Raw genomic sequence first — 144,179 nt, forward strand, 5'->3', positions numbered from 1 at the left:
TTCCTGCCTGGCTCTAAGGATATTTTCGTTCCCAAACATTGAAGTTATACTATTTTTCCCATACAAGTCTTACTAATTGTTTATGGCAATACTGCTTATGGCTCAAAAAAAAATAACCCACTTTAAATAAATCTAAGAAAAAGAAAAGATCATCCAAAACACAACAGAGTTGTCACTCTGTCCCACTCATAGCTTGAAGCTGCATTAATTAAACTTGCTTTTTTGTGGTTACAAATCTTCATGTGCTATGCCGGATGTAGAAAAATAAATGGCCTTTTCTTTGTATTACTCCTACAGATTCCTTAAGGCTTCTACTTGTTCCTTAGAGATGCCTCATGGAGAAATACTTCAAAATGCCATTTATTAAAGATTGAAGCTAGTATTGGGAAAAATACATCCGTGGTCTTGCAAAACAAAGTAAAACAAAACAAAAATCAACCTTTTTAAAGAAATGCTGCATACCTAACTAGACATAGAGGGAGAAATGAAGATAGCATGTTTGTGTATGTGTTTGTGTGTGTGTGTGTGTGTGTGTGTGTGAGAGAGAGAGAGAGAGAGAGAGAGAGAGAGAGAGAGAGAGAGAGGAAGGAATGGAGGGAGAGAGAGAGGATTACATTACAGCATCAGATAAATATTTCACGTTAAACATTAAAACAACATCTGTTAATCTTTGCAGTGTGAATATTTTACTTTATTAAGTTAGCGGTGGTTAATATCTTTTAAAGTAATTGAATTAAACAATTTAAACATTCCTCTATCCAGTGGCTACTTCCTGGCAGAGACTTCAGCATTAATTCTTAATTTTATTAATAGAACATTATTCTGTTTCTAGTAACAGAGTCAAGATGGTACTCTTCTCTTGAGACCCAGTAAGAGATAAACAGCTAGTCTAGAAATAATTAATTTTGGTTTATGATCTTTCATAGAGCTCTATCTTCTTCTATTTCCTCCATGTTCATCATGACACTCATATTTGAAAACCAAAGAATGATAATCTGCTAAAAGCAACAACCTCCCCTGTTGTATAATTCTTCTCCAGATATCCAAAGAAGGTGGTTTTATTGGTTAGTTTTTGTTTCTTCGATGAAATATGCTTGACCTATTTGCTTGTGCTTTTGGTTCCAGATTGATTTTCCTCAGTGGCACAAGGCCTGAGAAAAGTTGAGAGATAATATTTCCCTTTACATCCAGGAAACAGAAAGAGTGCTGGGTGTTGAGAAAACTATAAATTCTCAAAGTCTGGCCACAGTGTCATACTTCCTCCTGAGAAGCTCCACATCCTGAAAGCTCTATAACTTACCCAGACAGAACCATCAAGTGGTGACCAAGTGTTCGAATCCATAAGCCTGTGGGATATGTTTCTTTTTCAAACTCCCCACAGTGGAGTGAGTACATCAAGGGTGGCATAGTTGGGGTTAAAATTCTCATAACAACATTATTTATACAAATTTTTTACTCTCCTCTCTGGTTCTCAGCCAAATGTTATTAGAAGTACATTAGGCATGTGAAATTGTCCCACAGCTCACTGACCATCTGTTAATTTTTTAAAATCCATGTTCTTTAAGCTTTACATTTTCAATTATGACTACTGGCAGGCTTTGTCATGGTTAATCTTCATTTTTGAGTTGAATGGTTTGGGAGTCACCACCTTTGAGTTGTGTCTATGAGGGTATTCCCAGAAGGGGTTAATTGATTTGGGAAAGTCGGACCTTAGTGACAACAATATTGCATGGACTACGGTACTGGACTGAATACAAAGAGGGAAGTGAATGGAAATCCACTCTTCCTCTTTGTGTTTCCTGCAGTTAGTGTGAGCAGTTTCCTTCTTCCTACTCATGGGTTTGTCCATCAAGGATGCTTTATATTCCTTTCAACTGTAAGTTCAAATAACTCCTCCCTATCTTAGGTATCCCTTTGTCATGTGTTGTGTCTTAAGAATAATAAAGCAATAGTTTCCTTCTAGATTAATTGGATTCAATTAATTTATCAATCGTGTTGTGATATATATGACATCTCCCTTTTTAGTCATAAGCTTACTAGTTTTGTTCATATAAGAACTATCCTGCACTTTATTTTACAATTTGCTTTATTTGCTCTCTGTTATTGGATATGTCATTATGTAATTTTACTTCCTCTCTCACACAGTTAAATTTCCTATAAAATGCTTGGCATTTTAAATTCTACTTTTAGATTTTATTTACCAGATAGAACTCAGAGGGTTTATAGAAATGGCCTTGATATGAAAGTATATGCCTAGTCATATTGCATATTTTCATGAAGAGATTGGTTGACATCACTGCTTCTTTACTGAAAGGAAATATAGGAACAGTGGATCTGGGGGAGGTGGGATGGGAGAGGGGAACTGTAGGGAGGGGAGAGGAAAGCTGCACTTGGGATGTATTATATGAGAGAACAATAAATTAAATAAATAAACAAACATAAAAAGAATCTAGAATGGAAGGATTAAATTTAAAACATTTATTAAACACAGATATGTAGATGTAGAATAGGTGGTTAAATATATGTCTTACGTCATTCAAAAATCTAGTAACAAGGCTACAAATTAATTCTTTTTATAAAACCAAGCAATTGAACCTATGTACTAATGTATGCCACTAAACTGAAGGATTAATGACAATAGAGCAGAAACATGATATTACATTTATGTTTTTTATTTTATACTGGTTCAGTAATTCTCAAAACATGGTATTTGAATTAACAGCATGAATATTACCTAAGAAGACATAATTATATGAATGCTGGCTTCCTGATGCTACAAACCTCAGGGGTGAAGTGGGCCACCAGAATTAGGAACCAAATAGCATCAACTTTGTGATGTATATCAGAAGGGCATCAAAGGTTGCTTTGGCTGGGGAGGTCAAAAGAATGAGCAGAATGTTCTATATGATGGATAGAGAAGACATCCCATGTGAAGAGAACCAAATGTAGAAAGGGCCTGGGCCTGTTCTTGCTTAGTCTCAGTTACTGTGATCAAATACCCTGACAGAAAGCATCTTACAGAAGGACAGGTGCGTTTTGCAGGATCTTAGAACTTCACATATAGTCAAGAGCAGAGAATAAATGGATGGATCCTTGCTTGCTTGCTCATTTGCTTTTTATTCAGGTAGCTTGTACCACTTTGATATAGTCCAGAGTCCAATCCACTAAGTGGTGCCACTACTATGGGTTAGTTTGCCTTGCATCATTTCCCTATCACATAGTTATCCACAGACATGCCCATAGGTCAACTCGATGATTAAGACTAACCACAGCAGCATCTAAGTGATCGTCAAATAAGTTTAATTATGTAACATGTTTAGGGTTATTTATATTCTTAAATTTATATTTCTTAAAAAAGCTATCTAAAAATCCATGGAGTTCTAATTCCAAGTCAGAAAAGTCAATGAAATTCAATTTGTTCCTAGAGACGTCATCAGAGACAAAAACAGAAAACAAAAACAAAAAGTAAAAAACCAAAACCAAAACAAAAAATCCCCCCAAAACAGCAAAAGCAGCATTTCAAAGATGTAAATTTTATTAACATTTTATAGTATTTAAATACGTCATTTGAATGACAGTGAGTTACTAATACTAACTGTATCACAAGGGATTAGAGTGCAATCAGAAGTTCAAATTTCAAAAGGTTGGGGATTTAGCTCAGTGGTAGAGCGCTTGCCCAGGAAGCGCAAGGCCCTGGGTTCAGTCCCCAGCTCCGGAAAAAAAAAAAAAAAAAGAAGTTCAAATTTTACATCTTTTTTTCTACTGCAGCTTTCTTTCTAAGAACCCAAGGCAGTGCTGTGACACAGTGGCCTAAGTACATGCTAACAAACTGAATTGGTACCATTTTCAAAGCACGTTCCCTCCCTTCAGCATTTTGAGGCCTGTCACAGGTGTGCTGTGATTCATAGCTTGTGTTCTAAGTAATCTTCCTTTTAGTGTGTGTGCATTTGCATACTACAAAGTGTAGAGCATGATTAATTGCAGTGTTTATAGCCCTAATAAAGTGCTGTCTTGAAATAAATATGGTCTGCCTATAAAGGCATTCTTAGACACTCTACTTTCTTCCTCTTAAAATGTGTAAGACAGATACTACCTGTCCAAGTTCCCCATAGACAGCCTGGATCAGATACTCCAAAGGGGAGCATAATGCTGAGACAAGGTCTTAGAGGCCAGGCATGTTAAATTAGCTGTCAGGTACAGGGATATAAGTGCAGTAGTGGGAATGGAATATGAAGCCAGAGGTCTGAAGGCAAATTAAGTTAGGAAACGAGTGGGAGGTGACGAATAAAAAACAGGTCCGCACTGAGCTAGCCCAGGATGAGGTGCCCTGAACCAGACCTCTGCTCATCCCTTTAGAATTTCATTCTGATGGCTGCTATCAATTACGTGTTTTACTTTGGGTCTAGGGAACACTGTTCCATTCTTAAAAATACTCTGGTTTAATTCAACTATCAAAGAAACTCCAAACAAGAATTTTAAACTACAGTGTTAGTAGGCAATCTATTCTTTTCTTTTTTTTTATTTCTGTCAAAAGCATCATGATTTAATTTATACCTGGGCTCCTGATTTCAGAAATGCTTTCATCAATTCTGTTTCTCTTGGTCTCATTTTCTCCAACATTACTTTTAAAATGTGCTAAAAAAGCTTACATTTAAGAATGTAGTACAATCTTGGATGATTCTATCAGATGTCTACATGTTATGTTACTTTGTACAGGTGCCATGCATGGATTAGAACGATGTGTTAGTTAGGGTTTTATTGTTGTGAAGAGACATTGTGTCCAAGACAACTCTTGTTAAGGAAAACATTTATTTAGGTTTGGCTTATCTTATCAGAGGTTTAGTTCTTTATCGTCATGGCATGAAGCATGGCAGTGTGGAGGGAGACATGGGACTGGAGGGCACAAGATTTCTAGAGGCATTAGCAGGGGGCAGGATTCTACACTGAGTGGAGAGCTTGAGCACAAGAAAACTCTGAAGCCTCCCTCCCCACCATGACAGATATCCTCCCACAAGGGCACATCTCCTAAAATTGTCACTCCCCATTGAAACACAGAAGTCTGTGTTAGTCATACCAATTCAAATGACAACAACATGCTAAAAGTAGTTAGTGTTGAACACCTGAAGATTTTCATATAAAATAATGTAGGCTATAAAAATCTGAAATTTCAAGTTGTCCTTTTCCCAAAAATCTTTCGTAGATTCTGCTATGGAGAAACTCTTGGCAGTCTGGCACATAACCTTGAGGACTGCCTCTGAGGACAGGATGAGGCCATCTGTCTGGGCAGAAATAAAAGTCATCCTCCTCAGCTTAGATAACAGAATGTTCAATGACTTACTTATCTAGCCTTATTCTACAATGTATGGCTCCTTTCTTAATCAATAGCACAGTGTTGAACTCTAAAGCTCAGTATAAAATCATGAACTTTATCTGACTCAGCATTTCCCAAAGGTTGTTTGGAACATCTATTATGTTTTTTAAAAAAAGAAAGAAAGAAAGAAAGAAAGAAAGAAAGAAAGAAAGAAAGAAAAGAAACACTTTAAAGTCCCATAAGCTTTTATTTGTACAGATTAAACTCTGTCTTATGTCTTAACATTTAGGTAGTAAGAAATAATTTGCCAGCCAAACATTGAGTCAGCTGCCACTAGAAATCCTTTTGTTCATGAGGATGTTAATGATCTACCAAAAGACACAGAGACAGGAGATGCCATACTGGATGCTTTGAGATGTCAGAGGAAAATACAAGAGCCATTTAAATTAGAATGTTTAGATTATAATCCCTTGGGTTAATACCAAAAGTGTTTATCTATAGAGTATTAAAAAATCAACCACTTAGAATCAATGAAAAGGAAAACAAAAACATCCCTTAATTTTCAATAAGTATTCATAGATTGACTTCAACATACAAAAATATGACAGAAAAGTAGGTATATATACATCATGTTTCAATATATTACATGAAAGGAACCTGGAATTATTTATGTATTATATTTTATATTATATTTATATTGCATATGATCCAGCTTAAAGAATGAATTCTATGAGAAAGAATGTGAAATCACTCTTGAAAACTTCACTTATAGGAAACAATTCTCTTCAAGGTCTTAACACACACAAATCCCAAAATATTCACATTCATCTATTTCCTGTTTTTAGTGTTTGGAAATTATTTCTCAAAATCATTTTCTTATATCACAAGATGAGGGCTCTTTTCTTAGCATTAGTTAGAGATAAGTGGGCATTTAATTTGGAACATATGTACAAAACCATAGGTCACATCCTCTTCTCCATTCCTTTTCTATTTTGTGTAATGATCCTATTGATTATTATATATTATTAATAACCAATTAACAAAATATAAGACATTTGGAAAATTGTTCACATATACAAATTAGAAAGTCTTACTGTATTTTTAATATAATTTCTTACAACAACAATATTCCAACAGTCATTAAGGATGCCTTTGAAGAGCAGAAGCCATCTCTTACCCAATATTTAAGCAATATGTTAAAAACTTTGAAAAATTGTTCTCTTAAGAGTGATAATAGCTCTTCATTTCATTTTGTTAACAATACCTTGATGTTGCTATATGGATCTGGGAAGTTTGCTATATATCTTGCCCAAGGACAGGCTCATCTTGTGTATCCTCTTTTCATTCTCTAGTTTAAAGGTGGCTTCATGGCTCCCATTTCAACTATGGCTAGACTTGTTATAGCCCCTCACTCGTTGAAGAAATCAGATGCAAAGGTTTCTGTACAGGCTCTTTCTTTCCTATCAATGGCTCACACAATAGTCTGATGCTATGACTTCCTCTAACTTGCATGTTCAAGCAGCTATAGTGAAAACGTGGCAGATGCTCATGAAAATAACCGAAGAGTGTGGAAAAAACAGCATTAATATGTTAAAATGTGGAAGTCTTGGGTGCTTATGGGTGCAGGTGTGGAAAAGTTAGGCAAAGTGTTCAAAGCTTCAGATACTAAGATAAATAAATTCTGAGGAACTAATATTCAGCATGATAAAAAACATTGGTAAGAAAGTAGACTTGAAGTATTTTCATCACTCACAGAGAAAAGACGCATGCATACTTTAAAAATATATAATTTTACAAATCATACACAGTAAAGGCTGAAAGAAAGATCCTTGGAGAAATGGCATTAGAGTGGTGAGGAGCTGATATCAGCAATAAGAAGGTGTAATTTTACTATGTAAAAAAAGATAAACTGCTATACATTTGTGCAGATTGCTTTGTATGGTGACCACACATATTCTTAATTCAAATACTGTCATAAAAATTTATTAGTACAAACCAATAAATAATCTTTCATATCATTCTTTAATAAAAGTGTCATGTCTGCCACTTATCACCCTCCCACTACAGTGACCCAATGCATGTGCTAATTTTTGCTAGAGCCAGTCAGTAGACCTTTAATAACTGTTTGTTAAATGGAAGTGAATTAGATTTTCATAACACCCATTTATGTTTTCTTGCTACATCAATTCTCTTCTCCTTCCAATAATCTTGAGGTCAATGGATTTATTTTTCTGGAGCATAATTTTGATCATAACTTTTTCCTGCTCATAAATGGTAAATGGCTCCCTTGTGTCTACAGAAATACAAATTCTTTTCTCCATTATGTGAATTCATTAAAAATCTAGCCTTATTGCACTCAGCCTTACATAGCTATGAATGTCATATCTGTGGATTCAAACTGCAGGCCAAAACAGTTTTAATCAGAAAAAAACTGTATATATGAACATAAACATACCTTTTTCATACCACAGTTATTTAAATAGTATATAAAATATTTTCATATATTTACAGTATTTGGTTGGTATATATGACTGAGAGATTATTTAAAATACACAGGAAGAAGTGCCTAAGGAGTTCAGAAATATCATGCCATCTTATATCAGGATTTGAATAACATTAGATGTTCTTGCAACCAATCTGCCATTGAACTCACAGGAAGCCCATATTTTTGTTCAACCTAATTTACTACTATTGATTTTGGTCTAAACCAATAGGACTTTGGTCTATTTTCCTTACATATCTAAACAATTTTAGAGTCAATGTTATTCTCTGAACTGGAAAGTTCTGATTCATAGTTTATGTTTTCTGAAAAAGCTATATTATTCCTCAATTCCACCTACCTCTGTTGAAGTCAAATCCATGTTCTGTTCATAACTGTAGTGCAATCATTTATTTATAATTTTATACTAGCATTATATACTATGGATAGTGTAAGTTTCTCTATAAGTCTTTTTTATTATACTTTAAAATAATTCCTTTAAGAGTAATATTTGTGTGGTCTTATGAAATCTAGCAGAGTATAATAAACGTAAGGATTTTAATGGGCATATAGAAAAGTATAAACATTTCACAAGTATAGAACTTAATGAATATTTAGGACTGTGAACTTTATTGGATCGTTCCTACTTAACAAAGCTATGGAATAACCAGCCACTGAGGTCTTTTCTCATGTCCCTTCTGAGAAACAAGCTCGTGCCAAAAATAACGGCTCTGATTTCTGTCGCCATATATCAGGATCATCTGTTTCTCAACTGCACACAAATGTTGCCATTCATTATGCATTCTTTTGTGTCTGGCTTCTTTTGTTCAGCATATGTTTATGAGTTGTCTTATTGCTCTCCATATATCAGTTCATTCCCCTTCATGAATATAATATTACTTCCGTGTGATGATTCCATAATATTTACCCATGAATACATGTTATCTACACATAACCCTTCTATTTATTGAAAAATATTTGCATTTCTTCTTTTTTAATACTATGAGCAGCATTTTCACAATTCTAAGTCTTATATATTTAAAGATAGGATAATCATCTGGTTATTTAATTTTCAAATGTTTGAGCTAGAAATTTTCATTTCCTTCAAAGTATTCCTGAATTGGTTGCTTTAGTGATCTTTCCTTGGCTTGCTGAATTGTTGAGGAAGAACGGGCAAATGCTGTGAAATCCAAGCTCTAGATCAGACTTCGTGGCAGTTCTTTTTCTTCTAGATGTCATTATTCAGGGTTTGCTGGGGACATGATTCTTAACCTAGGAGTCTTGGAGCTTTGTTTTGTCTAATTTTTCCTTAAAATTACTATTTCTAGTTTGATTAAATAGAAGAGTTCATCTTCTAATCATAACTAGTATAGATTTTGTAATCTCATAGTAATCAACTTAAACGCCAGATAAGTATATGTAATAATTGCTTTTAAACATCGAGACAAGTAAATGCTGTTGAGCTGATACCAATGGGAGGGAAACAAGTTGGATGACCATAAGGAATTTCTAGCTTTCTTCCTGATGAAAATTCCTCCCAAAGAAAACTCAGGGAAAGGTTATCAGTCACCCTAAAATTTGGGAATTACTATCAGAGCCTGGCTAGGCAGAAGCAGTTAGTTGCAATTTTAGAAGCTGAGAAAATAAAGGCCACTCTGGTTCTCTACCTGATGATTTAATTCCCAGTCAGGGCACGCTGTGCTATCTTTTTGCTTTCTTGCTGGGTGAAGGGCAGGAAACACACACACACACACACACACACACACACACACACACACACACACACACACAGAGGGGACATGCATTTTATAGTCTCTCGTTAGTAAGGACACTAATTATATTGAACCAGAGTTCAATTTTTTCTCACCAATTTTAAATGCAATGTTCTTTATATAGAGAGGGTATGTCTCCCAAACAATTATCTGGATAATTGGAAATTTAATATATAAATTTGAATTGTTCAAAGAATGGCATTTTTTTCTATCAATCTCTGCCCCCGCTTACATTTTTAAAATAGTTATGGTATTTTAGACTTGAATTTTTTGGCAACATTCTGTCTGTGTACCATTTTTGTGCCTTATGCCAGCAGTAGTCAGAAGAGGGCATTAGATCCCCTAGAACTTCAGTCATAGGCAACTTATGTGTTACCGGGTGGGTACTGTGAACCAAACAAATGTTCTCTGCAAGAGCAACAAAATGTTCTTAACCTCTGTGCCATCCGTCCAGTACCACTTCTTGCCAACCCTCAGCATTCTGCATATTAGTATGCCTGTCAATTATTGGATGAATGTTTGAAATTATATATAAAAATATACTTGCTGGGATATTTTCCCTTCCTCTACCAGTGACTACTTTATCTTGGGAGTGAAGCTGCAGGAGGGAAACAGATCCCTATAATGTAGTCAAGACTGGTTTGAGTTATGGTTGACTTACGGTATTCTTTGGGATTGTCTACTTTTAGTTCATTACTCATAGGTCATAGTACTCAACCTGTGCATTGTGACCCTTTTGGAGGTCAAATCCCCCTTTTACAGACGTTGCCTAAGACCAAGGTAAAATAGGTATACACAGCATGATTCGTAACAGTAGCAATAATACAGTTATGGAATACCAACAACATATAATGTTGGGGTTGCGGTCACCACAACAAAAGCAACTCTATAAAAAGATCACAGACGTAGAAATATTCAAAAGCTCTGCCTTAGTGAACCATCCCAATGACTGACTTTTTCTAATGTGGCCCCTCCTACAAAAGACTCTTCAGTCATCATCTTATCAATAGATTTTTCTAATACTAAAGTCACTCTCCTCCTGACCCAACTTGTCTCCGTAGCACTACTCATTGGTATCCTGGGGCTTTTCGTGGGACATTTGTTCCCCAAACCATACCTGGGGGCTGTAGCTGGGAGACAGATCAGCAATGAAGAACAGAACATGCAAGGGAGATGCATTTCATTTTTTCTCTTTGTAACCATTTGATCATTGAAGACTCAAAATACTAGTCAAGTTATTGTAAGAAAACAGGGAAATACTGCAAGTCTTTCTAATAAGCATTTTACTTTTATAAAAAAGACAGGAAGTTTGGATGAAAATTGCTATTTGTAATATGAGAACTCTTTAATGAGTATGAATTCCTTAATTTGGAGCATCTGATGTATGGCTGTTTGTAGATATAAAATGATATTTTATGCAGAATAAATAAAAGGCTTATGTATTAACATGTGCATTTCATTACTTAGCGTGTGCTTTGGTATTAAATTTTAATGCATGTTAATAAAATGGGTTAAGAACTTGGCATTTCTTTTACAATGAATGAGAAAACAGGCAATCCATGGGGAATATAATGCAATGTTCTAGTTTTTCTCCAATTTAAATTTGGCAAATCTAATGGTTTAATATTCATAGATACATGATGCAATGCATTGGCTTTCCTGTGACCGTGGAGTCACTGTGATGTTAAGAAGCATATGTAAAGTTCAGGAGCTGTTCAACTTCTAAATCTCAGTGCTAAATCTATTCTACTACTTTAATTTGCAGTTGTGAATTAAGGATCACTCTGGCAATATGGCTTTGTATTTGACTTGAAATTATCAAAGTGAATAAAAATCAAGTCAGTAGTTCTGAAGTTCTGTAGAATGTGAGGTTGGATTGCTCAGTGGTGGGGAAACCTAGACAGAAATGATGGGACAGTGAGGGTTGTGGCCAATGCATTTGTTAATTGTTGTGGATGGAACTTAATCTCCTCACTTCCCACAGATATGGGGAAATCGGGGTGCTACCTTCTTTAATTACAATTATATAAAACTGGCTAGGAGTCTGGCAGAATATTCCCATCTCAAGAAAGTAGGAAAAAATACAGTAATCAAATTTTAAATATAAATAATCCAGGAAAAGCGAGGGCAGGGTCGTAGAGTACTCACCTCTTTAGAAACTGCAGGCACAGCAGAGGTTTTATGAAAGTCTCACATTCACATTACAGACTGAGTGAAAGCCTACACACAGGAAACATCACACAGGCTAAGCAGGCTATATTAGGAATATATATGCTATTCATGTAACAACAATTTAATAGAGAGCATGGGGTTGAATGGAAGAAAGTGAAAAAACATGATGTAATTATAGTCTCAAAATAAGAGACAAAAGGTAGCTTCCTGATTGCCTCTCTAGGAAGTGGCAGATTTTTGTCTGAAACTCAAGAGGTGAGGAGAGCTTCCTCTGACAATCTTTCCCTCTCATGTCCTTCTTATTCAGCATTGTGCTGCCCTCGCCCAAATCACTCATTGGGGAATCCCAGGCAGCATGGCTGTCATTTCATTAATTCTGGACATGTTAATAGCCATCTTTACACGCAGTTCAAGGGCAAGGCTACTGAGGGGAAAGTAAATTCATTGAATTCCCCAAATAGTTCCAAAGAAATGGAACAGCTGTATGTCTTATGTTACTTGTTCTATAGTTTTGTCACCAAACTAGTTGTGTCTATGTCAGAGGAGCTATTAGTCCCCATTATGCAATTAAAAATAGAAGCCGTCTTCATGGTGGGCAGTGTGGCAGCTGTGACACAAAGAAATTGTTCATCTGTTCTTTGTATAAGAGACAACCTTTGGAGATTGGTGTTTTCTTTGCTTTAAACTAATAAGAAATAATGTTAATCTTGATCTTAGTGAAAATGCAGGCCAAAAATGTTTTATTATTTTTAAACATAAGAAAATGCATTATTTTAGGACAAAGGGTGTTGTTAGTAATATTCTGACTTCCTATAAATATATAATTGAATTCCATTATCAGCCAATTCCAGTGTTTGCTTCAAACACTGCCTTCGTCTAATGTGTCTGGATTGTATCAGCTCCTCCTTGCTCAACTCTCTTCTTTTGCTGTATGCCATCCCTCACCCCACACATCCTTCCTTACATCTCTCTCCTTCCAGTATCTTGGCTTGTCTTCTACTTTTCCTGAGCGAGCGTCCTTTTTTCTGCTATCTTACAGACTTGACTATAATTAGCATTGTGAGCGATACTACATAGGTAAGCACTTTTATTTGAGCACTTGGAATAATGTAATATTGGCAAGTCTCTAGAGGCAAGGACATATATTAAGAATTCATAGTAATTAAGCAGAAAAAGATTATTTTCACCAGTAAAATATATTTTGTTTTCACTGTTATACACATAAAGTAGTTTATAATTTTAATGTATATATATTATAGATAGATATAGATAGATAGGTAGGTAGATAGATAGATAGATAGATAGATAGATAGTAGATAGATAGATAGATAGATAGATAGATAGATAGATAGATAGATTTTTTTTAACTGAGAGCAGATGGTATATGGAGAGGCATTGTCTCACTATTATGCAGTAAATCCATTAAAACACCTTTAATCTATTTATACTTACATAATTAGGACAGTTCTAGAGTACCAGGTTTTCCATGTGGCATATTCGAAGGTCTTTATACTCACATTTTCTCCCATTTCCTTTCCCTATAGTCCTTCCTCTTCCATGATCCCCTTTGTGCTTCATGCATATTACATTCTATCTCCCTTCCTTGAAATCTCTCCCTTAGTTCCTTGTTAGCTTTTAGTCTACTATGGGTATTCCATTTTAAGCAAACATATCTAAAGATTCAAAGTAGTATCCACATAAGAAAGTGAGTATGAGGCAATTATCTTTCTGAGTCTAGGTTACATCACTAGGGGTGAATATTTCTAACCAAGTTCAGTTTGCTTAAAGTTTCACAGTTTTGTTTTAATAGATAGATACTGTTCCATTGTGCATTAAATCACATTTTCTTTGTACATTCTTGTGTTGATGGACATCTAGTTTGTATCCGTTTCCTGGGTGATATGAATACAGGATCAATGACCACAGGTGAACAAGCATTTTCAGAGAAGGACATGGAGTCCATTGGGAACATGCCCCAAAATACTGGATCCACATGCTGGATCACATGTAGATTTTTTTCTTACTTTGGGAGGGATCTGCAAACTTGTTTTTATAGCCACTGAACTAGTTACATTTGTTGACACTTGTTTGTTTGATCTTAAGACATTCAGCCTATGTTAAGATTTAACCACAAAGTTGTTTTAGTTTGTATTACTCTAATGTCTAAGGATGTTGAGTGTTGAGTGGTTAGAAAGGTTCAAAAGACAGAGAATCAGGAAGCTTGCTATAGATTGTAATTCCTACTAATGCCCAAAGCTACACCCATAGTGTCTCACCAACATGACTGCCTAAGCAGGGTTTAAAAAGCTATAGTCATCTCATATGGACCAGGAAACATTCCTGAAGCCTCAACTCTACCCAAAGAACGACAGGTAATTGAGCAACCCTGGGAGTCAGATAGGTAGGCTTCCCCAGGGAAGAGCACACCGATTGGTTGTCCAGTCCCAAACATTCATACATGCATACAGGCCATTGTATAGACTGAGCAAGTCATATTTAATAATATGTATGTGTACACATATATGTACATATATATGTGTGTGTGTGTAGATATGTATATACGTAAATATAAACATATATCACAAAACAAAAAATAATGCAAAAAGATATCATGAACTTGTAAAATAGCAAGAGTATGTAGGAACGTTTGGAAGGAGGAATGGGAAGGGAAAATGATGTAATTAAATTGTAATGTCAAAAATACTTTTTAAATCATAAAAACTTATTACTTGCTCATTCATTTTTTTCGTATGAGAACTCTCCATTTATTTCTCTGTCCCTATTTATAATTGTGTTTTTTGTTTTCTGAGTGCTTACTATTTTGAGCTTTTATGTGTCCTAGATATAAAGCTTGTGTCAGATGCCTTGCTGGCAAATATTTTTTCTTATTCTGTAGGCCGTTTCTTCACTCCAATGACGGTGCTCCATTTCCATAATGACAATGGGTTTCATCGTGTTTCATTTTTCAACTGTTGGTCTTAATTCCTTTGCTATAGCTTCCAGTTCAGAAAGTCCTTTCTTGTGTCTATACATTGATCCATATTTCATATTTCTCCTCTATTAGAATTGGTTCCTCAAGTATTATGGTGTGTTCCTTGATAAACTTGAAATTAAACTTTCTACAAGGTGAGATATAAAGGTAACATCTGATGTCCCATTTGACTATAATCATTTGTTGAAGATGCTTTATTTTCTCTGGAGTATATTTTGATCGCTTTGGAGAAATAAAATACCATATGACCCTAATTAAGTGTGATTGTATGTAAGTCCACAATTTCAGTCCATTGGTCGATATGGTAGGGTTTTCCCCCAATACCATGCTTTTTATTCCTTTGTCTGCCTTCATTACTATGTCTTTGAAGTGTAACTGGAAGGCATAGACTGATAACTCCATCTGTTCTTCTGCTCTCGAGGATTGTTTGGCCTCTTCTGGGTCTTTTGCATTTCTATATGAATTTTGCAGATAACTTTTCATCTTCTGTGAATAATACTATAGGAATTTTGATGAGGCTAGTCATGAATCTATATATTGCTTTGGGTAGGATGGCATTTTTCACAACATTAATCCTACTAATTTATGAACATATCTCAGTATTTTCTTCAGTTTCTATCCTAAGTGTCTGTACTTGTTTTTACTTACTTAATTAGATTTATTACATTCTCTCTGTCTCTCTGTCTCTCTCTGTCTCTCTCTCTCTCCCCCTCTGTGTTTGTGTGTTGTGTGTGTGTGTGTGTGTGTGTGTGTGTGTGTTTGTGTTTGGCTGTGTGTGTATGTGTGTGTGGCTGTGCATGTGTGTGTTAATAAAACTATCTTAATGGACTTTCTATACAGATCATCTTTTTGGTTTGGCCTTGGACTCGGTTAGCAATTAGTTTACTGAGAATACTCACCTATGTTCATCAGGGTGACTGCCTATAATTTTCAGTTTGGTTGGATCTCTATCTGTTCTTGGTATCAAAGTAATGGTGGCTTCAAAAAATAATTTAGAATTGTTTCTTCTGTCTATGGAAAAATTTCTGGAGTGTTGGTATTATTTCATGGAAGAATATGACTTTATTTTTCAGGTGGGACACATTTAGTTACTGCTTCTTCCTCACTGGTTGTAATCATTCTGTTTATTTACCTCGTGTTGGCTGGATTTCAGAACATCAGATGAATTTAAAATTTCTTTTTATCAATTTTGCTTATATTTTCCAGTTTAATGGAATATAAATGTTAAGTTTGTCCTAATGATTATCTAAATTTTCTCAGCAACACTTATAGTATCTCCCATAAGATTTCAAACTTTATTAATTTTTTGATTATCAACTTATTTTTTGGTAATTTGATTAAGGTTCTTCAATCTTGTTAATTTTTTAAAAACTAAAAGTGTATTTTGTTAAATCTTTGGATTATTCTTTAATTTTTTAAATTCTATTTGAGTCCTTATTTTGTCTCTCCCTGTTTCCTATTTTTATGTGTTGCTTGTTACTGGTTTTTATCAAGACCTTCACATTAACTAATTAATTTAAGATGTCTCAAAAAAAATTTGTGTAGGTACATAGTACTATAAAGTTTGCTCTTAGGACCACCTTCCATGTATTTTTCTTTGTGTTTAATTTTAATTCAATTTCAGGAATTTCTTAAATTATTTCTTGATTTTTTTCCTTGACCTGTTTGTCATTAGGTTACCATGAGTTGGTATATTTCTATAGTTTCTATCGCTGTGGTCAGAACGCTATTTTTGATTTTTCTAAAGTTTTTAAAATTTTCTTTGTGTCCCAATATATAATAAATTTTGAAGAAAGTTCATGGGCAGCCGAGAAGAACATGTATTTTTTGTGTGTATGTGTTTGGGTGGAATGTGTGTAGGTGTCTATTAGGTCCATTTGATTGATGAAATCATTAACACCAAGGTTTTCCTGATTAGTTTTTGTTTTGTTTTATTTTCTAAGGTAGCTTCTATTGGATAGAATGGAATTGTATTGAAAATAATCTTTGGTTTTATGTCAAACAGTATTTCTTTTTTCTTTTTTCTTTTTATTATCTTTAAGCTTTTTTTATAGTTCAGTCATTAACCCCTTCCCCTCTGTCTGCCCTCTGACAGTATCTCCTCCCATTCCTCCTCCCCACTGTCTCCAAAGGATGTCCCCACCTCTACAGGCTTCCCCATTCCCGGGGTCTCGAGTCTCTTGAGGGTTAAATGCTTGCGTCTTCTCTCACTGTGAGGAGGAGGGTGGCCTCTTAGGAAGATCAACATCTCAACTGGCCTGGAACCCAAGATTCCTCAGACATTGAGCTACCAACCAGGCAGCATTCACTAGATGGTATGAGCCCCCCAACACAAGTACAGCAGAGGACTGCTTCGTCTGGGCTCAGTAAAAATATTTCTTTTGAGAAATTGAATGTACAAAATTTTGACTCATGTGTAGCTATGATTTTAATATATTTTGCTGAATTGTTCCTTGAGTGAGTCTTAAATGAACTTCCTTATTTCTTCTGACTAGTTTTGGTTTGAAGTTCATTTTGTTGGATATGAGAATGGCTGTGCCTGCTCCGTTGTTGTTGTTGTTGTTGTTGTTGGTTTTTCCATTTGGCTAATTTGACTAAGGGTTTCCTGTTTATTTTTTTCAATGAACTGATTCTTTATTTCATAGATTCTTTAAGTTGTTTTTCTGTTTCCTGTCATGTAGCTAACTTCTGTTGTGGTTTTGATTATTTCTTGTTATATGCTGCCTTTGAATTTGGTTTGTTATTGTGCTTCCCCAAAGAGGTACATAATTTATGTATTTATTTCAGATCTTCGGGAATATTTTAAGGCATTTAGAACTATATACCTTTCTCCTTAGGATTGTTTTCATAATATTCTGTAGAAATGTGATACATTATGTTTTCATTTTGTTTTAATTCCAATTTTTTTTAAATTCCTTTCTCAATTTCTTCAATGATACTATAATTATTCCTTGGTGTTTTGTTTAATTTCCTACAGGTGTGATTATTTTCTGAATTCTCCTATTTGAGTTTCATTGATTTTTAGCTTCATTTTATTTAACTTATTCTCTGTGGCAACTGTTTCTATGAGACTGGTAATTTTGGAGAAGGACATACTGTCTTTTTCGGGAAAGGAATGTGGAGAAACAGACAGGGAGGTTCCCTTAGTCTCTCCAATCCTCTTTGGCATTTGGATAAAGGCTGTGGGTTTGCTTTCCATATTAGTATTTGACCCAATGGTCTGGAGTTCCGAGACTGAGTATTGTGGGCGTTTCTAAGGGAATGAGAGTAGCGGGCCTCTTATTGCTCATGCCAAGTAGTACATCAAGGAACTCGCATGGAGTTCTCTGGCAGGGTGAACACTGCCTTGGGGAAGGCAGGACTCTTAATGGGTCCAGCCCCGCAGAATAACTAGGTACCTTCAGACTATACCGGTTGGTATAATTCGTGAAGCTGCAGAAGAGGTGGTGAATCAGACGTATGGAGTATCTGGTATCTTTCAAGGGCCCTAGGAAGGAGTGAGTAGAGGTACAGAAGAAACAGTAGGCCTCTTGCATACTTCAGCCCCAAGAACTGATTAGGTACCTGTAGAGGACCCTGAGGCACAAGGGACAGGGTCACAGAGGAGGTAAGGCTCTTACTCGATCCAGACACGGAACAGTTAGGTATTTGCAAAGAGTGCTTAGCGGAAGGGCCCACAACAAGGTTGAGTTTCTCTTACTGAATTCAGCAAAATACAGAGGGTGGGTTCCAGAAGAGGTTTTTAAGTGGGCACACAGTATGTCCCTTCCAGTGGACTTCAAATTACATTATTAAACATACTAAGCACTAAAACACTGGGTAGTGTTTTTCTGGGTTCCTGCAATGGCAACAGAGCATGAGCACTGGAGTGTATAAGTCACTATGGAAGAGTCTAAATGGAGCTTGTTTCCTGCATATGTTTAAGGAACTAGTTCTAAGGTGAGCATCTAATAAGCAGGGAAGAATGTGCTATTTGAAACTGCCTGATATTAAAATCTAATCCACATATTAAAAATGTGCAGCAGGTTGGGTATATTATCCCAATTTGCCATAAGGTTTCCTCTGTTTAGTAAGCAAAGCAAAGTCAGGTAGAAAAAAAAAAGAATAAGAAATGGAGAGAAAGGTATGAAATGAAACAAAGGTTTCCAACCCACTGCAGCTTACTCTTTTATTTTAAACCCAGAAAACAGCTCTGAGCAGTTTTGCCTTCATGAACTGGAAAAGTTCCACACACAAAGGCCAGCAACCCTGACATGAGGCTGTACAAAAACGAAAATATCTTTTCAATGAGAAGCTAATCTTGTGCAAACACATTGCAGGGTGTTTTCGGGTCCTTTAATGACCCCTAGCCTCTCTCTTACACCATATTGTTAATGGAGAAAATGTGTGTGTTAAACAGTGTACAGATTGAACTGGTGGATTATTTTCCTTGTTTTCAAAAATTCATCCTGCCCCATGACCACATCATTTCTGAGAAATATAAAATGAAACTGAATTTCCCTCAGCTTCATTAGTGGAAGCCTGAGAAATTTTAAAGAGATGGTTGACTCCTGAAACTGTCATTGCATGCCTCTTTCAGGGACATCCTAGATAGGGACAAGTGGCTTCAGCATAGGAATGAGATTAGTGCAGACGAGATGGAGAATTATTTAATCATTTGGTATTCTTTTATTCAAAAAGGACAAGCTTGTTCTCTGTGGACAGATAAAGTCACAAAAGCTGCGGATGGAAACATAACATAGACCTGGCTTTGTGTAGCTTCCTTCTAGAATAACACTGGTGTTGGGTGTATAAAAATGGGCCCCTATGCTTCCAGGAGGAATGCTGACAAGAACTTTAAATCATTGATAACTGTCATGATGTCATCTGGCTTTGTCACTTGGCATTGTTTTATGATGTACAGGTTTCCACCTTACTTGAAACCACAAGGTTTCTACAGTTCCCTTTAATGAATCACTTGACTAGACTTTTACTCAGTCCTTGTTAGTATTCCTTGTTAGTATATATTACTTATTTCTCTGACAGTGTTGTTTTGTCAATGACTCTTGATTTTGTTTGACAATGTTTTTGTTCCAAAGAAGGGACTCAAAGAACAGTATGCTGATAAGAAAAAAATTGTTGAGTTTTCACTTTAGAGTGGAATGCCAAAGTTTCTACACTGAGAAGTCAACTGATTAACCACACTCAAGGGATATCCTAGGACCACTCCAATTGGTCCCATTATTGAAAATCTTCTTAAAGCCAAGCCCTGGGATAGGGAAAACATTGAATAAAGACATCACATCTGGATATATTATAGGTAGGAAGAACTATAATGAAACTAGAAACTGGAGTGGAATTAGTTAAAAAGAAATAAATAAAAAGGATACTTGAACCAGTGTCTACATGAAATGAATGCTACACATACTGAGTATCCATTTGTTAAATGTCTGATATATAGTTCTATTAAGTCCAATAAGCCTGAGTTTGTCTTTAAAACCATAAATCTATATGCTATAAAGATGTCTAGACTCAATATCATGTATTCTGTAACTGCAGCTACCCCCATAGTGTGCTAAAAGGCTCAGAGTAGAACATATCTGGGAAAGCACCACCGCCATAAGAAATGGTGCTATTGTTCATATTAGTGTATCTGTGTTAATGCAACACAGACACCAAAACCATGACTTATATGTCTCAAGGCCACTGCTGCAGGCGAGCACATTCTGAGTTTGCTGGTGCCACCATTCAGACTTGATTGTAGTAGGTAATTGACCATTTATTATCTTTAATTTTCATACCATGATGAGCTAAACAAGGCATCGTACATCCTGTTGTGAAACTATACATGTGACTTTTAAACTGAGACCAATTCACATTGAAGGAAGCAGGAAGGCAGCCTAACCATACTGGAAGGCAAAGTATCATTCTTATGATGAACTCAGACAAAGAAAACTACTTTCCTTGCTGCCACTGCTGGAAGGAAAAGTTAGGCTGCCATGCATATCCAATATTTCTAGACCTTGATCCAACTCAGAAACTGCCAATCTTTGTAAACAGAGCTACAGAAGATGGTGTTTTGAGTTCAAAATATAAGACATGGCCATGGGTGGAATGATGAGACACAAATGAGTAACTAGGAAACACATAGAAAATATTCAGGGAAATTTAGCAAATAAATACTTAGAATAACCATATACTTGTTATAGGTTGACACTGTCACTGTCTTCAACACAGCAGAAGTGGGCATCTGATCCCCATTACAGATGGCTGTGAGCCACCATGTGGTTGCTGGGAATTGAACTCAGGACCTCTGGATGAGCAGTCAGTGCTCTTAACCACTGAGCCATCTCTCCAGCTCTCACTCCTATCTTTATATGTCTGCAAGCTCCAGGTATAACACAAGTCCTTATGTACATTCAGAGACCATCTTTCAACAACGCTTGCCCCAAAGAAAATAAAATGCAGGTTTCCTCATCCCTTATATTTCTCAGATGGGGGATTTGTTGAGAAAGTATTTACATATTTCCATGAAGAAGGCCCCAATATTTATGTATGGCTAGTGCTCAGGTCACATGGGCAAATAGCCACTGTTCCTGTCGTATGTGCCATTGCCATGTAGTCCATGATATTTATTTACTTGCCTTTTCTTTTTTACCTGAAGCCTGTCTTTGGCTATTTATTTCAACCAAATATACACTCTGTAAAGACACCTCAGACTGTGCACAGGATGGGAAGCCTTTTCCTCACATCGCTATCTTCCATCCAGGAATTGAATGTAAACTCTCTGATGAGAAAGACAAAGTGAGCTGCATGCATGCATTATGCAAGTAGTGTAAGGTTTTTCAGCTGCTGACGTTTTAAAGTCGATATAAATTGGATCAATTAATTTGTACTCCATAACCTAATCACATATGGTTATTACATAGAAATATTAACATAAAATATGTATTTTATACTTACTACATTTTTATATTTTTATTACATCTTAAATTCTGTCTCTTCCCAGTTCATATACAACACACACACACACACACACATACACCCACACACATACACACACAAACGCTCGCGTGTGCACACTCTCTTAAAACATCTTGTCTCTCACGTGCACCAAATTCCAGGTTTGTCTCTGCAGTGTAACTCATGTATAGTTCTAGAGCAGACTTGGGAAGAACTTAAATTAATATTTTATAACCTGGTAAAGCAAAGGGGTGATATGTGTACCCCTTGGTGACTTACACTCAGTATTCACACTCTTTGGTAGTCCTACAACATTGTATCTGGGTTGGTCTCTGTAGCTGATAGAATAAAGTCAAGTTTCAGTAAGTCAATGCAGAGACAAGGTAATGAAGGAGTTCTCTGCTACCTTCCTTATAATTGCTTTCAAGAGAACAAGCTGTCATGTGGAAAGGAATACCTATTAAAAAGGCAAGGTGATCCTCCTGCTTCTGCCTCCTGCAGCAAATCCTACTGGCTTGTGCCAACACCACCACCACAACCACCGGGGCCCTTTGAAGACTTGATACCCCAGTGTAGGGGAATGCCAGGGTAGGGATGCAGGAGGGAGACAGTAAGAGGGTGAAGGAGCACCCTCATAGAAGCAGGGGGAGGGGGAATGAATGGGATAGAGGATTTCAGGAGGGGAAACTAGGAAAGGGGATAAGATTTGGAATTTAATTTAAAAAAATACATGGAAAGAAAGGGGAAAAAAGGCAAGGCGATGAGCAGAGTCCTATCAGTGGCCTCATGGGGGCATCTAAATGGCCTTTGCTAGTCTTCATGGATGGCAGCTCCTACTGACAGCTTAAATGCAACTTCGAGAGACTCTGAGCTAGAACTATCTGGCTAAACTACTCTCATGTTATTAATACCAGCTATCTGAAGCAATCAAGGCTTTGCATAATGTGTTCCATAGCAATCAATAACTGATGCGACATCCAAGAAATTAACTTCAATTGTAGATACATGGAGCGAGTATATTTCTATGGTTACAACCCAAATTTGTTTGTGTAGTGAGACAGAAAGCAATGGACGGAAGCATGGAGGATAGAACCATGCCATGCAAGAAACACAGTAGAAAATGACAAACTCATAGAGCATTAGTGGAATCCACAGAATATCCTTAAACACAGAGATAAACACTCCAAACTGGACTATGTGTCTAAGGCCTCTTTTTTCTTTTTTTTTTTTTTTTTTTGAGCTGGGGACCGAACCCAGGGCCTTGCGCTCTACCACTAAGCTAAATCCCCAACCCCTAAGGCCTCTTAAAATATAGCAATGCCCCCACCCACCTCATTTTAAAAATGTGTTGATCCTCCCCACGGTCTGTACTTCAGAAATAACTACAATCTAAGCAATGTTGAAGACATTTTAAGGAAGTCATGCCATTGGGCCTAGCATACAAAGTGCTTGATAGAAGCTTCATTAATCTTATTAAATAACATGTCTTCGTCATGCATTGATTAGACATACAAATCATTAATCCCCATAAGGGATTGCAGAGGAATTTAATGTCACTCCAAAACCAGCCTTTTCCTGCCTATGGTTGTCAAGGTAACGAGCATCTTACATTCTAAGCAAACAGATCTTTCAACAAAAGATTTCTGAAGCCACCATAGGTAACATACAGCTGCCCATGCCTCCCTCTTTGTAGAAGAGTTTCCGGGAGAAGCCTCGGGAGGGCTAATCAAGATATTAAATTTACTCACAGACAACCTGTGTCAATGCCTGGTAGCAAGTTGGGGTAAGTAAATAGGATATTCTTCAAGTTTTATCAACTTAGGCGCTAAGGCCTTGAGCACCGAATGGAGCCCCCCCTGGTGTTCGTGCTCAGTATAGCACCCGTGTCCAGCAGTTGCTGAGAAGAAATGACAGGCCTTAAAATGCAAATTACACTTGTGCTTTTATATACAGCACAGTTCTGGTTATACGTGGCATAATTTTAATTGCATAAAGTGAGGGAGCTTGAAACTTTAGATTATGCTTCAAAAATAACCTTTTTAAAGAAGAGGGAATTGAGCATTGATGTAAGAGAGCCTTAAATGAACTGAGGACAAGACAACTTCAACTAGTAGTAATGGAAATGCTTGGGGTTGGGGATTTAGCTCAGTTGTAGAGCGTTTGCTTGCAATCGCAAGGCCCCGGGTTCAGTCTTCTGCTTTGGGGGAAAAAGAAAGGAAATGCTCACATGTCACATTAAGAAGAAAATGTCCTAATATATACACAGAGGGACACTAGAAAATGATCTCTACAGAGTTTCAAAGCTAACGTATATTCTTTAGATAGATACTATCAACAAATAAATGAATTTTCTTGGAAGAATTCATTAATAAGATACAAATGCAGCTCAAATCTCCCTTTCCAATAAACCCATCAAGTTTACTGATTTAATGTTATTTTGCTGCAATTCATAGCCAGAACGTGTGTGGAGTTTAGGATATGATTCAGTAGGTAAAACTGTGTGCCCTGCAAGTATTCATTTTCTCAGTGTGCCCTTACCAGCATATGAGATATGAACGCAGGAAAACCCCCAAAATTTTGTGAGCCAACTGGCTGCCTTAATAAGGAAGTGGAGCAGAGAACCTCTCTCCAAAAAAGGGGAGAGGGACACAGACCAATACCTAAGACTTTTCATCTGATATCCACATGTGCACAATGACATTCACGTGCATTCAACATACACATGCACACCTGCACACAGAGATAGTGAGGAGGGAGACGGAAAGAGACAGAGAGACAGAGAGGGGCAGTTTGCCTCCTTGGGTTTAAGCATTCTATTGTGGATAACACAGTGCTGTCGTTCATATAACGAACATGAATGCATACCCAATTGTCTTTCCCATAAGTGGGGCTGGAAATAATGCAATGTGCTCAAACAAGGTTCTATATCTTAACACAGGTTTGCAAAGAGAAAAATAGCAAAGTGCTCAAAGCCCTTCACTCTAGAGAAAGGTTAATGCAGTTTCAGGCAGAGCACTGCACTGTTCAGCACTGCTTCAAACAAGGAGACAGTCATTCTTTTCACAGTGTTTACACATGTCTCAGAATTACCAAAACAGTGTTGATTTTACTCTCATCTTTTTTGTTCATTAAGGAAGGCTTTCTACTTTAAAAAATTCTTCTGGAAAACAGTAATTGTTGTTAAATCATTTTGTGTTTAGCTTCATCAGCTAAGCTTATCTTAATGGCACCTAAGGGCTTTTCTTCTACAAATGCTAAATTAAATTCTTTAATTTTATAGTGTTCAATGGAAATGAAAGATTAGAAGACCATTTAGATGGCTTGGTGGGCAGAGTGCTCACCAACAAGTCTGAGGAACTGATACCCAGAATCCACCTGGTGTAAAGACAAAAATGACCTCCTGAAAGATGCCTTCTGACCTCTGCACGGATGCTATGGCCCAGTCCACACCTGGTATGCACACGCACACAAAATCAATACATAACTTTTCAAAAGAAAATGGAGTAATTGAACAATCTACGATTATCATCAGCAGGAAATGAAACTTAATAGATATGGAAAGACATGAGAAAAGGAAGGCATCATCTAATCTCACACTCAAGGAAGAAAGAGGAACTTAAGGGGAACCAGAATGCCATTATCTCTCACCTTACAGGCAACTAGGGAACTGCGCACAGTCTCTGTGAGCCACATTGAGGGATATCTCTAAAAGAATGCAAGTATTTTTCTTTGTGCATGACACTTTTCTTGCCTCTGATTTATCTAATCATTGTTTCCCCCCCTTTCTCTCTGTGTGTATGTATAATTTTAGTACATGCTATATTCTAGTCTCAGACTATGAAGAACAATTTTAAAAGAGCCCTAACTTACTCACACATATACATTGTGTGCATATATGGAGGTAATAAGTGATTTCACAGAGTTTTTGATGCAGCAAAGTCAAAGAGAATGAGTGTAAGAGAGCAGGGACTAGAGCTGTGAGTAGGCAGGACAGGTTCTGCTCACAATTACTTCTGCTCAGATTCCTGTTCTGTACCCAGGAACCTGAAGCAGACAACGGTAAGGGATTACAGCATTAATAAAATGGACAACGGAGACTCGAAGAATACAAAACAATAGCCAGAAGAGTGCCAGTGCAGGAGGAGAGAAGGCATGAGGTGCGTTTGAAGCAAAACACAGTTTTGTTCCTGAAGCAAAACAGCTTAGTGGTACCTGTTTGGAATTTTGAGCAGAGTTCCTCCAAAACTTCATTTCATTCTTAGATCTTGCTATTTTTTTTTAAATTTTTGCGGTCTGTTGATATATATTTTCTCACAGTGATTGAGGAGAAGAGGCTGTTTAATAGTCGCTTCTAATTATTTATCATTAAAGTATCACGGATTCTCACATCACATACTCAACTGTGTACATGGGAGGAAACCAGTGCGCTTTAAGTTTAACACCGAGGAGGGAATCATTGTGTTCTCATTGAACCAATGGCATTTCAGTTTGGAAAAGTAGACATGCTGTAATATTCAGAGCATAGCACATCTGAAACTTCACATAACCATGGTCTCAGGCTTAGTCATTCATCGTATTCCTCTCTAGCTTCTCAGGCTGAAGATCTTTCTTCTCACCGTGAGACACAGGCTTTCTTCAACACAACTTCTGCACTCAACAATTATAATTCCCATTACAGTCATGTTAGAGGCTCCAAACAGTACTAAAAACTGATTACTGACTCTACCTAGCATGTTGTGATTATTTCTCTACCAAACAACAACATGGCTTAATTCTCAACAACCAGAGACATAAGTTTAATATGACCCTCCCTATAGTTGTCTTTTGATAATCTTTTTATACTGCTTCTGTCGTAATCACTCCATGATAGTTGAAACTTTATAGTTTATGTTTACAGCATTAACAAATATTAACATTTCAACATTCTATTTACAGTGTAAAGAGAAAGGTGGAAATAGTTGATATATAAAAATATTCATGTAAACAAAGCAACAAAATTTTACTCATTATGAACCCCATTTCTGCATTACATAATTTTTCATCACATTTTCTATATCCAGATCTAATATCCTAGTTAAGTAATAGTCTTCATTTTTTGTCAAATTTTTGTGTATATTTATATAGGTGCATGTGTTTGTGTGCATGCATGCGAAGGCTAGAAGTTGGTACTAAATGTCTTAGTTGTTTTTTATTTTATGTACTGATGTATATAAAATATACACTTGTACACATAACTCATAATTCACCTAGTCTCACTAACTAAGTTGCTCTGGAGACCCTAGTCTCCAGTTTCCTAAGAGCTGAGATCTCAGACAGGCTGTCACACCCACCTGATATTTACATTTACGTAGGTACTGCAGATCAAAACTCTTGGTGCAAATGCTTTTCTCAGAGGCATCCCCCAATCCCAGATTAAGTATTTTGTAAGGCAACCTGCCAATTCCTGCCTGGTCATATGTAAAGGATGGCATGACATGGTTCCTGCCTCTGGAACAGACGCAGCAGGGTGGGGGCCTCCAGGACTGTTGATGGTTGCTGTGAGTATAAGATTTCCTTTTTTAAAAAAATATCATATATGTATACATATATGATTATTTTTACTTCACATTTCTTCTTCAAGGAATGTCATCTTTGCCAAGGCTAATGACTCTATGCTAATCAGAGACAGAATAAATCCAGAAGGCAAGGGTGTAGCTAATGCAGCAAAATGGTAAAATGCTATGAGCTTTAACACAGACCTCAAGGCTGTGAGGAAAAGTACCAAAAACATGAATTCAAAAATTATATAATTTCTCACTTATGGAAAATATAAGGATACAAAATGAATTATATGAGGAGCTTTGCAGACCTAGGGAAACAAAGGCAGCTGCATTATGATCCACCTTGTCAGAAAGATGCAGAAGCAGACAGAAACAAGGGCAGATACACACAAAGGAAGGCAGATTCCTGAGTTCAAGGTCAGCATGGGACAGAGGGAGTTTAGGACCAGACTCAGGCACAGTAGGAATGGTAATTTTAGGGCAAGATCCCACCCAGCTATCTTATTGTCCCTGCTTGTTAACTCTTTCTAAGAATCAAAGGGCTGGGCTCCCGGGATGCTGATCCATGGGATAATCAAAAGGAAAACCTGGGGTTAATGACTGACTTGATATGTAAATTAAAAGGACTTTTGATCTACAGGGGATGAGCTATCCGGGAGGTTTTAGAATAGTAAGAGAAAGCTATCTCTAGCAGAACAGAATACAGAGAGCAATCTGAAAACCTGTCTGGAGCAGAACATAGGCTGTCAGCTTGGACCCAGAATTTGATTTTAAGTCGTTCGTTTCACTGCTCCCAGGCACCCCTTCTCTCAAGACCACTTTTCAAGCTGAGCCTGGTGCTTGGCAATGACCGGAGGCATCATTTATGAAAATCTTTAAAGCCTTAAGTGATCTTGTCCCCAAGTAGATGAAATAGTGGGAATCAGAGTACTACAAAATATCTTAAAGAAATCATGGAGTTTTAGACTATCTTTCAAGCCGTTTTAGGCAATTAGTGTCACTTAGTCAAGTCACCATAGAAATTCTATACTTTGTTTAGTAGAGAAACAAAAGCTGATGCAGCCATTTCATGAAAGTGTTATGGTCACTATCTACACTACCAAGTGTATTCCATGATTCTGAGGGAAAACAAAGAAGCAAAGACATTATTAGTTGGTGGCTGAGAGATGAGAGGGAGCTCTTTTCACTCCCAGGTCTTTGTTCTCACATCCTGTTCTGACTACGGGAGACATGGCACCAAAAATTAAGGAAAAGTTTGGGATGCACAGCCCACCTACTAGTATGATATTACATCTCAGGCAGTAATTCCAGTATGGCCACTCACAGTATCACCATACCTATCTGGCCATGCCTTCGCTAAGATCTCAGAGAAACCACAAATAAATTCCTACAAGGGGGCATATCACAGTTTGACTGCAAATGGGGCATTTGATGAATACTGGCAGTTATTCAGGATACAAAAGGTGAATCCATAAATTATGAGTTCATTCAGAGGACCAGTTGCTGTTAGTCCTACAACAGAAGATTAGCAGTGTAGCAGCTACCTGACTGTTACATGATTGGATGGCTCCTGAGCACAGCAGACTAGCAAGAGAGCTTCCATTTAATGGAAAACCTTGTTTGAGATTTTCTGGTTGCTTCCGTGAATAAAAGCTTCCTATCAGTTGCAAGGTATTTTATTCACAAATGTGTTGAATAAAGGTGATCATTCATTAGCATTCACAGAGGTTTTATTATGGCAACACTGACATAGAATAAACATTTTTATTCTTTATCACTGAGGGGTCGATTGTTTCACTAAATTTCTAAAAATAATTTTTTTCCAGATGCTGTGCCTTGTTTGTTCATCTTTGTAACCTTGGCAAACACAGGCCTATCCTACCTTCTTTCCTTCTTTTCTTCCCTCAATCATCTCTTCCTTTTCTCACTGTCTCTTTATTTCTCTGTATTGTCTGTATCACTGCTTCTCTCTCATTTAGCTTTCTTAAGTAGCAAACTGAAAGTGGAAATGTATGTATTTACAGAGGAAATATGTTTTATACGTGTATATACTATGGCATGATTAAATCAAACTAATTGAGTTACTTTACATAATTTATAATTTTCGTAGTGAGAATTTTGTAGCAAGATCTATTTGCTTCAGTTACAGGTGTATGTTACTAGTATCTAATAGAATAGTGAACATTACTTACAAAATCTGAAACTATTTAATTACATTATTTATTGTAATGTAGATGTAGGGTAGATGTATGACCTGCTGTATATGTGAAGGCTGGAAGACAATTTATGGGAGTTGGTTTACTCCTTCTAGCCTGTGAGTCCTAGGGGTCAACTTCAGGTCATCAGACTTCGTGGCAAGTGCTTTTATCTACGGAGCCGTCTCACTGGTTCTTAAAATAAACCTTAGTCTTGACCAACCTCTCTCTAGTTACTTACTACACTATACTCCTCTGATTAACATTTAACTCTGAGCTTCTGTAAGTTCACTTTTTAATTTTTCATGTATAAGTAACTTACTAAGAATGTGTTCTTTTGTGCCTGCCATGTTTTGCTTGCATAATGTCCCTCTACTCCATCTGTCATCACAAACGACATTGTTTCCGTTCCGAAGCTTGTTGGGTACCCCTCTGCACTCCTATCCACACAGGCCACACAAACCTATGACCTATCACATTCTTGAGCATCTGTCACTGGACACTTGAAGTATTCCATTTTGACAGTTGCTCATGTCACAATAAACCATGTATGAAACAGCTCTTGACACTTTTTAAATTTTTTCTCTACATTTTCTTTTCTATTTTTTCCATTAAATCATTTTTGCTGATTTTTTCCCAAAATAATATCACTGGAATAAATTATAGTTACCTTTTATTACCTCCATTTTGTTATTAATAGTGCTGGTATTAATTTTCTGAGCTGTCATGTGTAATCATCTCCTTTTTTATATCATCTGATCAACTCTTAGCTCTGATTTTAATGTAATAACTTATAAAAAGCCTCATTTTTATTTCTATTTTCTTGGCAACTAATAATGTTAAGGACTTAAAGTATAGGGTTTGGACATTTGTGTGTTTTCTTCTGAAAAATTCTCTGGCTATTTGTTTATTCTAAAAGTCTGTTGCTTAATTATTTTATTACTTCTTTATATATTTTGGTTGCTAATTTCTTACCAAATTTGTGACTTACAAATGTTTGCTTTCACTCCTTAGCTTGTCTTTCTACTGTGTTCATTGTTTCCTGTACAGTGGAACAGCTTTCAAGCTACATACAATCTCATTTACTGGTTTCTGTGTTGTTGTCTATGCTAGGGGACTTGCACCTAACCACTTTGACTAAGGTCATTATCAGCAACTTTTTTCTGTTTCTTCTAGTAGTTTTAAGATTTATGTCATTGTTCAATTCTTTATTCAATTTGAATTTGTGTATGTGAGTGTGTGTGTGTGTGTGTGTGAGTGTGTGTGTGTGAGTGTGTGTGTGTGTGTGTGTGTGTGTGTGTGTGTGTGTGTGTGTGTTGTGAGACAAGATTCACCGGATTATTCTGTAGGGTATATTTCATTTTCCCAACAATCTCGTAAGTAAACAGACATAGTCCTACCTGTATTTTTTACTTTTGTCAAAAGTAAGAAGTGCATTGCTCTTTCTTCCAGGTCAAATAAATTGTGTCATTGCTAAGAGGTTCAAAGAAAATATCAACAGACGCACACCATGCCACTAGAGCTGTACATATTTGATGTTGTAAAGGGGCATCTGGTAGAATAAGAGTTGTAAACTCATTAACTGCCCAATTATATTCATAGTAGTCCATAAAAATCTATCTTTAACAGGAGCATTAGATAAAAAAAAAGATGCTAGGAAATACTTCCTCTACTCCTCTTAGTTCTTCATTTTCCCTCTTATCTTTTTTCTCCAACATAATATTTTTATTAATTATTTGGGAATTTTGTGCAATGTATGACTTTATGTCAGAATTCTCAAATAGTTGGTGCTTATACTAATACTAAAATATATGAAGAAGATAGGAAAAATACTTCTTTTTATTTTGATAGGAAAAAAGACAGATTCAAGGGTTTGCATCTAGAACTGAGAAGATGGAGTTTCAGTCAGCCTGTGTTTGCACCCTGCTAATTGGTGCAAACCAACCCCCTCTCTGCACATATCAGATACAAAATGTTTCTCTAGCCTCTTTCTATGTCGGTGTCTTTAGCTATTTCCCTTCCCTGATTAACATAAAGCAAGGGTAATGATAGTTGGTTTTTAAGAAAGTCAGCACTCTCTGCCAGTGGTAACTGAGATCCCTGCAGCTTCAGAGGCAACTTTTGCTTCAGTGGATATACGAGGATCTGGTTTTTGGCCAGAGAACAGTTAATGGGATTTAGGAATTTGTAAAACTCATGTTCTTTAAAATCTAAAACTTACAATCTTATGCCCTGTTGATAAATATAGGCTATATATTCAACCTCTATCAAATGAGTACTTTTAGTATAGTATTTAGGATTTAATGTTCAAAAGACTAAAGCTTCTAAGGCAGATTAAATTGTCTTGTGGTCATAACACAGTCAAACTGGTTCTTTAACTATCTCATTGTGGTATTACATGAAACGTAAGAAGAAGGCATCTTACCTCACTGTTCTACTGCACTGAAGAAAAACAAGAGGAAGAGAAGACTATAACTTCACAGCCTGTCCCTACTTAGGGGTATTATTTTGACGGCAACATATGACAATTTTGCAGGTCCATTTTTGGCTACTGCCAATTATCAACTTCCAGAATATCATTTTTCTTGTACCAATGCAATGATGACATTTATTACCTTAGAAAATATTGATCTGATCCCAAATTCTTGTTTTCTTATGTACCTATAAACTACTCAATGTATAAAGTTAGGCTAGATTTCTCAGAACACAATGTATGACCCAAATATGGATACTTTAAAAAGGACATTGGCCTTTACTGTCGCGAAAATTAGGAAGACCTGAGTAACAGTCAAAAGCCATAGCATAGACACATAGGTGACCATGGAAAGAACACTAGTGATGAGTTCTACCTGCTTTTATAACCACGTGAATACACAAATCATGCTGGTTTCCCAGAGGAGTCTAGGCAAAGTGGAAGGCATCTTCCATGTCATCTCAACATGAATGAGAGCACAACATACTGTGTGGTTCTGCAGAACTCACTACTTTGTGCCACACAATGTTTCTCAATAGAAATGTGTTTTCAGTTTCTCAATGACACCTCAGATTTTAGAAGAACACACGTTCCTGGTGGAAAAAGATTCTCATTCTACAGAGTAAATGATCAGTAAGTTATGATGTATTAAGTGATAGAAATTAAAGAGCACATAGACACATTTACTAAATAATGCATAATGCTAGATTCTATGATAAGCCAGGTTTAACCTCTCTTTTCTCCATTACAGCTTCCAGGGCTTCCTTGAAAAGAATAGTGAGTGTCTTAGGATGATATGCAGCCTAAAGATGAATAATGCATTTCACTGCTTTTCCAGTTAATTCCCTGCCTGTCTATTTTGTGCATGACTAATCAGGCAGCTTCTTCTCTCCATGAAAGTTTGCTTAATAAATTTTGGTGATGTCTTCAAAGCTGAGATATATTTTAAACTTGTTAGTAAAATTTAAAGACAAGTGGGCTAACTTGGTTTTCAATAGAAAATTATGTTTCCAATTAAAGGGGCACCTATAATTAAAGTGAGTGTTAATATTGACTTTGGTTTGGAAGAAAAAGGCTGAAGAGGCTGTGCCAATAACCTTAGCTACACCTATGGTCATGACAGTAGGGGTTGTGGCCTAAGATTGCAGAGTAGCACCAAAAGCAAGAGTCCCACTTTAGAACACCTTAAATATTATGAAATGTTAAAATAGCTTGGGTTACCTTTTCCCTTAACCTATACTTCTTAAAAATATCTAATACAGATGAACCAAAATTCCATATCCTTATTGAAACATATTCAAGAAGCCATAAATTTGAAACAAAATAAACTCTAAATTATTATAATGAACACAAATTATGGTCTATGCCCATCAGTATCTTGAAGGTAGCTCCTTGGAAGGTGGAGAGAGGAAAAGTAAAGTGTCAAATTTTAAATTGACGCAGTTGATAACTTAAACAGCTCTGATCTTTGTTTAAAGAGAAAATAGTGATATTAAAAATAAGGAGGTCAATACAACAGCCGAGTAGGGTGAGAAATCAGCTTACTAAGGCAAAAGCAGATATATGGGAAATAACGTTGTAAAGAATGACTTTGAGATGGCAAAATTATAAAGATGCCAAAGAAGGGCAGCAGCAAAGACCTTTTTTTAAAATTGGATAATTTATTTATTTACATTTCAAATGTTATCTCCTTTCTTGGTTTCCTCTTGTCAAACCCCCATCCCATCCCCCCTCCCACTGCTTCTATGGGGGGGCTCCCCCTCCCAAAAATCCACTTCCAACTCACCACCCTGGCATTCCCCTAAACTGGGGCCTCGAGCCTTCATAGTACCAAGGGGCTTTCTTCCCATTGAAGCCAGATAAGGCCACCCTATATTACAAATGCAGCTGAGATATGGGTCCCTCCATGTGTACTCTTTGGTTGGTGGTTTAGTATCTGGGAGCTCTGTGGGTCTAGTTGATTGATATTATTGTTCTTCCTATGGAGTTGCAAACCCCTTCAGCTCCTTCTGTCCTTTCTCTAAGTCCTCCATTGGGGTTCCTGTGCTCAGTCCTATGTGTGGCTGGTAGCATCCACCACTGTATTTGTCAGGCTCTGGCACAGCCTCTCTGGAGACAGCTCTATCAGTCTCCTGTCAGCAAGCACTTCCTGGCATCCTCAATAGTGTCTGAATTTGGTGTTTGTATATGGAATGAAAAAAGAACACACATGGTGTGTACTCACTGAAAAGTGTATATTAGGCAAAAAGCTTAGAATGCCCATGACACAACTCACAGACCATATGAAGCTCAAGAAGAAGGAAAATGAAAGTGTGGATGCTTCAGTCCTTCTTAGATGGGGAACAAAACACTCATAGGAGATAAAGAGTAGGAGGGACTTGGGAGGAAGAGAGGAGGGCAAGCAGATAAAGGGGGCAGTGTCAGGTATGGGAGGAAATGGGGATGAGGGTCAGCAAATTGAGCAGAGGTGTGTAGCAATGGGAGATGGGGAACTGGGTGTAGCCACCAGAAAGTTCCAGATGCCAGAAAAGCATGAGGCTCCCAGGACCCAAAGGGGATGAGAAACCTGAAACGCCCATCAATGGGGAGGAAGAACCTGTAGAGATCATATCCAGAGGTTAGGCAAGGCCTCTGTTTTGGGGATGGGACCACCCCTTCATCTCTAGATTTTTAATGCAGAACTGCTCCTGTCTAAAGAAAATACTGGACAAAGTGTGGAACAGAGACTGAAGGAAAGGTCATCCAGAACAACAAGGATTTAATGGGAGAGATGACAGTGAGTTTCTGCAGAAGTGATTCTCTGTTGGTGTGACTTTGGTTCAACCACTCAAAGGCTATTAAGCCTTTCCCATGTTCTGAGAGTCTCTATGTACTTTTCTGCACTCAGTTTATGAAACAGGTGATCCTTGGGCCAAGGTGATTTCTCTCCTGCAATATTTAATTTTCTTCTGTCTTGTAAAACTTAATTATTTTTTAATATAAATAGAAAGTTAATATGGTGCTGTATTTCTGTATCCTAGATAGTCCCCAATGACCGCAGATATGGGGGGGGGAACAATATTTATTTCAAAATTTCATCTCAGTACACAAGCAGTATTGATCTATTAACCCTCTTAACATTTCTGGCCATCTCCTAGCTATGATCCCAAATACTTGCAATTAGGACTTCCATTGTGGGATGGTGGGCTATTAAAGGTACCCTGATTCCTGGTTGAGATAGGCCGAATCCCTGGAAACCCTAATAGAGCCGGCAGGTGCATTCCCAGTCTCCTAGATCAAGGCCTCACTAGTTGCAGCCCCCCACAGACCCCTTTAGAGAGGTTTGAGACCAGCCATGTAGGGTAATGACTCAAGCTCCTCCTCCACAAGTGAAGACATGACCACAGGTCACATAGGCTCAAAACAGATCAGATGTTGAAGTAGGACCACGCCCCCAAATATGTAGATGAGGTCTTCCCAAGCTCCCAGGACAAACCAATAGGAAGTACCTGCTGTTAGACCCTGACCTATCCAAAACTATATTTAAGTATCATGTTCAAAATTAAAGGTGTGCAGGCATTTTTCCATCGTGTGAGAGCTTCTGTCATAAGAGCTGTAACACTGACCCTTGAGGAAGAGTTCTGCTCTCCGGAAATTGCCACTAGACGCTCCTCTGCACCCCTCCCCAGCTAGTGAGTCTCCTGCTGGCTCAGTCTGGCCAAGCAACCAAAGCGCAGGCGGCAGGTATGGCAGAAACTGCTCCCCCTCCCTGTCTGAGTTCTCTTCCCCCTCACCTGAACCCACACACCTAGCCAGGCCAGCGATGGATGTGGTAAAGCCCCAGGTTCCAGAGTCCCACATTCCATTATCCAGCTGAACTCTAAAACATCTTTCTTCTGCCCTCCTTGCAGCTAGCCTGCCTCTGTACCCTTTCCACATGGCTTCTCTCCTGACATTCTTCTTCTCCCTCTCTCCCTCCTCCTCTGGCTAGGGGAAGTTCTGTTCTGTTCTTTCTTTTCCCCCAGTCATTGGGTGATCAGCATTTATTGACAAAGCAGAGAGAAAATGGTGAAAATTGTTTACAGAAATGTGAGATAGAAGATTCTTTACATAAGCGTTAGAATGCTGTGTCCAGTTTAAAATGAGATATGAGGGCAGAGAAATCAGGAATTGCATAACACAAGGATAACATTTACGCAGTGCACAAAAACATGGCTACACGCTCTAGATTCAAGCCTATGTCCTAAGAATGTTCTAGAATGTGGTGCTCTCAACAGAAAATTTATAAAAAGCAAGCAATAGAGATACTGACAGGCATCCCAGGATTTATGCTTTAAGAATCTAAGACAGACCAATTGCATGTGGTTGTATGACACTGCATTTGGGGTCTTACAGGTCAAGTCTATGTTCACTTCCATCTCTCTCCTGGCTCTGTATCAGCAGAATTGGGGATAGTGTTCTTTACTGCGAAGTTGTATTACCTAAATCCAGAGATTACTGCAGGGCAACTTTCAAAACATACAGAACTTTCAAACCCTGTCCACAAGGACTCTATTTTCTTTCAAATATGGCTCTCACCATTTCAAAGATAAACTGTGAATGCCAGTTTTGCCAGAAAACCAGTTTCGGATAGTACTTTAAATAAATCAGACTTCTAGCCAATAAGAGTTTAAATAAAATACTTAAACCTATAATTTCAGTATAAAAACAATACTAAGTAAAATGTGACTTTTAAGAAACATACAAAACACATACAAACAAAGCAGACACTTAAAAGTTCTGGAGAAATAACTGGACAAAGATCTCCTCAGTTATGTCCAATTACTAGACATATTATCCAAATTTAAAATATTAACTCTAATGTCTACTATCCTCCCTGGAAGCACTTGTTTTAAACTGTTTATATAACAAATGAAGTAACCCAAAATTGTAATAATGAAAATAATAATTAGAGTAAAAAGTATTTTACAAATAGATAATGGTATTATTCCCTCTACTCATATTATATTATTAGCTTATTTACTCTAAAGTGTTTTTATACAAATACTCATTTGGAATGGATTGAGAAGATTTCAAAATTATTATAAATTTAATAAAACCATGACTCGTATTAAATAGAAAATCTATTTTAAATGTTTTTATATTATGGCAATTTAACCCTACCCAAAGTGTAAATCTATAAAGCAATTTTGTTGCTATCATTAATTCTTCATGAATTAGCTGTGACTATCTGCTTTGCTCAGGAAGGCTCTCATATACATCTAATTAGTGCTAATAGCAAATGCCTTTAAAAAGCTCAAATTGAAACAAAAAATATGACAGCAGTTATTCTTATCAGGAAAATGTGCAGAGTCCAAGGAATCTTATTAACAGAGATAATATAGCAGTCGGTTGAAAGATGCCAAGGTGTCATCCATTTCTATGTGATTATTTTTCAGTGCACCTATGCAAATCACCATCCTCAACCTGCTCATGGGCTTCGAAATAGGGAAGTGCACTGGAATTTTTCAATCCTAAATTAAGAGTAAAGGAATAGTGAACGTGAGGAAGAGAAAGTGAGGAGGGAAGGTGGAACTCCACTGCTAATACTGAGATAGTGAGGAGGGAGGGAGGGGGAGAGAGAGAGAGAGAGAGAGAGAGAGAGAGAGAGAGAGAGAGAGAGAGAGAGAGAGAGTATGAATCATCTTCTGTGGTCCTGAAAAGACCAAGTGAGTTCATCAGCTACTGATCTTTCAGAAAACATTTTAAGGGTACCTACTTTGTTTCCATTTTGTGGCAGGAAGTGGAAATGATTGAATGTAAAAATATCTTCTTTTTGCTGTTAAGGAATTTCCATTTTACTGAAGATAAACAAAAATGCAATGTGGTGATAACTAAGATGGCATCTGTTGGAGGTAATGTGAACCAAGGGACACAGGGAATTTAGAAAATGCTGAAGAATCTAGGACATATGAGCTGTCTCTCATAGGAGTAGGAATCAACACTCTTAGCACCACAGCCATATGTGAAAATATTGAAACAGGATGCTGAGTTATAGAAACTGTAGAATGTCTGCTCTGAAAAAGAATGCCAGCTGTGTTTAAACAGTAGGTCAGGGCAGGTAAGATGGCTCATTGGGTAAAAAGCTCCTGCCACTCACACATGATCACCTGAGAGCAATTGCCCAAGCCCACAGGAAAGAACATAGGGACATTTAACTCCCTGAAGTTGTTTTCTTATGTCTTCATGTATGCCATGGAACATGTACACACACACACACACACACACACACACACACACACACACACACTAAATAAATGTTTAAAAATGTATAAAGTATTTAAATATATAAACAGGGGTTAGTTGCCAATTAGTTGAACATATTTTTCTGAGAGGACCATGCTTCTAGCACATGAGTTTCATGAAGCTATCAAAAGTATGCTAGCTCCAGTTGTGCTAATTTGAGTCATAATGGCTGCTAGAAACCCAGAGCTTGATGAGAAGCCCAAGCATCAGGCCATGGAAGGGAGCATAAATAGGTACAGTTTTATGAACCCCAGAGAGATAAGTCAATGTTAACTCGTGAGTAGGGCATGGAATGCAAAATGCTGATCTTACTTAACTTCAGTACAGGGTCTGAATGCACCATTATAATGGTAGGTTCCATTTTGCTGCTCTATGGCTTCATATCCAGTTAATGAAAAAAAGGGGGGGTGTGGATATAGGTCAAATTTGTTTGACAAAGTATAGGTGGCTTGTATCAGGAGAGCTATGAAGTCCTCTAGTCTGTAGTAGATTCATGCTCATCTTTCTCATTATCTCTTTCTCCTCCATTCCTCCATCTTCTTGTCCTCTGTCTTCTACTTACCATTGTCTGTATCACCCCTCCTCTCTCTTCACTTCCTCTCACCTTTATCTCTTCTTATCTTCAGCCGTGGAGAAGTAGCTAGGTAAATATTGGTAAGCAACACAGGTAATGTTGAATAAGTGATCTGTCTTTCCTAGAATACTACTTGAAATATGAAAGGACGTTCAGTCTGTTCTAGATGAAATATATAAATTTATCGAGAAATTAATTGGGCTGATTAAAATACCCATCATCTATCGATCTAGTTTAGTTTTCTGCCAAAGGAAAATTGTTGGGCTGATAGAAAATAGTCATCATTGAAAGAAATGTACTTCCATATGATTAATTTCCTATATTTTTACTACTATTTTTAATAATAACATATTTTTTATTTATTTTCACTCCAGATTTTATTCCCCTCCCAGTCCACTCTCTGACTGTTCCATATCCCATCCCTCCTTCCCCTCCATGCCCTAACCCCCACACCATCTCCACAAGGATGTTCCCACTGCACTAGACCTGTAAACGTCCTGGGGCCACCAGTCACATAAGGGTTAAGTACATCTTCTCTGACTGAACCAAGACTCAGGAGCCCTCTGCTCTATATGTGTTGGAGGCCTCATCTCAGCTGGTATATACTGGCTGGTTGGTGATCCAGTGTCTGAGAGATCTTGGGGGTCCAAGTTAATTGAGACTGCTGGCCCCCTTACAGGGTTGCCCTTCTCCTCAGCTTCTTCCAGTGTTTCCCCAGTTCAACCAGAGGAGTCAGCAGCTTCTGTTCATTAGTTGGGTGCACGTATCTGCATCTGACTCTTTCAACTGCTTATTGGGGTCTTTTGAAGGGCAGTCATGATAGATCCCTTTTTGTTAGTACCCTATAGCCTCAGTAATCCTGTCAGGTGTTGGGGTCTCACCTTGAGCTGGATCACACTTTGGGCCTGTACTGGACCTTCTTTTCCTCAGACTCTGTCCCCTTCCATCCCCGCATTTCTTTCAGACAGGAAAAGTTATGGGTCAGAGCTTTGACTATGGGAGAGCAACCCCATCCCTCACTTGATGCCCTGTCTTTCTGCTGGAGGTCAACAAGTTCCCTCTTCCCACTGTTGAACATTTCACCTACCCCCCCCTCCTTGAGTCCTGAGAGTCTTTCACTTCCCAGGTCTCTGCTACATTCTGGATAGTCCTCCCCACCTCCTTCCTCTGGAGGTTGCCTGTTTCCATTCTTTCTGTTCAGGGCTTCAGTCCTTCCCTGCAACCCAAAACCAAATCATGTTCCCCTCTAAGAGCATCCCATCCCTTTTCCCTTCCTTTTACCTCCCTCCCTCCCCACGTTGTGGTTGATTTCTTCTCTCTCCCAAGTGGGACTAAGGCATCCTCATTTAGGCCCTTTAGCTTGTTGACCTTTTTGAGTTCTCTGGACTGTATCTTGGGTATGCTGTGCTTTTTTCTTTCTTTTGCTAATATCCACTTATTACTGAGAACATTTCATGCATGTCCTTTCGAGTCAGAGTTACCTAACTCAGGTAGATATGTTCTAGTTCCATCCATTTACCTGCAAAAGTCAGGATGTCCCAATTCTTAATAGCTGAGTGTATTGCATTGTGTAAAAGAACCATATTTTCTGTATCCATTCATCTGTCGTGGGACATCTGGGTTGATTTCAGCTTCTGGCTATCACAAATGAGGCTACTATGAACATATTGGAATGTGTCCATGTGGCATGGTGGGGCATTTGGGGATATATTCCCAAGAGTTTTATTTCTGGGAGTTTTATTTAGGTAGGTCTATTTCCAAATTTTCTGAAAAACCTCCAAATTGATTTCCAAAGTGGTTATACCAGTTTGCAATCCCACTAGCAATGTAGACGTATTCCTTTCTCTACATCCTCTCCAACATGGGTTGTCACCTGAGGTTTTTATCTTAGCCATTCTGACTGAAGTAAGGTGGAATCTCAGGGTCGTTTTGATTTTCATTTCTCTGATCACTAAGAACTTTGACCATTTCTTTAGGTGCTTCTCTGCCATTCAAGATTCCTCTAATTTGAATTCTTGTTTAGTTCTATACCCCCATTTCTTGATTGGTTCTTTGATTTTTTTTTTTTTTTGGTGGTAAACTTCTTGAGTTCTTTATATATTTTGGTATCAATCAAATCAACAGTGAAGATTTTTTCCCAATATCTAGGTTGCCGATTTGTCCTATTAATTATGTCCTTTGCCTTACAGACACTTTCCAGTTTCATGAAGTTCCATTTATCAATTCTTAATCTTACAGCATAAGCCATTGGGATTGTTTAGACATTTTCTTCCTATGCCAATGAGTTCAAGATTCTTTCCCACTTTTCTTCTATTAAATTCAGTGTATCTGGTTTTATGTTGAGGTCCTTGATCCATGTGGACTTGAGCTTTGTGCAAGGTGACAAATATGGGCCTATTTTCATTTTTCTATATTCAGACAGCCAGTTACACCAGCACCATTTAATAAAGATACAAAGATACTTTCTTTTTTCATTTTATAATTTTGGCTTTTTTGTCTAAGATCAAGTGTACATAAGTGTGTGTTTTCATTTCTGGGTCTTCAGTTCTATTCCACTGATCAACCTGTCTGTCTCTGTACCCATACCACACAGTTTTTATCACTATTGCTCTGTAGTAGAGCTTGAGTCAGGGATGCTGATTCCCCCAGCTGTTCTTTTATTGTTAAGAATTGTTTTTGCTCTTCTGGGCTTTTTGCCTTTCCAGATGCATTTGAGAATTGCTCTTTCCATGTCTTTGAAGAATTGAGTTGGGATTGTGGTGGAGATTGCATTGATTCTGTAGATTGCCTTTAGAAGGATGCTAATTTTTACTATGTTAATTCTGTCAATCCATGAGCAAGGAGTTTTCTCCATTTTTTAAGATCTTTGGTTTCCTTCTTAAGAGACAGAAGTTCCCATCATACAGATCTTTCACTTGTTTGGTTAGAGTTACCCCAAGATGTTTTTAGTATCTGTGGCTACTGTGAAGGAATTTATTTCTTTATTTTTTCTCAGTCTGTTTATCCTTTGTATAAAGGAAGCATACTGATTTATATGAGTTAATTTTATATCCATCCACTTTGCTGAAGGGGTTTATCAGCTGGAGAAGTTCTCTGGTAGAATTTCTGGGGTTCTTTATGTATACTATCATATCATGTGCAAATAGTGATACATTTAATTTTTCTTTGCTCTTTTTGTTGTCTTATTGTTCTAGCTAGCACTTCAAGTACTATTTTGATTAGTTACCGGGAGAGTGGGAATCCTTGTCTTGTCCCCAATTTTAGTAGGAGTGCTTCAAATATCTCTACATTTAATTTGATATTGGCTGTTGGTTTGCACTTAATTCTTTTTATTATGTGTAGGTATGGATCTTGAATTCCTGATCTCTCCAACACTTTTAATTTGAAGAGGTGTTGTATTTTGTCAAATGCTTTTTGTACATCTATGGAGATGATCATGTGATTTTTTTCTTTGAGTTTGTTTATATAGTGGATCATGTTAATGGATTTTCACATATTGAACAAACCTCGAAGCCCTGGGATGAAGTCTATTTGATCATGGTGAATGATGATTTTGATGTGTTCTTGGATTCACTTTGAATTTTATTGAGTATTTTTGCATCGATATTCATAAGCAAGATTGGTCTAAAGTTCTCTTTTTTGGTAGGGTCCTTGTGTGGTTTAGGTATCAGAGTAATTGTGACTTCATAGAATGAATTAGGCAGTGTTCCTTCTGTTTCTGTTTTATGGAATAGTTTGAGAATTATTGGTATCAGGTCTTCTTTGAAGGTCTGGTAGAATTCTGAACTAAATCCATCTCACACTGGACTTTTTTGGTTGGGAGATATTTAATAACTTCTATTTCCTTATGTGATATGGGCCTGTTTAGAAAGTTTACTTACTCTTGATTTAACTTTGGTATGTGGTATCTGTCTAAAAAATCATCCATTTCATCAAGATTTTCCAGTTTCGTTGAATATAGGCTTTTGTAGTAGGGTCTGATGACTTTTTTAATTTCCAGAATTTCTTTTGCTAGCTCTCCCTTTTCATTTCTGATTTTGTTAATTTGGATACTGCCTCTGGGCCCTTTAGTTAGTTTGGCTAGGGGTTTATCTATCTTGTTACCAAAGTACCAGATCCTGGTTTGCTGATTCTTTTTGTATTGCTCTCTTTGTTTCTAGTTGGTTGATTTGCCCTGAGTTTGACTATTTCCTGCCATCTACTCCTCTTGAGTGAGTTTGCTTCAATTTGTTCTAGAGCTCTCAGTTGTGCTGTTAAGTTGCTAATGTAAGATTCCTCCAGTGTCTTTACCACTGCACTTAGTGCTATGAATTTTCATCTTAGCACTGCTTTCATTGTGTCCCATAAGTATGGTTATGATATGTCAACATTTTCATTAAATTCCAGGATGTTTTTAATTTCTTTCTTTATTTTATTCCTGACCAAATTATTATTGAGTAGAGAGTTGGTCAGTTTCCCATGTATGGGGTCTTTCTGTTGCTTTTGCTGTTACTGAAGACCAGTCTTAGGCCATGGTGGTCTGACAGGGTGCATGGGATTATTTCAATCTTCTTGTATCAGTTGACAGTTGTTTTGTGACCAATTATAAGGTCGATTTTGGAGAAGGTACTATAAGGTGCTAAAAACAAGGTGTGTTCTTTTGTTTTAGGGTGTAATATTCTATCAATATCTGTTAAATCCATTTGGTACATAACCTCTATTAGTTTCACTATGTCTCTGTTTAGTTTCTTTTTCAATGACCTGTTCATTGGTATGAGTGGAATGTTGAAGTCTCCCATTATTATTGCGGAGGGTTCAGTGCATGTTTTGAGCTTTAGTAAAGTTTCTTTTATGAATGTGGGTACCCTTGCATTTTAGGCATAGATGTTCAGGATTGAGAGTTCATCTTGGTGGATTTTTCCTTCGATGTATATGAAATGGCCTTCCTCATCATACTTGATAACTTTTGGTTGAAAGTCTTTCTTATTGGAAATTAGAATGGCAACTCCATCTTGTGTCTTGGGACCATTGGCTTTCAAGACCTTTTCCATCCTTTTACTCTGAGATAATGTCTGTCTCTGTTATTGAGGTGTATTTCTTATATGCAGCAAAATACTGGATCTTGTTTGCATATCCAGTCTTTTAGCTTATATCTTTTATAGGTAAGTTGAGTCCATTAATATTGAGAGATATTAAAGACAGGTGACTGTTGGTTCCTGTTATATTTGTTTTTGTAGGTAGCTTTATATGCTTATGGTTCTCTCCCTTTGCCTTTGTGTGACATGCTTAATATCTTGTCTTTTCTTTGGTGTATCTTCCTTGTATTGGAGTTTTCCTTCTAGAATCCTCTGTAGGGCTGGATTGGTAGATAAATGCTGCTTGAATTTGGTTTTGTCCTAGAATATTTTGGTTTCTCCATCTATGTTGATTGAAAGTTTTGCTGGGTATAGTAGCCTGCACTAGCATTTGTGTTCTCTTAGAGTCTCCATGATCTCTGACCAGGCTTTTCTGGCTTTAGTAGTCTTTGTTGAAAAGTTTGGTGTAATTCTGATAGGTCTGTCTGCCTTTGTATGTTACTGGCCCTTTTTCCTTGCAGCTTTTAATATTCTTTCTTTGTTTCGTGACTTTACTGTTTTGACTACTATGTGATGAAAGGATTTTCTCTTCTGGTCCCATTTGTTTGGTGTTTTATAGGATGCTTGTACCTTTATGGCCATCTCTTTCTTCAGGTTGGGAAAGTTTTCTTCTACTATTGTGTTGAAAATGTTTTCAGGTCCTTTGAGCTGGGAACCTTCATTTTCCTCTATTCCAATTATTCTTACATTTGCTCTTTGCATTGTGTCCTAAATTTCCTGGATGTTTTAAGTTAAGAGTTTTTATGATTTGAATTTTTTTGACAATTGTGTCAATCTCTTTTGCAGTATCTTCTGTACCTGAAATTCTCTCTTCTATCTCTTGTACTCTGTTGGTGATACTTACATCTGTAATTCCTGACCTCTTTCCTAGGTTTTCCATTTGAAGATTTGCCTCCATTTGTGTTTTCTTTATTGTTCCTGCTTCTACTTTTAGGTCTTGGACCACTTTATACAATTCGTTCACTAGTTTGTGCTTTCCTGTATTTCTTTAAGGGATTTATTTGTTTCCTCTTTAAGGGCTTCTATCTGTTTACCTGTGTTATCCTGTATTTCTTTCATTGAGTTATTTATATCCTCCTTAAAGGACTCTATTATCTTTATGAGATAGGATTTTTAGGTCAGCTTCTTGATTTTCAGATGTGTTGGAGTATTCAGGGCTGCTGTGGTGGGAGAATTGGGTTCTGATGATGTCCATGCATATTGGCTTCTGTTACTTATGGTCTTGTATTTGCCTCTTGCCATCTGGTTATCCCTAGTGTTTGCTGGTCTGAGTGACTCAGTCTGGAGTCAGCCTCTTTTGTCTCTGAGTAACAGGTCTCCTGGTAGGCCTGTGGTCCTAGCTGTAGCAGACCTCCTATGGGGCCTTCTGACTGTGGAGTCTTCAGAGGGGCAGAGAAGCTCCTGATCTGTTGCCCTGGCTACAGTAGACCTCCTGGGAGGTCTTCAAATTATTGGGTCTTCAAAGAATCAGTCAAACTGTTTTCCTGTGTGAAGCTCTTCTCAGAGGGAGAAGTGGGGATTGGGGTCAATAGACTGTGGTTTCTGTGTCCTTGTGTACAGCCAAACTTCAGGGAGGCTTTCAGTCTTTTGGATCAGTTGCCCTGCATGCCATGGAGCCCCTGGGAGGTCTTCAGATTATGGTGTCAATTGCCCAGTAGCCCTGTGTACAGAGGAACTCCTGAGATGCCTTCAAGCTGTGGTGTCCTGGGTATAGTGGCTCTCCTAGGGTGTCTCCAGTTGTGGTGTCAGATGCTCTGGGTGTAGCAGATCTCCTGAGATGCCTCAGGATGTCATTATCCACTGTTCTGAGTGCAGGAGATCCTCTAGTATGCCTCAGAATATAGCCTCTTCATGGGAGCAGACTAGCTAGCAGTTCATCCCAGCCAAAAGGACCAGGCAGAAGCGGGTTATTATTGGTCGGGCCGGGGTTGCTGGTGGTTGGGGGAATGGTGGGTCCCTGAGTCCACTAGGCTCCCAGCTTCAGGTGTGAGACTTCACGGGGTTCTTACCAAATGCTCTGAGTGCAGTTGATCCTCTAATATGCCTCAGCATATAGCCTTTTATGGGAAGCAGACTAGCTAGGAGTTTGTCCCAGAAGAAAAGACCAAGCAGAAGAGGATTGGCATTCAGCAGATGCGGAGTTTGGAGGAGGTCGGGATAGCGGGTTCCAGATTCCACTGGTCTCCAGTGGCAGCTGTGGGACTTTGGGAGGGGAGGGGCTTCTTATCAAATGCTCTGAGTGCAGCAGATCCTCTGGTGTGCTGCAGCATACAGCCTCTTCCAGGGAGCAGACTAGCGAGCAGTCTGCCCCAGCTGAAAGGACCAGGCAGAAGGGGCAATAATACAACATTTTACTTCTTTTATTTTTATGCCATCTAAATGTATGTTCCCGTTTCTAAAAACTCTACTTAAGAAAGAGTTGATGTCCTGAAAGAAGTATCAGTGAGTTGAAATGATCTCTGAGAAGTTCAAAAATTTGAGTTTGATCCCCAGGATTCATATAGTAGGTATAAAGTCATGACTCCCACACATTTTCCTTTATGCACATGTGTTGTGCCACACAAGCCACACCCTCACAAATAGATTAAAACATTGCTTAAAATTTAAAAATAAAAATATTTTAAAGAAATATTATAACTAAGAATGCTACATTTTCATAGCTTCCTTAACAATTACAATGCTTAATGTTCTAGAAGATGATTTTGCTTTATTAATAACACTATTGTAAAATGATTCAGTCCTTTATCTCAATAAAAAGAACAAGAGTGAAAACTAGTCCCATTAATCACATATAAATTTTCACCTAATGCTTTGAAAAGTCCTGTATTTTCTGTTTTTTTTTTCCTCTTCTGTTTTGCACACTAACAAAAATACTTTCCTTTGTATTATTCATTTGGGTCTTTGTCTCTTAACTGAGGAGAGAAGAGAGTCCAGATATGGTTTATTACCTCAGGTACAGAACCATTTCTTGAGTCGGATCATGACCTTTTAGCTGCCACTATCTTCTTTAACAAGCTATGGATTTTCCAAATAAAGTAAAGGTAGAAATCAATGAACCTAAAAAAATGAAGACAAAGTAAGGCAGTACACCAGATGGGAGAATGCATCCTGGGCTGTGTTCAAATGAAAAGGAAAACTAACTCTTAGCACGATGCACCTGTAAGAGACCTTGGGAAACTACTGTCCTCTAGGCTGTCTAGTAAGAAGAGAAGTAGCTAAGTATGTAAGCAGGAAGGCTCACTGCATATGTCATTAATGCCATGCACTACTCTGTCTTTGATCCTAAAATAAAACAGCTTAGTAGTTCTATACTATCAGAGACATAATGTGATTTGATGAACTGGGTGGTTTTTATTCAAGGAGGAAATGCCATTCATGGTAAGTTAACAGAATGGGGGAATCATGAGTCCTTCCCTTGGTCAGATCTAGAGATTTTTCCCTCTGTAGAAGAGTCTGCGTAGGTCAGAGAGCTAAGTTTTATCTGATCCCTTCCTTCACAGTAGAAGACTCTCCTTCTCTAGCAAAGCACACTGAGGATTAATATACAGATCATCTAATCTCAGGTCATGTGACTATTCATACATCATCTTTGGGATAATCCTGAAATCCTGCTGTAGCTCACTTTCTTGCGGAAGGAGAGAGCATCCAGAAGCTCACAGTTTGAGCTATGCTTTATCTCTACAAAATCGTTCTGCTTTCTGAAAGAAATCCCATCCTGAAATAAGTTGATCTTACCTACTAGTCAGTATCCTTTTGTAAGCATTAGAACTGACTTGCCCTTGTCTTTAAGGACAACAATCACAATGTAAATATGAAACAGAAGTCTTTGCAACCAAAATTACTGTGAGCCAAACATAAATGGTTAAAATTTATAATCTATTTATTTTTTGACATTTAAAGAAATTTTATTCCATGATTTCCTTGATATCAATATTCTCTGTACATATCCAGTGTGTGGCAATTTGTCCCTTTTATACTTTGCTATACAACTTATAACTCACCTCAATTTGGAGAACATCCACGACAGCTAAGTAATGCAGTTGTGTTATTCAGATAATTTTCTTATATCAGGCCAGTGTAATATATATATTATCCACCTTAAAATTCTCATCAAAATACTATGCATGATAACTCAAGAAAGATACATAAATGCACAGTTCTATTTCCACCTTGGGGCTTTCCATGTTGTATAAATAACAAGCATGAATCCCTCAGCAGAAATCTACCCTGCAAATAGCACACTTGTCGTGCATTGTTCTTCATGCAATTCTCATCATTGTCTAATTAGGAAAGTTTCCATTCATATCAATCATCTACTTTCATAATTAATTTATGGCATCAGATACATTTTCATGTCCCATCACACTTGTAACTCAAATCTCTTTGAAGAACTGGTGCAAAAACAGGGAGGAAACCGAGTGAGTTTATTCCAGTCAATTTTGTCTTAAGAGAGCTGGGCATTCTAATTTGTTTTTAAATGCTTCCAACATGTGCCATCAGAATTCTTTTAAAGGTCAGCATGAAGAAACGACCCTTGAGATACAAATATTAAAATCTGGCCCATCATAACAGCCCATTGATCCAAGGCAGCCTTGCCTCTAAGAATGTTTAATTTGCAGACAATTTCTTACTCATATTCCTTTGTATTGTTTGCTGTTGTGTACCTTCGACTCTTCATAATGAATATAGCATATGCTACATGCACAATGATGTAGGATTGCTAAGGGGCTTAGCATGATTTCGTCTCAAGATAGTTGAACAAAAACAAAATCAATTTTGATTACTGACCCTAATGAGTGTGAGAAGAAAAGCTACATGGCAATCTCTGATAAATAGATATTAAAAGCAAGGCATCTTGAGTTCTAGTGTGACTAAGCTCGATTCTAAATATTTAAAGCTAAGAAAATGGAGTGGCCATATCTCTTGAGTTCAACTTAGAAAAACAAATCAATTACTGAAAGCATAGTTCTCATATGTCAGTGAAATGGTCTGGGAGGGGAGTAGGCTTATTGTCTGGTAGTGGCAGGGACAGTGAGAAAATTGCTAGGACACAACCTTCTTATAAGGGTGACACTCTAACACTGACATGATGATTGCCTAGAAATGTCTTGAGGTGTCATGCAGTGCTTTGACTTTTCCTGAAAAGAATAACGTGAGAAGCTGGGCTATTTGGAATGTACTACACATAACTAACTGTCTAACGTACAGGAGTGATCATTGATGCAATAAGCCTGTCTTCATCACCATTGCACGGGTTCGCCAATACAGCACTACTTCAAAAGCTGTGTCCGTTTTTAACAAAAAAATGCTGTCCAAAAGTGGTAACAGACTGAGATCTAGAGGCAACCTTGGAAGAAAATGGACATTATATCCAACCAATCAAGAGCTAAAAATGTTTCTTTGCTCTAAGTTCTTAACTGTAGTGAAATTTTTCCAATGAGTAAAGGTCAAATAATTCTTTAATTTTTACTTATTTATACACTAACTAGAATAATTCCTTTTACATAATATCTTACTCAAGCTTCAAAATATAAGTTATCTTCAATTTTTCATGGAAGGTGTGTGAAGGAAAGTTAGTGCATTCTATTCTTCTACTGAAGTTTGTGAGATTTCCCCTTAATCTTGGTGTATTTAAATTATTAAAATCTCCATTCCATATCTATAAAATATACAACTTAGGAAAAATGTAATGGGGGAATGAATTATGTCTTTGTTATAAACATAGAGCCATGTACACCTTGATATAAACATGCTGAAGATATTAACTCTGGTTTAGACCAAAAGCTTTTTGGTTCACGTATGCAGGACAGAGTCTGCAAGATTTGACCTCATCACTTACTTGCTATCGTTCTCCTGCAAATATTTATTAGAAATAAAGAATAAATACATAACTCACTGAGTGCGTCAAACCATCTTCCTCCCACAAGATATTTAACCAGGTGAAATTATTTTTCTGTTCTTTATTTACTCTCTTTCTCCTTTTATTTCTCAGAGACTGTGTTGTTCAGAAGTCCCCAGACATACTTAAGCCAAACAATCCTTTTGACAAGTCACTTGGGAGGAGAGTTTCTGTTTTCATATAAATTAATCTGAATGACCTTCCAATGAAACTAAAACGATGGTCATTATCCAGCGAGTTAACAGACTTGGGGAAATAAATCATATTTCATCTCTCAGAGTAAGTAAATCAGTTTCCATTGTTATATTGGGAAACAAAACAAAACATAAGCAAAAACCAAAGGTCTACTTTTGTTTTGTGGTGAAGATAATGCTTAATGGTAGCTGGGAACTCCAGAAAGGTACTTACTTCAGATCCACAGGGACATACTATTCTGATGTAGTATGTAGAAGAAGTTATTTTTTTCTTATAAGTGCTCTGGCATCAAGAGAGTAATCGCACTTCTCATGAAACTAAATGAAAAGTTGTGTCTATGGATCCCACTTTAACAGATGTAAGAGAATGAAATAACCATGAAAGATCCATCCTTTCTTCTTTTCTGGGTGTAGAATGGAAATATTTTTCTGTTTTGATATTTTTCTCTCTCAAAATAATCAAACTGTGCAAATGCAAACTTTCTGGTAGTGCCATAGCAGCAGTCTCCCTGTATAAAGCAATACTGAAGGACTGCCCTTTGCCTCTTCCAGAGAATTAACTGCCTCAGTTCACAGTGACAGGAAGGTCCCTTGAGCCAGATAATGTACCTCAAATCCAGGACAAGCTGTATAAAGCAAAAGGGTCTTTCCACAGTGGCTGTAGATAGGCAACAGTTGGTTGTTGAGAATTCTGTGGCTGCAGCTTGTTGAGGGACGAGGTTCTAAGGGGCTGGTGTTCTAAGTTGCAGGTCCACAGTGTATACTTGGCTCAAATATAGGAGATCTGGATCACCAAGACAACAAAGTGTGTATTTTATTCTGACAATATTTTAATAATTACTCAGTCAAGCATAGTCGAATTACGGAAGGAAAAAACAGAAAGGGGAAAAAAAGGCATGTTGGCAGATATTAGGGGTTAAGAAAGATGGAAAGGGGAAAATGGAATGCTAAGACTTTCTTGATCTTAAACATGTACAAGATCACCATCTGCACATGTGCAGGTTTTACTACTGAAAATTTTGTCCATGTATGCCCTGTATTAGGCCAAGCCTAATATACAGAAATGGAGATGGAGAAACCAATTGGCTTAATGCATTTAAGTGCACTTAACATACTGTTTCGTTTGGTATTAATTAAATAAGGAGGAAGCCATAAGGTTGAGTCAGAAGGCTTGTAATGATTAAAGGGAGAGACTTAGTGAATCCTGGGTTGGAACTGCACTGTTCTGTTATCCTAAAGGGATACCATCGCCTACTCGGGTCCTGTGCCTGCTCCGTGTTACGAACTGAACAGTATAGACCTCCCTGTGGATACCCTATTGCTTACAAACCAATTTACATCGGGTCCTGTGCCTGCTCCGTGTTACGAACTGAACAGTATAGACCTCCCTGTGGATACCCTATTGCTTACAAACCAATTTACATTGTGTGTGACTGGCTAAGGTGCTAAATCTTTTGTGTTTAAACATTCTTATGTGTTCCTGCTGCCCTGCTAGCAAGCAGAACAATGAGTGATGAAGGGAAAGCATGCTGATCCTGGCATGCTTGCTGTGGTCCCATTGCAGCCTGTGACTATGAACTGCAAGTAGACAAGACAAACAGGCATGCAGCTTCCACAGGATGAGCATTTGCTCTCTCTTCACAGCTTCTTTTTGTCCTTCTTTCCCTACATAAAGCTATTCATCAATATTCCTATTAATAAACATTAATCTATAAAATTAATATTAAAATAGAAAGTCATTAGAGATTCAGTTGAGTAGAAACATGTTAAAATCCATCTGTATTTTCTCTAAGGAAACAACTACCTTAAGGCTATAACATGGAAATTCTTGGCTGTCTCTCTGTACTCTTTAATTTTCTAGCTTTAGTTAATTTTAATTAATGAGTTAATTGTGAATAAAACAAATCCTACCAGTGACAAATATTCATAGATGGGCCCTCAGAGTTGGCCTATTTTATATATCAAGACATTAAAATGACAAAGTTTAGCTTGAAATGACAAATTCTAGCTCTGTTTCCTCAAATCTAAGCAGACTGCCCAATAGCTAGAAATATTGTTTATAATGGATGCCAGGAGGATTCCAGAACAAGTCAACAAAACTCTCTTATTCCTGCGCTTTCAGAATTTATTACTGATGGTGATTTAAACTAGATTCTTAAAAATCTCCTGATGTAAAACACCAAGAAATGTTTGGAAAAATATAATAAATATTCTTCTAAATGAATAGCTAAGCTGCCTGGAAAGTATGGTTAGCCCCCAGAGGCAAGATTCAAAGACTGACAGGAATCAGAATGGCAGGCTGATGCTAAAGCTTGAGGTACCCTAGGGGAACTTGTCAATCTCAGTACCCAGGAAGTGTAGGCTTTAATGGCTGTGCCAGAGAAGAAATGACCTTGAGCCTAAATATGTGATGTATAGGAATAGTGCCTGCTTCAAAAGGGCAGCAACTTAGAAGCACAGTGCCCCCATTGAAAGGAAAACTAGAAAACATCCACCAAGAGAGGGAGTAGTGAGAAAGGAAACTAATTTATCATAGCCCGAATTTCTCTAAGAAAAATACAAGGATCCCAAGGACTCTATCTTGCTGTGTATCTGGTGAGTGAAAGCTAAGTCTGGGTGGCTTATCCAAGTTTCAGACATTGCTGAGTCCCTGATGATAAGTCTTTAGTGTTGGTAATCTCGCAGTATACCAAGAGCTTCCTATACCAATAACCTCAGGTAGGATCAGAAGCAAATGATAAAGTCTACCTAGATCTTACAGAAATCCATTTAGAAGAATCATTAGGTATACCACACACATTTAAAAGGTTTGGGTAAATATGGCATCATGGTTTGAGTTTCTATTGCTGTGAAGAGTAACGCAACCACAGCAAGTAAAGGAAATCATTTAGCTGAAGCTGGCTTACAGTTTTAGAGGTTTAATCCATTCTCATCGTTGTGGCAAGCATGATGACATGCAGGCCGACATGGTGTTACAGAAGGAGCTGGGATTCTACAGCTCGATCTACAGGCAGCAGAAAGTGTCTGTGTTCCACACTGCTCTCAGCTTTAGCATAGAAGACCTTGAAGCTGGCTCCCACAGTGATAACAAGGCTACAGCCACTACAACAAGGTCACCCCTCCTAGTCGTATGGGCCAAGCCTGCAAGCACATGAGTTTATAGGGGCAATTTCTATTCAAACCATCAGGAAATGGTAAGTCATAAAAACTTGGAAGAAGAATAAACCAGTAAAAATGCAAAGCAGAGCAATATGTAAAAATTTAAATAAGATTATAGTGTGATGAAAATGTCGGAAGTACATTAGATAGAATTAAAAACATAAAGACTACAAGATAGGTCAGAAAAAAGAAATCCGTAAACCACTGCAGAGAGACTGCGTTTGATTTTGTAAGAGCTTGAAGCTAGGAAACGAATTTGAGTTACAGACCGAAAAGCTAAGGAGACATTATAGAAGAGCTGAAAACATTTTCATAATTGATGAAAGAGATGAATCTTCAGTCTCAGAGACATGAAAATATATTTTGCCAAACCTGTAACACACCAGACACAGAGATTTCCGTGGCCACTAAGGAGAGTAGACAGATGACCTGAACAACAACAGCCCTGCAGTGACAGAAAGTGAGACGTTCTTCTGACGCATGCAAGTAGAGATAAAGTTATAGTCCCGTCAGAAGTGAGCCTGTAAAGACCGTTCTTTTTCTCTACCAGCAAGGTTCTCTGGATAGGTAAAAAGTATTGCCAACATTGAAATTTTGTGTTCCTATGGGAACGTGTCCTCAAAGTCACGTGTCCAAACACTGCTCGTTTGATGCTCATTGGCTATGGTGAATTGGGAATGCCCCCTGCTAATGAATAGAACGCAGAAGGATTCTGCCTTGGAACCCTATTTCTCCTTATTTGCACTTGATATAGAAAGTAAGGGAGCCACAGTGTTTGTACTTTAGATCTTCCAGTGCTGTGAGGCAGCTATCTGGGTGTCAGTAAAGCCCATTACTCTTTCATTCCGCATTTTCATGTTACAAGACTGGAGCACCATTCCTTCAGGCATTAAACTACATGGCGATTGATATACTGCCGCTGCTCTAAGACTGAACTTTAGAAAGGTGTATGTGTGTGTGTGTGTGTGTGTGTGTGTGTGCGCGCGCGCGTGTGTGTGTGTTACTGCACATATGCATGTGACTGCTTTTCAGAGGACAAAGCTTTGTTATTTAAATGTAATACTTGACATAAGACAGCACACACCCGGAACCACGTAGGCACTCTGCCTATCTTCTTAGAGAGATATTTTTCTTTCCCGTGAATAGAGGAAGAATCAGGATTGGGAGGAGCATTTGCTGCTTCAGATTCTCCCAATCTTTAGTGTCTTAAAAACACTTAATTTTATGTCATTTTATATTTACCCAAAGTGAAAAAAGAAAACAAATGATTTCTCAAACAAATTCAAGCCTCATAGAAACAGAGTTCCCACGACTTCTTCCTGGTCTTAACAGCAGAGCTGCTTCCCTTCCTCAAGCTGGGAGAAATGCGTGGGTGTGTGAATTTGTTTGGTTGGTGGTGCTTAGTTGTTTGTTGGTTTTTTTTCTTATTCTATTTCTGGAACTTGAAAAAAAGAATGACTGACAGACACTACAGTAACAGAGATCCTGTCCATAATTACCCACTGAACTACTCATTTTTTTCTTTTTTCTTTAAATCCATTGTGTTTTTCTTAAATCGTCTTAAATGCAAAGCAACCTATAAGAGGGTAGACTTTCAGGCATAATCTCAATTCAAGTGACTGACAGAAGCTTTCTTTAGTTAAGTGATTTGATATATCATCTCTATCTCAGTTTCTCATTTGTGAAATGGGTTCCGTATGGCTTCAGCAGAGTCCTTTTATTGTAATTCCTCTGGCTCATAGGCCACAGCTAAACTACATTCTATCTCTAGATCTCAACTTGATGCAGCTACATATAACCCATATAATCCTCTTGATGTTCTTCATCCTGCTAGACTGAAATGCTTGATTGTCTAGAGTCAGTAAATTCCTCTGAAAATACACAACTAATGCTTAATGTCTATTTGTTCCCTTTGCTGCATATTTCTTTCTACCAAATTCTTGTCTTCTATCTAATCATGACTGCTGTCTAGAAGCCTTCTCCTTTCTGTATGGACCTGTAGATTTAGTATTTTCTCATATCATAAAGAATTATGCAAACTCTCATAATTGATATTTCTGAAGGTCTATCATATATATCATATGTGTCTGTCTCTTAACAGATTTTAAAGTTCTACAGGGCAGAAAATATTTTATATTATAGCACAAACAGATCTAGTGCAGATTTAAACATAAATGTTTTTATTAGTAACTTTTGAACAAAATAATGTTGCTAATGGTAGGTATAATAACAGAAATCAGTATATAATTATAACAGAATACATCAATTCAATCATTATTCTTAATCAGGTATATGGTTCCTTAAAAACAATGAAGCTCTCTCTCTTCACTGCTTTTATTCTTTTTGACTTTTCTTTAACTCCTCTTGAGTATCTTCAAGATCATACATTTGAATAAGCATGTACAGAGTCATCCCATTAGTAACCTCCTCACTCATTCCACCTACACACTAAAAACACCTAAATTATTCAACTTGACTTCAGCCAGTAGTGAAACCAACCACACCACAGTGAAGGTTTGATTGATTTGTGAAATTATAAAGGGAGTTTGGGTAGTAGTTGTTGGGATTTCTAGAAGAGATAAAACTTGAAGAAAAAAATAACCTTTAGTTGTATTAATAGAAAGACACATAAAAGATTATAAGAGCTAGAAGCTGCAGAGTACCTGAGTGAAATATGTCTTCTGGCCATGAAAATATAGCACTTAACTAATAAACATTAGAGTTGCTGACAAAAGAACTACACAAGTTTGTCAATCACATTTCCAATATGGAAGGAAGATAAGCTCATTTGTCCTCACACTTAGCAGAAGTACTATTAACAGACATCAGATGGATACTCGAGAAGTAGAATCAGTTTTCCTTAAGCATGTAGCCTCTTGTAGGTTGACTATGTCTCAATGTGTACTGTTATGTCCTTAAGGTTATGTGGGCAGCACAAATGAATTCTTACTATTTTTAAATAAAAGAGAGCATACAAAGTCAGCACAGCATGAAAAGTAGATCACGAAGGAGTCAGGAAAGGATTAAATTAATTTTCAGATACTTATTAAGTATTATAGTTTAAGGAGAATAATAAAGAACCTATGATGTCAAATGGAGGTGCATATATATTTTTATGAATGTTTTAGTTTGGAAATAGTTTGTGGGATACATAGAGAGCAAAGATCTGATGGTAAATTTATGAAGAGTTTGTCTAAGTATTCTAAGAGTTTGAGACAAACGTAGCTATACAAAAGAAAATTATCAGAGAATTCTAATCTCTGGCTGCCCTGAAGTTTAACCCAGATTGTGACCCATGCCTTCAGACTCAAAAACAGTCTTGGACCCTTAGGTCAGGCAGTGCATAGCAATGACACCTGCCCAGTATACCACACCTCCTCATTATCCTCTGAAGCTTAGTAAAGTTACATCCTCAACAGAGCTGATGACAGGAAGAATCGAATAAAATTGTCCTTGGAGTGATTATACATATGTATTAACTAAGACTTTTTAACAGGGCTTTGATAACTACCAGGTAGAATTGGGTAGGAATCAGCATGTAGGAAGAATTCCATCTTTTTACCATCATTCACGAGGCACAATTAAACCCAGAGCAGAGGGCAGCCATTTTTTTTTTTTTTTGCAGTTAATGACTGGTTATTCATTTAAGTATGTCTTTCATTTGGAGCATATTTTTAATTAGTGAATCTCAACTTTAAGGGCAGATGTACACAAAGTGCTATACATTAAATAAAAACCATGAACAGACAACAGTTAATAAGTCTGACTTCTATAATAGGGTATAAATGCACTGTATAGCCTGACACCAGAATGGAGAAAGAGAACATAAAAACAACCTGATTATGTAAATACAATGAGAAGCAAGAACCTGAACTACTTCTTCTCCTCCTCCTCCTCCTCCTCCTCCTCCTCCTCCTCTTCCTCCTCTTCCTTCTTCTTTTATTAATCATTCCATTCGTTTACGTCTCAAATGATATCCCACTTTCCGGTCATCCCTCCACGCATCATTTTTTTAAAGATTTACTTATATATAAGCACACTGTAGCAGACTTCTGCTGTGACACAGCAGAAGTCAGCATCAGATCTTATTACAGATGGCTATGAGCCACCATATGGGTGCTAGGATTTGAACTCAGAACTTCTGGAAGAGCAGTCAGAGCTCTTAACCACTGAGCCTTCTCTCCAGGCCCCTCCACACACCATTCTTATTTCCTTGTGCAAAGCTCAAGTCCAACTGGATCAAGGACCTCCAGATAAAACCAGATATGTTGAATTTAATAGAAGAGAAAATGGGAAAGAGCTTTGAACACATGAGCACAGGGAAAAATTTCCTGAACAGAACACCAGTGGCTTATGCTCTAAGATCAACATTTGACAATTGGGACCTCATAAAATTGAAAAGCTTCTGTAAGGCAAAAAGACACTGTCAATAGGACAAAATAGCAACTCACAGATGGGAAAAGATCTTTACCAGCCTTACATCTGGGAGGGCAAATATCTAAAATATACAAAGAACTCAAGAAAGACTCCAGAGAGCCAAATACCCCTAATAAAAATGGGGTACAGAGCTAAACAGAAAATTCTCAACTGAGGAATCTCAAATGGCTAAAGAAATGTCCAATATCCTTAGTCATCAGGGAAATGAAAATTAAAAAATACCCTGAGATTCCACCTCATTCCAATGAGAATGGCTAAGATCAATAACACAGGTAACAGCAGATGCTGGCAAGGATGTGGAGAAAGAGGAACACTCCTCCATTGCTGATGAGACTGCAGGTTGGTATAACCACTTTGGAAATCAAACTGTCAGTTCCTGAGAAAATTGAAAATAGTTCTACCTGAAAACCCAGCTATACCACTCCTAGGCATATACCCAAAAGATGCTCCATCATTCAACAAGGACCCATTCTCCACTATGTTTATAGCAGCCTTATTTATAATCGCCAGAAGCTGTAAACAACCCAAATGGACCTCAACAGAAAAATGGATACAGAAAATGTGTTACATTTACACAGTGGAGTAAAACTTAGCTAGTAAAAACAATGACTTCATGAAATTTGCATTCAAATTGATGTAACTAGAAAATATCCTGAGTGAGGTAACCCAGACACAAAAGAACATACATGGTATGCACTCACTGATGAGTGGATATTAGCCAAAAAGTACAGAATATTCATGATATATCCTATAGATTGTAGGAAGCTTAACAAGAAGAAAGGTCCAAGTGAGGTTGCTTCAATCCCACTTAGAAGGGAGAACAAAATAATAACCAAAAGGGGCAGAGGGAGGGAGGGACCTGGGTGTGAGAAGGGAAAGGGGGGTAGAAAAGGCGGATAAGATTAGATATAGTGGAAGTGACAGGAGATAAGCTTAAAAGGCCAGGAGAATGAATAGAAACATGCACTTGCAGGGGGTAAGGGAGCAGGAGGAATCTCTAGAAAGTCCCAGAGAACTGAAATGTGAAAGGATCCCAAGACTCAATGGAAATAGCCTTAGTCAAAATGCCTATAGTAGGGATACAACCTCAAGAGACCACTTCAAGTAGTTAGAAAGTACTCCTAAGGGAGGGATGGGGTCACCAACCTACCTTCAAGCGTTTTGATCCAGAATTGTTCTGGTCTAAAAGAAATGTGGTGATAAAAATGGAGCAGAGATTGAAGGAAAGGACACCCAGTGACCAGTCCAACTTGGAATCCATCCCATGGGTTAGCACCAAACCCTGACACTATCACTGATTCCATGTTGGACCTGCAGATAGGAGCCTAGCATGGCTATCATCTAAGAGGCTCTTCTAGCAGCTTACTGAGACATATGCAGAAACTTATATCCAGCCATTGGACTGAAGTCAGAGATCCTTGTGGAAGAGTTAAGAGAAGGACTGAAGGAGCTGAAGGGGATTGTAACCCCATAGGAAGAACAGTATCAACTAACCTGAACTCCTCAGAGCTCCCAGAGACCATAGGCTGCTCCATGGCCCACAGCATTTACATAGCAGAAGAATGTCTTGTCTGGCCTCTGTAGGAGAGGATGCCCCCAAGGAAGAGGGTTTTGGGTGTGTGGGGTGGGAATGTGTGGGGTGGGTGGTAGAAATGGAGGGGTGAGGGAGCACCCTTTCAGAGTCAAAGGGGAAGGAATGAAGAACTTTTGAAGGGGGGACAAAGAAGGGAGCAACATTTGCAATGTAGATAAATAAAACTTTTGAAAAAAAGAAAAGGTGTGGCTAGTTGCTAAAGTTTCCATTTTGAACAAACTCTCTGCAATTTTCAATAATGAAATAATACAAGATATTATAATTGGTGCTTTTTAGCAATGATTTTTCTGTGTGATGCTGGGAAGTTAGTATGTATCAATATCAAATTGGCTAAAATTGTTAAATATCAAGTTAATTTTATAATTAAATTTTTCTATGTAAAAAAGAATATCAAATTACATACCACTGGAAATCAAACAGTATAATACTGCATGAAAAACATATGGATGAACTACTAGAGAAATATAAAGCCAGAATATTTGCTTATGTACGTGAATATATTAAAATCATTAAGGAAAACTGTTCAAACCAATTGCCGACAATTGAAAACACACAATTATTACCCAGACTTATCAACTAAAGGAAACTATATGCTACATGGATTAAAGAGTTATTTTAATGGTGAAAGCAATACAAGAAAAGCTCTAGAGTTTAATAAGGTGTGCGCCTCATGCTAATACAGAACTTCTATGCATGCAATTAGTAATGCTGGAGTCCTTTGTGGGATAAGGTAGGAGTGAGTGAAGGGGACCTCAGAAACTTTGAGAAAACTTAATCTTCACTCTTCTTAAGTAAAATGTATTTGCAGTCTATAATAGATAAAATACAGTTTCAAAAATGCTCGCATTAACGTTTAACGTTTCATGAAGGTTTTCCTTTAGAAATATGGTTGATGATTAAGTGATCTTACCTTTTATCTTTTATTTATTTGGACCAGTATCTTTACCAGGCAATATTAGCTCATATTTGATTATTATTTCTTTATGCAGGGAGCCAAATACTTCCTTGTGTTTATTTGATGCTTTGGATTCCACAGACCATGCAAACAGAAAGAAATGTTTATCACTTCTCAGTCCAAGCCTGAATTAGAACAGCTAACCTACAGGAACTGATCTTTCCTCTAAATAACAAATTAATTCTCTTAGATCTCTTTTCCCAAGGCACATACCTTTACCTTTGCTCTGCACCTTGCTGAACTCTTTGTGGTTTTGTGAAATGTTATTGAACTTGCAGACAAAATGGAGTTGCTGAAGTAAGGAAGTAGCTAGTTACCTCTGTTCTAAAAGCTCTCGGCCTTGATCTGCTTCTGAACTTATGTTCAGATGCATGTATTTCATTTTCTTTAATGATGAGAACAGAAAGGAAAAAGAAAAGCCTTGCTCTACCTCTTCCCCCTTTGCCAATCCACCACTAGTTTATTTTGCATCCTGTTATCTTGCAAAGCAAGCTTGCTCTTGGTTAAATCCGTACTAGAGGGAACTCAGCAACAGCCCCTGTGCTCAGGTGAAGGAAAAACCTGTAGATGATGCTGTTTGTACTAGCGTCTGAAGGCACTGTGCACATTCAGGCCAAAAGTTCCTCCGAGGTAAAAATATGCATTCACTCAACTTAGAGCCAAGAGTACCAGAGCTGGGGAGTAGAGGGTGAGCTCTGGAGTCTGCCTAACTGTATTTGAGTATCAGTCCTGTTCCCTGCTGCCTACTAGATATACACCTGAACTGTCATTTTAGCGACAATCAAATTAAGATTAAAAAACCACACAGCAAAAGCAAATCCTACTTTACAAGTTTGTGTGCAGATTAAATAGAAGAATTTCAAAGATTTCCTTATATTTTAGGACTGTTAACCCTCGAGATTGTTATCTGGGAATATATCTCCTTCAAGTAATGACTTATAAAACAGGAATATTTTGCATCGTGATTTCCACTAATATAATTTCCATACTAATGGGACCACGCCCCTTCAGCCCCAGTACTGGAGAACGTGACACATTTGGAGATGCTGTCTTTAAAGAGGTAAATAGGCTTATCAGGCCGCCAGGGAGGCCCATTCAAATGTGAACATGGCAGGAACTACTTTTATAAAGGAACAGAGGAAATGCCATCTGAGAACACAGCAAGACATTTGTCAGCCCCAGGGGACAAATGCCTCCCAGTTCTCCTGATTCTACTTTCAGAATCCACTCAAAATTGCAGTCTGCTTTAAAACTAAGCTATTTTCCATCCCCAAACCATCTCAGCCCCAAGCATATCTGCTTCCTTACCTGAAACCTTGCTATTGTGTTTCACTCCTACCTCGCTTTGCTCTTTGAGTTGAAGTCTCACCTTCTTTGCTTTGACTACTCATAATACAGAGAACTCAAGCTTTCACTCTGTCAGCCATTCATTCCAAAGAATGAACAGTGTCTTCCAAGATGTCACTAGGCCAGAGTCAGTAAATCAGAGGCACATTCCAGCTTCTGGTGATAATAGGAAGAGCGCAACAAGAAATTCAGGTCTCAATATAGAAAAACTCACATTGGTTGCTGTGATCTCTGACTTCTGCATAAACTATGGCTGCTGAAGCTCCCAGCTTTTCCTGTCCAATGCCTCTATCTAAACTGTCACAGGAAATCACTATCATAAATCTAATTCCATATAACTGAAATGATAAAAAAGAATGTATTATTGGTGGGAATATATGTAAATGTGTATATATGATATGTATGCTGTATTTAATGTATATGTGTATGTGTATATGCTGTATATGTGTATGTATGTATATGTAGGTGCACATATATGTGTACATGTTTAAGTCTATACAGCTGGAACTCACTATGTAGAACAGGCTTCAACCTCACAGCAATCATACCTCAGCTTCCTGAGTGCTGGGACTACAAGTGTGATCTTCTACACCTGGATCATTGCTTTATATAGAAATGTATAAGGGTTCTCTGGCTTTAGTGGCCCAATATACACCAGTGTTGGCAGTGTGTTTTCAAAACTTGTACATAATAAAAGAGCCTCACCAATTCTTTACGTCAACAGATGTCTTAAGAACCATGGAGAGAATAGAATTGGAGAAACCTCTCTCATAAGATCAAATTTGATGTCATCATTGAACTATGAAATTAGATATCAGAAGATATGCCTAGGAGCTGAGAAGATGACTCAGCAGTTTAGTGTAGTCATTTCTCATGCTGAGGGCACAATTTGCTTCCCAGCACCCAGGCCAGGTGACTCAGAACTGCTTAGAACTCTAGTTCCAGAGAATCTGACCCTCTCTTCTGTCCTCAAGTACCTGCACACATTTACACACACAAATAAACAAAATAAAAAAATTAAAATACACTTTTAGACGGGCTTCCGATTAAGAAGATCCTCCTTTGTTTTACTGTGTGTGTAAGGCATTATGTCAATGTAAAGCTTCTTAACGGATTTTGGAAGGCGTTTGAAAGGCAGGCAAATTACCTGGAGCCAGAATATAGCAAATTAAATGTGTGTGGATGTGTGTGCAGGAAAATTACATTCAGAGGGAAAAAAAAGGTCATCCAAGAAAAAAAATATAACACAACACACAATGTAATTTCCCTCTATATGCTATTTCCACAGTTATAATAAGGCAAGCACTAAGTATTGATTTAGCCCAAAATGGTATATATTTTTTCAGTAGGATAAAGAAAGAGAAATTGTGTAAGTGTGTATGGGTGGAGTACAAGATCCCAATGCTGATACTCTGTGCTAGAAAATCAATAAACAGTAGTTTAAACTGAAAATCGAGAAGTGGCACTATTACGATATATGTTATTTAATAACACAGCCAAAGCAATAGGAAAATCAAAAGGTAAGAGTAGCTGCTTTTTGAAATGGCACTATTTTGATGATTTCTATTATGTCTTCCAGTAATACTAGGCTCTAACAATATATGTGCACATATATATGTCTTTGATAAGCAATAAATTACATTTACAGAAACTAAATACAATTGATTTTAGAGGTCTCTTCAGTGTGTTTGAAACTGGGAGATCTATGTGTAAACCATTGTTCATAGTGATATTGCCTTCCAACTTGCTTTTGAAGTCTTTCCTTTTGCAGTTTCACTCTTTTGGATAAAGAAGTCATAGAAGTCAAGTACTTAAATTAAATCTTACCATGTTAACTGACAACAATAGTGAGTGTATAGCCCTTCTCAGTTTACCTGGTTTGATAAAAATAATCAGTAGAGCAATGAGAGGATAGAGGACATAGGATGGGAAATGCTGTGCTGACATAGATGGGTGGTAAATGCAAAGGAGACCGAAAGGCCAAAACAGAGGCCAGGTAAAGGGAAGAACTGTAAACTGGCGCATTCTTGCTGCTACAACAGAACATCACTGAGATTCGACAGTTCCCAGACCTGGAGTCTGAGATTGCACCATTGGTGTTCTAGTGCTGGTCTCTGTGATGCATATCTCATAGAAGGCAGCCAGGCCACACACACACACACACACACACACACACACACACACACACACACACACACACAGAGGGGGAGTGGAGTGAGAGGGAGAGGGAGAGGGAGACAGACAGAGATAGAGAGGGACAAAGAAAGACAAAGAGACAGAAAAACAGAGTCAGAGACAGAGAAACAGAGAGACAAAGAGACAGAGACAGGGATTCTGAGAGAGAAAAGAAAAAGACACATTGACACAGAGAGAAATAGAATGGGAGAGAAAAAGAGCACACAGGGCTCAAAAATTAGCTTTCTACCAACCCCATAACAGGCACTAACAGGTGAACAATGCTGTCCCCTGAGAGGATTACCTAATGAACTAACTCCACATTAAAAGTCTACTTACTTCACTGTGGAATTTGACATGAAGTTCCAGAGAATAAATTTAACGGATCTTGTTCAAATCACAGCAAATGGGCAGAGGAGACAAGCAGGTAAAAGGGGCCTTGTGATTCTTACATTTTAGCATGTCAGTTTTCTAAATCTTGTTCAAAATTGCAAACAGAAAATTAAGGACTTGAAATTAAAACAAAATCCTATTTTGCTCTAAAACTGATATGCTTTTCAGTTTACTAAGAGCTGGTTTGAGACAATTAGTAGGGTGCATGCTGACAGGAGCCTGATATAGCTGTCTCCTGACAGACTCTTCCAGACCCTGCCAAATACAGAGGTGGATGCTCACCGCCAACCATTGGACTGAGAACAGGGTCCCCAGTGGAGGAATTAGAGAAAGGATTGAGGGGGTTTGAAACCCCATAGGAAGAACAATATCGACTGACCAGACCCACCAGAGCTCCCAGGGACTAAACCACCAACCAAAGAGTACACAGGGAGAGACTCATGGCTCCAGCCACATATGTAGCAGAGGATGGCCTTGTAGGTCATCAATGGAAGGAGGGGCCCTTGGTCCTGACAAGGCTTGATGCCCCAGTGTAGGGGAATGCCAGGGCAGGGAAGTGGGAGGGAGTAGGTGGGTCAGTGGGGGAGCACCCTCATGGAGGCAGGGGCTGAGGAGATAGGAAAGGGGTTTATAGATGGGAAACTTGGAAAGGGGATAAAATTTGATGTGTAAATTAAAAAAAATCCAATTAAAAAAAAGAAAGAAAGAAAGGATGGCAACCCTAGCATTTGCTTCTGGTTACTCCCACTGCCAAGTAGAACACTAATCCTGCAGACTGGTATTTATTTAACTATAGAACCCCAAAAACATTTTCCCTGAATACTATTCCTCATATATCTATGAATCGTTATGGCAATCAAAGGAGAAAGGTAAACATTATTTGGGCCCCTCCCCGTGTTTCTGTTTCACTACCATTGCTATAAAATCAGCATACAATCTTCTTCTAAAACATGGCACAATCGAGACTGTGTGGTGAGTGGAACTTCAAAATGATCAGAGTGGTAGAGGCACAGAGGGATGAACAATTCCTGCAAACATCATAAGGACTCTTTGAAAATTCTTAGCTATTAACTAAAGAATGAGATTAGACTCATGTCAAACTTCAAAGCTCCCTCTTAACTACCTATTTTAAATGGCTTTTTCCCCCTGGAAATAAAAAAAACAGTTTCCCTTTTCTTTACAACACAATGCAAAATATATTTCTGTTTAATTATACCTTTCTTCTATAGGGTAAAATAACCTTTGAGTTTATGTGAGAGGATAAATTCTTGTCCTGCCCTTCCTTGACAATGATGTTTCAAGGTAATAGAGCAAAATACATGTAAGTAGTCTTCTGATTTGTGATGAGCAGTCAATAAACAGAAAATGCTAATCATACTAATTTCTTCTCATAGCAACATGATGCATAAATAATCTATTAACATGCGAGGGCCAGCAGGGTTAAGCTGCTAAAACACTGCCATTGATTTCTCCCTTTCTGGCTATGCTCACTTCTTATTCAAGTGGTTCTCTGTAACCCCCTTTCCCATTATATTGTAAAAATTTCTTCCCTTGAGCATCTCTGTGAAGCTCTGCTCTTAAAACATTAATTAAAGGGAGGTGAAGTGTTTGACTAATCAGCAGAGATGTCTGTAGGGCTCCAATGCTGAGTGACAAATGTCAATATGTGCTTTGGGTTTGTTGGATCAACCAGCCAATATGAAGAAACTGATCCATCATCTTGTCAGCAATTCCCAGAGCATCCTAGAAGCCTGCCAATTAAAAAAAGTGGTAATCACAATATATCACTCAGCCACCGTTGCAAGACCATGATAAATAGGGACCTTTTTCTCCCTCTCTGTTGAGCATTTGATGTCTATTTTGTAAATTTATTCCATTTTTAAGTTGGTGCAGAACTCAGATCTAGCAGTGAGAAAGGAGAGCACCTCAAGATATATATTCCTCTGTTCTTTCCTGAAGCATAAATTAACATTTTGTCGAGTCGGTGTAAATCCTTGTAGACTTTTGAAAAATGACACAAATGGTTAGAAGTATTACTTGCCTTATTGGGCCTGGCCCATTTACTAAGTTTTCTTCTCTATAAAGGAAAGTTGGAAATTTTCTTTCATGGATAATTGGTAAAATACAGGAAATTATACAGTACAAAGTCCTTCAAAATCCAAATTTCTTATCACAGTGAAAGGTATCTACATGGAATATTCTGAGCCACATTTTGGTCTCACTTCTACTATCTTCTCCAACTATTCTAACATCCAAATAGTCCTTCTCTCTGGGGCTGTCTTTCCATTTATCTGCAGGTCCCTGACTTGTGGGGCATTCAGTTAACTCCACAGAGATCCTCCAGACTTGAGTTAAATATTATTTTGCTTTATACACATATTTTATAACCACTCAAAGCCTGAGTTAAGGGTGCTTTTCTGAGTCTCTTCTCAGATTCCAAAGGGGTTGATATCTCTATTGAAACCCAATTGCTTTAATCCTTTGTAGTATAGTGGGGTTTTTTTTTGTTGTTGTTTTTAATCTATTTTCTGTTTAAAGTGGTAGGAAGATGTGGGCATTTATTTACCTTGTTTTCCAGCAACTAGCCTACAACTAATAGTCAGATCTGGTAATATAACAAGCTAGTCTTAAACTCTTTGAGTTCATAGCAATTAACCATTATCTTAGAAGCAAGGCAAGCACTCTCTGCATACAGTGTCTTGAGCAAACTGGCCTTTGTCCTCATTTGTGGATTCACACTAAGCTAATCTCTCTCTCCTGCATTTTACCTTTGCCTAAAAGAACACTCTTATTTCTTCCTATGTGGTATGTTCTTGCTTATCTTGGGAACATTGTGCATGGACAATTCATCTCTTAGTCTTTATTATGAAAGCCAACATGTTTATGGTTATTTTCTATTGTAGTTTGCCTTCTATTGGTATGATGAAACACGGACCACAATCAACTTTTGGGAGGAAAGGGCTTATTTCAACTTATATACTATAGTCTTTCATGGAAAGAAGCTAAGGCAAGAGCTCAAATAGGAACCAAAGCAGAAACTACTGTCTTGCCCATTGGTTCTTTGCCCAGATAGGTATTTTTGTGAGTTTTTTATCTATTCATTGTGAATTTCACATTATACACCCTAATTCCACTCATCTCCCTGTCCCTTCATATCTGCCCTCTGCTCTTGAAAATTCCTTCCCCCAAAAGGCAACAAACGAAAAAATAAAAACAACTTTTGATCCCATTCATGCCTTCTAGCAGTTCACAGGTGGGGTAGGTGTTGGGGTAAGCCAACTCACCGTCTTGGATCCCTGGATCTTGGCCTGGGTAATAGCTGGTTGGGTAGCCCACCGTCTTTGACACACCTATACCATGAGGGCCAGTTTTCCAGCACTGTCCTGGTTAGCTCACCCAAGCGAGGGGCAGGCCCGATTCTCACTCTCAAGGCTTTGGGGGCCAGCTCACCTGCACCCATTCTATCAGGGCCAGCTCACCTGCACCCATTCTATCAGGGCCAGCTCTGTCGTGCTGCCCGAGCAATGGAGGGCAGTTCTGAGTGCTGCAGCCAGTAAGGGGTGGAGCCAACTCTGCTTAGCCCTTGGACACAACATGGTCCCAGGAAGCAGCCCAGACAAGGGACATCCACATTGCCTTTGGAGGCAAAATTCACAGTGCATTGTTCTATCCTATATCAATTATTAATCAAGAAAGTACCCCCCATAAACATGTCTACAGATCAATCTGCTGAAGGCCTTATTCATTTGAGATTTTCTCTACCCAAATGACTCCAGTGTGTGTAACCTTGAAAATGAAAACTAAGCTGCAATGAGATCATGGTCTGAAATACTTAATTGCATGCCTCTCACATAATGACTGTCACTAAAATATCATTGCTATCTAGATTCAATCCTTCCTGGATTCTGTGCTGTATAAGAGAATAGAGGTCTGATTTTATGCAGAGTTGTATCTGAGACGCAATATTACTTTTCACTTCCTGAACCAGTGAATACATAAACTAAATTTGGATACCACAAACTAGAACATACTTTATAAATATGACGTTGTAGGACTTTTCATAATGAAGCTCTGTATTGTTTGTGGTAAAAAGTTCTAAGGAAGCTAAACTCTTATTCCATTTTCCTCACACTATCGGCCTGACATTAAGCTCAGAGCAAGAGTGTCTAACTCTTAAGAGCCAGATTCCTCAGTTTTTTACAGCTTAGCAAACTGGCCTGTCAAGAGCCCAGAAACCCAAGAACATTATTAAATGAGTGTGTGCAGACTATTTCGCCTTATAGTCCCAACTCAAATAATTGTTCCATTTGTAACATTCTTCCCAGCCAAGGGAAAACTAGCAAAATCACTTCAAAAACTCCTCCACACTTGAGAAACAAAACCTTCCTTGCTAGCAGACCAATTGTTGCATAGTAAACTCAGAACCGATATCTTATCTAGATGTTGCTATTTATTCCCCAAATTGGCAGCCCAATGGAAGAGACTCAGAAGGCTGAGGTGTTAGATGAATGGATGGGAAAGCCTTATGGGCAAACTGGGGGGCATCTTCTTACCTTGCTCTGTTGAAGCGGCTCTCTTGCTTCTGTCCCCCCACCCCTGTGAACACTCTAAGCCCCTGGGTGCTATCCCTGGGTGATCCATGCCACAAAGAGGAATCGCTGCAACAAGGGTCTCCATATAATCATGAAATACGAAGATACTTAAAAATAGTGCAACCTTAGTGTCATTGTCTGATGAAGCTGGTAGAGGTCACTGAGCTAGTCATTTCCCTTCTGTTTGAATAAAACTATTGCTATGATGTTAAAATTCAACAGATAGAAAGTCAAGTCGAGAATGGAGTTATAGGTAGTGACCATAATCTCCCTCCAGATGAACTGTGGTTTCAGGATCCTTGAAGCTCCTGAAAACCAGTTTCCCAAATGTTGCAATGCACCAAAAAGGACCAAAATTACTTTTAAAGTGACTCCTCACTAAAACCTAAAATAGTCACAGATCAAACAAAGGAAAACAAGCTCATGGGAGACTGGTTTTTTTTTTTTTTTTTTAATTTTCCTTCTGGGCTCCCAGGAATGATCTATGTGGTGATAGGAGAAGCAGGCTCAGAACATGTTAATGGGTGCCCAAATGTGTCAATGTCTTTAAAGGACCTTCTTACAGCTAGTCTAAATTTCTGAAAGAGAAGTGCTATCATCCTAACATCTCTGTAATTTGTTTGAACAATATTTGCAGGTTTTCTGCAAAGGGGAAACTATCTTTTAACAAAAAATAGCATTACATAAGGTCTTGTAGAACTAGTCTGTGCAGAAGCCTGGAAACAGGACTATTTGTTATTTTCTTTGTGAATAAAGAATAGTACAGTGGTTTTAAGAGGATATTATAAGCATAGTTTAAATTAAATGTAGTTTTGAAATTCCTTTTCTGTTTTCTACCCAGCCATATTTGACTTATTTTGTTTGAATCCTTTAATCTGGTCTTTTGTCCACTGTTGGAATGAGTTGATCTGATTCACAGAAAGGCTTTCTGATGTGCTATTTTACTCTCTAGAAATTTCCACTGTTTAGGTATGACTATGGCACTAAGCTCGCCAGCGTGGCTAATGATCTTAGGTTAAACCATTGGTTTTCTCCCAGTTGGTGGCATGACGGGGAAATCCTCAATTACTCGTACTATTAAGATATGTTCCTTACTATCTTCTTGACTGTGCATAATTGAGACATCCCCATGAACATCCTTATTCATTCCTCTCCCCAATAAAGACTCTATGTGACCAAAAGAGAGGATCATTGATATCACTAACTATTTTATACTCTTATCTTCAGCTTTAAAATGGACTAATAAATTGAAGCCAAGAAAGACATGGCATTACATTTCATAACTCTTCAAATTTTCACTTTATGAAGCAAGTGATACAGTCATTGAAAACACTTTGCTCATTTTCAAATCTCCTTGGAGTCTGATAAAAGATTTAGTGCCTATTGGTTCTGCATTTCTACTAGGTTTATTTTTTTTCAGATTATTAAATTTCCTGATTCTCCACTAAAGGGAAAATAATCAATAAATTTCATCTTCTGCTCTCCTACTACAGATTCTAAGCAGCAGCTAACTGAGAGGGAGAGTGCTGCTTTGCTACTCCTTCCAGCCTATGCCCCAGGACACTGCTGTATTCTCTTCTACTGCTAGTAGGAAAATGACAACAGCACTTAATCATTATGTGAACAATTAACCTATGAGGAATATAGAGCAGGCTTTCCCAGAGACAATGATATTCACTATTGATTGGCTGGCCCCTGCAAAGTGCATGCATGATGACAGACAGAGGGCTAGTTCATGGTCTTTGCTACTGTACCAAGTAAAGTGCAGTTACATCGAAAAGTCTCCCCAAATTTGCTGAACTACTCTTGAATCTTGCATTTGAGGAAATGAGGTTCCTTTTCCCGCATTTGCTTTCCACGTGTTTGTTTTTGTTTATGGTTCACAATAACCAGCTTATTTTATAGGAAACAAATCATACTGAGTAATTTCAAAAAATGCCATCATCCATTAATATATAAAATCAATAATCTTATTAAAAGGATGGCTGAAAGTCAACATCTTGTCCATTAGGATTTACTTTTCTTCTTCAATTACTTCTTCAATTTTCTAGTCTCAAATTTGGAAGTACCTTTACCAGACACCACATATTGAATTTTGATTCTTTTGAAATATGAGTTCCGTCTATTGTCTCCTTCTTTATACAATAACTCTCTGAGTAATGGCATTTCATTTTCCAGAGACAGAGTCAGAGAGCTGCTGAGAAGGAAGTGCCTGTGAGCTGCCAGACTTTGTCCTGGGCCCTGCCCTACACTGTCCCTTTTCAATATTAATGGGAAACTAAGACATTGGTGTCCCCGTCTCTTCAAATCACCTTTCTTAATAAAAGGTTTTTGACATTTTGAGAAAACCAGAAGAGAGTAAAACAATAGTCATCACAGGGTAGATTAAAGACTTAGATTTTCTAAAACACTTTATGAACTGGTTCAGGAACGGAGGGCTGGTAAAAGACCAAGTAATGGTTGTATTTTAAGGTGTTCTCTGACATGTAGTAGATCAGTTATTTATTTTTAAATTACATTTGGTCTGACAATTTCTATTGCATTTCAGGATGATGAGAATTAAAATGTCCTATTTAGAATCTGCTAAAGAGAAAATGGTTCTGTAATAGAAATGACATTTCAGCTACAGAATCTGTATTAGTGATGCAAGGTCATATGGAGGTATAGAGACTGCAGCTTCGTACATATTGCTGTTATTCCAATTCAACTTCTTAGTGAGTCCCCCTTGTTTATCTGAATAGTAAGGTATGGCTGAATTCCGGAAACTCTAAAGATAGACACAAAGATTTATACAGACTTTCAAACGATGTGTGGGATTTAATTAGGTAATATATTTCCCTTGTCTTCCGGAAGCCAGACACCATTATGTTTCCCTGCATTAGCAGCCACACTGAATGAGAATTGCTCCTATTTGACTTTTATGAGAAAAGGGAGTGTTTTCGAATGGCTCTGCTGTATTCTGTGTAGACACGTGGCTGATGGGCTGTAAACTAATTAGCATGGGCAGTAGATACTAGAGAAAGTGGTTGTCTCTGAAGCTGATAAGACACTTGAGAGTCTCAGAAACATCACCAAAACGTCTCTCTGTCCTCTGCTCAAAAGTGATAAGGCTAATACCAGTTTATTAAAATTTGTAATCTAATATGCTCTGCTAATTTCCTCTTGGGGGCAGTGCTTCTATTAAAAGAGTCGCTTACTTCTACGTGTATTCAAAACAGATGTAATGAATGAAGACTAAGTTTCAGGATTTCCACTTCTTGTCTTTGTCATCAGATGTGACTGGTTTTGAGAGAGGAAATTTGAACTGAGCATGTTAAAAAAAAAACCACCATATTTTCAAAGTGATTGTTTTCAAACCTTTAATTAAATCAAAATTCTCTTCATAGTGCTCTGAGCTCAAGCTGTTGTGAAAATGGTGGGACTACTTGTCAGCTGAGCAGGGTTATGCATAGCTCTATGAGCAAGAGACGAAAGTTTTAAAAAGAGAAGAACAAAGGATCATTTCTCGGTGTTAATTAAAAACAACAGCAGCAACGCAAAACTCTAGCTGCATTTATGGAGCAGTTAATGAATATAGAGAACCCGCAATGAATGCAGCGTGTAATAAAAGATCAGAGTTTATGAGGAAAGAATAGGAGTTTTGAGTCATATATTTGACACAAATTTAATACCATTGGTCCAACAGTTTCTCCAAGCAGCCGTGTATTCATTCTAAAACAAAGGCAATTTAGATTTAACTCTCAAAAGTGTTCTGTGCACATAGTTCATAAGAAATACTCAATTAATATTAATGCTTTCCCCTCCTATCTAAGACCCTAAAAATCCCCCTGAGAAAAGATGTAAAGAAGAAAATAAATAATTCACCCATGCCAGCTTCATGCATGTTTCAAAACTGTTTGCTTTTACTTGCAGGCTCCCTACTTGAGAGGTAACTCAAAACACACAGAAATCTTGCAAGTCTAGCACTTGCCTTGATTTAAGAAATAGAAGTTGTTTCTGTGTTGTGCTCTGTATGTTGCTTTGGAGACAAGTGGAAAAAGCAAGCATTTCTTGACTTTGTCATAAAGTTTGTCTTTGTAGACAAAAAGATCTGACTCTGTTGGTTGTAAAACCTATTGCTTCACTTGGACCTTAGCAATGACGATGCTGGGCCATGTGCCTTCCATTGTGTTATTCACAATTTTAATTCGCAGTTCTTTCCATGTTGTAGAAGAGATGGCCATGGATTTTTATTCACATTTGGTGTAGAGCAGGGAGAGAGGTTTGGGTGTACTGCAGTGTTACTGGGAAAGTTTTACAGAGACAGGTTACAGAGAGAAGAAGCTAGACACAGGTAAAAACAGAATGAGCAGGAGAATGAGAAGGAGCTAGAAGATTAGAACACATTGCCAAGTTAGTATGAGGCTAGGCGGAACAATTCAGCCAGACACCAAGAAAAGCCAGATTAAATCAGTCAGCTTGGAAGATTAGTTTGTTTAGAGGCTAGAAAATTCCAGGTCTAGGCCTAGGGAGAGCCGGAACAGAGAAGAAAATGCTCTGGACTCAGCCCAAGCCGTGTATCTGCACAGCCTGGGTATGGCCCACCACTTCATCTGAAGAAATGAAAGTGACATTTACAAGGTGATGTTTCATATTTTTGACATAACTTGTGGCTATAAGTTTTCAAATTACCTCCTGTCAGGTTGCTTTTTTGCAAGACAGGAACTACATAAAAGTAAGATATTACAATGGATACAATGTACTTCCAAACATGTCAAAAATTACAATTACATATGGATATACTGCATAGAAACACATACACAAGATAAAGCAAACCACTAACGGTTGGTCACTAATTGCAGGTGTATGACTGTTCATTGGGATGATGTTTAACCTTTCTGCACATTTAACTTTTTTCAAAATAGGAAGGTAATGGTATTGATATGGATAAAATAGGTCCTATTTTAAAACCCATTCAGCTTGACAATTTAAGACAGATTGAACTGTCATTTGATAATAACCATCTTAAAGGCATAACAATTGTGGCTTTAATTTGTGTTTTCTTAATGTCTAAAGATGTGTGGACATTTTCCTGCTACAGGTGCCCATTATAGGTCTTCTTTTTAAAAAAATGTCTTCCAGATACTTTGCTTTTATTAAAAAATCAGTCAGTTTTATTGTCATTGTTGTTTTCTTTGTTTACTTTTCTTTTTTACTTTTTTCTTGTTTGCTTATGTTTGTGCTACTGAGTTATATTAATTCTGTATTTGGGATCATAGGCACTGTTTGAATGCTATTCTGTGTGCAAATTGCCAATGTGAGCAGAAGGCATAATTTCAGAAGAGGCTATACAGAAGTCCTGACACAAGGGATAGCTTTTCTTTCATCTCCAAAGCAGGTTTCACGTTACCACTTAGGCCAATGGCAGCATCTGAATCTGAAGAACTGCACAGTTGAAATGAAAGCAGCTTCAAGAATGCATTACTACCTTAATGATGCGTAGAGAAGCTCTGTGGACAAATCAAACAGGCCCACTGTTGTCTGCTATCAACCCAGAAGGTGAGGTGGAACTGGTACATTTGTCCCACGGGTATCTGGTCTGGCTGGAAATGGCCAAAGTGTCACAGCTCATAGAAGGGAAGTGAGGAGGTTTGAGCAGCCTGCACAGGGCAGGTAATCAGCGTCCTTGCTTTCATCCACTACTGTGGCAGTGGCAGTTCCAGTAGCAGGGACAACGGTGGTAGTGACAGTGGTGGGCTGCGGAAGTGGCAAGGGCCAGCTGGGATGGCATGATCCTGACCAGCCAGGTGGTCTGAGGTCTGGAGAAAACTCTTCTCCAAGTGTTAGGCCTCAGTCAAACAACTACTCTCAGAGGATCCTTGGAGAAATAACTTGTGCACTTTATTCCTTGTGGACAGGGACTTTATAAACACTGAGGAGAAGGGTGGGATTCAGGGGTAGATGTTTCCTATTGGCTCAGTTTGAAATGTTAGTGATGCTTTCTCTGTTTTCATGGGAAAGGACTTTAGGTGTTTTGCCATAGTCCTCTCAGTGAGGTGTCATGGTTGTCTGCTCCAGAGCTGGGAGAGGCACAGAATGACTCCCCTCTGTCTGTCCTGAATTCTGAGATTCATTGGGTTTGAGCTCCCTCAGTCTTACCAGTTCTTCTGTCTGGTGGAACCATGCACTTGCCCCAAAGCCCACTACCACAGCCACTAAGCTTGGAATGAGCATTTCTTTCTTTTTTTTTCCAGCAACAAAAATCTTGTCTTTATTTAATATGTTGCTTTCATGAGAATATTCATCTCATTTCTTTTTTTTTATTAACTTGAGTATTTCTTATTTACATTTCGAGTGTTATTCCCTTTCCCGGTTTCCAGGCAGACATCCCCCTAATCCCTCCCCCTCCCTTCCTTTACGGATGTTCCCCTCCCCATCCTCCCCCCATTGCCGCCCTCCCCACAACAATCTAGTTCACTGGGGGTTCACTCTTAGCAGGACCCAGGGCTTCCCCTTCCACTGGTGCTCTTACTAGGATATTCATTGCTACCTATGAGGTCAGAGTCCAGGGTCAGTCCATGTATAGTCTTTGGGTAGTGGCTTAGTCCCTGGAAGCTCTGGTTGCTTGATATTTTTGTACATATGGGGTCTCAAGCCCCTTCAAGCTCTTCCAGTTCTTTCTCTGATTCCTTCAACGGGGGTCCTATTCTCAGTTCAGTGGTTTGCTGCTGGCATTTGCCTCTGTATTTGCTGTATTCTGGCTATGTCTCTCAGGAGAGATCTACATCCGGCTCCTGTCGACCTGACCTGCACTTCTTTGCTTCATCCATCTTGTCTAATTGGATGACTGTATATGCATGGGCCACATGTGGGGCAGGTTCTGAATGGGTGTTCCTTCTGTGTCTGTTTTAATCTTTGCCTCTCTATTCCCTGCCAAGGGTATTCTTGTTCCCCTTTTAAAGAAGGAGTGAAGCATTCACATTTTGATCATCCGTCTTGAGTTTCATTTGTTCTAGGCATCTAGGGTAATTCAAGCATTTGGGCTAATAGCCACTTATCAATGAGTGCATACCATGTGTGTTTTTCTGTGATTGGGTTACCTCACTCAGGATGATATTTTCCAGTTCCAACCATTTGCCTATGAATTTCATAAAGTCATTGTTTTTGAAAGCTGAGTAATATTCCATTGTGTAGATGTACCACATTTTCTGTATCCATTCCTCTGTTGAAGGGCATCTGGGTTCTTTCCAGCTTCTGGCTATTATAAATAAGGCTGCAATGAACATAGTGGAGCACGTGTCTTTTTTATATGTTGGGGCATCTTTTGGGTATATGCCCAAGAGAGGTATAGCTGGATCCTCAGGCAGTTCAATGTCCAATTTTCTGAGGAACCTCCAGACTGATTTCCAGAATGGTTGTACCAGTCTGCAATCCCACCAACAATGGAGGAGTGTTCCTCTTTCTCCGCATCCTTGCCAGCATTTGCTGTCACCTGAGTTTTTGATCTTAGCCGGAATGAGCATTTCTAACAGCCTGATGAAATGGGAAGACCTTAGGCAATGAGAATGATTTGTTAGTATTTTATCAAATTGAGTATTATCAAATGCACCTGTATCCCCATAGATCCCCATCCCCAAATATTACATTCATCCTGTCAGGAAAATATCGAGTCTCTCTCTTCATCTGGCTTCAGTTTTAACAAATTTTAAAATTTGTAACCTAATTACTTACATAATTCTTGTAATTGTATAGATTACAATTTTAAAAGAAAATGTACGGGGTTGGGGATTTAGCTCAGTGGTAGAGCGCTTGCCTAGGAAGCGCAAGGCCCTGGGTTCGGTCCCCAGCTCCAAAAAAAAAAAAAAAAGAACCGAAAAAAAAAAAAAGAAAATGTACAAAATACAGAAAAAATTAAAACCATATAGTTTCTCTTCTCTAACCAGGAAAATACAGAAAATTGTTTGGGTCCTACATTTAGAACACATTTTTATTAAAAAAGTAAATTCCATGGAAGGAGTTAGTAATAGATTTGGTAAAGTATAAGTTCAAATGAACATATTCCCATTTTAATACTGTTTTTGTTACATTTTGAATATGCATATTAACAAACATTGAGATATAGAATTGAGGTTTTGTGTAGCTCAGTAAGTGCATTGACAAGGACCGTAATGGCCAAGAGCTTGAGAATGGAAACGCTGAATCTAAGCACCAAAGAGTCCTTTGCACAGTTCTTCAAAGAATCAGCTGATAGATATCACAAAGATTTTTACAAAACAAATGCATGTTATAAATTAGAGAAACGATGACAGTGATATTACTAATTCTAAGTTAACAAAGAAGCAAATAAAGAACACCCCACCTGAGCTTCATACATGTCTTTAAAGCTTCTTGCTTTTACTTGTTCAGTCTTGCTTCTTGAGAGGTTACTCAGCTACAAGCAAAAGCTACACAACCTTTCAAAATCTATACCCTCATTGATGTAACTCGTTTGTGGGGTGGGGAAAAAGAAAAAGAATCTTGAATAGTTGTTTTCTATTTCTTCTCTTTAGATGATTACACTTCCCTTAGAATAGATTTAAAATAAATACTTTTTTCTTTTTAATTCTTTTATGAAAAGCATATAGGCCAGAAGTATTCTAGGCACAAAATAGTACAAAGAAAGCATTATAGTGCCTCTACTATCCAGAGTTTGTCTTTAAAGGTAGGTACTTAAGCCATCAAACCCAGACTTAATGTAGAAGAGGGACTGGAAGGTGACTTTCCTAGATACATTGGTACTGACACCATGTCACTTCATTTGATTGCAATGGATAATCTTTTAATTCCATGTTTCTGACAATCAGTTTCATTGAAATCAGTCTCTGCTCTCCAGTTTTTCTGGCTAAATTGGGATTTCTATAATTATTAACTGAATTACTCCTCTGGCAATTATCTCACCACTGTAATTACACAGATATCTGGCGGTGTAAAACTCAGGATTTAATCTGACCAATATCCTCCCTGTCAAAAATAAATAAATAACTTTCAGATCCTGGTTAGTAGGGGTCAGCACCGAGGCTGGTCAGAGCCTTCTCAGGCTGCATCTCTGGTGTCTTATTCCACAATAAACCCAAGGAAAGAATCCTTAAATAGAATGTGGAGTCCTCCAAGCTCGGTGATTGGGAATTAGTATAGAAACATACTTTTGTCTTAAAAATACAGAAATACGGAACAATCCTCCAGTGATGCCGGGAGTAACAGCAAGAACTTTGGCAAATGGGTTTCCACGGAATTATAAAGCCTCTGCACTGGAGGCTGGAGAGATGGCTCAGTGGTTAAGAGCACTGGTTGCTCTTCCAGAGGTCCCAAGTTCAATTCCCAGCAACCACATGGTGGCTCACAACCATCTGTAATGGGATCCGAAGCCCTCTTCTGGTATGACTTAAGACAACGACTGTGTACTTACATAAAACAAATAAAATAAATCTTAAAAAAAATACAGAAATAGCAAAGTTAGAAATAAGTTAGGGGAGGTGTTACTTGTTTTACTGGTACAAATAAAGAGAAAATGCTCAGTATTTTTAAATTGTATTTTACCTACTAGGCCAAGATATCCTAGAAGAATAACAATAAGAAAAATAAAATTATGTTTATTTAGTTTGCTTATCATTTAAACTAATATACTTTTAGCCAGTCTCTGGCTATTCTGTTAAAAATCATTTTTAACTGAAATGTGGATTCCGGTCTGTCTGTACTGTTCGTTTACTGACTGGCACTAGCTTGGTAGTTAGGAAACTGGAACTAGCCAGCAAATTCACTGGAGTATGAATATCTCAAGAACTCCAATGAAAGTTTTCTGAAGATGTGTATGTCTGTCTCCTTCCATTGTACTCTGACAGGGTACAGAGAGAAACGAGGGTCATTTCATCAGATAGGACCTTCCCACTGCCTTACACAGCATCATTTTTTATTTTAAAATAGGCTGTCATGGAAACATTGTTTTAATATTCTGAGGTATCAGTAACTGAAGAGAACAGAAAATATGAAATACTTAAGGTAAAAAATAATGGGACAGTCCTCTGAGTATCTGAAATGTAGAAGGCCTATCAATAAACGCGGGTTTCGAAAGGCAGACACCGTTTTTGCCTGAACTAGCCTGTTGTTCAGAACTTAGTCCAGCAGGAACTGTCCATCTTAAACAGGAAAGGAATATTTAATAGAAATGTGTATTTCAACACAAAATGTCTTTGCTTCCTCACCTTATAGGAAAGCATTCTATCATACATGTAATCTTCATTTGTAAATGATTCTAAGCCTCAACCAAAAGACCTGCAAGTACAATACCCAATGTATTTATTTTAAGCAGGTCTGGAAATGAAAAGAGAATAGAGAAATTTTGTTTTAATATTTTTTATTCTATTTTACAAAATCCCCCATGTAACAGAAAGCATAAGATATAAAAACTACTGATTTCTTCCTTTTAAGATTAAATGAAATAATATACCTAAAATTTAATCTTATTCATTAATAGAAATTAAATACTATAAATTTTTAAAATTCGTATCATATAATATGTATCATATAATATTTACAGGATTGTTTATATTAGGCCTAAAATGACTATGTAAACACAATTTTTACTATTTTCTTTCTATAAAGCTTCAGTGTCTCCATTCATATCACAGTATATTACAGAAAAACCAAAATAACATATTCATAAGGATATTATAGGGAATTCTCTTGAAGACCTCATCTTCTCCTGCCACATGTGTGCCATTCCTACATGCAGGATCTAGCCATTATGGAAAAACTCAAGATCATAGAAAAAGTAAAGCTAATGCACAGATACAATGTTTACCAAAATAAAAGGCCGTTGTGAAAAAAGAAACAATGTAGTTTGAGAAGACACTTCCTTCAAACCCTGGCATTGCAAAGTGAACATGGTTAGTGGGCAGTTCAGTTCTGCAAAGCAGGGTTTATACAGGGCCCTGATAAGGTCTTATATTTCCTGGGCATGCAGAGGGACAGGGACATTAGCTGGGAAGCTAAGAATGGGAGAAAAGGTCATTCCTATGCTCTGTTTTTCTTTTGTTTCACTTCCTTCCTTTCTTGGCTTTTGTTGATATTAGTGTTCAGGTGCTACCTTGTAAAAAGCATTCACTAAAAATAAAGCTGCTAAACACATGTCTTTGGGGGAGGGAGTATTTTGAGAGAAGATCTTCATATATACCATTGACTGGCTTTGAATTTATATAATCCAGGATGGCCTCACATTGCAGTAATCCCCCTGCTCCAGGCTCCTGATAGTTAAGATTGTGGGCATGTGGTATCATGCTTGAATTTCCTGAACTTCTTTTTTTATATCAAAATCTACTGTTTCATAGCTTACCAGAAATGCTGACATTTACCTTTCCTTGGTCTCGTTTGAGTCATCAATTCTGTCATAATTTTAATGCACAAATATAGGGATGTGTGAAGCTAATACAAATGTATGTTTTTGGCATAAAGAATATTCATCATTGCGTTTTCTTCTATGATGTTTTTACGATCAGCAAGCCTTCCTGTAGGAAGATCATCACAAATTGTGATTTCCAATAAATCATCTGGTGATAAAGAATATGTGCTTAGCAAATTGAACCCTCGTCCATGCAGCAGAAGCAGCTTCCATATAAACTATCTGTTGCAGGTTTATTTGTCATTCAACTGAATCCAAAACACCCATGATGGTTAAGTTCCTTCCTGCATCCTAAACTCTCCATCAAATATATATATATATATATATATATATATATATATATATATATATATACGGATTTTGGAGCTAAAGCCTTATCATCAACAGTATTTTTCTCTTTCATCAGTTATAGATTCTTCAAACAATGGTTAAAATGGAATATCACAATCAAATTGTTAGTTGTGGCTTATTTGACATCCAGCAAATAAAGAAAGAAAGCATGAATACTAAAAGAGGAAAATATAAAAGTGAATAATATATAAAACATCCATTATGTTTTAGTCTTTTATTTTGTTCAGTGTGCACACAACATCAAGAGATAGGTTTTACTACTATCTCCACGTCCTAGTACAGAGAGCAGAACCCAGATTAGAGCTGAGTGGCAATGCAGTCTGCACCAGACAGTAGTGAGACAGTTCCCTCAGAATGTTAGGAGTAATATATTATGCTTTTAGTCCAAGTTTTTAAAAATCCATATGAAAACTCAATGTATCTATGATTTTTGATGTGGAATTTTAGTACTGGAGGGGAGTAGATGGACAGGGCACAGGCTTTGCTTCATATGATAATAAGCACAACAAAGGAAGCAAAGAGACACTTTATTTATATATGTTATAAGGAATTGATATAATTCTAATATGAAGGTCACACAAGGTGAATTGGAGGCCAGACATAGGACTGGTAAATCACTTTAGGGACACTGGAAAGCTTCACTAAAAGCTAACGAATGTTTAAAAGGTAATGGATATTTAAAACACTTGCATATTGATATAGCATCAATGGAAACATTGATATAGCATTGGTCTTAAAGATTAACACTTAAAACTGTAGTAAAATAAAGTTCCAAAAATAAAGAATAAGCCATGAAGTCTATTTGGTGTATGCCAATGTCTTATGTATGATGGACAATAATATGAACTAATAACTTCCAAAAATCCAGGTAGGTGTTTCTATCGTATGTAACTTATATTAAAATTTAGCAGTTATTTGTCAGAGACCTAAAGTTTTCCAAGTGCCGGGACTCGTGTCTGAACACAGATGGGTTCAATCTCCCATCAGCTGGAAATGTAAAGTACCTTGAAAGTCCAACAAATCAATACGGAAACAAGTGCGCCACTTGCAAGACACCCAGAAAAATCAAATTCTGTGAGTCCTGTGCCAAATTACTCTGTCCTCACCCCATCCAAAACCTCTTTATTCTCTCTCTCTCTCTCTCTCTCTCTCTCTCTCTCTCTCTCTCTCTCTCTCTCTCTCTCCTCCATCCTATTCCATCTCAAAACGAAGGCACCAGATCAAGTCTGTGGTGCACCATATTATATCTGCTATTCTTCTTTAGGATGTCAGGACATGATATGATACAACTAACACCCTTAGAAAGGAGTGATCTCATATGTAAAGGCATTATAAAAGTCATACTAAACACAGAATTATATTTTCTAAAGAATATTTTTACCAAAAGACTAAGCTTGTTGCAACTAAATACAGTAGATATATAAAGAATATATGAGAGAATTGTCTATAACCCACTTACTATGCCATGTTGTTCTTTCATTTCAAAGTGATGCTAGATACAGTGCTAGATATTAGAGGTAACAATGTTGGGAAAATATAAACAACTGAACCTTTATATAATTTGTAGTTTAGTGAGCGTTCTGGAGAAGGACTAGAAACATTGTTTCTAAAACATTGAAGTGAAGTCACAGGTCTTCATGGAGAACAGTTTTGAGCTGAAATCAATAGAAGCAACTTCAGTAATGTAGACATACATGCACATGATAAACAACATTCCTAACGTCATAGATTCCACTGTGTTCATGTGCCTCCCCTTCTGTCTTTCTGTTTCTGTCTGCCTCTTTTTCTGCTGCGCTGGCTCTCTGTCTCTCTCTGCCTCTGTCTCTGTCTCTCTGTCTCTCTCTGACTCTGTCTCTCTCTATCTCTCTCTGTGTGTCTCTCTCTGTCTCTCTCTGTGTGTCTCTCTATGTGTCTCTCTCTGTCTCTCTCTGTCTCTCTCTCTGTCTCTCTCTCTGTCTCTCTCTCTGTCTCTGTCTCTCTCTCTCTCTCTCTCTCTCACACACACACACACACACACACACACACACACACACACACACACACACACCTGAACTATAATAAGACTCTTCCAGGAAAGAGAAACAGTATTCAGTCCCCTGAAGGAAGTTTCAATCAGCAGGGCCTGGCTGGTACCCAACAGGGAAGCCCAGCTGTCTGGCCCACAGCAATCCACACTGGGCAGCCATCCACTATCTGTGAGTAAATGCTCAAGACCATCTGTGAATTTAGAAAGAGGAAGCAAAAACGGCAACAGCCCAGCCAAAAGCAAGAGCATCCAAAACTGAAAGTGCAACCCATCTGTGCAGAAGGACATTTCACCCTGGATGCAGCTTTCCAGTTCCAGCCTGACCTATAGGTCAGTCCAGTTTAAATAAACAAACATTTGTTGAGCCACTCAATGTGCCAGGAACAATGGACACAACTGAAAATACAGAGATTGAAAAAAATTTTTTCTTCCTGTCAACCAGGAGCCCAGTGTTTGCTATAACACACAGAGCACACTCGAGTGTTGACTAAAGCCAAACTTTGTCCAAGTGAAGAGATCAGTGTGAGCTTTCACAAAGTAGGATTCCCAAGCAAAATCATACACATAATTCCGACCCCAGTCCTCTTGTCATTGTAGAGATCCTTGTTTTGTGCATGTAGGACAGTCTTGATATCCCACTTCATTGAAAGTATCCAGCAGATGGAAGCTTCTGGTCAGGGGATCCCATTTAAACGTCAAAATAAATAGAGACCAAGGTGCCTGACAATGCCATGATAATGAGACCTTAAAGAAGCTGGTTAGGGGCAAGAAATCTCAAAGAAATACTATACAGAGGCAACTGGATGACAGTCGGCCAAGGTGGCAGCTGAGAGCAATTCACACTTCGTAGGTCAGAAAGATAGGTATGCACCATACCGGGGCAAGAAGATGATTTTATCTGTAGAGGCTGAGAGATCACCCTGAGAGCTTGTTTGTGGTCCATATCCCTGGGCTTTGCCCCTGCCAGGTCTGCTTCTGAGTTCTGCAATACGGCAAGCACTGTGAACTTGCACTCCCATCCTCAGGGAAACATTAAGCAGATGGTTAAAGGACCATAATTTCTGAAAATTTGCCCAAATGGCAGAAAGAATTAAAGGTTTCTATCAAGAGAAGTTAGGTTTGCTCTTGGAGAGTCATTATAGAGCTACTGATTTAAGTGGAAAAGTTTGGAAACACAGGGACTAAGTAAGAGCTTGTGAAAAGAGTATAATCAAGTATGAGACAAGTCAAAATACAGGGTTTAGAGAGAGGCCTTACTTGAGGCACGTGTAGGGAGGAAATGACCAGACTTTACAGATGATTAACCATGAAGAGTGAGGGGAAGGGAGTCGTGACTACCAGCTTTATGACCGAGGTGACTGACAAGATGGCAATGATGCCAACTGGAATAGAAAAGCAGTCAAAAGCTAGTTTAGATAGCCATGACAGTAAATCCTGCTTTGTAGTGGCTGGACTTCAGCATGCAGATTGCCAACCCAAAGTCGGTGTGCAGGAGGCCGTTGGCTGTACAGTTCAGGATGTCAAAGGCGTAATTAAGTCCACAATCCTCACCCACAAGAAGAAATGCAATGTCCCAAAAGTCCTGCTATCCCACATCCCCATCTGCTAGTCCTGTCCACAGCGCTGGCACAGTTGAAAGCTCTCTCTGCTTCATCCTTCAGAAAGGACTCCCTGCCATGATAGCCATCCATGCATAATGAAGAACAAATTCTGTAAAACTCATAGACATGAGTCTCCAGAACTGCTCGGTCAAAGAGAAGCTGCTCCACAGAGACGCTCCCACTTGGGACGCTTCTTCAAATCAGGTTCTGCAGTGGTTAAAGGTACAGACTTCTAGCCAGTGTGTGACTCACCCTTCAAATGATCTCATTGCAGCAGCAGAGGTATGTGACCCAAAACTCTTCTGGCAGAAATGAATCAATATCAGCTCCCTGCCAACAACTCATTTATTTAATTAAGCTAATGTAGAGTAACTCATTCAAACTCTACCCAATGCCATCAATCAGAATTTTTAGCTGAGAAGATAATATAATCGACAATAATTTTTATCAAAGCAAAATCCATAACTTCATTAAACCTAATTGAATGAAGCAAAAGTAATATATATTACTTTTATATATATATTACTTTTATATATATATATTCTACCTATTCTAATATAATTGTTTTAGTCTCATTAAAGAATCACATTTACTCTATTGTTTGTTTGTTTTTCTTTGCTTGCTTGTTTGTTTGTTTTTTGTAACAAAAATAGCTTGGAGAATGTTCTAACTTGGCACATGAAGGGCAGGATCGTTTCTCCCTAGCTTCTTTTTTCTCTAAGATGATGCAATGTGATGTTTTGAAGCAGTTTGTCAATTTTGACTTCATTCCTACTGAATAGGATCAGAAAGTATTTGCTTATATTAAACATTATTTTTTTTTACTTTTACACATTTTATTCATTAATGTTTCATAAAAATGAATATTTAAATGTGATAACATTAAACATTATTTTTGATCTGATGGGAATCATACACATTACTTTTGCTTGTTTTAAAAAGAAAAGTGTACACAAATTGTGTGTACTGTACCTTTAAAACTAACAATTTTCACAGAATTCCAAATCTAATCAAAGAGGTATGTGATGGTAACATGATTATTTTTAACTTCTATTTTTTCTCTACTTCTTGTTTTTCTGAAATGAAAAGGTTTTGGTTTCATATGTGATTGTAAAATAGAAAGGATCATAAAGAGAAACAATCTAGTTCTTTCTGTTTATATTTTATTTCCATCACCACTTGGGAATGTCTCTGAAGACTTAGACACTGGAAGGTCAAATAGGTGACCTTCAGCATAGGAGACACAGTGGCTGAGTCAAGGAAGGTTTAAGACTGAAGGAACCCCAGGACTCCAGGTCCCTCTTATGCTTCATGCTAGCTTTTCTGTTATTATATCTTTTAGAGAAAAATTAATCCTTAATTTGTTGAAGATGCTTTTCTTACAATATTTGACTTTATGTTCCAAAAGAAAGGCCGTTTCACATGAATGATACTTCACCAAAACTCTCTCCAACATACAAATTGTTTAAACCTTTCCATTGTAGAGTGATAAAATTTTTCTGTCCTTTACATGAAACATATCATTTTAAAGAAGAAAATGAACAAATTATTGGAGCATTGGCAATTTGGTATTTAAAACAATTTTATCAGTGAACAATGACATTTTTCCTAAGACAATGTCACAGCGATCCTCCTAAGAACTTCAGAACTCAACCATTGTCGGAAGAACAGTTATTTGGTGTCGTTCTCAAAACTTTGATTTGCATACTATATTCATGAACCCTAATTACATTAACATAATTGTCACACTGGCTCTAAAATACATAATTTAGTTCTGTCCCATGTATATTTTGAGAAGATTTAGTGTAGCTTGTGAAAACTTTAAATGACAAAAACAGAAATAGAATCCTTTCGCAAGAATAAAATTGAATTGTAATTGCATAACAAAACACAGTAATATGTGACCTGGGCCATTGTCTAAGGAGGCACCCCAAATAATTTTGTCAATGTTTCTAGTACAATAACGAACCAAGATTGATGTTGGTTATTTCTTTGTCCAACTGAGGTAGATTCATACTGGAGTACCAGAGCAGCTGTTTGGGGGATAGAGAAGCATTAGGGCAAGAGGAAGCTTGTGAAGGGAAAGAATGAAATAGGAAGAAACACTTAAAATAGAAACATTCAAAGCCAACACATGCAATTCACAAATTAGCTGCATGACAGAAGTTGAGGCAACACAGTCACACACAGGCCTATAATTTTATGTTGCTGCTTGAGTTTTAATATGTGTAAATGCTTTTTATTAAAGGTCTAGGCTAATCTTTCTTTAAATGTTTTCGTACCCATAGTTGTGAAAACATTTCTTTAAATAACCAAATAATCAGAGGCAAGCTTATATGAGTTACGCATTGTGTTTTCGCTGCTGCATCCGCAGCCATGAGTATACTCAGGCTACAGAAGAGGCTTGCCTCTACGTATTCTCCCCTGTGATAAAAAGGTCTGGTTGGACCCCAATGAGAACAACGAAATTGCCAATGCCAACTCCGGTGAGCAGATCAGGAAGCTGATCAAAGATGGGCTGATCATCCGGAAGCCTGTGACTCTCCATTCCCGGGCTCGCTGCCGGAAGAACACCTTGGCCTGACGAAAGGGCAGGCATATGGGCATAGGGAAGAGGAAGGGTACTGCCAACGTTCAGATGCCGGAGAAGGTGACCTGGATAAGAAGGATGAGGATCCTGTGCCGGCTTCTCAGGAGACACTGGGAATCTAAGAAGATTGACCGCCATATGTATCACAGCCTGTACCTGAAGGTCAAAGGGAATGTATTCAAAACCAAGAGGATTCTCATGGAGCAGATCCACAAACGGAAGCCAGACAAGGCCAGCAAGAACTGGCTGACCAATGCTGAGGCTCGCAAGTCTAAGATCAGGGAAGTACGAAATCGCCAGGAAGAGCACCTCTAGGCCAAGAAGGAAGAGATCATCAAGACTCTGTCCAAGGAGAAAGAGACCAAGAAATAAAGTTTCTCTCATGTCTGTACATAGTGGCCTGGCTGTGGCCTCACTTGGATCAGTCATTAAAATAAAACAAGCCTTTGTCCGTTGAGGGAGAAAAACAAGTTACACATTGCAAAAGACTGTAAACTTACATGAGATAAATAGCACATTTCCTTCAACGGCTTGGGTTTCGTGAGCACACACCACCACTAGTGTGTCTAGTTACTTAAGCATAGGTCAGAAGCACCAACACTCTTATTTTATTTCTGTGAGGAATTTGGCAAATGATTTAACTTTGTTAGATGAGGAACCAGATGCATTTATCTGCACAAGTAAACAAAATGTCTCACAGAGTGACTCTTTTCTGGACAAGAGACTATTTCAGTGCTACCCAACAGGTTCCTGGCCTGATGCTTCAGTCACCTACTAGTGTCAAGTGCATAGCTCTAAAAAAATAACCTCATTAATAATGCCTAATTCCAAAAACCATGTCTATACCATGTAATTCTTAGGCATATACACGCACACTCTATGGAAAGATACTGTTTTTAATTCCTGTTAACAAATACTACAATTGACAAACAGGAAGTTTGTGTAGCTTCCTGTCACATTGCTGGGTAAGTTGGAATTGTCAGCAGTTTCCTTTTATGATTTTTATTGATTTTAAATTACACCTATTTATTTACTTATTGCTTAGTGTGTGTCTGTGACTGTGTTGGCTTGGGAATCAAACTCAGGTTTTCTGGGTTGGTAGCAAGCATCTTTACCAGCTGACCATCTCACTAGGACCTCTTTTCATTGCCAACAATCATCAAACTTTATTTATATTATTAGTTCCATTTTATAGACAAAGAAATAGAAAACTAAAGGGATAAAAATTCTATCTTAAGTTGGGCTACATTTTTCATGTGTCCTGCTCAGCTGAATTCTGGATCTAACCTGAATGTTCTTTTGTGTGTTATCTCTAGAAGCCTTCTGTAAAGAAGCTATATGTGCAGTCATTTCTGGAGATGTCCTACTGCTCACTAAGAACCAACAGACCACAGGATAAAATGAGCAATGGAGACATTTACGTCTATCGGCAGTGACACTCTGGGGGCTTTACGCACATGGTGTCTTGAAGTTCAGCACATGTGTGTTTAATGACATAGAGAAGATGCAGGCAGACACAGTATAGGTCACAGCCAGGACCACACTCTCTGTTTCTTCTGCCAGATTTGCCTGGCAAACTCTAGTAAACAGGCAGGTTTTGTTATAGGCAAGGTCATAAGTGCTTGGAAAGCTATCAGAATCTCTCCACGAATGGATTTTTCAATATAATCTTCAGATGTACATAAATAGACAGCTTATATGTATACATGCATTCATCTCTATCTCTATCATTGATCCATTATCTATCTATCTATCTATCTATCTATCTATCTATCTATCTATCTATCTATCTATCTATCTATCTATCTATCTATGTCAGTAAGGAGAGGATCCAGATATTGGGTTGAGTTTTAGCTACTGCATGGATATAAGACATTTAAGAAAAAAGGACCAAGTCTAGAGACTTGGAGTGGTGTTTCTTTGAATAATGAGCATAGGCATGAGAGGAAGTGTACAATTAGATAAAGGTATGTATAATATATGAATTTGTCACACTGATTTGTGCATGTGTGTATGTGTGTGTGTGTGATTCTGTGTACATATGTGTGCATATTTTCACTTTCACTTTGTGAGATCTGGTTTTTCACTGAGGTTGGAGCTTGCCAGCTAGCTGGCCAGGATGCTAAGCGTGCTCAATGTGATAATCTTGTTTCAGCCTCCCCCACACTGGGATAATGGACATGTGTCACTGCACCTGGATCTGCATATGGGCTCTGGATGTCGCCACTCAGTTCCTCCTGCATGCATGTGAACACTGTAGTCACTTTAGCCACCTTCCCAGTGCAGCAAACTGGTTTTTAAGAGTCTAGTGAAACCTTTTTAAATCGGGTGATATACTCTACTTACAAATATTATACCTTCCAAATTTAATACATGCTATATTTTTAAATCTAAGAGAAAACAAAGAGGCAGATTCTGGTAGCCAAAAGGTGAAGACTATGAATGGAATAGGTAACTTGAAGAGGACTCTCTGGCATAAGAAGAAGGTGACACTTAAGTCAGATGTGATTCTGGGGTTAAGACAACGCCATGTGAAGAAAAGCTTATGGGATTGGGAGTCTCTTGAACTTAGTTCCCACACCTTTATAAACAGAATTTGTTTCCTATGTCTCTAAAGGGCACACTAATAATTCCTTGTATATTGTATGCATGAAGACATTCCTAGAGATAATATTAGTCATGTCTCCAAGACTCAGATGTTGACAGAGTGAAGAGAAATCACCAAGAGTGTACTCAAAGTTGCATGTTACTGGGTAATAACAGTTTAAGTGAAATGAGTTCTTAAAGCACTAGATCAGTTAGCTATCAGTATTTGACCTTTGAAGAAAGAACTGTAGTCATTTCCACCTTGCAGATGAGACAGCTAAAGACAGGTGGGAATACTTCTCTAACAATTTAAGAGTTTTAAGTTAGCACAGTTGAAGAAGATAAATTTAATTTTATCTTCTTCTAAAGACAAAAATTGGGAGATCTAAGTAGGCCTGCAGGGTGTCTCTTTGACTCCTACTTTAAAAATACATGTCTTAAACTCAACAATAGCCACTAGACACATGCTTTTTCTCCATTCCACAACACTGTATTCTCCTGAGTTATGAGTAATGGTTGACATGGATTGAGTTCCTACCCTAGCCAGTCTCTGCTAAGTGCATTGTATCCTGGGATTCAGCCAATGATGCTTGGCCAGTATATCTTTGTCTTTTTTATTATTATGGAATTTCTTAGTTAGCCAGTACTCATAGAGTGACATGTGTCACTCCTGGGCTGTGATGAGGAAAAACCCATGTCAGTGGCCCTGACTTTCCCTTCTTTAGCTGCAACAAAGTAGGGTACTGGAGTCCAGATGGCCAAGCCCTAGTACTCCTGCAGCCTGCAATGTTGCATAACTGCATGGAAGCCAATAGTCCTAGAATCTATGTCAACATATGACTGTTCATAAGAAAGAAACCTTTGCCATGTTGAGTCACAGAAAGCATAGGCTCTTCTCAGCACACCACAGCATACCCTGATGGGTAGATAATATCTACAAGGACTGCTAATTACCTTAAATATCTCTGAGCTAGTTCCTGGTCAGATTGGGTGAAAACAGCCAGCTCTGATTGCCTGTCGTGTTCTCCACAGTGTCTACAGTCACGAGGAAGGAGCAAGCTGAGGTGTTGTCAAAATTATCAACAGTGCATTTTGAGTTACACTTTTTATTTTAATATGACAAGTGTTTGCTAAAATATAATTGCATTGAGCCAAATCTACCAAAGCCAGAAATAGGCTTCCACCATACTCAATCTTCTGTCAAGAATTTCTAACGTTGCATATTTAGAAACGGACTGGGGTGAAAACAGTATATAAAAAGGCTGCCTCAAAATTAGAAAGATTCTAACTTTAGCCTGCTGTAGATAACAAAAACAAAACACATTGCTTAACCAAAGAATGAGAATAGAGCAAATTATTTCAATTTTATGGAAACATTCCACTGAAATAAAATGAAGACGTAAAGCAAGCCGCTGAAAGGATTGGGTTCATTAGTAGGAAACTAGTGATGGTAAATAATGATCTCTAGCGATAAATTTGTTTTTTAATGAGAGAAGGATTTATTTTATGATGATTAAATGCTAAGCAATAGAAAAAAGTGTATCTAGAGAGAGAGAGAGAAAGAGGGCAAAGGTTGAGAGAGAGATTAGTTGCTTTTTGCCACACAGTTCATAATGAGGATGATTAGAGGAAACTGTAATTGATTACTAATACCTTTCACCCTGAACAGAAGAGGAGTTACGCAGAATTAATCTGTGGAGTTATAATAAAATAGATGATGATAAATACAGCATGGAATTCTCAGTGTAGACCCAAACAGAGATAAGGAAAAGGAAATCATTTAGTGATCTTTTAGTACTAAGGATTTAATAATACACAGCTTTAAGAAATGCACCAAAAATGTAATATTGATTATTCTGAACGTTCACATGGGGCTCTCGAGGCATGAACCACTAGTGTGTGTGTGTGTGTGTGTGTGTGTGTGTGTGTGTGTGTGAGAGAGAGAGAGAGAGAGAGAGAGAGAGAGAGAGAGAGAGAGAAGAAAGGCAGAGACAGAGACAGATGATAATGGTGTGAAAATGACAGTTTTTACTTCCAAACTGGGTGTGTCTGTGTGGGTTCCACCTCCACAGGCTGCAGGGAACCGCCTGTCATATCATCTCCCCACGTAAGGAAATTGAGATGCAGAAATTTTAATTTTTTTCCAATTCACAAGGGCAGAAGTAGATTAGTGTGAGGGGCTCCAGTATTTTTGTTGTTCACTACTCTGCTTATGTCTCTCCCAACCCATTGCTTTGGGTTTGGGTGGAAAGAGAGATTTTTACAAACTTAACTCATCGTTGTAAAAAGAGCAATTGACTTAAAATCAGAAAAGCTAAATGTCATTGTCCTCCACCTCTATTATCACCAACAGAGGAGCCTGCACGAGAGTTCTTCTTTTGTGTTAAAAATTCTTCCACATACACTGTACAAGATTATTATCTGAATAAACAAGGGATGGAGAATAGTATTTGGGTAGTGTTTGAATAATTTCTAAGTGTTCTCTACATATGATTCAGACAGAGAATTTATGTGAACATTGAGAGTATCTCATGCCATTTAAAAATGAAATAATCAACTTTGCTTCTATAACAAGGAGACATAGACCAAATGGCTCAAGTAACAAAGTTTTCATTTTGGTTGTGAATTTTTGTTTGTGTTTGGTTTTTCCTTAGAGGTCTGAAGGTAAGGAGTTTCAGAAGGCTAAGTCAAGTTCCAGGGAAGGTTTTATTTCTGCTTTGTAAGTTATCTTGCATCAGCCTCTCATGAGGAAAAAAAATTACAAGCTTCTGGTGCCTTCTCATAAAGAGAACCTTCTCATAATCTCAAAAAACCTAGTTACATCCCAAGTCTGCTCTCTCAATCAGGGGTTTCAGCTTCAACAAAGGTATTCGAAGGGGCCAATAATAAGTTAATGACATTATGTTTATGTTGGTCAGGAATCTGAGAGGCTAGTTTGAAGACAAAGAGAAATGATGTCCTTCTGAAATTGGTACTAAGCAGACATTTGGTGAACCCGGGTTGTCTCAAGAAAAAAAAATGTGTTGATTCTACATGCAGGCTCCATAGAATTGAAACTGTTTTATATAAGGAGGCAGAGGCATTTTTTTGAAAATTCAGAAAACTAGTTTATAAGACACTTCTTCATAGTGGGTAATTCTGTTTCCTGTTCAGCAAACCCAAGATCCCTTTAATTCCCTAGTTGGGATGACTTAAGCCAGATCACTTAACCTAAGTCAAATGGACTGATAAAAAGCAACTAATGTGTGAAATTATTGCAAGAACTGAATGAACATGTGCATGTGATGCTTTACAGCAGATTATTGTCTCAACAATTGACAGTTTTCTACAACTGAGAAACTATTTGACTCTTCCAATTTTTAGTCCATTACTTTACCAGATGTTGAACACCTATGACGTGATAACCATTTTTCTCACATTGTATGACTTTTTCCTATGGAAAAATAGAAACATGATTCATGTACACTTATTCATTTATTTTTGATTCATTCACCCAGCAATTTGGTAAATAACAATGGAACACATTTTTATGGCAGCCCTCGTTTGTGTTGCTAAGGTGCCTTGCCCAGATGCTGATCACTGTTTGCAGCTCCTAGACGTGTTCTAGAGACTACACATTCAAACATTGCCAGATAATCTCCTTTTCATACATTTCTGCTGCTTCAGCTTTTTGATACTGATTTTTTAACATCCATATTTCCAATTACTGCCTCTGTATCACACCTGGGAGGCTTTAAGACTCACTAAACACACGAAGCAGTGAATTGTGGATCTGCAATCTCAGCTCACTTACTCTCCATTCAAACTTTCAGCAACTTTTTCAGCTGCTTAAACAAAAACTCTCAATCATCCTTGACTCTTTTCTTGTCCCCACACCTGTGTCCTGGAAGCCTTCCTTTCAGACTCTACCTGGGACTTAACCACTCCTTGTTTCTTTCACGTCTGTCCTCATCCCACTGTACTGACTTCTATGTGCGTCACTGCTAAACAGCTTTCTTTTGAGTCCTTTTGTTTTTTGGTTGCTTCCCTGAAACATATTTTGTCTCTCAGGGCAATTCATTTTAAGTATCTCTTTTAATGCAATAGGATCTATTTCTTCTTGCTTATTTTATTAGTATGCTTACATGTAGGTTAATAAATTGGAGAACTGAGTTAAAAATCTACCTGTGACACTTTCTAAACAGTCTCAATGAGTAATTTAGAAATACCAGATTAGGGGTTGGGGATTTAGCTCAGCGGTAGAGCGCTTGCCTAGCGAGCGCAAGGCCCTGGGTTCGGTCCCCAGCTCCGAAAAAAAAAAAAAAAAGAAAAGAAAAAAAAAGAAATACCAGATTATACCATGAAGTAAAATGATAAAGAAAATGAAGAGAGATATAATCATATGTATATGCAGTATATAGAAAAAATTCAAAAAAGAAACACTTTAAATGCATTTCTATATAAATACATATACACCCCCTTGTAAAGAGCGAAAGACTGAAATTCTCAGCATGTATGGGGTACGTGTACCAGAGAAGTTGGCACGAAACTGATGAAACAAAGCAAGTTCAAATATTAGGAATATCAGCATTGAGGTTTCAATCTCATCCTGAGACTTGCAGGAGTGGGACTAACTTCCTCCCTATTTCTGTACTTACCTCAGAATATGTAACCTGCCATCTCACAAGAAGGTGGTCACCAGAATCTTAGTCTCAGCCAATGGGACACATTCACTTCCAAAATCCCAGGCCCATGCCCCATGGTTCATGTAGTCTTTGTCCACATGTAATAAAGAACATAAACTATCTCACCACGGATCTTCTGAGACTGGTTCCTTTTACTGAGCTATAACATTTTGGGGAAGACACCCTCCCCAAACTGTCATTGTTGGACTTTTGAATTACCTCCCTAGTCAGGTTCCCATTGAAGGCAGAGGATCACATCAGAGCTCACCTGGGGCTACCTGTACCTCTGTATTCCTTTTCTAAGAGCTGTGAGATTAGTCCAGCATTCCTGGCCAGACCAAATTTCTGCAGACCCCATTTATCCTGGTCTCTGCTTTACCCCTCCTGACCTGGCTTGCAGCTTTGTCTGACACAGAATTGGATAGGACCCTCACCTGTTCCAGACTTTGCCCTGTATTTTCTGAGGTGGTATAATAGTTGGTGATATCCAGACACCCTGAGAGAAGGGGCAAAACCCAGAACCACAATCAAGTTTCCAGATATCTTGGTGAATTAAGATAGTGAAAGTAGAATTGTTTACATAAAATATTATATTAAATTGTATATATCCAAGTACACATTATTGGCATAAAAGTATTTTGCAAGGAGTCGCTTGGCTTCTCTTTGGGTGATGGCTTGGGCATTAAAGGATACAGGATGAGAGGGAAGAAACATTCGCTAAGCTAAAGTTTGGAGAGTCCTTCGCCAAACAACAGAACTCCATTGCAGATGTAAGAGCAGCAGGGATAAATAGTCAGACTCCTGAAAGCAGGTCTCAATAGACAAACGTGATGTTCCAGTAGTTCATCTGGAAATTAATTATATGAAACTCATGACTTTTTCCCATACAAAAATGCTGTTATTCACAGTAGTGCTGTGAGCAATATGAGTATCCCATGGCCAACACGTAAATGCTTACTTAGCTCATAATGCAACTGAATTTGCTGCTCAGAGGAAAATAATATTCGCTTGCAATGTGTAATGAAAGAACACAGGGAAAAAAACTAAAAGCTTGAATAAAAATAGAGTCTTATTTCTCTTGTGGGCTCCTGCTGAGTGAGCATACTTAATTAAAAGAGGATGAAGGAGAGGAGGAAGGTGTTGACGGAGGGTAGGAAAAGGATTGCTAAGAACTCACATGGGTTTTAGACATGAGCAGCTTTGGTTATTGTCTCATTTCACTTGGACAAAGAAGCTACTGGTTTCCCTTGAGATCGCAGGATCTATTTGTAGTATTTCTTGTTTGTTGGCATGACATCCATCATTATCTTACAAATTTTCAATGCAACGAATGAACGAGAAAAAAACAGGAAGTAAAATTTTGTTTAAGAACTTTAAGAAAAGAAACAGAACAGAAATGAGTTTATGTGTCTGTGAAAAGAATAGTTATGTGGAGTTAATAGAAGAAACAAAAAGGGTCCGTCACACTGTGTGTTTTGCTTTGGGTAGATGATTCCCTCCAAGAAGTACGTATGAACCATCCTCTACCGATTAGTGTAAGACAAAGATAAAAATCACTGATGTTTAACTGGGTGGCTTCATTGAAAGTATTTCTCTTTAATCATGTTCATAAGGGTACACTGTAATAAACTAATGTACTGATAAAGCATTTCAATTCAACTGAAAAATAAGATTTTAATTGTCCATACATTTTCTTTAGCTTTCTGGTATATGCAGTCAGAGCTGTGACTAAAACAGATGATCCCTGTTTTAGGCAAGTATAACAAAGCACAAGGCCACAAGGATAGCAGAGTGGAAGAAACACCGAAGGAAGCAAGAAAACAAAAATCCCATTTTGTCTTTTGTAGGATAATTTACCGTTTAAAAATTAATGTTTTCCAATTTCACCATTAATACAGTTTTATCTGTGTGCAATGCTAAGAATGCTATCGGGATGTTATTTGGAGAGACAGAGCAATGCCACTGAGGAGAACATATTCGACAGTACTTGACTCACATACGAGGTAATTTCACATAAAACCCTTCATTTCTATTTGCCTCACATTACTTAACTGTAAAAAGTCATTGTGAACATTACAGGGGTATATGTGTACAAAATCCTATGTTAAGTCCAGCATATGGTGACTAGTCAATGAATGTTAGCTATTATACCTCACACCAAACAAACGTTTTGACATACAGTTCCTTTATCTGCCAGAAATTAGATTTTAGTTTCAAGAATATTTAATGTCAAACTATGCCAAGTGTATATTGATTTTCTCATGTATTTTAGATGGAATATTTTAGAGATTTATAGCATTTCAAGGTCATTTTTTGCTGACCAACAGATGTCAATATTTATTACACTCTTGAAGAATGTCTATCACGGTATCATAAAATTTGTCAGAGGGTTAAAGTTGTGGTGTAGCATTTTAATTTGCAAATTGCTGATAAAAGATTTTATGCAGAGAACTTGCTCTCTGAAAGCTGGGATGACTAGCCATCACAGAAGTGGGGTTGCTTCTAGGAGCTTCCATAGTGCCCCTTCCATGACACTCATTACTCTGTTTCTTCACATGCATTTCCAAGTCTATAATGCATAAATTGTAGAGGAATCTTAACCTAGGAACATGGCTGATCTGGTAAGGGAGCACATCCAGTGTTCTTCTAAATCTATGTGAGTCTATAGAATGCAGACACACTCTGGATTACAGTATGATCTGGCTAGAATACAAAAACTCCCTTAGTACACACCTTTTTTTTTGAACATGTTTTTTATTTTCTTTTTGTTTTGTTTTCTTTCTTGTTTTTTTTACCTTTATTAACTTGATAATTTCTTATTTACATTTCGATTGTTATTCCCCGTTCCAGTTTCCTGGCCAACATCCACCTAACCCCTCCACCTCCCCTTCTATATGGGCTTCCCCTCGCCATCCTCCCCCCACTACCACCCTCCCCCCAACAATCTAGTTCACTGGGTGTTCAGTCTTGGCAGGACCAAGGGCTTCCCCTTCCACTGGTGCTCTTACTAGGCTATTCATTGCTACCTATGAGGTTGGAGCCCAGGATCAGTCCATGTATTGTCTTTGGGTAGTGGCTTAGTCCCTGGAAGCTCTGGTTGCTTGGCATTGTTGTTAATATTGGGTCTCGAGCCCCCTTCAAGCTCTTCCAGTCCTTTCTCTGATTCCTTCAACGGGGGTCCCATTCTCAGTTCAGTGGATTGATGCTGGCATTTGCCTATATATTTGCTGTATTCTGGCTGTGTCTCTCAGGAGAGATCTACATCCGGTTCCTGTCGGCCTGCACTTCTTTTCTTCATCTATCTTATCAAGTTAGGTGGCTGTATCTATGGACCACATGTGGGGCAGACTCTGAATGGGTGTTCCTTCTGCCTCTGTTCTAAACTGCCTCCCTATTCCCTGCCAAGGGTATTCTTGTTCCCCTTTTAAAGAAGGAGTGAAGCATTCGCATTTTGGTCATCTTTCTTGAGTTTCATGTGTTCTGTGCATCTAGGGTAATTCAAGCAATTGGGCTAATAGCCACTTAAAAATGAGTGCATACCATGTGTGTTTTTCTGTGATTGGGTTACCTCACTCAGGATATTTTCCAGTTCCATCCATTTGCCTATGAATTTCATGAAGTCATTGTTTTTGATAGCTGAGTAATAAAACATTGTGTAGATGTACTACATTTTCTGTATCCATTCCTCTGTTGAAGGGCATCTGGGTTCTTTCCAGCTTCTGGCTATTATAAATAAGGCTGCGATGAACATAGTGGAGCACGTGTCTTTTTTATATGTTGGGGCATCTTTTGGGTATATGCCCAAGAGAGGTATAGCTGGGTCCTCAGGCAGTTCAATGTCCAATTTTCTGAAAAACATCCAGACTGATTTCCAGAATGGTTGTACCAGTCTGCAATCCCACCAACAAAGGAGGAATGTTCCTCTTTCTCCACATCCTCCCCAGCATCTGCTGTCACCTAAGTTTTTTTTTTGTTTGTTTTTTCTGTTTTTTTTTTTTGTCTTTTTTTTGTCACCTGAGTTTTTGATCTTAGCCATTCTCACTGGTGTGAGGTGAAATCTCAGGGTTGTTTTGAGTTGCATTTCCCTTATGACTAAAGATGTTGAACATTTCTTTAGGTGTTTCTCAGCCATTCGGCATTCCTCAGCTTTGAATTTTTTGTTTAGCTCTGAACTCCATTTTTTAATAGGGTTATTTGTCTCCCTGCGGTCTAACTTCTTTGTATATTTTGGATATAAGCCTTCTATCTGTTGAAAGATTGGTAAAGATATTTTCTGAATCTGTTGGTTGTCAATTTGTCCTAACAACAGTGTCCTTTGCCTTACAGAAGCTTTGCAGTTTTATGAGATCCCATTTGTCAATTCTTGATCTTAGAGCATAAGCCATTGGTGTTTTGTTCAGGAAATTTTCTCCAGTGCCATGTGTTTGAGATGCTTCCCCACTTTTTCTTCTATTATTTGAGTGTATCTGGTTTAATGAGGAGGTCCTTGATCCACTTGGATTTAAACTTTGTTTAGGGTGATAAGCATGGATCGATATGCATTCTTCTACATACTGACCTCCCATTGAACCAGCACCATTTGCTATCTTTTTTTCTATTGCATGGTTTTGGCTCCTTTGTCAAAAATCAAGTGACCATAGGTGTGTGGGTTCTTACCTGGGTCTTCAATTCCATTTCACTGGTGTATCTGTCTGTCTCTGTACCAATAACATGCAGTTTTTATCACTATTGCTCTGTAATACTGCTTGAGTTAAGGGATAGTGATTTCCCCAGAAGTGCTTTTATTGTTGAGGATAGTTTTAGATATCCTGGGTTTTTTGTTATTTCATATGAATTTGCACATTGTTCTGTCTAACTTTCTGAAGAATTGGTTTTGTATTTTGATGGGGATTGCATTGAATCTGTAGATCGCTTTTGGTAAAATGGCCATTTTTTACTATATTAATCCTGCCAATCCATGAGCATGGGAGATCTTTCCATCTTCTGAAGTCTTCTTCAATTTCTTTCTTCAGAGTCTTGAAGTTCTTATCATACAGATCTTTTATTTGCTTGGTTAAAGTCACACCGAGGTATTTTATATTATTTGGGACTATTATGAAAGATGTCGTTTCCCTAATTTCTTTCTCGGCTTGTTTCTCTTTTGTGTAGAGGAAGGCTACTGATTTATTTTAGTTAATTTTATACCCAGCCATATTGCCTAAGGTGTTTATCAGGTTTAGTAGTTCTCTGGTGGGACTTTTGGGATTACGTAAATATACTATCATATCATCTGCAAATAGTGATATTTTGACTTCTTCTTTTCCATTCTGTATCTCCTTGATCTCCTTTTGTTGTCTGATTGCTCTGGCTAGAACTTCAAGAACTATATTGAATAAGTAGGGAGAGGGTGGGCAGCCTTGTCTAGTCCCTGATTTTAGTGGGATTGCTTCAAGTTTCTCTCCATTTAGTTTAATTTTAGCTACTGGTTTGCTGTATATAGCTTTTACTATGTTTAGGTATGGGCCTTGAATTCCTATTCTTTCCAGGACTTTTATCATGAAGGGGTGTTGAATTTTGTCAAATGCTTTCTCAGCATCTAATGAAATGATCATGTGGTTTCTATCTTTCAGTTTGTTTATATGATGAATTACGTTGATGGCTTTCCATATATTAAACCATCCCTGCATGCCTGGGATGATCATGGTGGATGATTGTTTTGATGTGTTCTTGGATTTGGTTTGCCAGAATTTTATTGAGTATTTTTGCATCGATATTCATAAGGGAAATTGGTCTGAAATTTTCTTTCTATGTTGGGCCTTTGTGTGGTTTAGGTATAAAAGTAATTGTGGCTTCATAGAAGGAATTCGGTAGCGCTCCATCTGTTTCAATTTTGTGGAATAGTTTGGATAGTATTGGTATGAGGTCTTCTATGAAGGTCTGATAGAATTCTGCACTGAACCCGTCTGGACCTGGGCTCTTTTTGGTTGGGAGACCTTTAATGACTTCTATTTGGCTAGGAGTTGTGGGGTTGTTTAAATGGTTTATCTGTTCTTGATTTAACTGCAGTACCTGGTATCTGTCGAGGAAATTGTCCATTTCCTGCAGATTTTCAAGTTTTGTTGAATATAGGCTTTTGTAGTAGAATCTGACGATTTTTTTAATTTCCTCTGATTCTGTAGCTATGTATCCCATGAATTTCTGATTTTGTTAATTTGGACACATTCTCTGTGTCCTCTCGTTAGTCTGGCTAAGGGTTTATCTATCTTATTGATTTTCTCAAAGAACCAACTTTTCGTTCTGATTTTTTGTATGGTCCTTTTTATTTCTACTTGGTTGATTTCAGCTCTGAGTTTGATTATTTCCTGCTTTCTATTCCTCCTGGATGTATTTGCTTCTTTTTTGTTCTAGAGCTTTTAGGTGTGCTGTCAAGCTGCTGATATATGCTCTCTCCTGTTTCTTTCTGCTGGCACTCAGAGCTATGAGTTTTCCTCTTAGCACAGCTTTCATTGTGTCCCATAAGTTTGGGTATGTTGTACCTTCATTTTCATTAAATTCTAAGAAGTCTTTAATTTCTTTTTTTATTTCTTCCTTGACCAGTTTATCATTGAGTAGAACATTGTTCAACTTCCATGTATATGTGGGCATTCTTCCCTTATTGTTATTGAAGACCAGCTTTAGGCCGTGGTGGTCTGATAGGATTCATGGGATTATTTCTATCTTTCTGTATCTGTTGAGGCATGTTTTATGGCCTATTATATGGTCAATTTTGGAGAAAGTACCATGAGGTCGTGAGAAGAATGTATATCCTTTTGCTTTAGGATAGAATGTTCTATAAATATCTGTTAAGTCTATTTGGCTCATGACTTCTCTTAGTCTGTCTATGTCTCTGTTTAATTTCTGTTTCTGTGATTTGTCCATTGATGAAGGTGGGGTGTTGAAATCTCCTACTATTATTGTGTGAGGTGCAATGTGTGTTTTGAGCTCTAGTAAAGTTTTTTTTAATGTATGTAGGTGCCCTTGTATTTGGAGCATAGATATTTAATATTGAGAGTTCATCTTGGTGGATTTTTCCTTTGATGAATACGAAGTGTTGTTCCTTATCTTTTTTGATAACTTTTAGTTGAAAACCGATTTTATTCGATATTAGAATGGCTACTCCATTTACTTCTTCAGACCATTTGCTTGGAAAGTTGTTTTCTAGCCTTTCACTTTGAGGTAATGTCTGTCTTTGTCTCTGAGGTGTGTTTCCTGTAGGCAGCAGAATGCAGGATCCTCATTGCGTATCCAGTTTGTTAATCTGTGTCTTTTTATTGGGGAGTTGAGATCATTGATGTTGAGAGATATTGCGGACTAGTTATTGCTTCCTCTTATATTCATATTTGGATGCAAGATTATGTTTGTGCACTTCTCTTCTCTTTGTTTTGTTGCCAAGATGATTAGTTTCTTGCTTTTTCTAGGTTGTAGCTTGCCTCCTTATGTTGGGCTTTACCATTTATTATCTGTTGTAGGGCTGGATTTGTAGAACGATATTGTGTAAATTTGATTTTGTCATGGAATATCTTGGTTTCTCCATCTATGTTATTTGAGAGTTTTGCAGGATACAGTAATCTGGGCTGGCATTTGTGTTCTCTTAGGGTCTGTATGACATCTGTCCTGGATGTTCTGGCTTCCATAGTCTCTGGTGAGAAGTCTGGTGTGATTCTGATAGGTCTTCCTTTATATGTTACTCGACCTTTTTCCTTTACTGCTTTTAATATTCTTTCTTTATTTTGTGTATTTGGTGTTTTGACTATTATGTGATGGGAGGATTTTCTTTTCTGGTCCAAGTACCCACCTTTAATCCCTAACATTGAAGGTAAGCTTAGTTTATAGAAGGAAGAAGCCGTGTTTGTATGTGATGTCTAACTGAGGAGCAGACAAAGTGACAAACCAGAGAAAGATTTGGCATAATGCTTCAGAGATCAGATACATCCAACTCTCATGAAAAGGAGAGTAAGGAGAGGCAACTTTAGATCAGTGCAGGGTGTGTGTGTGTGTGTGTGTGTGTGTGTGTGTGTGTGTGTGTGTGTGTTTTACTAAAGCTCTTTTACACAGACAGGATACAGAGAGAACAAGCTAAACATAGGTGAAGACAGAATTAATCAGGAAAGGAGAAGGAGCCAGAAGATTAGAACATATTACCACAGTTAGTATGAGGGCAAGCAGAAATTTTTTAGTCAGAAGCCGAGAGAAGCTGGATTTAATCAGTCAGTTTAGAGAGGAGTTTAGAGCCAGAACAGCAGAGTTGAACCAGCCAGAGTTCAGAAAGAACTAGAAAGAATGAGTTTATTCAACACTAAGCCTGCAAGATGAAATTACATCTGTGGGAATAAAAGTTACTTTCACAGTAAATCAAATTGGATACCTCTAGGTGGTATGTACTGGTGCTTCAAATTCAATAATCTAAGATATGTCAAACTTGTTGAAAATCCCCATATTCTCCAGTTCACCATCTAATGTATTTGAGACATTTATTTCCCAAACTTTTGTTAGGTAAAAGGCTATCCTTAATCCTTAAAACCACATAGTCAGTGAATATTAATGAGTTCCTCTCCTTTGGTCCCTAAACCATGTTTATGGTACTTTCTTATCTTTCTATATAAAAATCTGCCTAGGATCAAAGTCTGTCAATTGCAAACAACTCTCCTAGACTAACACACAAGCCCCCAAAGGACACAAAGCTGCATCGGAACTATTATGTCGTACACCTCTGGTTTTACCCTAGAGCCAGGTTGCTCTGTGATATGGAGTAATGTGAATGCTACCAGAATTATCTTTAGAGTTGTAGATCAGTACCTGGCACGCATGAGCATCCATTACATGGTATTTCAGTTTGCTTTCCATAATGTCGACATTTCCATTAGCTCACTGATTGTCCATGTTCATCCCATTTCTGGATGGTAGCATGTTTTAGCATGCAAAAGTGCATACTACAGATGACATATTAATAATATTCTAATGAAGTTTTCCATTAAAGTTTTCCGTTGTTTTGATTTTTGGTTTTGGGTTTTTGTTGTTTTGTTTTTGTTCTTATTCTTCACGGCTAGTATATTAGTTCATACAGAGGTGTGTTCTAATTGGTGTTACTATTACTGTGTTGAAAGACCATGACCAAATGCAAATCGAGGAAGAAAGGGTTTGTTTGTCTTACACTTCCATATCTCTGTTCATCACTGAAAGATGTCAGGATATGAATTTAAGGAGGACAGGGACATGGAGGCAGGAGCTATTGGAAAGGCCACAGAGGGGTTCTGCTTAGTGGCTTGTGCCTCATGCTTTGCTTAACCTGCTTTCTTATAGCACCGAGGATCACCAGCCTAGGGATAGCACCACCCAAAATGGACTGGGCTCTTCCCCATCAGGCACTAGTTAAGAAAATGCCCCATAGGCTTGCCTATGGCCTAATGTTGTGGAAACATTTTGTCGTTGCTATAAATATTAAATATACCTCATTCCCTTACTTTACCAGCATCGTTGAGGCACATGGCATTAGCAGGTACATTCATCTCAGCGGTGGCCGGTTCTAGGGCACCATGCTACCCTACCTCCAGCTAGTCTCTGTTCCGGTAGTCTTTCCACTCCTGTTGCTAGCTGCATTCCGTGGCTACCCTTTCCCTACCCTCTCCAGGCCGGCTCTTTGCTGCAAACTCTGTCCACATTCCCTGCAACCTGGTAAAATCAGGACTCTAGAGGTCCCAGCAGCGGCTGGTCCCCTGCGACTCTGGGACCTGCTCTGGTCACAGCACTGGCTGTCCTATCACAGCTCTCTGCCACAGACTCTGCCCACACTCCCAGCAACTGCTCCCTAATGGTTATAGTATCAACTCCTAACCCGTTAAAATCAAAACTTCAGATGCTTGTAACTTAACAATCAGATTTATCTAAGTAATTTATCTCAATAAATATACATTCTACAAATCGTTCACACAATAAACTAATCTCCAACTGGTAATGATATAAACTGCCCACCTAGATAAGATAACTTGACCTAAAAAAAATCCATCCCTTAAGAAATATTTGTAACTACCTACGGCCATTTAAGGCCACATAGATATGGCTCATCCTTCTCTGCCTCCACCTTGGTTCCTCTCCATCGCCTCTTCCTTACAAATACTTTGTCCCCGCCTTACTTTTTACTGTCCAATTACAGGCCTCACCTTAACTTGTGCCAGCCCTCATCTGCATGTAGACATCAACCTACATTTTGTCACTTGAGATTCTCTTGTCTTAGATGATTCTAGCTAGTATCAAGTTATCTTAAAGTAACCAGCACAAGAAATAAGCTTGCTTCTTTTTTTTTTTATTAACTTGAGTATTTCTTTTTTTTTTTTTATTAACTTGAGTATTTCTTATATACATTTCGAGTGTTATTCCCTTTCCCGGTTTCCGGGCAAACATCCCCCTCCCCCCTCCCGTTCCTTATGGGTGTTCCCCTCCCAACCCTCCCCCCATTGCCGCCCTCCCCCCATAGACTAGTTCACTGGGGGTTCAGTCTTAGCAGGACCCAGGGCTTCCCCTTCCACTGGTGCTCTTACTAGGATATTCATTGCTACCTATGGGGTCAGAGTCCAGGGTCAGTCCATGTATAGTCTTTAGGTAGTGGCTTAGTCCCTGAAGCTCTGGTTGCTTGGCATTGTTGTACTTTTGGGGTCTCGAGCCCCTTCAAGCTCTTCCAGTTCTTTCTCTGATTCCTTCAACAGAGGACCTATTCTCAGTTCAGTGGTTTGCTGCTGGCATTCGCCTCTGTATTTGCTGTATTCTGGCTGTGTCTCTCAGGAGCGATCTACATCCGGCTCCTGTCTGTCTGCACTTCTTTGCTTCATCCATCTTGTCTAATTGGGTGGCTGTATATGTATGGGCCACATGTGGGGCAGGCTCTGAATGGGTGTTCCTTCAGTCTCTGTTTTAATCTTTGCCTCTCCCTTCCCTGCCAAGGGTATTCTTTTTCCTCATTTAAAGAAGGAGTGAAGCATTCACATTTTGATCATCCGTCTTGAGTTTCGTTTGTTCTAGGGATCTAAGGTAATTCAAGCATTTGGGCTAATAGCCACTTATCAATGAGTGCATACCATGTATGTCTTTCTGTGATTGGGTTAGCTCACTCAGGATGATATTTTCCAGTTCCAACCATTTGCCTACGAATTTCATAGACTCGTTGTTTTTGATAGCTGAGTAATATTCCATTGTGTAGATGTACCACATTTTCTGTATCCATTCCTCTGTTGAAGGGCATCTGGGTTCTTTCCAGCTTCTGGCTATTATAAATAAGGCTGCGATGAACATAGTGGAGCACGTGTCTCTTTTATATGTTGAGGCATCTTTTGGGTATATGCCAAAGAGAGGTATAGCTGGATCCTCAGGCAGTTCAATGTCCAATTTTCTGAGGAACCTCCAGACTGATTTCCAGAATGGTTGTACCAGTCTGCAATCCCACCAACAATGGAGGAGTGTTCCTCTTTCTCCACATCCTCGCCAGCATCTGCTGTCCCCTGAGTTTTTGATCTTAGCCATTCTCACTGGTGTGAGGTGAAATCTCAGGGTTGTTTTGATTTGCATTTCCCTTATGACTAAAGATGTTGAACATTTCTTTAGGTGTTTCTCAGCCATTCGGCATTCCTCAGCTGTCAATTCTTTGTTTAGCTCTGAACCCCATTTTTAATAGGGTTATTTGTTTCCCTGCGGTCTAACTTCTTGAGTTCTTTGTATATTTTGGATATAAGGCCTCTATCTGTTGTAGGATTGGTAAAGATCTTTTCCCAATCTGTTGGTTGCCGTTTTGTCCTAACCACAGTGTCCTTTGCCTTACAGAAGCTTTGCAGTTTTATGAGATCCCATTTGTCGATTCTTGATCTTAGAGCATAAGCCATTGGTGTTTTGTTCAGGAAATTTTTTCCAGTGCCTATGTGTTCCAGATGCTTCCCTAGTTTTTCTTCTATTAGTTTGAGTGTGTCTGGTTTGATGTGGAGGTCCTTGATCCACTTGGACTTAAGCTTTGTACAGGGTGATAAGCATGGATCGATCTGCATTCTTCTACATGTTGCCCTCCAGTTGAACCAGCACCATTTGCTGAAAATGCTATCTTTTTTCCATTGGATGGTTTTGGCTCCTTTGTCAAAAATCAAGTGCCCATAGGTGTGTGGGTTCATTTCTGGGTCTTCAATTCTCTTCCATTGGTCTATCTGTCTGTCTCTGTACCAATACCATGCAGTTTTTATCACTATTGCTCTGTAATACTGCTTGAGTTCAGGGATAGTGATTCCCCCTGAAGTCCTTTTATTGTTGAGGATAGCTTTAGCTATCCTGGGTTTTTTGTTATTCCAGATGAATTTGCAAATTGTTCTGTCTAACTCTTTGAAGAATTGGATTGGTATTTTGATGGGGATTGCATTGAATCTGTAGATTGATTTTGGTAAAATGGCCATTTTTACTATATTAATCCTGCCAATCCATGAGCATGGGAGATCTTTCCATCTTCTGAGGTCTTCTTCAATTTCTTTCCTCAGTGTCTTGAAGTTCTTATTGTACAGATCTTTTACTTGCTTGGTTAAAGTCACACCGAGGTACTTTATATTATTTGGGTCTATTATGAAGGGTGTCGTTTCCCTAATTTCTTTCTCGGCTTGTTTCTCTTTTGTATAGAGGAAGGCAACTGATTTATTTGAGTTAATTTTATACCCAGCCACTTTGCTGAAGTTGTTTATCAGCTTTAGTAGTTCTCTGGTGGAACTTTTGGGATCACTTAAATATACTATCATGTCATCTGCAAATAGTGATATTTTGACCTCTTCTTTTCCGATCTGTATCCCCTTGATCTCCTTTTGTTGTCTGATTGCTCTGGCTAGAACTTCAAGAACTATATTGAATAAGTAGGGAGAGAGTGGGCAGCCTTGTCTAGTCCCTGATTTTAGTGGGATTGCTTCAAGTTTCTCTCCATTTAGTTTAATGTTAGCAACTGGTTTGCTGTATATGGCTTTTACTATGTTTAGGTATGGGCCTTGAATTCCTATTCTTTCCAGGACTTTTATCATGAAGGGGTGTTGAATTTTGTCAAATGCTTTCTCAGCACCTAATGAAATGATCATGTGGTTTTGTTCTTTCAGTTTGTTTATATAATGGATCACGTTGATGGTTTTCCGTATATTAAACCATCCCTGCATGCCTGGGATGAAGCCTACTTGATCATGGTGGATGATTGTTTTGATGTGCTCTTGAATTCGGTTTGCCAGAATTTTATTGAGTATTTTTGCGTCGATATTCATAAGGGAAATTGGTCTGAAGTTCTCTTTCTTTGTTGTGTCTTTGTGTGGTTTAGGTATAAGAGTAATTGTGGCTTCGTAGAAGGAATTCGGTAGGGCTCCATCTGTTTCAATTTTGTGGAATAGTTTGGATAATATTGGTATGAGGTCTTCTATGAAGGTTTGATAGAATTCTGCACTAAACCCGTCTGGACCTGGGCTCTTTTTGGTTGGGAGACCTTTAATGACTGCTTCTATTTCCTTAGGAGTTATGGGGTTGTTTATCTGGTTTATCTGTTCCTGATTTAACTTCGATACCTGGTATCTGTCTAGGAAATTGTCCATTTCCTGAAGATTTTCAAATTTTGTTGAATATAGGTTTTTATAGTAAGATCTGATGATTTTTTGAATTTCCTCTGAATCTGTAGTTATGTCTCCCTTTTCATTTCTGATTTTGTTAATTTGGACGCACTCTCCGTGTCCTCTCGTTAGTCTGGCTAAGGGTTTATCTATCTTGTTGATTTTCTCAAAGAACCAACTTTTGGTTCTGTTGATTCTTTCTATGGTCCTTTTTGTTTCTACTTGGTTGATTTCAGCTCTGAGTTTGATTATTTCCTGCCTTCTACTCCTCCTGGGTGTATTTGCTTCTTTTTGTTCTAGAGCTTTTAGGTGTGCTGTCAAGCTGCTGACATATGCTCTTTCCTGTTTCTTTCTGCAGGCACTCAGCGCTATGAGTTTTCCTCTTAGCACAGCTTTCATTGTGTCCCATAAGTTTGGGTATGTTGTATCTTCATTTTCATTAAATTCTAAAAAGTTTTTAATTTCTTTCTTTATTTCTTCCTTGACCAGGTTATCATTGAGTAGAGCATTGTTCAATTTCCACGTATATGTGGGCATTCTTCCCTATTGTTATTGAAGACCAGTTTTAGGCCGTGGTGGTCTGATAGCACACATGGGATTATTTCTATCTTTCTGTACCTGTTGAGGCCCGTTTTTTGACCAATTATATGGTCAATTTTGGTGAAAGTACCATGAGGAGCTGAGAAGAAGGTATATCCTTTTGCTTTAGGATAGAATGTTCTATAAATATCCGTTAAGTCCATTTGGCTCATGACTTCTCTTAGTCTGTCGACGTCACTGTTTAATTTCTGTTTCCATGATCTGTCCATTGATGAGAGTGGTGTGTTGAAATCTCCCACTATTATTGTGTGAGGTGCAATGTGTGTTTTGAGCTTTAGTAAGGTTTCTTTTATGTATGTAGGTGCCCTTGTATTTGGGGCATAGATATTTAGGATTGAGAGTTCATCTTGGTGGATTTTTCCTTTGATGAATATGAAGTGTCCTTCCTTATCTTTTTTGATGACTTTTAGTTGGAAATTGATTTTATTTGATATTAGAATGGCTACTCCAGCTTGCTTCTTCTGACCATTTGCTTGGAAAGTTGTTTTCCAGCCTTTCACTCTGAGGTAGTGTCTGTCTTTGTCTCTGAGGTGTGTTTCCTGTAGGCAGCAGAATGCAGGGTCCTCGTTGCGTATCCAGTTTGTTAATCTATGTCTTTTTATTGGGGAGTTGAGGCCATTGATGTTGAAAGATATTAAGGAATAGTGATTATTGCTTCCTGTTATATTCATATTTGGATGTGAGGTTATGTTTGTGTGCTTTCATTCTCTTTGTTTTGTTGCCAAGACGATTAGTTTCTTGCTTCTTCTAGGGTATATCTTGCCTCCTTATGTTGGGCTTTACAATTTATTATCCTTTGTAGTGCTGGATTTGTAGAAAGATATTGTGTAAATTTGGTTTTGTCATGGAATATCTTGGTTTCTCCATCAATGTTAATTGAGAGTTTTGCTGGATACAGTAACCTGGGCTGGCATTTGTGTTCTCTTAGGGTTTGTATGACATCAGTCCAGGATCTTCTGGCCTTCATAGTTTCTGGCGAGAAGTCTGGTGTGATTCTGATAGGTCTCCCTTTATATGTTACTTGACCTTTTTCCCTTACTGCTTTTAATATTCTTTCTTTATTTTGTTCGTTTGGTGTTTTGACAATTATGTGACGGGAGGTGTTTCTTTTCTGGTCCAATCAATTTGGAGTTCTGTAGGCTTCTTGTATGTCTATGGGTATCTCTTTTTTTAGGTTAGGGAAGTTTTCTTCTATGATTTTGTTGAAGATATTTACTGGTCCTTTGAGCTGGGACTCTTCACTCTCTTCTATACCTATTATCCTTAGGTTTGATCTTCTCATTGAGTCCTGGATTTCCTGTATGTTTTGGACCAGTAGCTTTTTCCGCTTTACATTATCTTTGACAGTTGAGTCAATGATTTCTATGGAATCTTCTGCTCCTGAGATTCTCTCTTCCATCTCTTGTATTCTGTTGGTGAAGCTTGTATCTACAGGTCCTTGTCTCTTCTTTTGGTTTTCTATATCCAGGGTTGTTTCCATGTGTTCTTTCTTGATTGCTTCTATTTCCATTTTTAATTCCTTCAACTGTTTGATTGTGTTTTCCTGGAATTCTTTCAGGGATTTTTGCGATTCCTCTCTGTAGGCTTCTACTTGTTTATTAATGTTTTCCTGTGTTTCCCTAAGTGTGTTCATGTCTTTCTTGAAGTCCTCCAGCATCATGATCAAATATGATTTTGAAACTAGATCTTGCTTTTCTGGTGTGTTTGGATATTCCATGTTTGTTTTGGTGGGAGAATTGGGCTCCGATGATGGCATGTAGTCTTGGTTTCTGTTGCTTGGGTTCCTGTGCTTGCCTCTCGCCATCAGATTATCTCTAGTGTTACTTTGTTCTGCTATTTCTGACAGTGGCTAGACTGTCCTATAAGCCTGTGTGTCAGGAGTGCTGTAGACCTGTTTTCCTCTCTTTCAGTCAGTTATGGGGACAGAGTGTTCTGCTTTCGGGCGTGTAGTTTTTCCTCTCTACATGTCTTCAGCTGTTCCTGTGGGCCTGTGTCTTGAGTTCACCAGGCAGCTTTCTTGCAGCAGAAAATTTGGTCTTACCTGTGGTCCTGAGGCTCAAGTTCGCTCGTGGGGTGCTGCCTAGGGGCTCTCTGCAGGGGCAGCAACCAGGAAGACCTGTGCCACCCCTTCCGGGAGCTTCAGTGCACCAGGGTTCCAGATGGTCTTTGGCTTTTTCCTCTGGCGTCCGAGATGTGTGTTCAGGGAGCAGTCTCTTCTGGTTTCCCAGGCTTGTCTGCCTCTCTGAAGGTTCAGCTCTCCCTCCCACGGGATTTGGGTGCAGAGAACTGTTTATCAGGTGTGTTTCTTTCAAGTTCCGGAGGTGTCTCAGGCAGGGGTCCTGCCGCTCCTGGGACCTCCACCACGGGAGCCCAGAGGCCTTATACAGTTTCCTCTTGGGCCAGGGATGTGGGCAGGGGTGAGCAGAGTTGGTGGTCTCTTCTGCTCTGCAGCCTCAGGAGTGCCCACCTGACCAGGCGGTTGGGTCTCTCTCTCACCAGGTCTGGGAGCAGAGAGCTGCTGCGGGCCGGGATCCGCGGGTGTGGGACTTCAGGTAAACACAGAACATGCCCGGTCCTAGAGAAATTCTGCTTCCGTGTGTCCCAAGCTCACCAGGCAGCTTTCTTGCAGCAGAAAATTTGGTCTTACCTGTGGTCCCGAGGCTCAGGTTCGCTCGTGGGGTGCTGCCCACGGGCTCTCTGCAGCGGCAGCAACCAGGAAGCATAAGCTTGCTTCTTTAGCTATCATTTGCAATTTGCACAATATTAAATATGACACACAAAATATTAAATTTGCACAGAGTAACCATGGGTTGAAATGTAGCATGTTAGAAATTTGTTTTCAGAATTTTATTTTTTCATAACATAGTAGGAAATTGTACAGTATAAAGTAATTGCAGTTCCAACTATTTTCCTGAACCTAGACATTAAAGTTTATTTTTTCTAATTTTTGTTTTAATTCCCTATCTATCTATCTATCTATCTATCTATCTATCTATATCTTTCTCCACGTGTGTGTGTGTGTGTGTGTGTGTGTAAAATTAGACAGACGACTGTACAGTGAATGCTGGAGGAGCAAGGTTGTGGAACTTACGACATGAGAGCAGAATGGGACCTGAAGAATGAAGAGAACTGGTGATACAGGGATAGAAGGATGGAAGAGAAGGCAGGAAGTCAACAAGAACAAAATATGGGTGATATTTTCAAGATGAAACCCATCTATTTAATGCTAATTTTAATAACCAGGGAGAGGTAGCTGACAATTTTAATCCCATTACTCAGGAGGTAGAGGCAGGTGGAATTCTGTAAGTTTGCGGTCATCTGGTCTACATAGTGAATTCCAGGACAGCCACAGCTATGTAGAAAGACTATCAAATAAATAAATAAATAAACAAACAAACAAACAAACAAAAACAAACAAAAAATAAATGTAATAAAAGTAGATGAAGCTGGAGAGAAAACAGAAACAAACTGAATTTCAAATGGACCGATGACTCATTGCAATGAACATTTACATGTAAAGATGTTTGGACAAAATGGTATATTGTGTGACGACACACTGAAGTTTCCATAGTGAGATGGTTTGTTTTAATTAATTAGTAATTTAACTATTTTTATTGTTTTTTCTTTTCCTGGAAAGGTTGAAAGACACAGGGCAGATATGAAAAATGGGGAGAAGAGAAGAAAAAATTAATAAAATATTTTAAAAAAGTAATTGAGGGTGTTTTTGTTCATGAATTTTTGTTCATGTTCTTAGAAGTTTCCATACACATCCAACCCAAATGGTGGTTGGACCATGAACAACCAATGCTCCTTTCCAGAAAGTTTGAGGAATACTTGCTGTAACTAAATGTCTGTGTAACTAATGCTGACTTAGTCATTTATCTTATTAATGAAACATTCTAAATCTGTGGTCCACTGTCCATTATTCCTCTGTAGGGTAGTGAATGGGATGAGTGACCTTAAGGATTGGCTTTTTTCTGTTTCTCAATGTCTCCTGCATATCAAATACTTATGTTCTTCTTCTGGCCTTGGAAAAGTTCAAATGGATTCTCTAAGTCAAGAGCTCAGTAGATCAACAATCCAAGCATGGAAAGAAACACAAAGGTGATTCTGACAGAAAGCCAAACCATTTCCCCAATACAGATTTTTTTTAACATTAAAAAACAAAAGCAAGCAAACAAAGAAATCTGGGCTTTAGATTTTACTTGGCAGACAGGACTATGACTGAATCCGAGGGAGTCTCTTCAAAGGCCTTTTGATCTGGTTAAGTACGTTTGGATATTTACATTTCACAAGCAGGAAGAAATACTAGGAGAATACTCTAGGAAACAGTGCTTCACCATTCTCAATATAAAAAACCCAATAGGAATGTTATTGACAAACCTCTTTCCCAGGAAAACCCCATAAACTTTAAATAAAAGAACTATCCTGCACTGCCTGAACTTCATACAGACCACCAGAGGGCAAATGTAACTATAAAGAAAGGTAAAATTATACTTTGAATTTACCTACAGTAAAAACGCTTCACAGCACACTTGGGAAAGTTGGGTATACTACATTACGTGCACAGCTTTGCTAGAAGGAACAGGATTGGACCCATTAATTTCTCTTGTGGGACTCTTAAGTCCTTTTATTATAGACTAGCAAGAATTCACTAAAGGAACATGAAGGATACAATGATAACCTGGTATGATTTGTCCTAGGAAATACAAAATTAAGAATTAAACCATAGGACTTCTTATTTGGGGTAAAGGACTCTGCATGGATCATTAATATTAGCATTATTGGTGGGATACATATTTGAAGGAACGCTTTCTGCAAAAGAAATAAACCTATAAATTTAATAGCTAGGAAAAGGATGTAACTATGCATTTTAAAGATCATAATTGAAAAAGAAAATATGTTCTACTCCTTCAGAGAAGTAAAAAGGATTATACTGTTTAATCTTCTATGAGTTCAATATATGTAGTTCAATCCAGCAGGGCTCCTGTGGGGATTTAATTAACGATATTTTGTGGCTCCAATTAGAATGAGATTCTTAACCTTTCTAATGTGCTGACCTACCTTTACAGGGAAGAAAAATTATACCATAGGCATACCAAGTAATTAAATTTACATTAACGCTACCAAGAAATGTGAGCAAATTTTTCATGTTGGGAAATACCCCAAAAGGTCACCAGGTCTGAAACTTTCTACTCATAAGTATAGCAAACAGCTTCCTGACATGACATACATACCACAATGTTTCATTCCAGTAACACTAACATCTAAATTTTTCCCTCGGGGTGAATCATCATTGTGGCAGAAACAAGGATGCATTGGTGTAGAAATTGTGAATTCCAGTAAAGCATTTGTTACAATTATAGTCCACACATAGTCAGGTTTTATGGAGGGCTCTAGGAAGGCTCAATTGACCAAGAGACCAATTTTCTTGCTGGTATAAATGGCCTAATATGTGTCAGGTCGAAGTTTAGAAATAGGTTTTTTTAATCAAGTAAAATAAGACAGATATATATGAATAAACATTCCTAAGGTCATATTATTTAGAACTTTTAACCTCATAGAAATAGACATACAAATGCTGGTTGCTGGGAATAGAGAGGAAGAAATAATGAGAATTGTGTTATGGGTGCAAAATAATGGAGTTCTAAGGATAGATAGTAGCAATAGTGGCCAAACAGTGCAGGAAATTAATGCCACTGGATGTATGCTTACACATGGTCAAAATTAGGGCAGAAAATGTAGCTCAGGGGTGAAGGACCCTGACTACTCTTGAAGAGGATCAGGTTTCAAATCCCACGGTGGCTTGCAAGTATCTGTAATTCCAGTTTGGGGGGCAGATCTAATGCCTTCTTCCAGCCTACACACACACACACACACACACACACACACACACACACACAAAAATACATACATACATGAAGACAAATGCACACACACAAATAAACACACACATATATATACACATGGTTAAAGTTGTGAGTTTGATCTTACATATATTTGAAAATCAAAGGAGATAACCCACATAGGCATGTCCTCCCCATGCTCACCCCACCTACAACACTCTCTCTGTTAACCAGTGCAAGAATACAAAGAACTAACATAGTTACATTATGATAGTATTTGAGTTGATAACAAACTTTATATTTTAGATTTCACAAAACAAAGAATAAATATTTTATGGAGTGAAGTTGAAAACTTAAACCAAGTAATATCTTAAAAGGCTCTATGAAATGAGATATTGACATTAAAAATTGGTGCTAAATAGGAACACATGTGTTTGAAGTCCCTAAATACTGAATTATCCTTTCCTCCAGATTTCCCTAATTAAAATTCTATTGCTTTAAGAACGTTTTGTATGCTAAGACCAGTATAAATTTAGAGTTGTGTTTGGCCCCTAGATCAGTTTCTTCTTATGAATCAGCAGTCTTTTTGTGAGTGTTCAGAGTCATGTATACTCACTGCCTTCTTGCTGTGGATGATTTCCTATCTTTTTCCTACTTCTCAAACACCTCTCTCTCTCTCTCTCTCTCTCTCTCTCTCTCTCTCTCTCTCTCTCTCTCTCACACACACACACACACACACACACACACACACACACACACACACATGCCTGCCTCCACCTCTGAGATGCTAGGATGACAGGTAAATGCGTCATTATGCTCAGCTTTTTTGGTTTCTATTTTAAAACAAAATGATCCTATAGAGATATATGTATAATTAAATAGATAAATTTATTACAGAGCTCAATTTCTTTTATGTAAAATGGAAGACAGAATATGTATGTATGTTGCACCTTTAGTTCTTCAGAGTTGAAATAGGACGAGGAAGGAAGATTCTAAGGCTCAGGAAGATTACAAGACTTCCAAGGCTTAAGACAACTATGAAACATAGGATGTTCATAGGGAATTTCACCATGCTCCATTCTTTAGGATATATCTCATACATTCAGCAGAAAATTGCTGGGGAGGAGACTCTGTTAGAGCTGTTTGCAACTTATCTAGGGAAATGTGCAGCTTTCCTGAGTCCTGATCCATGCTGGGATGGACTTGCTCTTATCATAGGTTTCATGAAACTCAAGTAAGTTTACATGTCCTTGTATAATTCATACATTTTATATTCTCCAAAGGAGTAACCTCACTAGTAAAATGCTCCTAAGAAATATAAAATGCATTTCTAATGATCTCTTTAAAATTAGCTCACCTGTAAATATTCTCAGAGTGTGTGCCCACTTTATAAACAGGCTGATGAGAAATGTAATCAACAAAGCTGCTTCCTATGTCAATCAAGACCCCTAAGAGAGCTCACTGCATGCTTTTAACACTTCATTTATTTAAATCATTGATTGAGCGATGGACAATATTAACGATGATTTTAGTCCAAGTTCTCCAAACAGTTAGGTTGTTTTTCTTTTTTCTTTCTTTGATGATTATTCTTCTGGTTTAAAGCTGCTCTTCTTCTCCTAAACATTCTCAATGCCTTTGATACAGGTCTGAGGTGAGACAGAGGTAGTGAGTTCATATCCTAAACTAAACTCAAGATATAATTTCAATAATACTATGACTTTAATTCCACATAAGTTCAGCTCAGTTCTATTTAAGTATGCAAGTAGATGGTTAATTGTAACCAAATCCTCATATTTGACATACATGTTGAATTGTGTAATTAAATTTATTTGGAGACATTACTTATAGATTGTATCCTGGATTCTTTGAAAAAATTTGCATATATGTAATCATTAAATATGAAAACAAAAGAAAATGAATGTCAATTTACCCATAATCTATCTTACCCTACCTTTCTATATTTTTGCATACAATGAATATAAGCAAGTCTTACTTTTCTAATTTGTACTTTTACAAGTACAAGTCTTACTTTTCCCTTCAAAAGACATTACTGAATTTCATACTGGAATAGTGTATTGTGCCCCAGGGCAATTACACTTGAATTCGAGTTTTAATGACTTGTTTTTGTTCTTCTGGCAGTGAAATCATATATAGCAAATGATGACTAAGTATTTCTATGTGAACAGTTTTTAATTTTTGCATTCTGATGTTTCTTATATATTACATTTACTATGAATGTATTAAACAAACTTAGGTGGTTATATTAAATCTGATGAGAATAATTAAACAAAACATCAGCTCTCTCAGATATTAAGCTTATTCTATATGGCCAACTGACTACAAAGTTTCTAATATATTTTCACAAATGACTTTAAATTTGATGCTTGGATTGCACAATTATTTGCTTATATGGAATTAACCTATTCACAGTGACTGAATAGTCCATTCAAAGTAGTTTTAGAAATGGAGAGAGAATATTATGCATAATAGTTTCAGAGAAAGATACAGACAATTAAGTATAAATTTTACTTAGTAATTGCTTAAATGTTCAAAGGCTCAGTGACCCAATGAGGAATTAAAAACAGATTCATGGGCCTCATATGTCTATCTACTAAGCAAGACTTGCTGAAGTACAAATTAGAAGTTTGCATTTCTAGCTAACCTGCCCAGGAGACTGTGATATATAATTGTGTTTGGGAAGCACACAATAATCATTTAATTCTTCTTATTATAAATGTCCAAATGAAAAGATTAAAGGAATCCCAATATGCCAAGCAGCTCAGAACGCTATGGTAAAGGTATCTATTGCATGGGAATCTATTTTCAAAGCATTATTTTTTATACTTGTTTTGTTTTCCTACAAATGCAGAGTGAATTCATTTGGAAATTTCCAGTTCTCCACTTCATTTTCTGCCTAAGGCACATAGTAGAAATCTATGTTCTGATTCTAGTGGGGTATGCTTTACAGAGCTGGGAGAATTGCCAGACAATCAGAAGGAAGTAAATAGGTTGGAAGAAAAGTAATAAAGGTGAAAGATGGTAGATTCATTCAGTAAATGTACATTGCTAGATAGTTTTTCTTGATTTTTCTCATTTGAATTTCAGAAAACTGTATAGGACACACAATTCTTAATTGTTTAAGGAATTATTAAGATATAGAATTTAACTACTTGAAGTACACAGGATCTAGGGAAAATATTTAATAGCCCAGGTTCATGGCCAGGAAATGGACTCTGCACTTCCTATGGTCTGTATGCTGAATGGCTTACCACAGATTCAGGGAAGTAGTTCATACTCAAACAGGGGAACAAATCCCCACAGGGGCCAAAGACCTGAAACTCCAACATATAATTTACCTTATAGCCTTGCCTGCTATCATAAGTAAATGAACTATCTTTTTCTCTTTTAACCACCTCTGATTCTGATTCGTATTTTTCATCCCCTTTTCCCTTCCCAGTGACTTTTAATAACTATTTTAACATTTTTATATTAAGTTATTTGTTGCTTTAATAAAAACTAGACCACTATAAAGGAAAATTGCTGGGAAGCATCACAAAATGAGAATCAGGAACATGTAACAGTTGGAACAAAAAATATGTTGCAAGTAACTACACAAGTAAACTATTTCAACCACATGATAAAAGTTAGAGGCCATCTGACGAATAAGTTACTTAGAGTAAAACATCAGCCTTTTGTATAGTTTAAAAACATGATGCCCCCACTGGCAATGGGCAAAGAGATACCTTGTTGTTGGTGCTTTTTATTGGTCAGGGGCAGCAGAGCAGATAACAGACCTTTGTTCATCCTAGCCTGATGCCTGGCTTGGTGGCCAAAGCTTTTTTATGTCTAAGCCCCATCAAATCAAATCAAATAAAATCCTGTCAGGATGCCAGAGTTCTGCCATGCCATGCAATGTGGGCTGAGAAAGATTCCCACAGCCTTATTACCACTCAATGCAGCTTGGGGGAAGGGATTGAGACAGAGACTTGTGGACCTGTAGACTCCGTGCCACCCACCCACCTGCCCTCCTATGCTTGGCACAGACAACTGTAGACTCTCCCTTGCCTGGGGATGTCACCCAAGGTCCAACCAGCCACATGGCCAGCCTGCAGCGAGAGCCACCACATTGTGTGAGGAGATGGTGGACAGATGGGCAAGAAAGACAAGTGGCACAGCTTGAGCATTGTGAAGATGGTTGGAACAAGAGAAATGAAGGTAGAGGGGAGTGGCCTGTTGATAGTGACCAGCCCTTTTACCTGAGGCCGTGATGAAGTCCTAGCCAGATGTGTCTCTACAGACTATGTCTGGGTATATGACACAGCAGCAGGGATCAGGGTCAATATCTGTGGCTCATATAACTACTAAAGAACATGGAGACATCCCAGGTAGGTGTAGTCACTAGGGACCACATGGATGTTCTGGTGGCTGTGGAAAATAGGCCCCTCCCCTCACTGGCTGCAGCACTCTGGAGAGCTAGCCCCACATTTCACCAGCAACAGGACTCTGGAGAATGGGTCAGCACAATGGAGATGACCCTGGTGGCACAGGTGTGGGTGAGCAGTCCCAAGAATATGAGCGTGAGAAACCTGACACCATTATGGGTGTCTGGATGCTGCTGTTATTCCTTGTTACTTCCTACATTTGGGAAAACTGCCCACAGGGTCATGAGCTCAGAAGAGCTATCCCTGCCCCTCACCAGGTGCAGCACTTGGGAAAGCGGGCCGAGTAACTCCCCTGAGCAACATGGTGGAGCTGACCCTGGAGGCAAAGGCAAGGGTGAGCCAACCTGGAGGATGCTAGAGCTGGTCCAGCCCCTCACATGCTGCAACACTTGAGAGAGTGGGCCCCATTCCTTTAGGCCCTCACAGTGGAGCTAGCCAGGTAGGCCTGGGTGCATGAGAGCCAACCCAATGGCATGAGAGCAGGATAGCTGATCATGGCTCCTCCTAAGGACAGCATTGGGTAGCCTAGCTGAAGCAGTCCTAGAGAGGTGCCTGGTGGTATGGAAAAGAGAGAGTCTCTAGGCTGACCAGGTCAACTACCCCTCAGGCCCAGATCCAGGGCTCCCACCCCAAAATCTGTATCGTCTGCGAATGGTTGGGACACAGGAAAAGGCCAGTCTTGCTAATCCAAAGCTGCAGAATCTCTATGACACAGAGAAACAACAGGATAATGGAGAGGAGGTCCAGTGAGGATCCACTATTGATGGTGTCACAGAAGCCAGAGATCTTGAACCAGAACTGAAGTTTGCAAGTGAAGATGTGTGGACAGAGAGATATACTGTAGGACACACTGCTTTGTGATACTACTACAGTTTTCACAATGAGATGGGGTGTGTGTGTGTGTGTGTGTGTGTGTGTGTGTGTGTGTGTGTGTGTTATTTGGGGGGATAGATTGAAGGGCAAATGACAGATATGAGGATATGAGGAAATGAGTGAGACTGAAGTGCATGATGGGAAACTCACAAAGAATAAGTACAAAGATTTTTCCTTTTTAAAAAAATGATGTGAAGTGATAGCAAGAAAATAAAGACATCAAAATAAAGAAAATAAATTCAGTTGGTATAAATATTAACTGGATTAAAAGGAGATTGCATGAATGAGCACAAATTAATGATGAAGAGGCATCAAATTATATATTTATATACACCATAATTTGAATGAATGTACAAAGCTATTTTAGATAAACTTTGTTATATAAACAACAATAAAACTTGATATAATGAAAATTTTAAAGTATATACACTCTATTGAACAATGGCCACTAATAATCAGTACATTTTGATATCATAGGTAGATAAAATAGCTTTATAATCTAGAATATAAAGTACTAATTTTCTTTGTATGTATTGGTTATAAAAATTGAACACAAATGTGGTTGCAAAAGCTTTAGTGTATAGTAAGACTATACGGGCTCTGTTCTCTGATTATAAGATTATTTATAAAATAATAAAATATATAATGACTAAAATTATGTGAAAACTTTAACTGAAAATATAAAAAATAAAGATAACAAAATAGTATTTATAATTGGAAGATAGATATTCAAAACTAGGAAGGGATCTTCTGCTATTCCTCTGTTAAATAGACATAGAATTAAACCAACTCCTAAAGACGGATCATTATAATCACAGGTCCACACATCTCTCAGCTCTCATCAGAGAAGCTTCTATTTGCAGTAGTTGTTGATTAACACAGAGACAACTGCTCGGTGTGCATAAAATGACTATAGAATATTCACCCCTAAGTCAAACATGTAAACTATACCACATGTTTAAGGAGTAGAATGAGACTACAAGCTAGTAGAGATTGATGACTATCAGGAAATAGTACGTTCTGAACATCCCGGGGCAGATCCATGTAAGAACTCACAGCACTTATGACAACAGGCATGCACAAAACCTGTCCATGCCCAAGCAAAACTAAATCCCAGGATGGAGGGGGTATTTGGGTATAAAATCCTCTCCCTAGCCAAGGTGCCATTGACAGTCATCAGCTGCTGGGAAAGGGGAGGACAGTTTTCTCTAGGAATGTAATCTTTAATATGTTGATGGTGCTCCAGTGGAAGGCCATGCATCCAGGAGCATTGGGGCAGCACAAATTTATGTTCATGAAAAATAAATAGATAAAAAGACACAGAAGTGCATGGGTAGGTGGGGCTGATGAAGTTGTGGATCTTGGAGGACAACCTTCAATTACAACTGTACTAAAACAGTATAATCCTTACTTGCACTCTAAATATTTGCCCTTATACTTGAGATAAATTTGGTCCCTATTCCTCACCTAGGAAACTTTTGTTTGCAATCATACGAAGACCATTACAGAAAGTCACAATCAATCAAAATTCATGTTGGTGAAGAACATTGATATATCTACAACACAATTCCTACACCCTAAGCTCAGAGATGATTGCAGAGGAGGGGTCAGAAAGATCGTAAAAGCCAGAGGAACGGGAAGTTTGCTACAAGACTGCGTCTCCTAGGAATGTCAGACTCTGCAACCATAAGTGTCACCAATATGACCGCCTTAACATAAACTGAATATGGAAAGCAAAAGGCATGTCATGCAAGATGATCATCTTAGAAAACATGATACAAGCAACATTATAGAGACTGAACTAGCTGCATTTCTGTATTTGGGAACACACACACACACACACACACAGCATGGGTATATACATGCTTATGTGCACATGTACATATACAACAATGGATGTAACAACAATTAATGAAAAAAATAAGCATTAATTTGAAAGAGAGCAAGGAATGGTATATGGGAAGGTATGGAAAGTGGAAGGGGAAAGTGTATATAATGTAACTGTATTATAATCTCAAAAATTTATTTTTCATAAAAAATTATTTTAGATGAAAAAAAGATGGCTATAGATGTGAAGCCCTACATGCCCTGTGCATTGAAGAAGTGAAGTTTTGAAAAATGATAAGAAAGACTGCAGAATTTTGGGTCCTACTGTTCTTTTTGACACTGCAGAAAACCACTAAGTTGGATACAGCTGCATTACAATGCCTAAGGAGGAAATTTCAATAATTTGTGTCAGTCCTTCCTTCAACCCTAGGAATTAGAGACAATGCTTCCTGATCCCCTCTTCCCTTGGTGAAACGGAGAAGTGGAAGTGAGGAGACTAGAACTGTTGGCCAACAAAAAGAAGGGGTGGAACAGAGATTCCTGTGATGGACATGGCTCAGGGCAAAGTTGAAGGTTTTCCTTTGGAGGAGAGGGAACTGCTGAATAAGCACCTGTCATGATGGCATGCACAGGGAAGACCAAAGATGAATGTACCTTTTCCCTTACAGAGATCCAGACAGGGAACTGACGGTATTTTAGATGCTTGATGGCAGCTGGTAACAAGGAAGCAGCACTTCTTTCTGCTGTAGACCTAGAGAGCTCACTGGTTTGCAAACAGATCGCAGAGGGAGCCTTGCTTTGTGAGTTTCTGATAAGAAAGCAAACTTCTATATGCCATTCTCTAATACCAACAAAAACAGCAACAAATGATTACAGAAACCCCCTAAAATATTTTGACACAGTGAGGGTTTTCCTTTGAACAAAAAGTCCTTAGAGACACAGAACAGTGGCTTCTTTTACAAAACTAATGGTAATCAACTAAAAGCTAAGAGACACAAAGAGAAACAGAAGGGTGTCATGGAATAAAAAAAATAAGTTCTCAGAAACTCAACTTTAAGAAATAAAATTATTTTAACTAACTGACAAAGAATTTAAAATGGCCGTAACATTATAAACTCAAGATAATTGTGCAAAATTAAACAAAGGATTAAGGTGATCACAATATAAGAGATAAGTAATTGTTGAACTGAACTCATTTTTTTATTTTTATTTTTATGTTCATTGATATTTTGCCTGCATGGAGTTACAGACAGTTGTGTGCTGCCATGTGGGTGCTGGGAATTGAACCTGGGTCCTCTGGAAGAGAAGCCAATGCTCTTAACCACTGAGCCATCTCTCCAGGCCCTTAACTGTACTCTTTATTAGGAAGCTAGAATGACAAACTTGAGCAAGTAGAAGAAATAATCAGAAATCTTAAAGCCAAGCCAGGTAAATTTTATGTTTAGATTTTATATTAAAAAGTGAGGTATTATCAAGAAGAACAGTATATGCATTGTGACATATCGGGAAGAGGATGTAGAGGAAATTTAAATAGGAAAAAATGTGAGAAATAGAAAAATAGTTTGTAGCAGGAAAGGTAGGGCTGCCTCTATGCAAACACTGGAGGCTGCATAGCGGCAAAAGCAGGAGGAGCGAATTGAGGACTGCCGGAGAGACCAAGGATTGCTGGTGCAGACCATGCCAGCCAATCGGTAACTGCTGTTTAGTAGAGATGCTTTCTTGAGACCGATGAGGGCATAGTTGGTTGGATGGTATTGAAGGAGCTTGCAGCAGCTGTTCTGAGAGCTTGCTGTGGAGTCCTGTTGTTGACTCTGTGCCACCTCATCACCAACTCCCAAGGGCAGGTAAGGTCGGGCGGGCGACGAGTACTCCAAGGTACAGGTCACATCAATTAGCACAATTCATTTAGAAAAAGCAAATGAATCCGTCCAAGTTGAAAGGAAGCAGAACCGTCCCTATTGGTGAATGACCAGATTTTACATACAGAAGACAATAAAGATACCATAAGACATTTATTAAGCCCACTAAAGAAGTTAACTGGTACACGCACACGCACACAAATCTACTGTGTTTCTATATACCAATCTTACTTGAGATAACATCGAAGTGCATTGCTTTGGACTAAAGTATTACTCTTTTGAAACTTTAAAAGATTATTGAAAGAAACTGAAAAGGGCAAAAGCAACCTTGATAACATCTTACATTTACAGAGTAAATGAAGACAGAATTGTTAAGAGTACAAAACTCTTAGGTTTCACAGATATTCAATTCTATCAAAAACCCAACAATAATTTTTAAAGAAAAGAAAAAAAGTCCTAAAATGCATATGCGCCTAAATACAATCCCACGTAGCAAAAGTAATTTAATGGGACTGGAAAGATGGCTCGGTGGTTAAAAACACTCGCTGCTCACCTAGAGGAATTTGGGTTCAGTTCTCAGCACCAACGCAACAGCTCCCAACTGTCTGGAGCCCTGTTTTGACACCCACTTCTCCTTCACAAGATTATTTATACGGACACATAAAGTCCCACAAGCACTCAGACATACTCATATTAGAGGGATAAATAAATATATGGATTTTTAATAAAAGAACAAAGCTGAAGCCTCCATATTCTCTGATACCAAAGAATTTAAAAAACTTTAATAAACAAAAAGTATGCTACTATCATAAAGCCAGACACATGAAAGGATGGCATAGGGCAGAGAAATCAAGAATAAACCTTGTACCCACACTTATAGTGTCTTTAACACACACCATGGTGGGGGATGCGATTGTAGGCAGAGACCCAAATGTATGTGAATTCAAAATAGCCTTAACGCTGAACTGTAAGTTCTGATGTTATACAGCTAGAAGGCAAAAGAGGATAAGCTTGCTCACACTGGTTTTGGTAGAAGTCTTGGTGATGACATCAAAAGCACAGGCTTTGGAAAATAAAATCGAGGCTAATAAGACTCCATTGAACTGCAGTGGCTCTGCACAGGAAAGAAATGACTTGTAGAGTGAAAAGACAACTCACGAAGATGGAATTATTTGCAAACCACATAACTAATAGGGTGTGAAAGGCCAAAATGTAGTGAAAACCCCTACTACTCAAAACCAGCACAGCACACTATCAGTAATAGGTGTATTAGAAATTTTACAACAGAAGTTTACAAATGGCCAGAAATACAGTCAAAAATATTGAATACTACTCATCAACAAACTGCCAATAAAGATCATAATATCTTTCTTGCATTTTTGGGGATGCCTATTTCCCCACAGACAGATTTTTGTTTTGTTTCCTTCTTTTTAAAAACAAAAACAAAAACAAACAAAAGACAAACCAAAAAAAGAAAAAAAAAAACACAGAAAACTTGTTAGCGCAAGTTTGATAAATAGTATTCCTCAAAAACTGAGAGAACTAGTATATAAAACAGCAGTGATCCATTAGGATATTTACACAAGAGTTAGAAATTAAGATCACACAATGTTTTCATTTCAACATTCGTTGCAATCTTAGTCTTCAACCCTAGAGGTGAGGAAACCCTCCATGTTCACTACTTTGGGAATCCTTTGGGAAATTTACATGACAGACAGTGGGATTTATTCAGCAGTAAAAGGAAGGAACGACTTTTATGTGCTAAAGCTCTGAAGCTTGAGGACTTTTAGGACTTGTCCTAAGTGAATAAGCTTGCCACCAATAGACTTACACTTCATGGCAGTGACATCAGGTGACTATGGCCATAAAACTCATGGAAACAGAACAGGGAGTGGTGGTTGCCAAATACTGATGGGAAGAGCAAATGGGATGTTACTGTTCAAAAGGTATGAAATCGTCAAGCAACATGAAAATCTAAAAGATTTTCATTCTGTATGATATTATATGTATGGTGAAAATGCCATAGTGTATACTTACAATTATTAAGTCTAGATCCCATGTGATTCTTTTAAATAATAAATGGAAAAAATGTACCAGCAGTTCTCAAATCTAATACTAAGCATAGAAAACAAAAACATTCTTATACTTATGTATGTATACATATGTATATATATATGTATATATATACATATATATGTGTGAGTGTATTGATAAATAGACAGACAGACAGACAGATAGATAGATAGGTAGTTAGATAGAGATATATGTGTCTTTATATAACATTTCCTATGCAGCACAGTATGATGGTGAGGATGTTGTCTCAGTGTAATGGCATTGTTCTTACTATTACTCCACAACAGGAACATTCAGTATATCCTTTCTCCTAATAGTCATATCCTTTCTCTCTCTCTCTCTCTCTCTCTCTCTCTCTCTCTCTCTCTCTCTCTCTCTCTTCCTGTCATTTTTAATCTTTAATTTTTAATTATAATTTGATTACTTTTTCTCCCTTCCTTTCCCCCTCAAATGCTCTCATATACCTCCCCACTGTCTTTCGAAGCACAGCCTCTTAAAAAAAACACCTACTTGCTATTACATACATAAACATGCAATAAATGAGGCAAGAACTAAGAACTTAGAAACAAAGAATAAATTGGATCATGAGAACCAGAGCAAGGGTGGTCTTGGCTGACCATAAGGATCCAGTTTGAAAAGATGTGCAGTCCAAGAGCAAAGGGGAAAAACAAGTCAGAGTCACTACTCTAATTGGTTAGTATGCAGCACAGGGCTCAGAGGTATAGCTGTGAAAATGGAAGGACCAGGCATGAGAAATGAAAAAACCAGCCTTGACAAAGTTAATGCTTTAATGATTATAGAGAATGGAAAAACAGATAAACAAGTATGATTGAAATGTCAAGCCAAGGTGAAAGCCTGGCAAGTGCACTGACAGAAAGGAGCATGACGAAGGTGATTTATTTTGACAAAAAATAATGGCTGAATCTAGCAGCATTGGCTAATGTGCTTTCAAGGTTGAGTGGGAGATTTTAACACGGATCCACATTCCATTCCTGCAAAACCACCTTCAGGTTTAATCTGAAGTAGTCATATGTTTGGTGTTTAAATGAAATGACACATTATTAGCCTTTTTTTTTCTCCCACGTGCTGTTTTTTTACTGAGTCTCACAAAGAGTGTCACATTTGGTCTAATTTCAATTAATGCACAGTGTAGAAATGTCTAGAAAGATGTTAAGTTGCAAAAAAGGAAACTTCACAGCTGAAGGCAGAATAGCAATTCGATATTAAAGATATCAACAACCTGTCATTTTCATGTCTTCAGGTAAGACCTTTTTTCCTCCCAGGCTCTACTATCCTTACCTGTGGAATGTTGAAACTCCACTTGCAAAAGAGATCCTCTACATTGGACATCATTCTATACATAGAGCAATTGGTATTCAAATAATAAAGTGTGTCTACATAGAGCTACCTTCAACAGCTGGATTCGCTGATGTGTAGAAGATACCTTAAGGATAGTTATCACCGTTTACATTTTAACTGCCTTTCATGACAGCAGTCATTTGTTCAGAAAGCATGTCTCAGGTTAGTACTTTACTTAAAACATATAATCTTCTGCATTATTATAAAGTGATTATTTTTACTTTCATGTTATCAGTACGGACAACTAGGTTCAGGGTATATTACATGCTAGAAATGATTCAGCTGACAGGGGACTCCAGCAGAATACCCAGGTCTATTAACTGTAACTGTATAACTATTGTGTCTATGAAACCATGACAGACTTAGCACAATCCCATTATACACGGAAAACAGAGCAAAGTGTGACCTACGGGTCTCACTCAAAACAGTGAGCCCTGAAAACTAACATGAATTGTTTATTTAATTATTTTGAATATTTTCATCATTATTATGTCGTGTACACTTAGAAGAGGAATCACTTTCAAGTGCATCCACATTTATACAGTTGTTTCAACAAAGTGTACAATTCAAAATTTCTTAGTGATTTTATCTCATCGCTGTTAACCCACATGACTAAATCAAACAAAAGTTTTGATGTGTGTGATATATACTATATAACAACCTGTCCTCTGGCCTGAATCAAGCAGTGAGCTTCCTTCTCTGCTGTTTTCTTTTTTCTCACTCCTTTTTTTCTTTTTCAACATTGTTTTAATCTGCTGCTTTGTTTTGGTTCGCTGAGGAGAGACCCTATGTGCGCTGTAGGGTGTTTTTAATCCTCCATGAAATAAGCCATTTGGACTCTGTTGCACATCATTGCTGTCCAAATGGCCTTTTCACTCCTCTCTAAACTCATCCTTCAATATCTCAGGTAAGTTTAAGTTTGAAAGAGCTTGTTTCACATGAGGAAAAATATAAATGGAACTGAATCCTGCTGCAAAGGCTAAACACTCATGGTGTCTGAGAAGGTTGTCCTTAAGATTCCAAGTTAACTAGTCAGTAAGGTGTACTAAAGTGAGGTTTATTTGGATGATGTCAATATATCAGTCAGATTCAATCTACACATCAGCCCTACCATACCATGAAAGTAATATATATCAAAGACAAAAGAAAAACAACCATTTGGGGAAATATCACAATCAACTGTATTGTTTAAAAGTCCAACTTCAGGAAATAAAGATCTGTAAAACTATTTGACTGATATGAATTCATAAACTAAACTAAGAAAATCTATGGCTGAAGAGATGGCTTCATAGCTAAGAGAGATTAGATTGCTCTTACAGGGGACCAAAATATTCAGTTCTCAGAACATATGTCAAGTGGCTTACAACTGCCTGTAACTAGAGCTCTAGGGAATCCAGTGTCCTCTCCTGTGTTTGTAGCCACTCCCATACACATTGCACTCAGTCATTAACACAGACACACAGATGCACAAATAGACACACATACATACATAACACACACATACATAACACACACATGTATACATATGTACACACACACACACAGCTTAAAATGAGTCTATAAACAAGAAATTTTGAGGAACCTGTCTCCAAACACTTATGAAACTCATACCTAAATACAGATGGCTTTTGTCTCACTTTTCATCTGGCCTTCCTGTGTTGTTCCCAGCCCTAGCCAGTGCTGATGAACAAAGAAAACCTACCACTGCACTGTGCACAAAAGATGCAAGGGTGTGTAGAATGTGGAACTGTGAGACAGTAAGGGTTCCTTCAAGAAGCCAGGGTCTGAGGGTTTGATATAAAGACATTGGCAAGATAATTGAAATCAAAGTATAAATTAGGCAATGTTGATTGGAGTGCTCGACCTAGTTAGACATAAAGATTAGGTGGAGGCTGTAGTGGTAAAGAGAGACCATCCCTGTGACTACAAACAGATTTCTGTTTTCTTTTTAAGTGGAAATGTATATTACTGGGATAAAAATTCTAATTAAAATGCATTTCATATCAGATAACATCCATGCTGTTGAGAAAGAACAAGGAGAAAGTGCATGTGTTATAAACATAAAGATCTGAATTCAATCCCCAGACTCCACAAAAAGGCTAGGTAGAATGACAAATGCTTTTAATCTTAGGAATAAGAGGACAGAAGACAAAGACAGAAGTTACCCTGGATATTGGGGAATCACTAATCAGTCTAGCCACACACACACACAAGTGGGAGGATGAGATGATATTAATTGATATTTTATTCACTGTATATAATCTAGTCCTACAGACAATAGTATACTAAGATTTCCTTCCTTTGGTAACAACTTATTTAACATTTGTTACTGAGTAAAACAATATCGATACATGGATAAATAGGTAGCTTTTCAATTTGTAAACAGCACACACACTCGGGTGGTGATTATGATTCCTAAAGAACAAAGTCCAGTTATTGTTGTAGTAAAAACAAACTCTGGATTTACTCTCCTCAATTTCTACCACTGTTCTAAAAGAAAGCCACTATCTGTAGCACCTAGCAATTTATGTACACTAAGAACAATATATTTACAGAGCAGAACAGTTTTAACATCAACAAGAACTAAATCTGCTTTTTGTTGTTCAGAAGAGATGTCACATTTCAATGTAATTGCTGAGCATTTTCAGTGAGCTATTTATATTTATAATAGGTGGGGCGACTTAAAAACCCATGTGTTTGCAAGGGATGTTGCTGTGTTACAACTGTATGTCACCTAAAATACCTCGTAAGTCCTTTGTAAACTATTTCTATTTTGCATTAATGTAGATTATAAATAGCATACTTCTAAATGTATTCATTCTTCAGTAAAATTCTGAAAATTAATAAAACCTTTATGGCAGTTGTCAAGGTCTATAGATTTTAAAGAAGTTCTGAAGTTTTAGAAATCATAGCCACTGAACAGTTTATTACCTTACTTAAAGATTTAACTGTAAATCACATTCAGATAGATGTTAAAGTGTCCAGCATACTATTGGTCAGTCTGAAATCCAGAGGAAGAGGTTAACCATTTTTTACTACTTTTATTTTTTTACAGGCCAGTCATTATCCCCCTCCCAGTAAACACAGAAAGAAAGCATTGAGAAAGTCCAGAATATCTCAGGCAGTACTCAGAGAGATGAAGACAAGGTGGGATTCTAAGCATCTGGAGACTCAGCACCTACACCCTAAAGAGTCTAAAAATACTGAAAAGGCTAATTCTCTAGATGAACCACAGCGATTTTCTGCAAGATGAAAGGATAAAAACATTGGGGAGAATGTATGCACACAACAGTTACCAAAACCTAACAGTGGCAGGCTTGTGTTACATGATGTTCCAGAGGTAACCAATGATCTTCTTTTTTTTCTTTTTTCTTGGATATTTTATTTATTTACATTTCAAATGTTATCCTCTTTCCTGGTTTCCCCTCCAGAAATCCTCTATCCCATCACCCCTACCCTTTCTTCTATGAGGGTGTTCCGCCACTCCCCCACCCACCCACTCCCTCCCACCTCCCCACCCTGGCATTCACCTACACTGGGGCATAGAGCCTTCCCAGAACCAAGGGCCTCCCCTTCCATTGATGTGTGACAAGGCTGCTGGCTGCTACATATAGGGCTGAAGCCATGGCACTCCATGTATACTCTTCGGTTGGTGGTTTAGTCCTTGGGAGCTCTGGGTTGTCTGGTTGGTTGCTTTTGTTGTTCTTCCTATGGGGTTGCAAACCCATTTAGCTCCTCTCTCTAAGTCCTCCACAGGGGACCCTATTCTCTATCCAGTGCTTGGCTGTGAGCATCCACTTCTGTATTTGTCAGGCTCTGGCAGAGTCACTCAGGAGACAGCTATAACAGTCTCCTGCCAGCATGCACTTCTTGGCATCCACAATAGTGTCTGGGTTTGGTGACTGTATAAGGGATAGATCCCCAATCAACATGATCATCTCATTAAATGCTGAGAAAGCATTTGACAAAATTCAACACCTCTTCCTAATAAAAGTCTTGGAAAGTTCAGGAATTCAAGACCCATACCTAAACATAGTAAAAGCAATATACTGCAAACCAGTAGCCAACATCAAACTAAATGGAGAAAAACTTGAAGCAATCCCACTAAAATCAGGGACTAGACAAGGCTGCTCACTCTCTCCCTACCTATTCAATATACTACTTCAAATCCTAGCCAAAGCAATTAGACAACAAAAGAGGTTAAAGGATACAGATTAGAAAGGAAGAAGTCAAAATATCACTATTTGCAGATGATATCATAGTACACTTAGGTGACACCAAAATATCTACCAGAGAACTCCTAAACCTGATAAACAACTTCAGCAAAGTGGCTGGATATAAAATTAACTGAAACAAATCAGTAGCCTTGCTCTACTCAAAGGATAAACAGTCTGAGAAGGAAATTATGGAAACCTTACCCTTCACAATAGTCACAAATAATATAAAATACCTTGGTGTGATTCTAACCAAGCAAGTGAAAGATCTGTATGACAAGAACTTCAAATCGCTGAAGAAAGAAATAGAAGATCTCAGAAGATAGAAAGATCTCCTATGCTCGTGGATTGGCAGGATTAATATAGTAAAAATGGCCATCTTACTGAAAGCAATCTATAGATTCAATGCAATCCCCATTAAAATTCCACTCATTTCTTCATAGAGTTAGAAAGAGCATCTCCCAAATTCATTTGGAATAACAAAAACCCAGCAGAGCAAAAGCTATTTTCAACAATAAAAGATCTTCTTATCTAGGGTTTTTGAACTAAGATAGTGAATTTGAGAGACTTGTTTAAGGTCACCACACTGAAAGTGTATAGAGTTTGAAAATCTGAAATGGTAGGACAACACATGCTCGGTTTACCTCTTGTGACAAGAAACATCCCCATGGGTAAGAAATGTATGGCCACCCTTCTAGGACAGGGGCCAGCCTGGCTTGGCTCTCTGAAGAAGAACAGCAGTTAGTGTTTCATACTCACAGACAGAACACATGTCTCTGTTTGGTAGAGGAAGTTGACCTGGAGCACAGGCATGCTGGCAGAGCTGCAGTCTGAGCACAAGTTGATAGAGGGAAGAGTGCTGACAGTGAGAGAACCACATCAATAGAGAAGTTGCCGTGAGTGCTTGGTCAGTATGGAGACACACACGTTGATGACAAGGCTCCAGTGTGAGTGCTTGATTAATATTAAGACAAGCATGTTGAGGAGAAGGCTTCATGAAGCTTAGTAGAGTTCACCTGCTAGAGGTTTTAGGCAAATAGTTTCTAGACAACACATAATGCTAGAATATGTTAAAATCTGAAGAAAAAAAACCCAAGTTAAGATTCCAGATTGGCCACAGTATAAGAGATTGTTGGACATACATTAATCCTTAAATGAATACCTGATTAGTCCTGTGTCAGAAAAAAACTAAAACCTCCCACAATGCATGAGTCTAATGCAGGATAAGTTAGTTATCATCTACCACAATACTCTCTTTAAAAGAAGATAAGAACAGAGACTTGAAAGTCAGCTTTCCGTCATACACTTCTGGGGAGCAAATTCAAAATGGGCAATGTTGAGAACAGTAAGAAGACATTTGTTTTGAAGGGTGCCTAGTGCCATGTTGTAGAGAGAAAGGAGACAAGTATAAGAGTACAACGAATCTCTATGGCCTGGTTGAATGGAAAATGAGTCCAGCCATTGAATTTCCTAATCCATATGCCAACAAGAACAAAGGAATTACATGAGAGAGGTTGCACTGATGGAGTATGTGGAGAAAACTTAAAAGTTCATCCCTGGAACAAAGATGGTCTTTGACCAGAGTTAGAGAGAGAAAGGGCTAGCTTGAAGCCGTTCCTTAAAGGATAGCAAAGAGTAATATCTGCCACTTTGTTTGTTACAAAACAAAGGTCTCATGGCTTTTAGCATGAAGCATAGCTTAATTCATGCAGCAGAATTCAGACCATGAATGGCTAACAGTATTTTTGTTGGACAGTCTTGATGTAAGTAAAAATTGATTTGTAGTAAAGTGGATATTATCTTTTTAATATAACAATTCCAGTTGAATAAATGGTATCACTGCTCTCCCATTCTCAAGATAGCATTGGACTTAGCAATGTTTACTTCCCTCAAAGATAGTGCTTTCATTCCACAAAGATGGGAGTTATGTCACCACAAAGCCTATTGAATGCTTCTATACTTGGATTTGCATAACTGGAAATATGAATGTGTTTAAACATTGGGAAAATCCTCTCACTGTGTTGGAAAAAAAGAGGACACCTATGACTCAGTTTATGTTCCCTAGCCTATTATAGGCGATGGTTAAGCACCAGGAAACAACTGTCTATTCTTAACGTTGCCAATACCATTAGAATCCTCAATGTCAAAAGATGCTGCTATTTTCTACTGAAAGACATTTGACTGTGGTCTATGAATTACCTTTCTTCAGTGTTTACAATCTATTCTAACACTGACTAGCACTACAAAACATGATAATATTAACATACAAAGGTTTTAGCCAACTACATTTATCCCATCATCTCTACCACAACCACCAAACCCACACCAAGTAAGTACATATTATATATAGAAGGAAATATTTTACACTTCTGTGTATACAGGTGTATGTGGTTCTGAGAAATAAACTAAAAACTTTGCCAAGAATGATCAAATTCCTCAACTTTGAGCTATAGTTCCAATCCAAAGCAATAGTGATAAAAACTGCATGGTATTGGTACAGAGACAGACAGATAGACCAATGGAAGAGAATTGAAGACCCAGAAATGAACCCACACACCTATGGGCACTTGATTTTTGACAAAGGAGCCAAAACCATCCAATGGAAAAAAGATAGCATTTTCAGCAAATGGTGCTGGTTCAACTGGAGGTCAACATGTAGAAGAATGCAGATCGATCCATGCTTATCACCCTGTACAAAGCTTAAGTCCAAGTGGATCAAGGACCTCCACATCAAACCAGACACACTCAAACTAATAGAAGAAAAACAAGGGAAGCATCTGGAACACATGGGCACTGGAAAAAATTTCCTAAACAAAACACCAATGGCTTACGCTCTAAGATCAAGAATCGACAAATGGGATCTCATAAAACTGCAAAGCTTCTGTAAGGCAAAGGACACTGTGGTTAGGACAAAACGGCAACCAACAGATTGGGAAAAGATCTTTACCAATCCTACAACAGATAGAGGCCTTATATCCAAAATATACAAAGAACTCAAGAAGTTAGACCTCAGGGAGACAAATAACCCTATTAAAAAAAACCCTATTAAAAAACAAAGAATTCACAGCTGAGGAATGCCGAATGGCTGAGAAACACCTAAAGAAATATTCAACATCTTTAGTCATAAGGGAAATGCAAATCAAAACAACCCTGAGATTTCACCTCACACCAGTGAGAATGGCTAAGATCAAAAACTCAGGTGACAGCAAATGCTGGCGAGGATGCGGAGAAAGAGGAACACTCCTCCATTGTTGGTGGGGTTGCAGACTGGTACAACCATTCTAGAAATCAGTCTGGAGGTTCCTCAGAAAATTGGACATTGAACTGCCTGAGGATCCAGCTATACCTCTCTTGGGCATATACCCAAAAGATGCCCCACGTGCTCCACTATGTTCATCGCAGCCTTATTTATAATAGCCAGAAGCTGGAAAGGACCCAGATGCCCTTCAACAGAGGAATGGGTACAGAAAACGTGGTACATCTACACAATGGAATATTACTCAGCTATCAAAAACAATGCCTTTATGAAATTCATAGGCAAATGGTTGGAACTGGAAAATATCATCCTGAGTGAGGTAACCCAATCACAGAAAAACACACATGGTATGCACTCATTGATAAGTGGCTATTAGCCCAAATGCTTGAATTACCCTAGATGCTTAGAACAAATGAAACTCAAGACGGATGATCAAAATGTGAATGCTTCACTCCTTCTTTAAAAGGGGAACAAGAATACCCTTGGCAGGGAATAGAGAGGCAAAAATTAAAACAGAGACAGAAGGAACACCCATTCAGAGTCTGCCCCACATGTGGCCCATACATATACAGCCACCCAATTAGACAAGATGGATGAAGCAAAGAAGTGCAGGCCGACAGGAGCCGGATGTAGATCTCTCCTGAGAGACACAGCCAGAATACAGCAAATACAGAGGCAAATGCCAGCAGCAAACCACTGAACTGAGAATAGGACCCCCGTTTAAGGAATCAGAGAAAGAACTGGAAGAGCTTGAAGGGGCTCGAGACCCCATATGAACAACAATGCCAAGCAACCAGACCTTCCAGGGACTAAGCCACTACCTAAAGACTATACATGGGCTGACCCTGGACTCTGACCTCATAGGTAGCAATGAATAGCCTAGTTAGAGCACCAGTGGAAGGGGAAGCCGTGGGTCCTGCTAAGACTGAACCCCCAGTGAACTAGATTGTTGGGGGGAGGGCGGCAATGGGGGGAGGATGGGGAGGGGAACACCGATAAAGAAGGGGAGGGGGAGGGATTAGGGGGATGTTTGCCTGGAAACCGGGAAAGGGAATGACACTTGAAATGTATATAAGAAATACTCAAGTTAATAAAAAAAAAGACAGTGTGACAACACAATCAACAAGAGTCAGGGCAATATGGCAATACCAGAGACCTGCAACCCTGCTAAAGCAAGACCTGGATATCCTAACAAAACTGAAGCACAAGAAGATGACCACAAATTCAATCTTATAATATGATAGAGATCTTTAAAGAGAAAATTAATAAATCTCTTAAGAAAGAATAGGAAAATACAGACAAATAGGTATAGTCATTAAAACAGGAAGCAAATTAATATGAAGAAATACAGGAAAATAAAATCAAGCAGGCAAAGGATATGAATAAAGCAGTCTGAGGCCTGAAAATAGAAATAAAGGCAATAAAAACACAAACATACACACAGACACACACACACACACACACACACACACACACACACACACACACTGGGGCAAACTTGGAGGTTGAAAAAGTAGGAAAGAGAACAGAAACTACAGAAATGAATATCATCAATATAATACAAGATGGAAGAGATAATCTCAGGCATAGAAGATATGGTAGAAGAAACTGATCCATCACTCAAAGAAAATAATGCTAAAATTAAAAAGTTTCTAGCACAAAACATCTGGGACATTTGGGACACATCAAAGTACCTAAGAGTAACAAAAACAGAAGAAGCAGAAGATTCTCAGCTTAAAGGGCCAGAAAACATCTTCAATAAAATTATAGAAGAAAACTTCCCTAACCTAAAGAAAGAGATACCTATAAATGGTCAGTAGGCTTACAGATCACCAAATAGATTGGATCAGAAAAGAAATCCTCTTGTTACATAATAATCAAAACACCAAATATACAAAACAAAGAAAGGTGTAAGGGGAAAAGGCCAAAATAACATATAAAGTCAGAACCATCAGAATTTTACCCAACTTCTCAACAGAGATTGTAAAATCTAGAAGGTTCTGGACAGACGTCTTGCAGACCCTAAGAAAACACAGATGTCATCACAGAATACTATATCCAGCAACATATTCAATCATCAGAGATAGAGAAATAAAGATGTTCCACGACAAAACAAAATTTAGACAATATCTTTCCACAATCCCAGCACTACATAAGGTATTAGAAGGAAAACTCTACCCCAATGAGACAGTTTTCATTCAATAAAACAGAAAAAAGAAATAATTTCACACCACTAAAACCAAAAGAAGACACACACACACACACACACACACACACAACACACACACACACACACACAAACACACACATACATATACAGCACCATCAGTAACATAAAAATAACAGGAATTAGCAATCATTGGTCATTAATATCTATTAACAGAAATGGACTCAATTCCCTAATAAAAAGACAGGCTAACAGAAAGGATAGGTAAACAGAATTCATCTTTCTGCTGTATATACATCTCATCAACAAAGATTGACATTTCTTCAGAGTAAAGGACAAGTAAGTGGATCCAAGAAAAAAGCTGGAGTAGCCATTATAATGTCTAATATAATAGACTATTAACCGAAAGTAATCAAAAGAGATAGGGAAACTTCATACTCATCAAAGAAAAAATTCACTAAGAAGAGATCTCAATTCTGAGCATTTATGTCCAAATGCAAGGTTACCCACATTCATAAAAGAAACAAGTCATATGCAGAACCTCACACATTAATAGTGGGAGACCAACACCCCACTCCTACCAATATATAGGCCATCAAGACAGAAACTGAATAAAAAAATAATAAACCTATACTAATTCTACTAAAACAAAGTGGGGGATAGCCTTAAACCCATTGATACAAGAGACAAATTCCTGAACAGAGTACCATTAGCTCAGGCACTAAGAACAACAATTAATAACTAAGATCTAATGAAACTGAAAATCTTCTGTAAGTCAAAGGAGACCATCAATTGGACAAAATGATAGCCTACAGATTGGGAAAGGCTCTTCACCAACCATACATTTAACAGAGGTCTAATATTCAAAATATATAAAGAATTCAAGCAGTTAGGCACCAACAAACCAAAATCCCAATTTAAAAATGGGGTACAGTGCTAAGCAGAGAATTCTCAACAGAGGAATCTCTAAAGGCTGAGAAGCACTTTAAGAAATGTTCAACATCCTTAGTCATCAGGGATACACAAATCAAAACAACTCTGAGATTCCACCTTATATCTATCAGAAACTGAAGAGAGCGTGTGACAGCAAGGATGTGGAGAAAGGGGAACGCTCCTCCATAGCTGTACAAGCACTCTAGAAATCAACTTGGCAGTTTCTTAGAAAATTGGTAATAGTTCCGCCTCAAGACCCAGTTATACCCCTTGTTCAACTATATTCACAGCAGTTTTTTTGTAAGAGCCAGAAACCAGAAACAACCTAGATGTTCCTCCACAGAAGAATAGATTAAAAAAATGTGGTTCATTTACACAATGGAATACTATTCAGATGTTAAAAACAAGGACATCATGAATTTTGCTGGCAAATGGATGGAACTAAAAAATACCATCCTAAGTGAGATAATCTCATATGCAAAAGGATATGGCTGATATATAATCACTTCCAAGGGGCTATTCGCCGTAAAATACAGGATAACTCCACTATAATCAACATACACAAAGAAGCCAAGTAACAAGGAAGGCCCAAGGGAAGATGGTTGAATATCACTCAGATAGGGAAATCAAATAGATATTGAAGGTGGATGGAGGGAGGAATCTGTGTGGAAGAGGAGAAGGGGAGGGGAGGCAGGGAAATCAACCGTATATTAAGTATATGGAGTGCAGAGGAGGGAGAAGAGAATTCGGTGTGTGTGGGGGCACTTTCTAGGGCCTGCCAGAGACCTAGGATGGGGGAACAGGGTGTCTATGGGGTCACTGTAGGTAAGACTCCTAGCAGTGGCAGATATAAATCCTAAATTGGCCACTTCCTGGAGCCAGGAAAGATTCCCAGAGGACAGCCACCCACAAAACCTTCAATCTCAAAAGTACCTACAAGAAGTGCAAGGACAAAGAGAGCAGAGACAGAGGGAATGGCCCACCAATGACTGGTCGGAATTGAGGCCAATTCCATAGGCAAGCACTGAAACCTGACACTATTAAGTGATACTTTGTTATGCTTACAGACAGGAGCTTAGGCTAAGTGTCCTCTGAGAGACTACACAGCAGTCAATGGAAAGGGATGCAAAGACCCACAGACAAACCTTAGATGGAGCTCAGTAAGTCTTATGGAAAGGTTAGAGGAAGGATTAGGGGACCTGAAGAGGATAGAAAGTCTAAAGGAAGACTAACTGAGACAACTAACCTGGACCCTTAGAAACTCTCAGAGACTGAACTACCAACAAGAGCAAGCACAAGCTGGTCCTAGGCCCTTGCACACGTGTAGTAGATATGCAGCTTGGTCTTTATGCAGGTCCCACAATAACTGGAGTGGGGACTATCCCTGGACCCCTTGCCTGCCTGCCTGCCTGCCTGTGATCCTGTTCCCCTAATTGGGCCACCTTGTCTGGTTTCAGTGGGAAAGGATGCACCTAGTCCTGCATTGATTTGATGTACAAGGGGAGTATTGTTGATACCTCTGGGGAGTGGAGGGCTCTCCCTCCTCAGAGGAGAAGGAAGAATAGGGGAGGAGATATATATCTATATATGTGTGTGTGTGTGTGTGTGTGTGTGTGTGTGTGTGTGTGTGTACTGGGAGGGAGGGAGTTGATAACAGGATAAATAAATCAATAAAATAAAAAGAAAAGAAAGATAAAGATAAGGAAGGAAGGAAGGAAGGAAGGGAAGGAAGGAAGGAAGGAAGGAAGGAAGGAAGGAAGGAAGGAGGAAAGATTGAAAACCACTGTTCTACGATGACTTGACAGGCTAAACTAGCTCCATTTCACACCTGTTCTGCTCTGTAGCATAGAGAGAGGGTGAAGGAGATCCTTACTCCTACTCACCGTATACAACAGTAACAGTACATGTCTTGGTTGCAAAAGGCAAGGAATGTGGAAATCTGTTGGAAATCAGTAGTGCATATATCTTACTGCTTTCTTTAGAAAAGCTTGCACTTTTTCAGAATTATCATACTTAGGAGTTTCAGTTGGGTCTCTAGCATAAAAAAGCACAATATACTGATAATAATAATATCTGAGAAAAACTTGTGACTACATTCATGCATCCACAGAAACTGAACATACGTTAAATTTCAAACATGTTCTCAATATTTATTAAGCCTGAATATGTTGTCTCTGTGAGGATCAAATTATGGTGATTTTGATAGTTTCAGGTGCTGGGGTCACTGAGTAATTGTCATTTCCCACTCATGGCCCCAATTCAAAATGAGATAGCAAATTCACTTGAGCCTTGCCTAAGTTACCTCTTGAAATACATCAGGGGCCAGATGTTCACTTTACATTATATCGTGGTAGATAATCTCTTAGAGGCTCACTAAATTGTAGTTTTATGCCAAATATTTCCCTAATATTCTAAGTTTAATAAAAAAAGCTTGGAAATTAGAATCTGGTCTATGCAAAATCCTCCAATATCATGTGCCCTTTATCAAATTAGTTTCTTCTTTCTGCTCAAGCTCACATCAGAAATGTGCATATTAAGGTTGCCATGAGGAGAACAAAGATACAGTATCAGGCACAGGGGAAATGATGGAGTATGGGCTACCAGATAGTAAACTCTACATCACCCATCACCATTGATGAAGCCTTGGTCTTCTATGAAGTAGAAAAACACACAGCGAAGTCTTTTTTCTTTATCACATATCTATAGGATTTTCTTCATCTATTTTTGAACTCAAAGAAAGAAAGAAAAAATTGGCTAGAGACCATGTCTTCTGTGGATTCTAGAAATATATACATATATATAACTGGTTTGTACTCATGGCCATCTGCAAAATTAAATATTATCCAATTCGGTTATTCTGAGATAAGTGTTGATTGGACTGGAGTATTTTGCCATCAGTTTTATCGAGAGAAAAAGGTGTGATTAGATTCTATTTTATAAGCAATAATTTCTAAACCTAACACATTTTGTGACAAATTCTCAAATCTAATCCAATCCCATGCGCAATGATGTTTAGAAAATAAGTATTTTCTAAAATAAAAGAGAAACTTCCTATTCTCCTACCGAGTATCTTTTTCCCTACCCGGAGAATCCACAAAAGTCTACATTTTGACACTTTCTTCCTTCCATTGTCTGAGCTGTCTAAAAGGAGCAATCATGGAGATGCTTGGAAGACAAGAAAATTGTAGGTTTAAAGCACATACAGCTGATTTTACTATTAAACCTGCCTAATTATATGTAGCCTCCACATGTTCTTCTTGCTTAGTCCTACTTTATAGCAATTTTCTTGTTAAGTAATTGTCTAGGTCTGTTTTCTTTCTCCCGATGAATTCACCTCACTATTCACAATTGATCCTGTGGACAGTGAGGAAAGTGGGGGTAGAAAACTTCCTCATGTCTTCAGGACCCATTATATCCATATTCATGTGTGTTGCCTGGTTTATATGTTAAGGCTTTGAAACTGTCAAAGGATGGGTGTATTTACATTCAGGTTCCAAACAACATATAAACAATACCAATGATCTGAAAATCATTTTCTCCAGCTTTTTAATCAAGTAGAATTTCTCAAAGTTTTAATGTTATAAATTGGAAGGATGGCTTAGGAAATAAAAGACTTTGTCATTGCAATCAACAAACCAGAGTTAATTCCCACAAGGTAGCAGGAGAAAATTAACTCCCCCAAATTTTCCTCTGACTTGCACACACCACACACACACACATACACACACACACACACACACACACACAAACACACACACACACATGAGAGTGGGATTTGCAAAATAATAAAGATAAATAAATGTTGAAGTTATTTGAGGACAGAGGAGTAAAAGAATAGGATCTACTTTTCCTAAAAAAGTTCACATTTCACATATTTTAATAGCTAAATTTTTGAAGGTCAGAGACACCAGCTCTCAGGAAAAAATATATTTTTTTCTTTTTGGTTCAGTTTTTTCATGGGGAAATTGGGGAGAATGATTTCATCAACCTTATGCAGGTGTGGGAATCCCTCAATTGATTGTAAATTGAACAATGAACAGTGCCTGGTACAGAGTGGCCAATCCTTGGTTTCGGCTCTCATCATAATCATCATGGTCACACTACAGATCTGCTAACACAAGAAGGTATGACAGCATGAAACCATGTCCAAGCCAGAAAAGAGCAAGCCTTTGACTCTCACAGATATTATACCCAGTCTCTGAACATACAAATGAATAAAGCCTGTTATTAAACAACATCTGGCCACATACAGGACTGACCTTCATCATTTCAATGTGTTCACATTGCAATGTGTACATTAGGAGACACAGGCTTCTGGTAAAAATACAATCACAATCTGCTCTGAACAAGAACAACGGTTTCTCCTTCTAAGTTTTTGTTTGTTTTTTTGGTTGGTTTTGTTGTTGTTGTTATTGTTGTTGTTGTTGGTCTTGTTTTTGGTTTTTTTTGCAATTTAAAAATCTTTCCTGGGCATATAAGACAAATAAAATAAAATTTTATAAAAGTCAAAATATGCAGACGTTTTGGCTTTTACAGCTACTTTTTTAGTTTTGTTAGACTTGTAAAGCAGAGCTATGCTTTATAATTTTGATGAAATTAAATTTAAAGTTGTCTTTGTCAAAGGAAACAAAATTAGTTTTTGTTATATTTTCTGTTTGTTTGTTTTTTTGATCACACCAAACATATATTTATTAAGGAAAAGAAGAAAAGAATTGCACTTCATGGGAGGTATTCTGAGGAGAGTGCCAGAAACCTAGTTCACATAGCGAACAACTTGAATTACTATTAGTCCAGATAACATGAGTGCTTTTCAAATTTATTTCAAAGCAGCAGTAAATGTGAACTTTGTTCATTCTTTTAAAAAAATGGGGCTGGGGTGGGATTTGGTTCTGTTATAGGATACTGAGAATGGCATGTGGACATTGGAAGACTGCATGTAGAAGTTGGTCCTTTGCATTCATCCTGTAGGTTCCAGGGATAGAACTTAGATCATCAAGCTCAGCGGCAAGCTCCCTTACCAGCTGATCCATCTGGTGATCCCCAATCATTCTTTTATTTGCATGTACTCAATATGAAAGCATATTGGTAGATATGCCATTGCTTTGTAAACTCTGCCACACACATCACATGCCACTCCTCCACAATGCCTCCTGGGAGGACACTCCTTGATGAAAAATTAAGCTGAATCACTTTCTTTTGCAAAGTAGAGACGGGAGTGACAATGAGTGCCCTGTGTATTCCTGGCTCACATAATTTGCTCTTAAACTGTCACTTTAATTATTCTTGCATTAACAGCATACCTCCAGGCAAATTTCACAAAGATGTTAATAATCCATTTCCTAAAGTTTCTTTGTAGACACCAAGAAAATATTGATACAAAAAGGATGAGCACCATGTTTTAAAAATATATGAAATACAGTTACTCAGGGCAGATAAGCTCTTGAAGACAGAACTCAGTATATTTCAGGGGCCTACATGAAATAGGGGCAACATTTCTTCTACTTAATTCCCAATCATTATCATGGGAAGGGAGAACTGAGGCTGACAGCTAGGAACTTTAAGGATATTTAGTTTACTACGCACATGGTCGATATGCATTGTATAAACGCATAGAGCTTTCAAAGAATAAAAAAATGATAAAAGTTCAGTATGGACTCATATGGGACCTCCTAATGGTTAATGTGAAAAAGAAACCCCAACCACATTGTGGTGAGTTTTATTTTCTGTACTAACCACTCTTCATCTGTGTAATATAAAAGGACCTTGATGCTGAAATATGGTCCCAGTAGTGGATTGAAGTCTTTAAAATATTTATGTTTATTTTACAGTATTCATAGCAGCAATATCAAAAAGCATTATATTTTACATTTGCTATACTAGAGGAGTCAGATACTATTTTAGACATTTAGTTTGCTTAGGGAACTTTAATTCAAACATGTGCCTCTCCATCTCTGAAGCCCATGATTTTCTCCTTGATGCCATGTGATACAGATTGTATCTATTTTTTATGCTTCTGAAAAGATTACACAGAAATGTACTAACATTTGGAAAGCATTTTTCTTTTATCTTAAGATACTGTAATTATTTTATGTCTCTCTTCCTTTTCTACCCTCCAACTTCCCCCACATAGTCTTCCTTGCTCTCTTTCCAATTCATGACATCATTTTTCATTAATCGCTGTTGCATGCATATATGTATATACTGCATTTTTCTAATTACAATCTGTTCGGTCTATATGATGTTACTTGTATGCATCCTTTGAAGGCTGACCATTTGGTTTTGAATAACCAATTTTCTTCTTCCCTGAGAAGACTATTTCTTCCAGTCTCAATACTCATTACTTGACTGATTTTCTTTGCTTAAGATAATGGTGTTTTCATTGTCCATTTTGGCATGTATATCTTGTTCTTGCTCAGCTTATGTTTAGACAACCATGTTGGTGAGAAATTATGGGTCATAGCATTTGACATTTCTAGGAGACAGTGTCTCACAGCAAACTCCTTGATCCTTCAGCTCTTGCAGTCTTTCCATCCTCTTCTTCTTCAATTATCCCTTAGCCTAGATAAAGGAGAATTTATTATTATCCATATAACAAACTAGCTGAATTTACGATTGTGACCTGTTGCATTTAAAAACATCCCACTTCTTCAATGAATGTTCCATATATGGGAGAATTATAAATTTTCCCCAAATCAGGAAACATGTTACCTGATTCTCTAAGTTGTATTTATCTGATCCAGCCACTTACACCCAAAATTAACATTTTGTTCAGGTCTGTACTCAGTATTTCTTTTTTTTTTGAGGTTTCACACGAACATTTCATTTATTAAAATAATTTAGTATTTCTTAATAGGTTTCATTGCCCTAGCCTGGATGTTTTACTTTGTGTGCAAAACATGTCTTCAAATATAAAGTTAAATGTTTTCATCCAAACTAAATTAAATTGCTTCTTTCTTTTTTTTTTTTTTTTTTTTTTTTGGTTCTTTTTTTCGGAGCTGGGGACCGAACCCAGGGCCTTGCGCTTCCTAGGTAAGCGCTCTACCACTGAGCTAAATCCCCAGCCCCAAATTGCTTCTTTCTAGATAAAGGCACCATCTTAAGTAGAAATTAGTCTGCCTAAACTGGTTTTTAAGGCAGTAGGTAGAGTGTCATTCCGAAAGGAAGATATGACTGCTGAAGTTATTCTACCATAATTCAGTTGACACTACACCCAGGTTCACTGAATATTCAATCTCCATTCTCTTTTAGTTCTCTACATCATAGAAATTAGTTTATCTAAACTCAAGAATTAATATTGTGGAAGCCATGATCAA

At 38.0% G+C, this 144,179-nt stretch overlaps 1 long non-coding RNA gene and 1 pseudogene across 2 annotated transcripts; both read left to right on the top strand.

Moving 5' to 3' along the window:
• The first annotated feature begins 23,277 nt into the window (after positions 1 to 23,277).
• LOC102546952 (uncharacterized) lies at positions 23,278 to 111,702 on the top strand. Of its 2 annotated transcripts, XR_005504852.2 has the most exons (5): positions 23,278 to 23,451; positions 24,949 to 25,121; positions 25,709 to 25,825; positions 95,703 to 95,807; positions 111,655 to 111,702. It is a non-coding gene; the product is annotated as an uncharacterized LOC102546952 (long non-coding RNA). The 2 variants fall into 2 exon arrangements; XR_005504853.2 differs by lacking the exon at positions 25,709 to 25,825.
• Positions 85,611 to 88,091, top strand: Rpl19-ps7 (ribosomal protein L19, pseudogene 7; annotated as a pseudogene).
• Positions 111,703 to 144,179: the final 32,477 nt, after the last annotated feature.

This window comes from Rattus norvegicus, chromosome 5 (genome assembly GCF_036323735.1).
Source record: "Rattus norvegicus strain BN/NHsdMcwi chromosome 5, GRCr8, whole genome shotgun sequence".
Taxonomy (NCBI): domain Eukaryota; kingdom Metazoa; phylum Chordata; class Mammalia; order Rodentia; family Muridae; genus Rattus; species Rattus norvegicus.